Source organism: Atractosteus spatula, chromosome 11 (assembly GCF_055471065.1).
Source record: "Atractosteus spatula isolate fAtrSpa1 chromosome 11, fAtrSpa1.hap1, whole genome shotgun sequence".
NCBI lineage: Eukaryota > Metazoa > Chordata > Actinopteri > Semionotiformes > Lepisosteidae > Atractosteus > Atractosteus spatula.
In genome coordinates, this window is record NC_142716.1 from 11,325,295 (window position 1) to 11,469,473 (window position 144,179).

A 144,179-nucleotide genomic window follows, 5' to 3' on the forward strand; every position below is an offset into this window, starting at 1 on the left:
ATTTGCAAACTCATTTTACATGAAACTAAAACTAAAATGCACACACACGTAACAGTATCTTTAATATTAACTTGGTTCTATTTTGTTTGAATCATTGTAATTAATTCTAGGACTTAAGGCTAGGTTTCTGTTTTAAATGAATGCTAGTGTCAATACTAGAGCTAGGGTTAAAGTCAGCCATAAAAGCTTGAGCAAGGCCTAGGGCAAATGATCAATTTTAAGGAAAAATTATGGCAATAGTCAGGGGTGACATGATAGTGAGGCACGTAGTTGTGAAGTTACACAGCTTGAGCTCTGTGTTTGATTGGAAATTAAAATGGATACACTCTATATTTTAAAAGAAAGCACAAACACATCAAAGTGTATATAAATGCAGTCATTAAATGTGAGGACCACTGGGTCAAGTGTAATATGCCATGGTCCTTAATTACACATTCAACCCAGTTGCTACAGATCTCTTTGATAGGTATGGGTTAACTGGAGCAAAAACGTGTATTGGCATGAAGTTCAAATGCTCAGGCTGACAACGTTTGGACTTGAGTTAGTCTAGGGGAGAGGCTGGGGTTAGAGTTATGGTTTTGGATAGGATTTCTTTCAGATCAGTTGAATTTTAAAGTTATTGTAATTCAAGAGCTTTTGGTGCTCAAAAAATTTCCTCCAATGTCTTTATACCTATAAAAAAAAGAGTTTAATGTAAATGGTTCCATTTGTTAAATAAAAAGGTACCTTAGCATTTGCTTCTTTAAATATTGCTTTGGGATTACAATTCAAATGTAAATTGGGGTATAACTATGGCAAAACAGTTACATATATTCTTTATTATTACTGTATACTGTATGTAATTATGACATGTCTGTTAGACACTTTCAGTATCAATCAGGTCTCAGAGCTAAAATGTCATCACAGTGTTACTTAGTATCCTAACCTTCTCTGTTATCAGGAACTATGAAAGGATGCATCTAAGTGACTGTTTTACATTAGCAATCCATCAAATTGTTGTAAAAAGCATAAACCGGACAACCGTTGTTGTTTATTCTTGCCTAATAAACAGACATGTCCTTATATGCTGTCTGAAACCATGTGGGTCTAAGACTGAAGAAGCGCCTGGTGCTTTTCTTGACAGGTATTTGAGGAACAGTCCATAACATGATTGAATCCTATTGATTTTTCATAAAAATTTAATAAGATGATACAGTTCAGAGGCATTGGAGAATAGGTAGTAAATTTCGCTGGTGATATCAAAATGGTTCACATGTGTAAACAGACTTAAACATGTAAACTTGGCCTTATGATGAATTGGGTCTTTAGCAAAACTCTAAATCTCATACCAAGCTCTTTGTCTGTCTTCAGCATTACCAGTTTACATTCATGACCACCACTTCTAAACTAGATGTTGAAACTCTTAGTAAAACCAAGTTCATACCCCAGTGTATTGTATAAGTTTCCCTTTTGTAACCTGCTTCTGCCCTTGTCTGTCACTGGTTGAATAACTGTAATGCTTCTAGAGTGAGCACAGTAAACCAATTAACAGCAGGTTTCCATTTTAATTTTGAACTATTTGTGTACCTTGTTATTGATCCCCTCCTTTATTTTTTATGTTTGCATTGCAATTCCAACTTGATATCCTTGACATCTTGTGAACGGTAACATAACTTGTGTAAGAATACTATTGTGGGTGGAAATACATGCCTTAAAATGTACACACATGCCACAGTAGAATTGCCTTTTTATATTTGAAAATAAAACTATAAAGTACGAATGATAGATGGACTTATAATAAAGTATTGTTATGATATTTACAAACGCTTTTATTCTATCTACAGTATACTGTATTTTGATGTTTTATAGTTCACTGTTTTGGCATTGATTTTTTCTAGTTTATGAAGCATATTCAATGTTTATCCATTGCAAAAGATGTTGGAAGACTTAATTCCTCTTCGTTTTATCTTAATTGAAGGCAGCTTATAAGGTATAGCAAAATACACTTTACAAATACAATAAAGAGCAAACTCAAACACAAAACCAGATACTGTAATAAATTAACTTACATAAAATAAGACTGTTGTTAAAATTATTCTTTCCTGCTTATGAAATGTGTAAACAAAACATACTACAGTAAAGTACAATAAAATAATTGAATTGTTGTTTCTGGACAGTTGTCTTTACCTGTATATAGTATGTACTGTAACTAGTTAGGTACTGTACATAACAGTTAATGTTCTCTTAAGAATAATCCATACTGTTCTTTATCTGACTTTTAGAAAATAAATATGAGTTTATATTAAAAGAGAAAAAAAAACAAAGGTACTGTACTTTTCTTTCTCAGAATGTTTTTCATTCCATCAAAGATTGTGATGTGAAGGTGGCACTAATCATTTAAGCCTTTTAAATCTGCAACAGTCAGTTTCTTTCCCTGGAATCTGAAGGATGTGAAATGTTTTTAAACCTATGTTTAAGAGACCTTTTGCTGCTTGGATTGTAGCTCTTTTTCTCAAAGTAAAAGTCATTGACTTTTAAATCCAAATGTGTATTCAAATCAAACTCAAGAATGACCTTTTTAATTGAATTGATACCTCATTCAATAAGAAAAGGATTCCATTTTCCAAGAATTATATTACAGCAATGGTAGAATATGAATTAACCACTCTGTAGGCTTGGAAACAAGTAGTTGGGAACAAAAACTAGAGAGAGCATCAGTACCTACAGTTCAGCTGTGTAATATAAATAGCTTTTATCACAGAAAATGGTACTTTTATAATTCACTTTGTATGGTGGAGACAGGAACCACAGAGACAAAGAAAACAAACAATTTCAGAAAGGACCAATAAGGGTTGAAAAAGTGAAAAGGTACCAATTAATCAAATTCAGCTTCAGTCTTCTTTAGTGCAAAGCTAAAAGAAAATAGATGGAAAATGTGGCAAGTCTATTTTTCTTCCATTTCTTGTTACTGCCTTTCAGTTTCTAATTTTGAATTGCACATTCAAATAATGCAGGAGTCAAGAGCAGCCCAGTTCAGTAGTGGTAACCATCTCACAGTAGAAGATGACAGAAGTAACACCAAAGTGCCTGTATGTCAGTTTAAAAGCAGAATTCATTGATATCATACAATAGCTAAAAGCTGTATTTGCAATAACAATGTCCTGGTTGTATCAGGGACTATATGTCTTAAGACACAGGGATGTATCACATAATGGCTGGATATTCCCATCATGCTTTGCCCATACTATTGTGTGACAGGGCAGAGCTAAAGAGGGAGCATATTATGGAACCAAGACTGTTAAGACGCCACTAACGTCCATAACCCTGTTTGATAAAGTTCATAGTCTTCCCAGTCAGCAGGGGAGAATTATTAATTAATATTCTGGGTTGTGAGACACAGCTTCTAATAATTAAGCTATGTCTCAGAGTATTAAAGAGGAATTTAAAGGACCTGTCTTGGTAACCCTTGCCACATCTTCCAACCAAACAAAACCAACATGAGACAGTGGTCTTTCAATTGAAGAGCTTCATACAACTTGCTCACTGATAAATGATATACATACACAAGAAGCATGTGTGGTCAGACCAGGGATTCAATCCTCCGTCTCAGGCATCTTCAAGAACCACAAGACTCATACATACAGCAGCCAGAACCACTACACAAAATATGTGCTTCCTTGCTGCAGTAAGTTTAAACCCTGTTGGGATTTATGGCAAGAGATGTTACTAGTAACTACATTAAACTACTGTGTGAGACGTGATGCACATTAATATGGAATGTACACATTGAGGAAACAAAGATCTAATTTGTTTCCTCTGAGAACAGAGTCAACAATGGGATAATACTAGTTGTGAAAAGATTAAATAAAGTGATTCAATATGATTTTAAAGTTGGGTGGAAACAACTTTTTAAACTAACCTAAACTTCTTAAAGTGTTTGTCATTTTTTTTGCAGGGAATTTTAATTCTATGCTGGTCATGCAAGAAGGCTTATGCGATCTTTCAAAACAAGCCAATAGGTATATTATAAGTCTCCCTTCCTTAGATTGCCTTGCATTAAGTTGCAATCAACATACAAGAGGCAAAAATATGACTTCCTTCCCTGGAACATCTTCCTGTTTATGCCAAACTACAGGTCAGAGCTATAAGATAAGTGGTTTACAGATATCATTTTGGGGTGACATCATGGTTAGTGACCGTGTATTGGATAACATACAGTACATATGCCATAATGCCAAATAAAGGAAATGTAGAAAAAATATTGGAGCTCTTTAACAGAACTGTTGCTATAAAGAGAAATATGTAGAGTATCATAATAATTAGAATTATGAATGGCACCAATGTGCAGAAGTGCTCTAGACTCCCAGCTGAAAGGTTGAGAGATCAAACCCCAGGCGAAGCACTGCCGTTGTACTTTTAAGAAAGGCCCTTCACATTCATTGCTTCAATAAAATGCCCAGTTGCATACTGTAAATATATGTTGCTTTAGATATAAAATGTCAGTCAAATTAATAAATCTAAAAGTAATGGTTCCAGCATCAATCACAAGAACATCAACATCAAACAAAGAAAATCTTTATAAAATGTGTAAAATATTTTATTATATAAATATAGATGGAGTGAATCTAGGCCCAGTTGTACATTTCTATAGGAGTCAGTATTTTTACTTTTAAGACCTGCTTACTGGCTGTGATCCGTAAGTTTAATAATTCTGAGCATTTTGAGCAGAAACATATTGAGGACTTGCATTCCCTGCCATGGTCTCATGGCGAAGTCATTAAAAATGGCTTTGCTGGTATGTGAATTTGAAAGTAACACTGCACGCCAGGCTCATTTAAGATACTCCCCATGCTATATTTATTTATTATTTATACATTCAAAATTTCAACTGACATGTATATCACCAAGACATTACTATCTCAACACAACTGGGATGAAACAAAAGCAAGCTGAAATTGAAGGGAACAGATGCAAAGCATTTTTCTCTCTTACTTCTATGCATCTTTAATGTGATTTATCAAAAAATGTATGTTTAAAATAATTTCCCCCTTAAAATAATTGTATTAAAGAAAATTGCTCTTCTTCTGAAAGATGGCTGAAAACAGTACACGATGAATACATTTTATTATTTAAGAAAGTGAGAATACTTTTGGACTGTCCTTGTTGAAAATGGTCAGTGAGAAATTCTTTGAAAATCTGAATCACATCACCCCAAAATCGCATAATGCAATACTTCGTATTAATCATATGCTTAGAAAGCTGCACCAACTGGTCTTTATTCAGTGCTCTCAACCTCTCAAGTGGAAATGGGTTAGATTTTCAATGTGTTCCGTTGTGACAATTTGTACTGTATTACAGTAGTTGTGGGTAACCTTTCATTTCTTTGTGTGTATATAATAGTGATTTATAGGATTTTCTTTAAAGTAGAACTACTGTTTCCTTTTCAGTCGTTAACTTGGGCTCTAGGGTTTCACAATATTTACACTCAAAGCAGACTTTAAAAAGGGACTCCTGCTAATGTTTACGAATGATTCCTCTAGTGCAAATATCAGTGAGGAAAATGTATGTTGACAGACTTGTTGGCTCACTAAAAAGGGCCGAACAGCCTCTCGGGGTTTGGTGTCAGTTCTAGCTGTAACTTCCTCACTCAGTGGTGGACTCAGCGGAGCAAGACTGCCACAGTCTTTCTGGAATCGTGTTACAGCCCCTGCGTGCTCTTGGTGGTATCACTGTGTCTCCAATTGCTCTTCGTATTGATTAGATACACCTGCTGTACTCAGTGCCTGTTGGCTGCTTGCATTTTGTGTTTCATGATATTGCAAGAAACGGACTGACAGGAGTAGCGTGCATTAGGCGACGATGCAGTAAACGTAAAGGAAACCACATGCTGGTTTTGCGCACTAATGTTTAAAACAGTACCAGTAAAAGTAGGCGAGGAATGATAAAGCCTTTTTCTCACTCATGTAGAAATTCCAGAAGTTACATTGCACACCGGTAGCCAGTTTGACCTCTTCGTTCTGTTTCTCAGCTGGTTTTCAAGAGACATTGAAGCCTCTGTTGCAACAACCTCACCCCTTCGAGACAGTTTAAAAATGAAAATGATTATAAAACAGAAAGCAGAAAATGGCCTTTTCTGTTTTTGTGCATCTTTCTGAAAGTCTGGCGAAACAATGTGTGGAATGTTCCTTTGATTAATGATCCCCAACTCTTGAAACCTATATCTTTGATTTAAAAAAACCCCAAACCCTAGTATTCCAAAAACTGACCCAAATAAATGTTTGTGAGTCTTAGTATTGTAGAATGATCCTTCTCAATTCTAACATATGAAAAAAAAAACACTTTTTCCATCCTTTTCCCTATTGGATAGTAAATAAAGCTTAAAATACTGTTACAGCCAGTGTGGCTAAGGGTATTGTATACTTTTTTGAGCCCTACAATTCTATTAACACTATGATTTTAACCATTTTTGTTCTGACCCTGGATTTCCATTTCTTAGAAAGAAAGCAAAATGCAAATGAAACAACATGAAATAAAAATGAACTGAACTAAAAAGGTTCAGGGCGATACAAGCTATGGATCAATGGGTTGGTAACTAATTTTTAAAAGCCTCCAGATGTTTGTTTTTGCCAATTAAGGTTGAGGTTTCGCGGAGTGAGACACCTTTTTTTTTCCAGAGAAAATTTAGGGGGGGGAAGTGTGTGAAAGTCAGGTTATGGATCTTCCATTTTCCATATTGAATACAAGCATTTCTGGCAGGCTAGTCATAATTTGGGAGATTCCAAGATAATTTAGAAGAGAACTGTTATAAAGACAACCCCAAATTGATATCCGCAGTCTTGGAGGACTATAGTGTCAGGGGGTGTCTCCACCCCTGGTCTTCATGACCTAACTGAGGCAATCATTATCTTAACTGGAGACACTATTAAACTTTAACACTATTGAAATGTGTTCAGCTATGATGATATAAGCAGCGTAAGAAAGCCTAGTGAATTCTGGCCCCCAAGCACTAGAGCTGTGAGCCTATTCTTTGTAGCATGTTTGCCATAGTAGAATACAACTTTTAAATTTGCAGAAGCAATGGATTTAATGTGTTTTTGCTACGATTTGTTCTTTTCCTACAGTTTTTTTCTGTGGTGAGACTTCATACTGAGCAGGGAATGAAAGTCAGTTCACCAGTCAATGTCCCACCAAACAAATAGGGTTCAGTTTTTGGTCACATTATTAAGTGCTTCATTAAGAACATAATGCATATATTATATTATGGTAGTCTTTTTCCCTGAACTTTTTGTGTTTTTATTTGGGGGGGGGTATTTTCTAATGCTTTATTTTCTGAGGGCTTATATTCCTACACTCATGCTGGGCAAGCATTAGGAGTACTAAATAACATGTTATTATGATGCCAAAACAATAAGCGATAAGTTCATAAGACCTATTGCTATTTATGACATTTTCCCTTGTATGTAATATTTCAATAATCTACAGCAACACTTGGTATCTGCCAAAACCACAGTATTATTGGATTGGTATTGATGTCTATACACAGCTAAACCAAGTCATTTTTAGTATTGTTGTGGAATGTACTTACTATTCTACTGTAGCAATATGTCAGTTCTGCAACAATGTGAATTTATTATTTAAATAGAGTGTGTTCTATGAGCACAGAACTGCCATGGTAAGGAATTTATAATTGCCTAAGTTTGAAGGTTGTTTACTGTTTTTCCACAAAGAAACATGTCACGAGACAACAGTAAGGTTATACAAATGTAAGTTTTAAAAGCAATAATTGCTCCTTAGGAAATAAAGATCGTGGGATTTGTGTTTTTAAATCCCTAGTGTAAAAATAGTGCTGGAAAATGATGTTCATATTAAATTGCTTATCAAATAAACAGTGCTCATACTAAATTAATTAAAGACTTAGCTTTTTGGGTTTTAGTGAAGTTCTGATTATCAGGAAAGTCTCCTAAATATATATTTTCTTTGCATTGTCTTTTACATCAAGCCCTGCTGCACATTCATTTGTTTCCACATTAATAAGCCAAGTATACAATGTCAGTGTGATGAAGACGTGGTTTAGTTTTTCTGATGTTATTTCCTAATTGCCTTTAATTATGCTGCTAATCTGAATCCATGAAAAAGGTAGAAAGTATGTTTATTTCTTTCTGCAGTCAAGCTGTGATAATTGCCTTCTTTTTGAAGCTTATGTTTACTTTGCATCATACAAGATGTGGTTCAGGCTGGCACTGCTATGAGTTGTAACTACTATAGGTCACTGACAGCTTGACAGGCTGGCATTCTGGGTGACAAGAAACAGAACTCCGACCTAACAGATGCAAACTAGTATTCCCTGTGCTGCTTCCATATTCCCTTTGATCGCAACATGCCTTCTTATGATGTGCTCTTGCTGTAAGCATGTCATTTTCATTTAAGAGAGAGGCAGCTTCTGATATCAAGTGGCTGCTGTGGGGACCGATTCTTGGCTCAGGAGTACATAGGAACTGGTTGTCTCTGAGGAGTGAGCTGCAGACAAAATAAATTATGTTTCCCATTACCTATCTCGTGTTGTGAGCAGCTGTTTATCTGAGCTTTGCCAGGATTCTTTTCTGTTAAAAAAAGATTAAGATTTTCCTCCAGTCCTTATGGATTCTTTATTGATTATGATCTCCTGTGACGAGGATATTATGTGGATTTCTGGTGTTTCTATATCTGCCATGTCTGTTTTTGCTGCCAATATTAAAGGAACTGCTCGCATTCCAAGGACATTTTTAATCACTTTAAACATTGCACGAAATGTATGAATTCAAGATTTTTTTTTCCCTGTGAGTAACCTTCACAATAGGTGTCTTTCAGATTGTAGGGCATGATGTTTTGCTGCCATTGTCAACAGTCTCTTTATTGTAATACCTTCCAAAGAAAGTGAGATTTAGTAACTGTACATGTAACACCAGCTGATGTTTTCTTTATACATGGACTTCCCATATTTAGAATTCCCTTCCTTACAGATTGTATACAGCAATGCTTTTATTTTCATTTTTGAGCTAAAACGTCCATTCTGAATATATTTAATTGAATTCTGAATATTATATATTGGAAAAATACTGTGTATGGTGTATATTGACAATTATATTTTCAGCATTCTGAATTGTTAGACATCATTGACCAGGAAGATTTCATGATAACAGTAGGTGTACTTTGTTTTCTGCCACATTCTGCTTTTTAAATTTTCTTTTTCAATATCTTAAGATACACATACAGTACATCAACAAATTTAACATTAATAATAAACTAACCCCCAGATCTGCCTTTAAATGCCTATTATTTTCATATTCCTTGTGTTCTTTTTCTCAATGCAACAATGCATTTTGAATCTGAAAATTGCTCTTCCTTTAAAGGAGCAATGTTTAAGTATTGTTAAACATTAAATGTTAAACATAATCGTTAAGTAGTCTTGTGATGCACGTGGGGGCATTAAGAAATAGGTGAAAATATGTTTTTGGTGTTAGTGTGTGTTGAAGTGATACTCTTTCAGGGTATGATATACCACAAATCATTTAGATATTATTCAACATTCAGTACTAGAATGCAGCAAATATAAAAAGTGCTATGACTTATAACTTAGAACAATTTTAGTTATATCCTTCGCATGTTATCTACAAAGACTGGTTTTCAGATTGCTGCTGTTTCCAGAGTTGTCAGTTAATAGGTTACAATATAGGGTTGTTGAATCTGGGACCCCAAGGAAGAGTTTATGTTCCTGCTGGTTTCTGAGTCTTGCAGAATTCATTCATAATTTCCAGCATTTCATTTTATTTCTGTTTTGACCAGTAGAGGAGAGCTCCCTGGAAGCATTTCTCAGCTAGAAGAAATGACCTTGAATGGCATTTCAATAATGATTTCGCAAATGTAGTGTCTTCCCAAAACTTAACCACACTGGATGAATGGCTGCCTGGGAAAAATTAACCTGCTTTATCAGGACTTCGTTTTGGAATAGAGACATAATAATACAATAACCTTGGATATTCAGTTATTTTTCTTTCTATGGAGCAAAACATACATTGTGAGGCTGTGAGGATTTTGTTACCACACTATATCTAGTTAGGAACTTCATTATAGATTGCTCTATATTATAGAGATTATGTTTCGTAATACAAATTACACATTATCTGTTGTCAAATTATCTAGGTGTGTGGGTGACTGTACTGTATGACTGGAATGTCTTTAGAGATTTCAACAGATAGCTTTTCTAATTGAATTCTAGTGAATTCTAATTTAATACATTTGTTTCATTAAAGTTTTGCAAAAAAGCCACCTAATATCTAGATGGATTTCTAAATTAAGAATATAGCCTTTGCTTTTAGAACAAAATAGAGTATTTAATAAGTGCTTCAGAATCATTTTGATTAATTTATAGTTCATGGTTGTGATACAGTATATTGAAGTGCATAGGCACTAAGTAACCATTTTAGTAAGAGAATTGATTGGACACATGTGATGAGGTGATTTGACCAGCTGATTGTCAAAACTGGTGTATCTCAAAAAAGGAACCAAAATGCTCTGCTTATGAAGAGGAAAGTGGGCTGTTACTCACAGTTTGGGGTGTTCACAGCTCTCAGTTTCTACATGGGGAACACAAAAATCATAGTCCATTGACAGGCCATGGGTAAAAGCTTGTCAATCAGATTGGTGAGAAGTCCAAGTATGATAGTTTAGTCAGGAGTGTCTAAAGTTTACAGATTTCCACATGTAATGATTAGCAGTAAACCTAATTGCTTGGCACTATTTTGATAAAAGTCCTGGGACCTCACTTGCTGCCCTTCCTGCAGGCTCATCCTGACAAAATTGTAGCCGGACAAAACATGTCCTATTGCTGCTTATGCAACTAAGACTTTCTTCTGAGATGAAAAATTAATTAAGTGTGGATGTTGTACTTGCCAGCTTTCCATTAAACATCTGTGGGATGAGTCGAGACAAGGTGAGGCATCTAGGGATTAGAGATCACTGAACAGGAACTGTTGTCCAGGCTCTATCAGAAAGAGACAGAATCTGGCAAGACCGCATCTGCAATTTATTGCCAAGCAGGTATCAGATGAGCTGTGTGTTTTGCTTCTAGTGGTCGTCATACATGTTCATGTTCTGTGATTTTCACTGTATACCCACTGTTGATCAACCCTATTAATGACAAATGTTTTCAGCACAATTAATGTATGTTACATTTCTGTTTAATAAAATGTCAGTGAACCTGTTACAGTTTGTCATTTTCTTGATAATAACCAATTATTAGTGTAGTTATAAGGGACATACTCAGTATTTATTCTCTATTGTATTTATTCTTGGTATTTAGCCTCTCTAACCACTACACACCAGAACTGACCTGAGGGAAGTGGAGACACATGCAAACACACCAGGCCTCAGAGATGTGTTTGCTTAGTTGATCACCTCTTTTCATACTCTAATCCCAGATTGAAATAATGAAGCTTTAATGGCAGCCAGAGGACAAATGCAACACTCAATGAATACTCCTGTCTTGCAGCAGCCTGTTAAACCTCAGGGCTTGTTGTGTGAGAAACTGAGGATTACTTAGTTGACTGATCCCCAACCATTCCTCATCAGGAAGATTGGTATACAACAGCTACAGATTTCAGACATGTACTGTATGTGAAACAAAGAGTGTGGAAGGCCAACATAATCATTGACTGTCATGACCACCCCCTGCAGAGCTCCTTCCTTCTGGGCGTTGATGTAGACTGTCTAGATTCAAATGAAATAGAACTAAGTTACCTTTTATTCCCACAGCTATTAACCTGCTTAATTTGGACAATTGATGGTATATTTTACTTTACTTATATATTTATTTTTCTTTCTCATCATACATGTACTGTATGTCCCTTATTTGTTAATGGGTTCATGTTGTGTTAAATATATTGGGTTGTGTCTTGTCTTTTACCTGTCTGCAAAGCAAGTTTGGGACATTAAAAAGAAAGTAAGACAAAATCTTTATGCAGATAAAATCATATTATAGGTACTGTATTTAGCACCTCACTGGCAATACTGTGTTACTTTTATGTATTTTTTAAAGCAATATCAGTATTGGTAAAAATGATAGTTTATTAAGGTTAAATAACCTTGTGGTACATACTTTAAAAATAATTCAGCATTTTTGTTTATTTCCATCATTCATTTAAAATAAATTTTCAGTCAAATTTTCAGTCAATGTTGTAGAATTTTTGTAAGACAATAGGCCCTGCTACTGTATGTCATACTTTAGACAGTACATTGATTTTATGTTGCAAAGACACATTGATATTTAAAAAAAAACATGAGAAGACCCCAATACTAATATGTGAGGGCTACAGCAGGTTTTGTATGGTCATTAGGGTCATTAGGGTAACAGCATTAAGACGTAAACCGTTAATAGAACTAAGCCTTAATTAGCCCTTAATTGACCTTTCTTCACAGGTCTTACTGTTTAAAGGGACCTACAGAACCTTGACACAAACCTTTTACCTTATAAACATACCACACCATTGACAACAAAGAAGGAATTATGTTTATTGTCACATTTTATTGTTTTTGAAGAGTTCACCATGTAAAGATGCCTACAGAATAGGCATCCACTTCTACCATTTGCACAGCCAAAGGTCAGACATCACTTACCAATATATTTCCCAGTTCTACTTGCCTGCAGCTCAGCATGATTATTTCTTTGTACTCTCAAACCTACGTGATACGAAACTCATCTCTTTCACAAAGAAGACAGACAAACGACGAGATGAAATTTTTAAAAGACCTAGTGAGACCATTTTTAACAGGATGACATGTTTGAATTAGATGTTCTATCTCTTTTTCTAAATGGATTTCTGAAGTACTTGTTTGTGGGGTTTTCAATAGGACTTAGCCTTGAATCTTTTATGTCAAGTCTTTACGATTTAAGTGCTGGCATAACATGAAGAGATTGAATGCATACTTTTCATTTTTTGAAATTGAAAAATCGGTTCTCCTAAGCCATGCCTTTGTCCACTTAATTAATGGAATGCTAGAAGCGTGGTCCAGGTGCTTCAAAGTTTTTAATGATTAATAAGGAGGAAAACAGGACACCTTTAAATGACATGGGTTTTATTTTTTATGCATATTTAATGTCAATTGCATTCAAAAGAAAAGGCCATAGCCTTCATTGCATTCAATTCAAATCATTTTACATTATTACAACATTTCAAATGTTTGGATATCCAGAACAAGAGTCATTATTTTTTCATTTGTTTTAATTTTAAGAAAATACAATGATATTAAGAAGTGCTTGCCTCTTGCTAAATGTTTTACTGTTTTGGAATATAGGAACATTTTTTGTCTATACTTTTGGTAGTGAATTTAGAAATATACAGTATATTTTTGTCTACAATGACAGAATAAAAGACATTTTATTTACTTCCACTAGTTCACCAATACAGGAAGTACTTCCTTCACAAATCATTATTAAATTTAAACCACAACTGGGCTTTGTTGTATCATCTAAAGTGGTTTGTGTCATAAAACAACTGTGTAATTGCTTCTCAATCATGTGTCTATTGTTGAAAAATTAAGTGGAGGACAATAATTAATGTTCATATACATTTTTGTAAAAAACTTTAAAATGCAAACAGAAGCATCACAAAGTGAATCTTATATGGTTACAGTATACTGTATATTTGTAAGGAAATGCATTTGCGCTGATTATGTAAGAAACAGAGTGGTGAATTTTCAATCAGGAAAAGGAATGAGCTTCAGAAGACTTTATTTCAGGATTGTGAAATTAGGTCCAGCTTTATTTCTTTTCTCAAATAAATTCTTATTTCAAAATTGACACTTTGTGTCGACTCAGAGAATGTTTAACACAATATGCCAGTATAACCAACAGATGAATGTAACCCCTGTTCATTTCTGATACCACCCGGGAGAATTAGAGGAAAGTTTTAAAGAACAAAAAGATTGGTAAACCTTGTGGGTATGCTGGTCTGGACTCCAGACTGAATAAAATAGAAACAGATGCCCATGCCTACTTTTTGTCTATTTTTTCAGATCCATCTTAGCTGAGTGGCATCTTCTGTAATTTATGGATGACAGCCAAGCTATTTTTTTATTCCTTAGGAACTGGAAGAGGTACAACGATCATTTGTGAATACAGTATGTTGCTGTGCATACCACTATAACTGCTTTCAAAGAGCATAGGAAGATGTCTTTAGCATTGCTCTCTTTTTATTTTTCTTCTTCGTTATTATGAAGTTTCATTTTGTCCAGTAAAGGTTTGATTCTATCAGGCTTTGACTAGTGTTTTTCAAAAGACAGGCATTGCTTTTGGCTTGAATGTTGCCAAGTGGCTTGAGTCTTACACTACAGGTATACTTACCAGTGCTAGCATTTCCCTAAGGATTTAAGTCATGCACATTTCAGTTTGTGAAAAAAAAAAAGATTTACCACAGGCAAGTATCTGCTCACATGTATAATATATACAACATTTATTAAAATTCATTGACAAGCAAACAAATATACAGGGAATTTTCATTTTATAGAGCAGCCTCACAAGCTTAGACTTTATAAAATAAGAGTGAAATGGCTTCTCTGATAGACATTTGGGCCTGATTTTCCCTGTGGACAATCTCCGGGCAAAACTGTCCATCTAATTAATTTGCTATGAAGTGGGCAGTTTGCCCAGAGTTTGACCACTGGGAAAATCATACCCTTTGTGTTTAGACTTCTAATTTTTCATCTGCTCAATCTATATCATGGCCATGTGTTCTAGTTTACTTTGCACTTGCAACAAGAGAGCAAATATCCCCACAAAGCTCAAATATACAGAACAAACTATATTATAATGCACCATTATTTGCAATAATGATATTATTCAGAGGATAACACAGGAGTCCGTTGTCTCACAGTTCTCTATGCCGAAGGCATCTTCGGTGTGGAGTTCACATGTTCACATATATTCCTACCATAGTCTGAAGACATACTATTTAGAGGTAGGTTAGATTACAGCTAAAATTGTTTCACTTATGCATACTGCAAGTGAGTACTCTGCAAGGGACAGAGGTCCTCTCCAGAGCGTATCTGTGTTGATCCTACTGTGCAGCAGGTTAGGCTCCACCTCACAGTGATCCTCTATTCAAATTGGATGTATAATACTCCATTATTGGTAATTAAATCAATGTTAATGCCACCAAACCAGCATACTTGGCAGCTGTAGTCTGACACTGCCAGAATGTCACTTTTTTTTTTTGCTTTTTAAGTGATCGGTCCTTAGTTTTCAGATCCTACTTCTGAACATCCAGCTCCCTCTCAGGGAAGACTGTACAGTCATCTTCCTGATTGGCTGCTAGTTATTCACTTTCACCGACAATTTTCAGCTAATACAGGCTCTTCTTTATTTGCTCATTTAATCCTTGGGTCGTGAACTGATGAGGATAACTTTCAATAATCTCCAAGTACTAGACCATTCATATTTACTTCAACTCCACTCTTCTTTTACTTTTCATCAAGCACCAGATCTTCAGTAACAACCATTAACTTCTCCAATCACAGCTGATACTGTTTGTAAACCAAAACTTGTATCCCTGACACAGCAACAGCCAGTTTGTTGTCTTCTCTCTCATTTCACACTCTGAGGCCAATATTTCTACTGACATTAAGGGACAAAAGTATTTAGGAGTCCCTTTCTGCCATCTAGACTCCTCTTTCTTTGATAGGAGGATAACATACACTGTTACTGTTCATTGCTAAGCAGCTCCTCCAGAGTCTAACACATACAGCCTTTGTTCACATACAAACTCCTTTCTAACTACAGTCACAGACTGAAACAGTTTTCCTCTTAGCTGGTTTTATAAGCCTCTTTATTAGCCTAGAGGAGTGGCCAATTACATGCAGAGTCTATCCACCCACCTCCCTTTTCTCATGAGAAAAGTGACTCAGAGTGGTAATTATTCATTCAGGCCAGCTGTGTTGAATTTTACAGGTTCTCCTGCTCTCCTGTTCCAATTAACAGGCATTATCCTTGCTCAAGGCCTCATGACTGGACCTGTATTTTGTGACAAGATGGTGGCTTTCTCATAGAGTTCAAAGAAAACATAGGGAAGACTAAACCAGACTCAGCCACACTGTTTTTGAAGTCAAAGTCAGAAATGCAGATGCATTATAAGTGTTGTCCAAGGAGATATACTATATTAGAGAGAAACTCTGCTAAAGGCTCTTGCTTGAGGATCACTATTCATGTCAGGATGTTTTGACTGTGACTAACCTTCAGCCCTAAATAGGTCATTGTAAACCTCAAACTCATAAACAAATCGTGGTCTCAGGAAGGTCATTATTTCACTGGGTAAAGCACCTTCATCCATTGATCCCTCAGACTAGGTAATGTAGTAGTATTCTAAACTTTTACATAATGACATTTTACATAATATAGGGTAACTGGGGTATGAAATTACCAATAATTTGGACATGTGACAACATGATCACATCAGTTTATAGTCACCTCCAATATGATTGATACCCGTGAGTAAGGTGAGCAAAAAAGCTGTATTTTATGCAGCTTGTTTTTATTAACAAGTAATATTTTTTCTCAAAATTATTGCCACACCTAAAGATTGAAATAAATAAAATCAAACCAAATTAAATTTTCATTAACATTCTACTCTTATGTTCATCTTAAGGAACTATATGGTGGCCTTCCAATGCTTCATGTTCCACTGGGGCAGAGAAACGAAGTAACACACATGTGAAACCCCTTTGTCCATCACCATGGGGAAAGGTAAAGAATTCATAAACAAAAGAGACAAAGGGTTGTTGACCTTCATAGATCAGGCATTTACTGTAGTATCAAAAATACGTATACCACTTACCACTCTAAGGGCAATAATTAATTAAATGTAAAACCCAATGGAATAGTGATAAACTTGACTGGTAAAGGAAAAAAGTATTGCTGGAGAATTACAGAACTTGGTCGCGTCTTGGGTTCACAATAAGTACTTGGAGTTAGTTAAACAGGATTGGAACCGGATGTTATGGTCAGATGAAATGAAATAGATTTGGGCATGCACACTAGTGATGGGTTTAGTGTCAAAAGAAGAATGTGTATACAGAAAAGAACATTATACTTTGTAAAATATGGTGATGGATCTTTGATGTTATTGGGCTGTTTTGCTTCTGTTTATCCAAGAACTAATCTCTAACAGATCATTTACCTTAACACTAGGAAACGACACCTCCAGGAAATTTTACCTTAAAAATGGCGTCCTGCAAGGTTCGGTGCTGGCGCCAATGCTACTAACATCTACACAGCTGACCTGCCATGTACAACTGCCAAAAAGTAACATATACGCAGACGACATCGCTATTATGCATTGCTCCACAGACATCAAAGCAATAGAAACGACACTATCGACTGACCTGAACAAGCTGAACTGCTACTTCAAAGACTGGAGGTTAAAACTTAGCATCACCAAGACAGTGAGCAGCATTTTCCACCTCGCCAATCGCTTTGCTCACATAACAATCAACGTCAAGCGCTAAGACAAAACTATTCCATTTGAGAAAAGCTCGAAATATCTAGGAGTTGTCCTTGACCGCTCACTGACCTTCAAGCAACATCTTGAACTAACAGCAGCAAAAATTCAAGCAAGGAACAACCTCCTGCGAAGACTAGTTGGCAGTAGCTGGGGGCAAATTTCACCGTCTTACGCACCTCTGTGTTTTCTCTAGCCTTCTCGGTAGCTGGGTACAGCTCTACTGCCTGGCACAACAGCAGCCACACAAAGAAGGAAGACACAGCCCTGAACAACAGTATGTGCCTTATCACCGGGTGCATTAGACCTACGCTCACAGAATTGCTACCGATTCTCAGTGGCATCTCTCCACCTAATCTTCGCAGAGAAGCAAGTTGCATCAACCTTGCACTGATAGCCTCAGATGACTCCAACCACCTGCTGCACAATGCCATCTGCAACCAGAACACTACGATCCTCTGACTAGAAAACCGGCACTCACCTTCTAACACAATGAGGCGCCTTATGAAAGAAGCAAACAACAACAATGGCACCAACTTGGCTAACAAAAAGTGGCAAGACACGTGGAATAATAACAACCACAGACTGAAACAATTTATTGACAAAGTATCTAACAAACCCGCTGGAAATAACCTACCCAGACAAGCCTGGGTCAAGCTGAACCGACTAAGAACTGGACATGGCCGTTTCCGGGAAACCCTACACAAGTGGGGTCTCACTGATGACCCAATTTGTGAATGCGGCGACGGCAAGGAGCAGACGGCCGACCACATCCTATATTCCTGCCCTCACTTCAGATGCCCCGGCAACTTTATTGATTTGGATGATGCCAGCTGCGACTGGCTGAGGCACCTGACTGTGACAATATAACTATGTAACCTCTGCATGTAAAGCTCATACGAATAAATAAAAATAAGCATAATGAACTCTATGAAGTACCAGAACATTTTAACCAAAAACTTGGTGGCCTTTGCCAGGAGGCTTATACTTGGCCATAATTGAATCTTGTAGCAAGACAAAGACCCCAAGCACACTTCAAACTCCACAAAGATATGGATAAGCGACCACAACATCAACATTTTGCAATGACCATCTACTGTAAGTCTCTGGACTTGAGCCCCATTGAAAACCTGGGGGTTGATTTGAATAGAGCAGTCCATATGTTCACACCAAAGGATATCAAGGATCTGGAAAGATTCTGTATGGAATAATGGTATAATATCCCTTCCAATGCGTACTCCACGCTCATAAAACATAGAAAAAGGCTCAGTGCTGTTATTATTTCAGGGGAGGATGCACAATGTACTGAGAACAGGGGTGCCAATCATTGTGGCACTTAATTTTTGTTGGAAATAAATTTATCATTTGAGATTTTTTTAACTTTGCATGATTCCATTGAATCATTAATGAAGTAAAATATATTCCATATGTGTGTGGCACAGGGGTACAGTGGTTAGCATTGCTGGCTTTCAGCACTGTGTAAGGATACACTAATGAGGAGATATGGATCCTGTGCAGCCGCATGAGTAGCCGGTAGACACGGCAACAAACAATCCGAATCGAGAGGCGAGATCGTGGTCAATGAGAGTAAGGAGGGTCGAAATCCAAGACAGACACCGGAGGCAAACAATCCAAATCGAGAGGTGAGAACGTGGTCGAAGGGAGAAGGTAGGTTGAAATCCAAGACAGACACAGGTGGCAAACAATCCGAATCGAGAGGCGAGGTACGAAGTCAAAAGGCAAAAGGGGTAGTCCAAAATCCAGAGTGACACAAGGTTTAGGAATCGCCAGGTAGAGCTCTCAGGGAGTTAACTCAATACCGAGCAGCGGGAAGCGGGTAGGATGGTTTAAATAGTGCTGCTCTTGTTATTATTAACCCGCTGCTGGTACTTTTTTGTTCTTTTGCGAGATGATCTCCACTGGCTGGTGGTTGTGACACACTGGAAATCTGGGTTCAATTCCAGACTATGGGTGCTATGGTGTCATGTGTGTGGAGTTTGTACAGAATGTTCTCCCCGTGTGCCTCAGTATCTTCCCACAGTTTAAAAAGATATTTGTAGATTAATTGGCTTCTAGGACAATTGACCCTGGTGTGGGAGTTCATGTCTGTGTCTGTGTGTGCCCTGCGGTGGACTGGCGTCCGTGGGTGTATCCCGCCTTCAGCCTGTTGTTTTTTGGGATAGGCTCCCGTTCCCCTGTGACCCTAAATTGGACCCTAAAATGTATTAATGAATATTCCTTACTGGAAAATTACCTGCATTGTTTATTTTATAGAGGCTTTTTTACTCAACTCCAATAATTTTGGAGGTGGGTGTGTATTTGAACAACAAGTACACCATTTTCAAATGAACTTCTCATTTCAATGAGAAATTTGTTGATTCAATGCCTGAAAGGCTGTGAATTTACTGTGCTGGTAAAAAAACAATGTTAGATAAAATGTTAAGGGCACTCCTGGAAAGCCATTAAAATCAATAACTAGGATATACATTTTTTAAAATTATTATCACTTTCCTAGTTAAAACATTTTATGCATCTCACAATTTTATTGCTAGAAATGTCATTAAAAAATATATTGTAGTGATTCAAATGGAAACTGAAGAAAACCTTAACCTAAAATTGGCACTTACACTCCCCATAGTACTTGCTTTTTTTACATCATCACTGATAAATAATTTCATTGCCATTTTTGAAGTTATATTACTTTTTCTTCTTAATTATTTAGGGAGGTGTTTCCACATCCAGACAGAGGTGTACAAAGTGAAAATGTTAATAGTACCCAGTGCAAGCAGATAATTTGCAGTCACAGAATGTTGGGAATTTCTGCTTTGCACCTTAACCACACATACTTTTACACATTTTTTACATTCTTTTAAAGTGGAAGCATAGATATTGATACTGATATTATGGAGGCAGAGGCATTCTTACTGTACCTATGGGGTAGCCAAGTCATTTTCTCAGGACTCAACATGGAAGGGGCCTTAGTGCCAATGCAGGTGATATACGATACAATCTAAAGAACACATTAATTACATCACCTAGCAACTATAATGACATTTTTTTCAATTTTCACGGAGAGCAAAAGGCTCCCAAGAACTACCAGCTCCACCTGTCTACCTCATACTCTTTTATTTATAGGTGGACAATCCACCACGAAAAATTAAAGACAAAAGCAGAGGAGATGTTACATGGCAGTTTACGTACAGTTACTGTACCACTTTCTTCAAATTAAAAATGATAATGAAACAACAGTACCAGCAGCAATACTTAAAACATGCCAGTAGTAGCAACACTAAAGTGAGGCAGTAATTCAAACTTAAAGCTTGAATGGTCCTACTGAGGAAACTTCTGTAGCAGAAACATCAGTTGAAACAACAAGCAAAAAGGTTGTTACAGATGGAGAGAGACAATCAATAACAGAACCAAGCTTTGCAGACTTCCTGGTTCCTATCAATGAATATGACACTGATGCAGTAATGGGCACATCTGGATTTCTTCACCTAAATGCTGTATGTTGCACTCATATAATTCTCAGTTGATCTGGTATTTTGGCCTCAAGACATAAGCTTCTACTCTTGCCCAACAATGTCACAAGAGTGTCAGACAGCACTAGCGCAGACCTCCATTGAGCACAAAGTCTGCTGATCTTTGGACATGGATGATATCCAAATATATATATATATATTTGTAAAATAAGGCCAGCAAAAGTTCAACTTGCTTTTTAAAAGGAAAAAAAATAATATCTAACTTTATTTTATATCTAAGTTTATACTAACCTTATTTTTTTTTGTAGTTAATATAAGATCACTTTATTGGCCATATACAATTTCTTGTAGTAGGAATTTGTATTTTCACATACCCCAGTTTGCTCTCCATGAGACACACAGACATGGAGAGAGGCTTGGGGCCAGAGCGCAGGGTCAGCCATTTATACAGCGCCCCTGGAGCAGTTGGGATTAAGGGCTTTGCTCAGGGGCCCAACAGAGTAGGATTCCTCTGCTGGCCGCGGGATCTGAACCAGTAACCTTCCAGCCAAAAGTGCAGATCCTTAGTCACAAAGCCACTGCACCACCCCCGTTATACACCATGTACTCAGTACTCAACTGAATGTAGAGTTGTTACATCCATTATTTAACTACTTTTTCCAAATCAGGATTGTGAGGGAGCCAGAATCCCAGCAAGTAACAGGAGCAAGACAGGATATACCCTGGACAGGACACAAGTCCATCACAGGACAGTCACAAACAGGCACACACTCATACCAGAGCTAGTTTTCCCCACCAGAAGTCAATTAACCTAGCAGTATGTCATTGAATTGTGGGAGGAAACCCAAGCAAATAGAGGGAGAACATACAAACTCCACGCAGATAGTATGCCGGGTCTGGAATTGAACCCAGGGCCCCAGCTCTGCAAGGCAGCAAGGCACCACTGTGCAGTCCAGAGCTGGAAATGAAATGAATGGAAATTAATTTAGTATATACTGTAAGTGCATCAAAATGGTGTAATGTAATGATATTTAAAATAATACATTCTACAGGAAAAATGGCGAGTGCCCATGTTTTACCTTTTACCATTGCACATTTTTATAGCAAAAGCTACTTTTTTGTGTTTTTTGGATAAATATTGTAAAACAGAATGAAACTATAATGCAAACTGCATTGCTGAATGGAGGAAATTGGGTGCTTTATTTTTGTTCAAAGTAAATTGGTTTAGAATAAAGGGAGAGGAGAGGGGGTGGGGGGCTCAAGTTTTGCCCAGGACCCTCGAATTACATAGAACACCAATTCATGGAAGCATAGATTTCACTGGCAGCAAAGGTTACTGGTAGTGTTCTAAGATTTAATATGTTGTGCTTAAAATGAATTTAGTATATAAATGCATCAAATATAATGAATAATGCATTGCACAGGATATTGGCACGTGCCCCTGTTTTATCTTTCACAATTGCACATTTTTATAGCTATAATTATACATTAGTTAATTTTGTAATAACACTGTGAGTTAATATTCATCTGCACACTTTAATTCTGTTTCTCCATCCTAAAGAATTGTCTGATTTATTTCATACTGTTAGCTGACAAATGCTCCAATATGCCTCCTCTTAAACACAAAATTAATTTTTCTGACTTACCACCATCATTATTCTGGCAAGGCTGTGTAGTGTCTTGACAGCACAATGTGAGTTTTTCTGCCAAAAAGTATTAATTCTTTACTGCAATATATTGGTCACGTCTTTCGATATTTGACCTCCCAACACATGAAGTCAAATGGACGGAAGATGAAGAAACACAATGTTAATACCCTGTTTTCATCCATTTTTAAAAAGAACTACAAAACTGAAAGAGTGCTTGGCATATAATTATTTATTGAAATATGAGGAAAAATTCCAACAGTGTAAAGAAACTCTTAGCAAGAAATGACATAACAATGTGTCATTCCTGCAGCAGAGCTGTTGAATTGAAATGAGAATCTCCACACTGAAGAGGAGGTGAATGTTTGATATCCAAGGCAGCTGCAGAACATTTGTAACACAGAACATGGGGACAATACAGATTGTCGGTTCACACACAAAGATAGAAAAAAATTAAGTCACAATAATCAACTAAAGCCAAAGATTTAGCATTTTTCAAATTTTTCTTATCCTGCCCAGATGGAAATTTGTTCTTCCAAATGAAAGGAACATTTTATCATGAGTTGAAAACCACCACTGGATCGCCCCGCTACTATAAGAATTATGATAATACATACCACGAGTTTTATTTGTAGAAGGGTTTCTTTTATTAAACGACAACAGGGTATGGAAATAAATGAAAATTACAGGTGTATAACAATGCTAATAATCGGTTTTGACTTTTGAATTTGTCACACAAAACTTTTTGCCTCCTCTCACCAATTGCTGTAGAAAGTTATCTAATGTTCATGGATAGGGATTTGTTAAACTCCATGTAGAGTGTAAATCTCCATGTAAAACATGTAAACTCCACAGAGCATTACAAAAACACAGTTTTAAGTAGATAACAATGGACTTTGATTTGGGAATTATATCCTTCTACTATGTAGGTTGTTTCACTGGGAAATGTGAGGTTATGTTATCAACCTGATTAGACTGAAAAGAAAAGGCTTCACAATATTATGTAAGACGGTAACTACAGAGTTTCATTTTTAAATTGACATCTGGGAGTACACATCCAGACTTCATTGTCCTGCACCTTCACAAGGTTTGAATTACCTGCCATGGGAATTTGTGGTGTCTTTGGTATAGAATATACAATACACAGGACATGTCTGCAATGCTACAATTAAGTCATCGTAAATTGAGTGTAGAAAACAGTTGCAACTGCTGCATCATTTACAATAGATTTAGATATTATACCTTTTAACTTTACAGTTGCAAGATCCATATATACTTAATCAAATTAACTGTGATAATTTTAAGATCATTGTTTTGTCCCTGAACTGCATTTCAACACTAGTTTTTAAACATGCCACAGTAAACAAATATATTTGGCTTTGATACTCCTTGTTCTGTGATACACAAGGATGAAACCAAGAAGCAATAAATTATCATAATTGTTTAGAGATGAAACAGTAATATACAACATTACCTAAAACTATTAAAATAACAAAAGCAAACAGTCCTACAAAAACTTTTATAGCAGAAACTGAAAATAACTTTATACAATCTCTAAAAGTGATCACAAGGCCAATGCATCTATCTACAAATTAAAGGTTTAAGTGAGATTCCCATTTTGATTTTAGTGTCTCACGACATTATTAAGTACTGGTTGAAAAAAAAATGAACCAAAGGAAACAAACCAGAAGAGAAATCTAAGGAAATCATTGCTTTGCAATTTGCTTCATCACAGTTCTCTCCCACAGGACCTAATAAATGTAAACACCTTTTGCATCTTTTGAATTTTACAACATTAATACTTTATATATTTTTAACATATTTCACATCTGCACAGTTAGCTAGCATGATAATGAAATAAGGCAAGACTCACATAACTGTGACATCACAAATTTATAATACTGATATTTAAGGTTTGTTTTTTTTTATCACCACACTTTGTTCTGCAGCAGGCTTTGGTCTAGTACTGACAGGGGCAGTGTTTCTCCTTCCTGTCACAATAACATGTTGGATAGTAAGTTTTTGCAGTCAGAAAATGAAGGTATTTTCTACAGGTATTGGGTAGTTTCTATAGGCTTTTTACTTATTTATCTTCCCTTTTACTTTAGCTGTTTCCCTAACAAAGTACATTACAAAACAGGGTCTTGATTTTCTAAAATATCCAGGTGCTACAGTGTCATAAATGCCTTATTAATGGTGCTTTATTTCTTTTTTATAAACTTTCCACTAAAGTGAAGACTTTGCAAACAAACACAGCTAGAATGCACACAGTAACTTAAAGAGGTTACTAACTAGGTTAGTTCCTAGTTTACTCATTAGGAGACAGAATGATTGTAAAAATATATGTTAGAACGTGCAGGAAGAAGAAATGCTGCCCTTTTAAGGAAATGGGTGGGATTTTTTTGTTTGTGTGTGTGTGTGGGGGGGGGGGTTGGTTGGTTGGAAAAAAAGTCTGTATAGGGCTCACAGTAGGTATTTCTGTCATATTATACTTTCTGACAATCTGTCCTTGCAAGTTTCTGTTGGATCTCTTGAGGTTCTAAAACTCTTGTGCATTGAAAGAAGAAAATGGAAAATGAAACAGCCTCATGTGGTGCATACAGCCTTTGGAGCTTCTATCAGATACAGTACCAATATCAAGAATGTGTTGAGTCACTTCAATACTTACAAAAATGCTTTGCCACCAGAGTCCTACATGCCTTTACATAAGCATGAGGGGTGTTTTCTAACTTGCACAATGGTCTCCTCCTTAATAAGTGCACAATTCCCTTGGTTTGTTTGTTCTTCAGTATGAGTCTACGTTTTGTTACATCACTTCGTGTCAAATAAGCTCTTAAGTTTTTGGAGTCTCTTTTACAGCTCATCCACCATGTTCATCAAACTGGTTGATACCCTGACAACCAGTGTTCCACAATAAATCTCAAAAGTCTGTAACATCTCCAAAAAAAAAGAGGAAAAAGAAAACAAATGAAGAAAAAAAAATTGCTCTGGCTGATCAAAGTCCCAGCTGCTGGGGTGGAGAGGAGTTATATCAGAGTACGGTCTTGGGGAGGATGTACTGTACGTGTACAGGGCCTGTAGGTGGAGGTGGTCTGAGCCAGAGGGTCTGGAGAAATCCTCCAGTAATTCAGGCCCGCTTGGCATGCAGCATCTCGATCAGCAGGTTGTTGCAGGGCACGTCTCCATTTAGATGTTTGTAGTAGAGGTACTCCTCAGCCTGCATGCTGATGGCACGGATTTCTGGGAGCCTCAGCAGGAGCTGTCCGAATTTGTCTGTTTGCTGAGGGTAGTTACACATGATATAGTCCAGCAGAGCTGCATTGACCTGCTCCTGAACACTTTCCACCAGGTGGAAGTTCTCCAGATTCTTTACATCTGTAATGAGAAGCAGAAGTGCTTATTAGTGCAATACTGTGAATCATCCCTCATCCTTTCTGTTGAGAGAATGAAGGGGTCTTGCACACTGTGGCCAAAAATATTATAATTCCTTTTAAAAGTTGCTTAATGTATCCAGCATGTATCATATCTCGAGTTGCACACGTTTAAGTATGATAAGGTCATAATGTGATCCTTTTCCATTCTAAATTCAACAATATAATGGAAAACAGTATTTTTCTAGCACATTCTTTGCTGGGAGTGTACATATTATAGAGTTAATTAAATAAGTTTGTATTGTTATTTATGTGCACAGTATTTCTATGAATTCATATTAATTCAATATGCTCCCAAAACATTATGGAACCACCAGAACCCTTCATTGTTGGAACCAAGAAATTAGGGATATTGAGGTGTGTACGAAGAGTTTTACTTGTTGTGCTACAAGTCTACTTGTCCATTAGTAGAGAACATGTTGAAGAATGATTCATTTGACCATATCACATTTCTCCAATGCTTGGTAGTCCATTGCCTCTGCTTTCTTACAAAAATGCCAATTGCCAGGTGTGATAGCTACAGCAACATGACTATGGTATCCTAGTCTGTGGTGTTCTTGGCAGTTCGCGAAGACATTAGCTGCTCCTGTCCCAGGCTGAAATCTGCAATCACGTTGCTCTGTGGTTGCGTGCCTGCTTTGTCATGGACATCACAATCCTGGAGTACAAGCTTCCATTCACTGTTGGCCTTTGCTGATGATTTCTTTCCACTAGAGTTCCCTGCTGACATCACCTGAGACACTCTTGCTCATGAAACCTCAGCAAATTGAGCTGTCTCGGGTCACTCTAGCTCCTGTCAAATGCACCCCAACTATTGCCCCACTAATCAGTCAGACTAAAGTCACTGACCTTGCAGCATACTTATCATTATACACAACCCAGCATGTCCAGCATTTTTATACACGATCCCTAAGCATGCTGGGATTTCACTTGCTTGATTAATGCATAAGCCACATCTGTGTGGAAGACCTTTGCTTCCAATATACTTGGCATATTTATACAACAAATTGTTTCCTTTTTTTGGTCCGCTACCTGTACCTTGACTTTTTATGTATTGACTTATCGAGATCCTCAGTTTAATTAGTTACTGCACACAAAAATGCTAGATAGGCCAAACTGCCTCCTCTTTCATATGTTCTTATACATTAGTGTATAAGATGAGAGACCATAAATGGGGCACACATACAATGTTCTATATCTGTACTGTACATTATTGCAGATTCTCCTTAATATATGACAGCTTATAAAATAATTTAAATGTTATTTCCTACCTAAACAAGTGTACATAGTGTATCCTACAGAAAATAAAACAGTATACATGACTGGAGCCGTTATAGAGTAATATATGTCTATCTAATGAATCCCTAGTGCAATCTTGCATTTAATCTGGCATAGACAGCACTGCATATGATCTTTTATTAATTCTTTTGACCCTAGGTTGAGTTTGTATCGAGAACCTCTACACAGTTAATTCTAATAGAAGCTGACAGGGTCCCTGTGTCGGTTTGACACTTCCAAATGATTCTGAAAGACTCTGACCTGTCCGGGCAGTACTAATGAACCATCTGGCACACTCCAGTGGCTCTCAAAATAATCTGCCCTACTATAAGCACTCAGAGAAGAAAATACAGCAGGAACTAATGAGCTTTGGAAAATGAAAATGTGGCCCTTCAGAGCCTACAGTATATAAGCATGTTCTCAGCACACTTACAGGCAAAGTCAGGTCAAGAGGCCACAGTATTTGACCTGATGTATCTCTTTTCTAACATGCACCTCCAAATATACTGTACACAGTATACATACACACAGGTTTTCTTCTAATGCAGGGCTGGTATTTTTCAGTAACTGCCAATAATAACACTGCCCCTGGACCGGGAAAGAGGGTGTGATATGACACTGCCTACAAGAGACTAGCAGTATGTTGATTCTGATATTTAATAGTTGAATCTGGCTACACTGAAGGCTGTTTTGCTTGACAAGTAAGATCAACAGTACTTTAAAAAATACCTAGGTCTCTGTAGATTAAATATTACAGTACCTTTTAACACAATACAACTTCCAATTATATGAAAATATAAGGATCTTGATTCACTGTATATATGAATTTCACACATAACTTCATCCTGCATACCTCTGCTAATACTTTCTTAGTTAAACATTTTGAAAATGTGGCCAATTTACACTTTCCACGTTGAGCTGCCTTTTCATCACCTCCACCAGAAAAATGTAAATACTTTTGAGTAGCATTAACTTATTCAAACTTATCCTGTATGACGTTTTTTTTCATAAATACCAGGGAACTGTTCAATGCGTAGCACTTTATTCTAAAAGAACCAAGTGCTTAAATGAGGATATAAAAATGTTCCACTAACAGAAACGGTCAAAATGTAGTACAGAAATAAGCAAGTCTTAAAAGTTCAAATGTATTTCCACAACTCAGTAAACAAGGAATTCAGGATTTCACATTCATGGGAAAATCAATCAGTAGTGTAGTTCTGAAAAATGTTCCTATAGTTTAATTAATCATAGAAAATGACGTCTTGTACTGTATGTAATGCTACATACATTAAATCCGTTTTAATAATGTATGGACAGATATGTGACTGCAGTTACAGAATCTCCAAGAAAGAAATATTCATAGGGATTCTCTAACAAGTGTGGATTGATACCACTGGAACATCGAATGTTAGGAGTTTTTTTTTCCTCTTCTCATTTCAGCTGTCATTTGAGTTTCCAAAATGCTACTGGGCAGTAAAAATGAAATGCAAACAGAACTTCAGGACCTGTTTGACATGCATGTTCCAAGTAGACTATATCAAAAATGTTTAAAAAACTCTCATACTTGTACTGACTGTTTACAAGGTGTGTGCAAAAATATGACAAGCCTGTGCTTTAGATTTTTGTGTTATATGTAAGTTTACAATGATTAAATAATGTTTCTCCTAGGATGTTTCAGTGAAAAATCCTTCTTCGTCAGTGTAGAAAGAAAATAGTGCAGCAATCTTGTTTAATCAGAATAGAGAAGTATTTGATGCATAATACAAACAACAACACAAACAAAAGTGGAATAACTACTAGATTTAATATTCTATCCATAACATAATTATTTTGTACACTGCATCCCACTCTCCTCAATGCTTAAGAAATGTAATTTTTTTATCCTCATAAAGATCCAGGATACATGATTTTTCGTAACAAAAAATAAACTTCCTGTTTAACATTGACGCTGGATTCAGTTTTTTTAATTATTACATTTTAAATTATGCATTTTAATGTGTGCCAATATTAAAATCATGTTGATGGCAATGATCAGGATTAACTGGATAATATTGCTTTTTCACACTTATCAGCATCATATCAGTAAGTCACATTCATTTAACAGAAATGATTTGCTGAAATGGGAGTTTTATCCAATACCATCACACCAGTATTTAATTTTCTATTGTCATATTTGACCTCAAATAAAATTTGGATTATGTAAGTAATTGTTATTGTTTAAATCTGACTATTATTAATTAGTAATGCTTTTGCTCAGTGTGCAGACTCAATAAAATTAAAATAACTTTCTGTAGAAAATAAAAGTACATAAAATAGGCTTAATTTATAAAGGATTTATGATACAAAAATTACAAGTTAGCACATGTACTTAACACAATTAACACAAGCACTTCATGTATTCAGAGAGTTTGGCTCATGGCATAGCTTATACTGTTCAAATGATGTTTTGATATTTTTTTATTTAATTTTTTAAACAACCTAGTGATGGAAGTATTTCCAATATGTGAACTGCAGTATACTATTTCAAAGGAAAAAAATAAAAAAGGGTTATCCATATATAATTCATATGCTTATGATTGAGTATGAGATTTATAATGTGGAAAATAAATTTAGTTAAAATATCAGATGTTACCATGGTTGCATTATAAAAGTATCTGAGGCTATTTGGGGATAAGTGAGAGACCGCTTAAAACTATAGAGATTTACAGCTGAACGGATATTTCAAGCTAATTAAGAGAAAAATGATGCAAAAAAGCTACATTTTAATTGCTAATTATTATGTGACTCCTTTTGAAAAATAAAAAAAACAATATAGTAAATTTAATGACAATAGTACTAGTGTTTTTTAATTATTTCACATTTCTGCAAATGTCTTACATTTTTGTTATTTTTATCTTGAAAAAAGCAGTTTGATCATTCCTCTGATAAATATTATCATGAACACTAGTGAGCAAAGCAGGTTGTAGCTTGCACGGTAAGTAACAATCTCTTATCTTCCTCTCTACATTATTCACTCAGGGACTAATTATCAACTTTTTACATGAAACAGCCTCTCTGTGAACACACAGAGGGGTGTTGTGCATTTTTACATTGCGGCTGAAGAGTAAACCCTGAGGTCTTGTAGAATATATTGTTCATTTGACTAGTTATTGCTGCAGTCAACCCTATACATATACAACAGGGTCTTATTTGAATCCATACTCTGAAATGTTTTTTTTTATTCAAAAGAATTTGAAGAAACCCATCGTTCAACAAAATTGTGTTTGCACCTCTTAGGAGGAAAAACACTGCATTTTCAAATGTTCATGTTTTGTTTTAGAATTCAGGAGCTTCATTCCAAATCTGTGCATTAAAATCAACATTACATTTAAGAAGTGATGGTTTTTATCTTACTCGTTTGTCTTGTTCATTTTACACAATATTTGCATTCTTAACAGATAATTTAAATCAGTTTTAGAGTATCTTTAAAATAGACAGGACTAGAGGGGCCTGTAAGTCCCATGTTTCATCTATTGATTTCAAATCATTTGTTTAAATTGCACACACGCAATGATTCTATAACTTATGTATTCCAAAATAAGAGGGTCATTTTTTACGTTACTTCCAACTTCTCTTGTTATTATGTTCTAAACTTAATAATCCACTGTGATAAGCAGATGCTACTTTTTTTGTGTCTCCAACAACAACCATAACATATTCTGTAGGATCTGTAAAGCTACGTATCTATGAACAATAACATAAACTTACTCCTAAATGAATAAATCGCTCACAAAATCCATGTGCAGAAACATTTAAAATTTGGATTCCTGCAACTGCACAAAGAAGCAGGGATACAGTATGTAGCAAGAGATTCTTGTTAGCTCTTAAAAGTGAAGGAGGGAATTTTATGTTCCATGGTAATCAGGTGTGCTGTAAATTTTTACACATGATTAACAGGCTCCTGGCTGACACAAATCTGTTAAGGAACACTGTATAACTCTTTACAGCAGTAATAAAATCCATTTACCTCTCTGTTGAACACTCACCGCATGAAGCACTTACTTCACTCATGTAATCTGAGTAGCCCAGAATGAGAGCCAATTACACACATAGCTCATACTGTCAGAGAGCAATGTCCTACAGGTTATTGCTAATCAACCTTTAGAAGTTAGTACTGTACATCATAGGAATCTGTAAAACCAATATTTGAATTGTTAAATCAACTGATGAATAAAACAACCTGCTTTAAAAACTAAAATTCTTTGCCACTCTTTTCATATCTCTTGGTTTACTTCATCAGACGCACAGCAGGTGATTAGAGTTCTGCTAATATTTATTTTCCATTTCAATTAATGTACTACGGTATTGAATTATTTTAGTTGTCACCACTTTCTATATATTTAGACCACTATGGCATCAAGTATATCTTTCAGACACAATTGAATGGTGCAATTATATCTTGAATGTACAGTATATCTTATTTGTATTTGCTGCACATTCTTTTCGGCGCCTCATATAATGTTCTGTTTTCTTTTAAATAAATGTTAAGGCTATTTACCAAAAACTAATTGATATTGAACATTTTGCTAGGTGTCTTTATATTGGACATCTGTTAAGAATTGTGTTCTTCCCTTGAGCTGTCTGCTTTTAAGTTTCTATAATCCTCAGGCATACTCTTGTCTAGGGTGTTTTTTTAACTTTCAAATAAGGAAATTTTTAGAGGTACATAATTTTGTTATTAACATTTAATGCAGTCTTTGGATGAATACACTTTAGTGTGCAAGTGTCTGAAAAGTGCCGAAGTGAATTGCATAATGATTTATTGTAAGTTGTAACGGAACATTACAAAGTTCCAGGACTTTGATCTCTTGTAAACATGTACTAAACATACTCAGATCTCACACAGTGCGTTGGTTTGTTCCTGGGAGTTCTTTAATGAAATAAAGAACTTGTGATGATAGCAGGTTTAACGTGGGACAGAACCTAATTTAATCAAATATTCTGTAACACATTACATGGATCCAGGTCCATAGATTGTAAATGTCCTTAGCTCCAAATTAAAGACTATTTTTATGCACATCACCACAGCAGCAAAGTATTAATTTCTCTGAAGAGCCTTTGGGGATGTACTGTGGGGTTAGAGATTTATTTTGAATAAACTGCTGGAGCAAAGTTTTGTCAGTGTGTCAGAATAAAGGATGAAGGCTCAATTTGTTCACCTAGCCTAGCTGGACTGTAAGCTAACCAATGGGTTCATATGAAAGAGAATTAAACAGCAACATCCAGTTGGGGATATATTAAGTCAAATTTAAGCTCCAGTTGTTGTGCTAAGCAGGTAGTGGATGTACAGTGTTGCCTGAGGACAAGTCCACTTTTTCAGCAATTCGAATGAGGGGGAAAACTGCCTTAGGTATGATGAAATTTACAGGAGAAGCTCAGACAAGACTCTTCTTGTTACAAATACTAGCTGAAAGGCACTCTCCCTTCTCCAGAGATGGAGAAATATATTTACATCTATTTATTTCTTTTTGTGGCCAACGTGCATATTATTAAGAGCTTTTTGTGCCTGGAAAGGTAGAGAACTATCTCATCATTAATAAGTAATAAAATGTAAAATCACTTTTAAAACTTGGAAACCACATTCCTCTTTGAAGTCCTTCCCATTGAAATGAATAATCGTTCTTCTTGTGAGGCTAGGAGATGAAATACAATTGTCGTCACAGGTCACTTAATACTGAGGCCCTTCAAAAGACACAGAGGAGACATTATATTGTACTTATATTGTACAGTACAAATAACATTTGTTTTGAAACACAGATGCAATCTGTAATACATCTGGAAGTTCTAACATTAAAAATACCCACTTAATATCTTGCAGCCTGTCTTAAGCATCACACATGAAAAATAATAATAAAAATCAAGAGTCCCCTCAGGCGGATACAAATGTCTTTCAATATGACTGTCTCTGAGGGTTTGTATTCTCCAGAGCTCTTGATCTCTCACCTTCTAATGCTGCCAAAATTCAATGAACTGTTTCATTAGCTCAAATCCAAAACCAAATACAGCTCTCCCTCCTTTCAGGAAGAAGCCCGAAATCACAATGAGCTTGAATGAATTTTAACAGGACAATAGGCTTGATGTTTTTTTTTTTATTTCAGTGCAATTCAAAGGGAATTCTGCACAATTAGGTTGTGTTTTCTCAACCCTATTATTACGTGCTTAACATTTTGGTCAATCATTTATCAGCCAATCACTAGCATGAAGCCACTTTTATAAGTGCTGAATTAAAAAAAATAATTTTGAATACAAATTGCAAAGCTTGTATTAACCATTATTATACTTAGAAGCATATCATCTTACTGCGTAAGAATTGAGTTTTGTGAAGAACTGTAGTACTGGAATGTTACATTTTTCTTCAACTACAAGATGTGGAAAGCATTTGAAACATTATATTTTTTTCTCTAATTGTGTTAAATATTAGCTTAGCTTATGACAAAGTCATTAACGCCATCACAGGACATGTAATTCTGCAACACTCATCCTTCCCTTGGACTTGGCATGCTACCATGTCATAACTACTTAGGGAGTGATCGGTAAGCCTGCAATTTTATTTATTTTTCCTTGGTGAAATACAAAATTTTAGCCAAAACCTAAATACAGTAAATACACCTGTCTTTTTTCAGGTCGGCACGAAAAAACAATAATTAGAAAAGTGACATTTCACCATCTTACTTCTTCACCGTTTTTTTGATTAAGCATGGCCATATACTGTATACAGTACAAACATGACACAAAACTACTGCAGTTTTCTAATTTGTTTCAGGATGGCAAACAATGTAGGTACTGAAAAAAGGGCGAATCCTCTTCTCCAAAAATGGCCAGCAAATTTGATCAAAAGCAACTGGAGAAAGTTGCGCAATGGCCGAAAAAAAGTTAACCGAAATATGGAACCTTGTTTACCTCTTAATTGATGCTGAAAAAATACTGTAGAAACCTGTGACGCAAAATAAAACCAAGGAAAAGTTATGAATGCATGTTGAGAGTTTTCTCTAGTGGCAGAAATGTGAAAAGGGCATAAAAGTGTTGTGATTTTTAACATTCACCATTGCCTATTTAAGAACAATAAATAAAGATAACTGAAGCATTGAGACTGTTGAGCGTGATCATCGAGGACTGTAAGTATGTGTATGTACATAGAAAGACATTAAGACTTAGCTTTCGCTGAAACAGACAATATTATGAAAGATCAAAGTTAGCAGAGACAACTTTTAGAATGTATAAAATAACTCAGCAACAGGAGTCCTTCAGTCCTGTTGCAATCAACATAAGACTTCTGAAATGCTTGCAACCAAGCCTCTGGATTATTTCTGACAGCTGTTTACTTGCTAAGAAATGGGCATTTCTAAGTCAAGTCTTTCCAGAAGCATGTCTAAGAGAAGGGCTAAAATTGTTTGAGGGCATTTTTCAGCAAACGAGAATTTAATTTGAACTCCCAGTAAATATGACCATGCATTCTATATTTTTTAATGCTGTTATTATTTGCCTCTAAGCAGTCCCAGCTAAACTGATTTGCATTCAGTGGACTTCTCACAAATCATTTCATGTGTATGTGTGTATGAGGCATTCAGGGAGTGTTGTTTATGATAAAGTGACAGAAAATCATTCGGGGGTCAAGTATACCCTCTTCCTCTAAAATCCTGGAGCAGCAGAAGTCCCAACTGCAGTTGAGAGTGCACACCTAATGAGGTCATTAAAGGCAAGTTCCCATCAATACATTTTTTTCTTTCTTTTTTTTGACAAATTTAAATTAATAATTCAACGGAGAGCCTGGGGATGTATATTTTCTGTGTGAAGGACAGTTAATCCATAGCGTAAATTTTTCTTCGTGTCTCCAAGTTGCTTTTTTGATTTTATGATGAGCCGTGTAGTGCTGACTAAAGAAACAGATGTGATTAGCATTAACTCCAAATGTGTCCCCTTTATCATATGGAACTAGAATATATCAACGTTATTTTTTATTAAATTTATTGGATACCATTACTCTTAGCAGTTTCTATACTCTCACCGATAATGGAACATGACAGGTAAGGGATTTGTTTTGGCTTGTGTGGCTTGTCAATGACACCCAAGTTAACTACAAAGGAAAACTATTTAAATATGTTATTTATTTAGATAAGGGAACACACATGTGAATTGCAAGCTCTGTTTTACATGCATCATTTGCAAAACAAGGGAAAGAAACATTTTAATTCTGAAATGCTCAAACTAGCAAACTATTAGTGCACCCATACTGTATACTGTAAGTTGCTGGTGAAAATGATCTTATTCATCCTTAATGAGACTCTTTACTCTCTTCAAGGTCACTCATTTGACATACAGGGTGGTTGTCCTTTCATGGTCGCTTAGTATAAAAGGCTTTCATAATGTACTTGATTTTTAAATCCTCACATTTGTCACACAGAAGTGTGATAATCATACGGTATGTCAAAGCAATCGTAGGCTTTGATAATGATGCCCTTACAGTATATAACATTGAATACTGCATGGTAAGTTGGGGGAATCCTAAAATCAAGATGCAAATGTGATGTACAGTATAGTTGACTATAAGGAGATTGGAATTGTGCTAAAGCTGCGTCACTGAAAGTTCCTAAGAAAGTACTAGAAGTATTAGAAATGTTTTATAAATTACAAATAGAACAGGCAATAATGCAGAAAATAAATGTGGTCCTCATTCATCTTTGGCTGACTTAAACCACTTCATATAATGGTGATACTGTGTTTCTCCATTGTTATGTTTTCTGCAGTTGTCTGGGATTTCAGGATTCTATTTCAGTAACTTAAGACAATGAGTGATGATGAGAAATATTTGCAGCAGTGACCAATGGTTTTGTGAAGCAGCTCAGGCAGCAGGAGATTGTGCTGCTTTAAATACACAACACCGACTTTAAGTGGGGATGAAGAACAAGAGGCATGGTTTGAGCACCTGTTAGGTCATTTGTGTTCTTTATTAAGTTTTAGGTTTAATCACAGCCTCAAGTTTCAGTGGTGTCCAGTAGAACACCAGATAGTAAAGTGAAAGAAAAGATAATGTATGACAAAAGCGTACAGTAAATAAGATAACTTCTTAGTTTAATGTAAAGGAGGTAAAATTGAGCAACAAAATAAACCTTAAGCTATTACAACATAAACTAAATTGAGGGAGAGCTATTAAAGAAAATAGAACATTTTCTTAATGTTATTTATTAATTTAATGAAAATATTGAAGAAATTAAGAGAGATATGGACTAGCTACAAATATATGGCAGGTTGTTCATAACCTAAGAAAATTTAGCTAAATCAGTTAGCAAATGTCATTATAAGTGAAACCTCAAAACAGTATTTAATATTTTTCCTTTTTATCTGTTTGACTTGCATAATCTTAGCCCTATTCCTTGAACAAAATACGGAACCTGCATCCATTTTCTTTCTTATGACTAAGACAGCATTTTATAGATGGCCACAGCATAGAAATCCTTCTGCGGGATCGATAGAGAAATGACAGGTTTTTATGTAGAGGTTGTGCAACTCTTTATCTGTGTTTGTGTACAATGTTTAAATAAGCCAGGCCACGGGACTGATCAATAGAAATCCCGACAGTAGCTGTTGCTCTTTTACTGTTGAGATAATTCACGTTGTCATTCACTTGGGAGAAAGACACTATCATTGGAACTTAAAAGCTTTAGTTTTTTTTTATGTTTTTATGTTTTAAGAGCTGTGCTCTGATTCTTACAGAAGCTTACTCTAGGGCTGTTTGTAGAAGGTGTATTTGATATCAGTGGCACTTTCATGGGCAATGAAATATTTTCCCTCCTTTAAGTGCCATCAACCATTTTGGAATTCACATAGACACGATTTGAAATACATATTAATGTGAAAAATATAGCATTACGCATTTGCCTCATAAATACGAATTTAGATAAATATGCTTTTATTGCAATTTGACAGACTAGACAGGCCCTACTTTCCACTTGCTGTGTAAAATGTAAAGATATATTTTTACTTTTTACTGTGAAATAAACAATAATGACATATGAATAGTGATATGTTAAAAGGGCAGAAAGTAATGTTTATTAACAGCATCGGGTCTAAGTTGTTTATAAAGTGTTCGTGGACATTCCTTCCATCTTTGAATAACATAAGAAATGTTCAGATCGTATTTAATAAGCAAGATTACATTGATGTTTAGTTAACATTACTATCCATGGTTAACATCATATACTGTACTGTATGTACATACAGTGTAACAGACATAACTTCAATATAATCCTACCAAGAGCAATGAATAAAATAAAGAGATATTGTAGGCATTATGTTTCAACAAAAGAATTAAACATTTTTATGACTTTTTGGAGAAATAGATCTTGTTCATCTATTTCCTAAATGAATATGTCTTCCAAATAAATTATGAACTAAATTTAGGCTGTGGAAAATTGACATTTCTATAGAAAATATCACAAAACATAGAAATGGCAGATACCTACAGTACATGATTTTGGCTGTGCCTGGCTGACTGCTAAGTTCCTAGGTGCTGACACTGTACACTTTATGCACCTGGTAATGAACATTCATTATTGATTTTTCTGTTGCTGCTTGTAACAGTTATTGTTGATATACCAATAGCTCAAGCACAGCACAGTGCTTCATAGGAGGCAGAGAATGTGGAAATACAATGCATCTTAAAATGAAATCACAAATTCTATCCCAGGAATTGATAAGACTTTGCTTTTGGTGAGTCCTGCCAAACTCCACACTCCCTTTTTTCTAAAAAAAACTGAAAACATACAGATACAGTGAATTAGCACATGGAAGAACTGGCTGTAGTTTTCATAATTAGATCAATATTTGAAAAATGAAACGATTCTTTCCCAGATTCCTTCCAAAGTTCAAAGTGTGATGTAATGTATTTTGATTTTTGAGGAAAAAAAAAATATTTAATCTACTCCTCACCAGCTTTTAATTAGATTTAATTGCTGATCTGTAGATAACACTGGCTTTTGTAAAGACTAAATTTATACTTTAAGAGAATACCATAACTGAACTATTAAGCTATAACGTTTCAAGCAGGTATGTTATAATGTTAAGCTATATATTATTTCTTGTGTTGTTATTATAATTATTCACATTGTATGTGAATCTGAATTTGTAAAAACTCAAAACCATGGACCACATGAACACACTACTAGCAAAGCCTGGATTATAAATGAAGTGTTCACATGGATTTCAAATATTTAACTTCAAGAATGAAGGGTTGCAAAAGTCAATCCTTATATGATTAGAAAAGTGTCTTAGCCCTGTGCTCTTTAACAAAAGGCATATAATATCTTTACAGTTTCAGATACTGTTGTATCTTGTATTTAAGATGGTGGAATTTACTATATATGCCCTAATAAAGGACTAATGTGACTTAGGTCAGAGGTAAAAGGCTACATTTCAACAAAAGTTGCATTTAATCAAAACAGCCTGCCACTGGACACCATAATGAAGTCATTTTTGAGATCTGGAGCTTTTAAAGCTTGATAAAGTTTGAAAGCCATTTAAACCCTTATTAGGTCCTTCCACATTTTTAAAAAGTGGCTGTTATGTACAGTACATCCTCAGCTTTCTTTAGATTTATATTTTGGATAAAATAGTACATCATGCTTTTCTAATACTTTTCATTAAAACTTTTAAAATGTATTGACTTTTGCATTAACAGCAAGGATAACAAAGGTGATTCAAAGCCTGTAGTTATTAAAACACTCACTTAAGGTAGGTTGTGCTAAAGGTTAGTGGTAGTAGTCTTTTAAATTTCAGAATAAATAACGTCTCTATCATACGTCATTCCACATAAATTGTGTATAAATGTTCACAGGACTTTTTTCTCATATCCCAGACATGTGAATTTAACTACAGCAAATGACTAATTCAGTAGATGCTGGTAGAAAAGGGATCATCAGTTCATAATGCTGGGTCCATGAATATTTACAGAATATTCACATTCACATCCACATATAAATGCTTTTATGCAATAACCTGGAGTGTTTGATTAACACAGTGGGGGAAAATGGACAATATCCATAAACACAGAAGTAATGAGAGAGAAAAAAAATGTCATTCCTAATTACCACAGGGGTGCACTTCTTTGAATGGCCTTTTTTCTCTGTTTCTGGTCTCAATACCAAAGGTCAAAGTGTCATCTCTGTTTTATTTTCCCTCATTTTAATCTTTATTTTATTTGATTTCTTTAAATTCCTTCAGATCCATGCAGCTGGATGACCCCCACAGAGTTATGTGTTCCCAGTGCACAGCCAGGTTTCCCCAGTCTATTTTATGCATGTATTGATTATACTTAAACTTAGAACTTCGAGATGACTTACAGCCAGCCATTGCCAAACTGCTTTGCTCACTAGAAAAACCTACTCCTATTATCTTGCATTTAATTAAGACATAGCAGCAGTTTTATGCACCATTATTCGCCCCAGCCTGGTCTCAGAGGCGTAAATATCGAACCGTCGCAGCTTCTGAATGTTAATCAATTCCGACTGAATTTCAAATGATTTAATAAATTTCAGGAAATGGATATTTGCAAACATTATTCTCAGATGCACGCATTACCAATCTCCCTTGCACATTATGAAGATATGTGCATTGATTCTGACAAGTGAAATAAGGCATGTGTTCTTAATTAGTGGCTCATATCTGGGAATTAAAATTTAGAGAAAAATACCTTTTAATAGAAACAGCAGATTTCATGTTTGTTGTTTCAGCAGATTGGCAAGTGACCCCTTGTGCTGAGGGGCATGCACTTCACAAAATGTGTTGAAAATGCTAATAAGGATACATGGTTTTTTATGTTGAGGGTCATTCATTTACATGGAGCGCTTGACTAACAACTCCCTTGTCAGATTAAGAACTCAAAAATTCACGGAAGGTTACAACAGCCACACCATACCTAACACATTTCTGGCAGTTAAGGGCAAGCTGATACTGACAGAAAATCCAGTATTTTTCTTGCTTGTGCATGTTATGGCAGTCACATTTTGGAAAACCTCAAATAACCGCCAAGAAATGCTAAGCCAGATGTGCAGAACTTAAGAATACCAGGAATCAAACTTCCAAATTGTCCAACAAGAAACATGAATGAAGCACGAAGAACAGAAAAAAAAAAGAATCCCAGCATCTTTTTTTGTTAAAGTTGAAAATGTTAGGTTACTTACCCCTATACCCACAAATCTCCTATCCATTGGGAGCACTTATGAACCTGGCCTGGATTTCTTTTGCTTACTTGTTTTTGACAAGTCATGATGGTGCTGCTTTTCTTACAAATGCAAATGACAGCACCTGACCCTTAACTGCGGGGTTACACCAAAATCCCAAGACTGTATATTTAACCCTCCCACCACCCCCACCACCATATTTGGCACATATGAATGAAAAATGTGTGGTTGACAATTGTTTGTATTTTGAAAGTAAAACGAGGATACTTGCAAAAACTGACCTGACAATATTATTGGTTCCAGAATCATCAGTGCTAATCTGTAGCAAGGAATAACATTTTGCCATCTTTTTTTAGGATAGCAGTGCCTCATACTTTTTGCATATACAGTAGAGTGCAAGGGGAAAAAAACCCAAAAACTAGCCCAATTCCTTCAGATTTCTCAGGCCTAACACTGAGTGTTTGTAAGAATCGATAACTGCTTTGTAATTATTTGCCCATTGATAAACTCCTCAACATTAAAATCCATACGCAATTGTTTACAGCTAAGACTGACAGCAGAGCAGTGCCTATTGCCTGCTGCCTGTTCTGACTTCAGGAGTCATGAAAAGACAAGTTGCTGCATTCAGGTCAAGTAATGTCTAACCTCCTCTTTATTGACACTTGGCTTTACAAACACTCCCTGGCTTACAGAGGCTGACTGTCATTGTTGACAGATCATTGCAAAGTTCATCTACTGATAGAAAATACAAGAGGCAGAACTATAGGGTATAACATATGTCAGGGAAATTTGGCTTTGATTTCATTTAAAAGGCCTAATTTGTAAAGCTGATAAATTAGCAGAGACTAGGTGATCAGGAAAAAGAAAATGTATGTGCGTATGGTAAGGCCAGACTTTTCTTGGCTTGAGTGACGGCTGTGCAGTACGTCAAGACAAGGTGGATATGGCTTATTTGTTCTTTAAGTGTCCTAACTGTTCCAGTAGTCCAAAAAGTACTCAATACATTTTCTTCTTAAAAAATCAGAATAACACAGAATGAGAACTTTCAAATAAAATGTATTCCTTGTATTAAAAATACTTCCCTAAAGTAAGGTACCATTCTGGGGAAAGCCTATCAATGGAATTCTACTCAAAGCCAAAGAGCAATACTGAATTATGCCTCATCTGGAACAATATTCCAGATGAGGCATAACATGGGCGGTTTGCAGTTTCCTTCAGTTTCTAATGTTTACTTGTGTTGTATAAGGAATGTTTAGCTGAGACATGCATTACAGATCAGCAATTAAAGCTAATTAAAAGCTGGTGAGGAGTAGATTAAATAATTTTTTTCCCTCAAAAATCAAAATACATCACATCACACTTTGAACTTTGGAAGGAATCTGGGAAAGAATCATTTCATTTTTCAAATATTGATCTAATTATGAAAACTACAGCCAGTTCTTCCATGTGCTAATTCACTGTATCTGTATAATATCTGTTGAGTGAGCACAGACAGGACAGCAGAAATGACCATATTGCTGTATTGGAATGTACAGGCTGTAGAGGTTTGGCAACCACTGCCCAGTCATAGAAAGTGGAAGACCCAGATAGGAGCAACTATGCTACAAATGCCAGCAGGGAGAAGCACAATATTGGGTTATGCTTTCTGCTACATTGCAAGAAATACTCTCCCCTGAAATGAAAAATGAAAGCCAAAAAAATAGAATTCCCACACCTTCCAGAATTAGAACAGCTATCTATCCTATTCAGGGATTAGGGGAAGAAACTCAATAGAGTCGGCAGCCTAGTACTGTATGTGTTACAGCCCGAAGAGCATGGAGTGAGCCTCTCAAATAAAGGTATGTTATTCTAAAAGTTTTTAAATGTGTCAAGAACAGCTACCCTTTGCTAATTGTTGTTGCGTTGGCAACACTGTAATTAATAGGTCGAGCAAAACCAACAGTCACTGAGGAGCAAGATATTGAAATTGTCAGCAGTTATAAATATCTTGGCACCATTGTTGATTACAAGCTAACCTTTGAGGAAAACACATGTGACATGTGAAAGAAGAGACAACAGCAACTGTTCTACCTGAGGAAACTCCAGTCTTTTAATGTGTGCAGTACAACAGTGACTTTTTTCCATTGAACTTCTATTGAATCTGTTCTAACATTCGCCATGGTAGTCTGGTTTGTAACTTTAAACACACGCAATAAAAACAGACTGAGCAGGATAGTGAAGAAACTGAAGCAAAACTATCGGTGCACAATAGCTAATGCTGTCAAGACATCTAAAGTACGTCAAACAAATAGTGTGGAAGGCCAATTTAACTGTCATGACCACCCCTTGCACTGTGAATTTGAGCTTCCATCGGGGCATCAATTTAGACTGCCTAGATTCAAGTGCAATAGAACTAACTTATCCTTTAACCCCATGGGTATTAACTTGCTCAATTTGGACAATTAATTCTATATTTCACTTCAGAATTTTTTTCATTCTCATCAAACATGCATGTTTCTTATTTGTTAATGGGTTCATGTATTACTGTCTTGAATTCTTGAATTTGAATTTGCTCGTGCTGATGTAACCTCAGGTTTCCTTTTCAGTGCTGGCGGCAATCTGAACAGAGAGTTGGGTCTTTTTATGAGTGAACCTTCATGATGTGGCTTCAGAAGTCACCTTGACACATTGCACAGGGAACAAGGTGTGCAGCAAGAATGATGAGAAAATAACGCAACGCTAAGGACAGTGCTCTGACATGACAGGATTTATAAGTATTCCATAACTGAATCAAAAATAAAGACAAAATCGATATGCAGCTTTATGTAACTTTATTTTCATAAAGCATGTGCAATATTTATGTTTAGAATTTCAAACCCACTATTATTTGCCTTTCAAATTTGATTAATGTGTATCTACCAAGCTGTGCTGGTAAAAATGTTAACCGGTATCTGTCTAATCTCTAGGCTTAGTTTTCCCTCTCAAAACTGTACTGCAGCTCTGAAGTTCAGGCCTGAATACTGCCTTAGGCTATACACAACTCTCTGGTGTATGTTTCATTATGTATGGTGTTTCCAAGAAATAATTCTGATAATCAGCTCCATGCTAAAGAAAATAAAATACATATTAATCCCACCAAAATATAACAGCTAGGTAGGCCTCATATACAATCTATTTCATTATTCTTCTGTCTACTGCATGAAAAAATATATATACCGTATCTAGCTGCATAAACTATTTTAATATCCACACTTTACAACAATTCCTTGTCATCACATTAGAATAATCCTAAATAATGTACTTGAATTTTTTTTCTTGTCATCTCAAATAATGTGTGATGCAGTGCTTTCTTATATACAAGATATTTACATGTTTAAAACTGTTCTTCAAATAATGAGTTAAAACAAAAGGCTGTCCCCTTCAATGATATAAATTACAGTGCTTTTTTCTTGGGTTTTTACACGTACTGTATGATTTTAAAAAGGAAGTTGGATGTGTACACATGAATTTATTGAGTGGATGACCTTAATGTCTTTTAACAAAAACGATCGCAAAAGCAATACTGTATGTCAATTAAATGTGCCTGCAATGGCAATTGCATGATGCTGTACAAATAATACCCTGATTTCTCTGTAACAGTCAGATGTACTACACAAATAAAAAAACAACTGATCTGAATTTCACAAAATTTTGTGTGGAACGTAAAATTAAGTCTATGCAAGTTTTAATAAAAACTTACAAATAAGTTTATACAGGAAGGATTAAAAATGTAGTCTTCCATATTGAGTGTTCCAGGCACTAAATCAGTATTCATATTATGCACACAGTAGAATAAATATCAGCACCTGCAGTTTTCTTGGCTTTTGTTATCAGAGTAAAGTAGCAGTTATTGTTTTCTTGAGAATTCCAAATTCCAGAGTGACCTTCTGAAAAATGATTTCAAGGATGAGCTTAAATGCTGCTGCTACTCACCGAGACTGAAGAGTACTAAGAACTTCAGACACACAAATTCTCGCTGATCAAACTGTAAGGAACGTAGTTTGCCCACAAGCTCTTGTGCGTGGCTCATAAGATTATTCAGTGTAGCTCCAGCTTGGGAAGCAATTATGGAATAATCCACCTAAATAAGAGAGAAGAGCACAATGCACAATAAATTATTAAATAGGTATACAGTCCCAGACACATTCTCCTTTTCCAATAATATTACTAATACATTGTCATACAATTTGCTTGTTAAGCTTAATTAAACATATATATGTTTCACTGTTTATGAGACCACTCGGTTTATCCCTGTAAATAGAAAGATTTCTAGTGAACTAAGTAATGTTAGCCAGATGGTGCATGAACACTTAACTCAACAATTCCACGGGCAACCAATATTTGCATTTAAATGGTAAACAGGAGAAATATTCTATCTTTAAAGCTTTCTATACATTAGTGGCAGTGACAGCAGCCGCAGCCCTTGTCAGATATGCTACACTATGTGGTTAAATTTTAGGATTGTTGAATATCTTGTGAAAAATGCAAGCTCACATCTGAAAATGTGTCTTTTAATCTATAACTTCCCCTCAAACGGACTTTTAGAATGCATTAATAGAACTCTGCAATTTTGTGAAGTGCTAGCAGACAGTTCCTCAACAAATCTTATAATGAAGTTCAAGCGCATATGTCAGCTTCTTAAAAAACGGCAGCTGCAGTAAGTCTCGATGTGTTTTTGTTCTTTTTTTTTTTTCTCATTTTGGTTGGACAGTTCCCAGAAAATTGATTAAATTTGTAAAAAGAAAACAGCACACAGAAATGTACTGTTTCTATGGAATCCACAAATATTTCCTTGGACGTTCTCATTATGGATTTAAAAATTGCTCAAGTCGCACTTCATTTTTTCTTATCCAACTATTTACAATATCCCCACCCTTCTACCAGATGGATAAGTACTCTTGTTTTTTAAGAGATACTGTATTTTTCATTCTGCAGTTCACATTTGATTAGTATTGAGGCTTAGTGGATTCAGATGGTTGCTTTTCTGAACTACATTATGAACTTTTTTTACACATATTAAGGTAGAATCGATTCATTTGCTGGCGGGGGAAACGGCTATTGTTGGGAATCTGGTGAACAAAGTCAATCTTTCTGTCTTTTCCAGAAAGATGTTTAAAATACTCCTGTTCTACTGTACTCTATCATAGTAAACTACCTAAATCTTCTTAAAACCAGTCTTGTGATATGTTTTAAACTTTAACTCAGAAGATTCTGGTATCTTTTGGGGTACTGTAACTTTGTACAACACCTCCTGTACAGCAAGCTCATGTCTCCTTCTAAACTTAGCCTGCACTGCCTATTGTACTGTACATCCTAGCACCACAGCAGGGAGAAAACTAAAATGAAAACAGCAGCATAATGAAGATCAAATAAACAAAGGCTCTGCATTTTTCCTTTTCTTCTTCTGGACACTCACGTTATCCATGAGGGGGGATCTTAGGAGTTCCCAGAGCTCTGTTATGAGGCTTCATGCAGGCCCTGTGGCCCACAACTACTCTTTCAGGTGCACTTAATATCTGCAGCAACAGCAAATTTGTCTGGGAGGCAAGTCCTTAGCTGCCACTCACTGTAAGCAGGCCATATTAAATTTTTATATTTATTGACAATTCATTACCATAATTGACTGCACTAGGGTTTCTGGAAGAAGGTAGACGGCTGCCTCCTAAGCACAAGAACGGGTCCCTCGAGCAGGATTTGCAATTAAAAATGAGGCAGTTTGGAATTTATTTATTGTGTAAATATGATGAGTAGAATTTTTTAGCTCAGGCTAGAGAATTCGAGATGCACACCGGTTCTTTTTTTTTTTTAAGGGTGTAAAAAATTATGAGTCAGTGAAAAGCAGACCCCCAAAGGTGTCAATCAATTTACATAAAATCAACTGTGCATGAAATAACTTCAATGAGAACCCCAGCTCAGACACCATTCCCTTGCCTTAGTTTTCTTACCAAGAATAAAGGAGTTTATTGTCTGACCACTGCTAAAAGACTTAGGACAATAATCTGTATTGTTACAGTAGATACATGCACTGAACTGCAATGGAAGTCCGGCAACATCTGGTTGTTAATCAGACATCAGGCCCATCCTTTCAATGAAAAACTGCCACGTTTAATGGCTCTTGTCATGAAAAAAATCTATAAAGCAGATCTTTGTAATTAATTATGTGAGGGTAGTTTTTTTTTTTACTACCTTACATAATTAATCTGCATTTCTGTTTCTAAACCTGCTGGAAATGTCGTTTCACAAGAATACCATAAAAGAAAATAGTTGCACGACAGTTTTTAATATGAAATAGATGAGTAGAATGAAAGAAGTTAACAGCTAATTCGAGATCCGAAGTGTCTCAATATCACTTTTTAAAATTGCTTACATTAAGTGTGCTTGGGATGCAGTATTGTGTTTTTCGAGCATTTATGCAGCTTAAGAATTTGACTTACTAATGTACACTACCTTATCTTTAATATTTCAATGTGTCATATTAAATATAATGTAAATGTTGTCATATTTATTTTTCTCTATAATCACTGTTGAAATTACATTTTTATAGAGAAATAACTAAGAATCAATCTGGATTTTTCTAGACGAGGAGTAAATTTTGATCATCCCAAAGTATCATATCTGGAACTTTTAAAATGGATCTAAAGTATTTCCTTCCTAGAGATTTACTTCAATATTATTACAAGCTGCTAGCAGTAATGTGTGTCAGTGGCACGCTTGATTGCAGTTCCTTTGGTGTAATGTTTCAGTTCATTTTTTAACTAATCCATCTCAGTGTATACTGCAATTCCACAGTGAGGTATACATAGATACATTGACACAAGAGGCAGTACAAACAACATCTCTTCTGACAGCACGCCTGTGCAAACCCTCAGAGGAATCTCATAACATTTATATTGAAACACTAGCAAAGTAAAAACAATGTCTACATTTCTGACGTTACTGGAGAAGTTTGCTCCTTCCCCAGTACGTGATACAGACTGCAAAACTCTTCCAACTTGTTATCCTGAGCTAATTGATCATGTCCGTGCTCCACAAATGCCATTAACATCTTGCACATGCCCCTTTTAGGTAGATCCCACACACCCGTTTTGGGATGATTTGTACTTTGCAAGACGGCTGTCATTCCTAAACCACTGTAAAGTAACGGAAGATAATGAACAGATCGAGTGTACCCCTTCTCCCTGAAGACCTAGCAATACCAGCTGTTCATTAGCCAAATTATGCAAATGTTACAGCACTTCACTCATCCCAGCCGGCCTACAATACCAAGCAAAGCTTGTTCTTGTGTCTCAGTTTTTTTTCAAAACAGAAATAAGGAATGACAAACGAATGGGATGTGGACGATAGTGTTATCTGTAAGACTTCAGGTTCGCTAGGAGAACAGAGATAGGATGACAATAAGCCAGGGAGTGAAATTTATTAAACAAATGCAAAGATCAATACATTCCACTTTCAAGCTTCTGCCGAACTTTGCATTGCTGCGAATGCACTTCTCTGGATGAAACGCGTTTCGCAAAAGGGGAACGTGTAGCAAAACATCCCATTGATGTTTTCAAAGCAGAAAAGCAAATATTGTTTGTACAGTAGTGAAGTACAGTACGTAGCCCTGAAAGTTTCAGTGCACCTTTTAAACATTTTTCATTTCTGAAGGTTGTTATTTCTGTAATTTATAGTTGTGAGGCCAATAGTGTGTGTACTGTATGTTCTGGAGAAGTTTTTACAAATCAGTTTGAGCCCTTATTATTGGGACAGTACAAATTATTATACTCTGACATTATAGCTTTGTTTATGCTACATATAAGTCAGCAATACAGAATACTCATTAAATACTATTTAAAATATGTAGCATAGTAAATAAGACTCCAACATTAAAAAGCTTTGAAAACTGAATTAGCTGCAAAGCATACAGCCAGAAAAGGTAAATAGCTTTAGAAGTAAAATCGTGATATTTTTATTGCTTTGACAGAATGTTGACGGCGCAATTTATTCTTGTTCTTGTTCTCTTATTCTTATTAAAAGAAATCTGCAGAATGTATTCAAGTGGTTGCTATTTTTGTTTTTTAAAATTTGTTATACAGTAGCTGTAAAAATACTAATATACAATGTCAACAGCTGTGTGTATGACTTTAGGAGATTGTGTTGTATTTGTCTCTATATTATCATATATAACACATTCATAAAGTAATTTCAGGCACAACCAGTGAAAGAGTGCTCTGTCTATGTAATCATGCAGCTTACCTGTTGCCCAGTAACCAGAAGGACGGAGCCCTCCTTTCCATGTACCACTTGTCTGAAAATGTGGTCTAAAATTAAGAGTTCACTCCAGCAGTTCTGAAGAAGCTTCATTTGGTCATCAACCTGACATGAAAATGAAACTATTAAATCAATGGCATCTCCATCTACCTCTAATTGTTTCAAGTACTCTGTGTATCACAGAAATTATCCGTGAAATAAAAGAAGGTAGGGATCTGCATAAATGCATAGTATGAATGAATTAAAAAAAACACTGCTGCTTTAAATCGCAATATTTTTATACAATATCGTATAACTTACAGGACATTTAAATGAAGAATTGATCATTAAGAGACCAATTATTAAATCCATAAAACTGTTTTGTTCAGTGGAGGGACACGCACAACACAGTGCATTTAGCAAATATAAGAATAATATTTTAAATGACTTTACTTTTTCATGTTTCTTATGATAAACATTAAGTCAGTATTATTAAGTAGATGCTGAATGTAAGAAGAGCACAACAAAGAGACCTATAGTCTACATATAACCAGTTTAATAAGCTATGGTGCTGGCTGCCTATTAAACTTTGAACAAGGCAGAGTTGAGAATGCAGTAAAGTTACATTAAGGCTGCCATCTTGTCTTTTAGTAGTAACTTAGTAGTAAAATGTTTACCTGTTACTAAAACACAATGGGGAGATGTCACAGAGGCTGACTGAAAGTATTTATCCTGGGAATTTTGACATACGTCAAAGTGAACTGGAATTCTAAGGACATATGTTTCCCCATTTGTCAGTGTTACTGATTTAGCCACTGACCATGTGACACCACCCTGTGCACTCATTTATTATTAATAATGATTAAGTTACAAATTGCCCACAAAAAGTCTGTTTCTGATGCCAAGAATCAGTTGATGCTGACGTTAGCAAATGGGGAGTATAACCTAGAACAACACTGCTATTGTCAAAAGTAGTCTTTCTCACACCTCGCTGTGTTAATTATTACACTGTCCAGCTAGATGGAGAAAGACAGCATTGAAAGGGGAGATCAAATGAATGAGGAAAGAAAATAAGATTGTTTCCCCATTTTCTCCACAAAAACTATCCTGTGGATATTCTTATCTCACCCATGGAAACTTTTCTACAGACAGGATATTAAAAAAAGGTTTGTTTGCTTTTGTGTTCAGGATCAAGCTTTGGTCTTCAGCAAAATCATACAGAAATCAGAAGCTGTTTATATTTAATAGGGTTTACACAAAGTGGAGAGAAAAAATCACAAATGCTATGATGTCAATTGTCAGGTATGAAGGAGGTAGACGCTCGTTTTGTAATACATCTTAAAACAATAAAAAGAAAGTGATCTGTCCAAAGACACATCAAATATAATTGCAACAAATATTTACATTACAGTTAAGAAAATGGTGAAATAACATTTCCAAATATATATTGCATCTGTAGACAGCATTATATGAAAGCTTTTCAAAGTATAAGCAACTTGATTATGAAACAAGGCCCTACATATACAGTTTTTTATTTATGCTGATTATTCTTACCACACTTCCTTGTTACTGTAGTTTTTTTGGCTTTATCAGTTCTGTTTATTTTGAATGCAGCCAAAACATGGCTTTGCAGAGAATGGATGACACCACTTAAATCAGGCAGCAAGGCCTGTTTGGTCTAGGTTGAATGGAAAAGTAAAAACAGCTCTACACTGATCTCTAAACCAAGAGTGGGCTTGCTTCAGGAACTAAGTGAACCACATTAAAGTCTGCTCTATAAAATAAAAAAAGCCTGAGAATATGGGAATAATTTAAACAAGCACTTTTACACTCTTATGTGATAAAATCTGCACCATGTCTTGATTGCTTGTAGTTAATTTATCAATAAATTGTACAACTAGATAAAAACCTTCAAAAGGTGATTTAACCAAGAGTGGAAGGACATCCAAGTTCCTTTTAACCTTTGATAGAGAACATTTTCTTTGTTACTATACTAAAATGCATCCAGGATCACCAAATCTAAATAACATAAAAAAAGCTACAGGCACAAGGCAGGGTACACCCAGAATAGGACACCAGTCCATTGCAGACACACATTGCAGACAGACATGCACACATTCACACCAGGGTCAATTTTCCCAGAAGCCAATTAACCTGCTGTACCAGTATGTCAGTGGACTGTGGGGATGAAGCTGGAGCATCTGGAGAAAACTCACATCAACACAGGGAGAATATGCAAACTCCATACAGATAGCATCCCAGGTCCAGAATTGAACCCATGACCCCAGCACTGCAAGGCAGAAATGCTAACCACTGCATGACTGTCACCCATTATGTAATTCTGGGCAAACCTATTCTTACATTCTTAAGAATGCACACATACTGAACATCAAAATAAAATCATAACTCTGCTAATGGCAAATTCAAGAAAAACAGATTTTGAATATTGATTAAATGTTTTGTTGTCATTTTGAATAATTGATCATCCATGATTGTGTTATACTCAAGTGACTGTTGTATTACCACTAAATCACCTCATTAGTAAGAGAGTTGATTGCATACAGGAGATATGATGATTTAAGCCGTGAAATGCCAAGCGTAGAGAAATACAAGAAAGAAAAACAGATATGCCACACTTATCAAGAGAATTATGACTACGCATTGGTACGTTGGAGGCTAAACTATCAGTGCACTGTTGCTCCTGATCTAGTTCACAACTAGAAAATTCTAACTACCAGTCAGGTTACAACCAAACAGCCTGTCAATGACAGGTCATGATCTGAGAGACATAAGTCGGGACATCTTGCAAAGATCAATGAGAAGGTCCAAGTGTGAAAGTATGGCCAGGAGGGTCTAGTTACTACAGAACTCCACTTATAGTAGCTGATGGCAGCCTGACTACATGGCACTCTATTGATCAAGTATTGGGACCTCACTTGCTGTTCTTGCTCATCGTAACGTAACAATGTTGTTGCACAGCATTGCACATACGCTTCCTGCCATTGTCTTACTGGAAAGTCGATTTATAACCAAGTTTGAGCTCCTTTAAATGAACCTGGTTGTTGAATAGAATATCCCGATGTAGTTCGGAATTTGTCTGTCCCTCAATTCTAACACAGGCACCAGGGCCAGAAACTGTAAAACAAGCCCTCCTCCTTAGTTTACAGACGAGATGACATTTTTTTCCAATATGAACTAAATTCTTCCATATACGATGTCATACTAACACCAATGAGACTGTCCAAAAACAACCAATTTTCAGCCAAACATATGATTTGGTCGCTTAGTTGCTATTCAGCAAACCCATACCTATCATTCATATCTTAAGAGACAGTGTATCAGTTTTTTTGAAAGTCCCCAATTGTTGCCCTTCAGTTAAAGACTCCCAAGTTGCTTTCTTACCATATATTTGGGTAATAGGTTCTTGCATCCTCTTCCTGGGTGGGTAGCAACCTTCCCATTAGCCTTGAAATTCTAGGTTCACTGCAGGGCAACACTTGTAAAAAGGGGACAATTTATACACACCAATTAAACCTACGCAACATGGACCTGGCCAGTAGGAAGAAACTAGGACATCTGGGAAAAGGCCAAGTGATGACTAGGAGACCCCAGGACCCAAGCACTGAAAAGGGCAGCTAACTCCCATCTCATTGCACCACTAGTGAAACTACCAGCTGACTAAATGGACCAGAGGATTATATTTCAATTCTTTTTATTTGTTTAACAGTTTATTTAGAAAAATTAGCAATTATTTTGATATCGTACATTTTTGTACTCTCTAATGCTTATTGTTTGCTGGATGTTCATGTTTTCATTTAGACAGCAAACACCGAATGTATACGCTTTCAGTTACTGTACATTGAATTAAGGATTTAAATGCATTTGTAGGCTACTCTGCTTATCTTAAATGCCAATGTGTCATTTGTTTTTTTAATGCCAGATACTCAGTGACACTTTTTACTGTAATCCCAAGATCAAAAGATTCAGAAATTGTATATTTAATTACACTACTTATTTCCCTATGGCAAGAGCTTTGCTGCACACAAAGTTACTTGTGCTGCTGATGGCAAAAGATAGAAATGCTATCGAACCAATGCTATCAGGAAACGTTCAAAGTCCCAATACTGTGGTTGTTAAAGTATCTAGGAAGCAGGAAAAGATAATTTAACAGGGCCTGTGTACACTTTACTCTAACAGAATAGAGTGAAAGCATACATACATGAGAAAAATCCACCTAGGTAGGCAACAGAGCATGCAATGAAAAATTAAAGCCACCAATAACACTGAACATTAACTTCAGAATAAAAATAACCCCTTGAAAAACATGACAAAATGAAATGTTGCCTGGAAAAACACTGAAAACCGAGAAAAAGTATCATACTTGACTAAAAATGCTTTAAAATGATAAATATTATTTCCTCTTTCTTCACTTGACTAAAGTTAATGTCTCCTCATACACTACTCAATAGCTTCTGTTTAAATGCTAAATGTTATTGCACCTAAACGTTGCTTGGAATGTTTTGTTTCAGTAGGGATCGTCAACAGCATACAGTACAGTAGAAGTTAAGACTCATTTTTGCGATTGTTCAGTCTCTAGTCTTTTGAGTTGCACCGGTCTGGGGGAGTAGTGTAATCCAGAGATCTATTCTTCAACAATCCTAATGTTGCACAATAAAACTACACATGCCATCCAACAGTTCTACAGAATGCTCTGCATTTATCACATTCCACTTGAGAGATTGTGACTCAGACAGTGTCCTGAAAGGCTTATGAGAAAATGATTCAGTTCTCTTTGGAACAGGAATCAAAAGAAGCTCTTATTAAGAAACAGGAAATTAAAAAAAAAACAGAACTCTTCTCTTCATATTCAGTAGAGCTCCTAAAATGTAATATGCATATTACAAAATTATTTAAAATATATTAAAATGATAGATTAAACAGGGAATACAATAAGAATATATCCTGTTCTTTAAACCACTGATTTTCAAAATTAATAAAGTTTAGGTATATGAGTCTTGAGGTGATACAAATTGAACTGAATTTGGCTTTTGAAGAAATAATAAGCAAAAAGTGAAATGGTCTAAAATAAGACCTCAAAACTATTTTTATTCATTCTGTACAGTTAAGACAACTACTTTACCATATACTGTACATGATCCATTGCTTTCATTGGTAGACTACCACAAGCATTGCTCAGGGATCTCAGTAACTTTACATAACGAAGGCACGCAGCTTGATCTGCTTTAATAAGTATCTCTAGTTATGTTATTTCTTGAAAATAGATTAAACGGTTTGTTTCAATGTCAAGTGAATTAAGACAATGTTTACTTAAAATACTGTTTATTTGCATGCTTTAAAACATAGATGACTTCAGAACTACCTTCCAAAGCTACAGCCCAAAAAAACAAACATACAACAGAAACTAATAGCACTTTGTAGTTAAATGTTTTTTGTACATTTTTCTTTTTACAGCTCTGAATGCTATAATGCATGTCATACAGGACTTGTAGAAGTGGGGGAATTCACCTTTTACTGCCTATTAAAATGCATATCTACAGCATTTGTTTCATTATTGGGTATAGCAGCTGTTTTGAAATACTTTGCCCATATTACTTTGCCCTGATATTGAATCATTAGAACACAAATGAAAAGTGGAAGCCAATAGATTTAGAGAGGATACTGTGAGTACTTGTATAGTACAAACCTTACCATAATACCCATGGAGTAAGCAAAAATGAATGTACGTATAAGCATTCTTCTCTGGTGTACATGAATGCAATCTTCAGAGTACAGGAGATGAGAGCTGTTTAAAGAACGCGTACAATTGTCAAATCTAATCCCCTGGATGTGATACATACTTCAGCTGATGTGCCACACTGTGAACTTTCTCCACAGCTCACCCTGGAGACTCATAGAGAAATGCTTAATTCAAATCATTAGCCCTTCTTTTTATTCCTGATCCTCTGGAAATCTCAGTACTTACTTATTATCACACTGTTCCTATCTACACCTCTGGCATTTTGGCTCGACACTAAGAAATAAGCATCACAGAATATAAATAGGGTAGCTATGAGCATTCCTCTTTATTTTACATGATTCTCCCAGCAGCAATACTTATATTCCCCCAAACTATTGGAGTTTGCCCAAGCTTTATTTCACAATATATAAAAACCTCCCATTATAATATTTTCTTTCTGTGCAGCACACACTAAATGTGAAGATGAATAACTGTTCTAGCTTTTTAAAAGAGAAGTTCAGCCCATGACAAAAAGCAAAGACATTTTCTCCAGTCAACATCCCAGACTGAGACACTAGCAAATGCCTACAGCAAGAATTAATTGTGTTTGCGACAACCCTCTTCTCTCAGATACGCACATTAAATTTTCCAAGCGTAGGTTCAAAAACTCAGAATTTGGAAAAATTCAGAGGCACATACACATAGCTATCCCAAAACATGAGAAACTGGAAAAACCAGAGGTAAAAATAAAACCAGTTTCCCCTCCGAATCATCTCAGACACTACATACTGAATGAGTCTGAAATAAATTAAGCCAGACAAATTCCTTTCAATGTTTCCAGTTGTCATAAAGCTATACACTTTTTTAAAGAAAACAGTCTGGTCTGCAGTTTTGAGTGAAAGAATATATTGTTTTTTTTCTCAAAACATAGGAAAATAAAGCAATATTGGGTAGTACTTCAGGGAGAACTTAGAAGTCCTCATAATTCATAGCACAGGTGCACGCAGCACTAGATTAGTAAATGCAGGCACTGGGATAGCAAGATGCCGCAGTGAATGAAAATCACAGATACATCTCTTAAGGCTTCTCTGATTGGCTCCACCGGGTCAGAAACTATCAATCTCAGTGTTCACACAGGGTAGTGTAGTGTGGGAGGGCTTGGCTGATGGACTGCTGGATCAATACAGCCGAAGCATGGAGATTGATCAGTTCCCACGATGACCACATTGACAGACTCCAGAGTGTAACCCCTGACCTGTACAACAGATTGTATTCGACAGGACCCCCAGTCTTTCCAAAGTGAAAACAAAAGGTTCCGGTCTTTTTATTAATCAGAATTTTGGTCCTGAGAGGCTTCATGTTTACCTTTGTCTATGAGGCAGGGTAAGTGTGTTACTGCCACTTTTGTAACCATGTTGTGTTACAGATATTATTACAATAACTAAAAATATGAATTATATTAATTATTTTGGTGTGTTTCATTAAACTGTACTACAAAGCCAAGTCAGAATTACTCCAGTAGAAACTGATGGCTGACAAATGTTCCCAAAGACATGATTTCTCTGTGCAAATGTGTCTTCCACTTATACTGTACTACTTCTACAAAACATTTGTAAATGCCGGCGAAACACCTTTGTAGTTTCAAGGTCAGGTGAAAAAGTAACAAGCAACAAATTGTTTAAAATATTTTGAAATCTGTGTAATTAAATGCAAACTGTTGCAAAGCAAGGGACTGAAAACATACACAAAAACTAGTTTGTTCATGGTTGATAGGAGTTAAAAAGAAAACAAAACACATGAGGAGACCTGATATTATCTGTATGTGTAATCCAGGAAACGTGTTGAAAAGCTCAGCCATTATCACAAAAGATCTCTGCAATGATATTCTCACTTTAACAATAATTGTAAGCACTGTAAGTGCTCTCCCTGAGAAAAAGTTAGATTCTAAAATGTAATGTCTTTTGCCTTTGTTATCCTTTAGAACTGATCTACATACTGCAGATTCCAAAATTCCTTACAATCTTACGCAAAAACTTCTTTGTAATTTATTTCTTCCTGGCTGTCAAAATTAGTATTGTGCATTAAAGTAATTTAAAGGCTCTAGAAAGACAGCAACTTTCTACCACATTGTGAAATCTAGGGAAATGTGTTCAAAGGGATGAGGGTGTGAGAAAAAGGCATAGATTTTCTTTTTGGTTTCTTAGAGTGGGAAGTCTTAAGCCTAACAGGAGAGTAGCTTAAACCATTACAGCTTTTGTGTTAAGTATTGTAGTGCCTTAGATATATGTTCATAATAATATGAAAATGGCCTATAAGCCTCCAACAAGGGATTCCAGGGCTTAAAACTAAGAAGCTATCAACTAATTATCAAAAACAGACCAGACTAATCAATTATTCAGATGAACATTAGGCTTCTAATATACATGCAGGCATGGGAGAAATATTTCCCTAAAGTAACCCGATGCAGAAATACAGTGAGAAAATAATGCATTTCACATTTTAAATGAGTTCTAACTGCAGACGTGGAGTATTGATCTTTCAGCAATGTGCAATCTGCAAGGAACTGTTCTGCATTATTAGATGCTGGCAGGAGAGCTTTCCTTTTATTGCACACATTGTTTTATTTGATTCTGAATTTTATGTTTTCTTTGTGACAGAGTTGGTCACACACATGAATTTGTCTGACAAGAGCACAGGCATGCATGAAAATGATGATTGTATTAAATCCTGCATGATTATTGTATGCCATCCAAAGCACTGGAAAATACATAAAAACCTAAATGGATTGTTCTTTAAAAAGGCCAGAATGCAATTCCATCAATCCTCCCCCCAAAACCCTCAAGTTTTAGTTCTGACTGATGAAATAAGATAATTCATTGCAATTATATAACAGTTGTATCCCAAAGTGTTTTACAGATAGGAGGGGAGCCATTTTTCCCCCAACACTGAAGTGCAAAACCCACTGGAGTAACACATCGCTGCCATTAAGCACCCGAAACCACAATACACCCTAGATCAGGAGAAAAAGAGATAAAACTGGTTCACTAACTGATTTAAAGGAGAACTTTAGAAAAGCAGATTGTGCAGGTATAGAGGGGAATTGAGCCTGAACAAACACCCCTGCTTATAAGAACACTAAAATGGGATCTCTTCTAGAGTATGCTGTCAAATTAGTATTATGCACTAAAGTAATTTAAAGGCTCTAGCAAGGTAGCAACTTTCTACCACATTGTGAAATATACAGTAGGTGTGCATGTTCAGCTATGCAAAAAATGGGACTTTTCAAGCAAGCACAAGAAATAGTCCGGATATGGCTTAGATCACATAATAAGATCACATATTGTAGATAACTACGTACATTACAAAGGAACAGCTTCAATTAGGTGTAATAATAACTAATTTCTTGCATTTATAGATCACCTTTCATCCCTAAAGGATCCAATAGTGCTTTAAACATACAGTAGGAGAATGTCCACTTTATCTAATACATAAGCAGCCTTGACTTGATCAAGTAGTCAGGACATTGGTGTAATGTTTCAGCCACTGGTTAACCAACACTATCTCCAGCAGCAACCTGCTTTTTCTTGGAATTTTACATTCCAGTACTGCAATGAAGTTAAGACAGATATACTTATGCCTAGTATTAATTAATATATCATGGCATTACAGGACAAAAGGACACATAAGAAAAACTGTAGGAAAAAAACAGGGTATTTGTTGAGCACTTCATGAACAATGTCTCTTTATCAGCTTTATCACATAAAGTAACATGCTAAAATTAAAGAATACATGTGTTATGACAAGACTGATTGTCCTCATCCTCTAATCATTGCAGCTATTAATGTGTGTACTTTTTGGCGATTGGCTTATGGTTTGTTTAACTATTGCTTCAGAACTTGAAAATCCACCATATCCCAGCCACCTTTTGACAATTTGTCTACGGAAAATGGTTTTCTAAACCACATTAGTCTATTAAGTGTATCTTAAAATATGTATCTGTTTAGCCACAGCTGAAAACATTGACCTGCATGCTTTCTTATCCTTTGTTTCAGAGCAGACCATCAGAAAAAAAGAATGTTGAAAGAGAAACATTTATTCTTACAAATGATTATATGCTAATATGAGTATATTTTTCAATGTAATATAGAGATAATACAGATGTAAAACAGAGATATACTTAGTTATATTTTCCTTTAAATAATACGCATTATGGCATTTTGTAAACTCCTAAAGGTCCTGTTGTCACAGGATATTTAAAAACATACAGTAACATGTTACATATTATAATTACCACTGTCCAAATGAAGTTCATTCACCTTTCAATACTGGTTATAAAATAATTCTGTTTAAGAGAAGACCTGTTCTCTAGCTCTACTTTTTGGTATTTGTGTGAAGGTAAGAGGCAATTTTTTTATTCCCTTTAAAACAGAGATTTAAGCCTTTTTGAAATTACATTTTACTTATTATACGGTACTTTCTCATTTCAAACACATTCAAACAGTCATTCATCAAAACACAAATCTAACCATCTATGTTAGCTAAATGTAAGCTCCTTGTAAGCTTATCCCACACACTCTCTGTCTTATGAGGTTCTTTGGTTATCTATTGTCTTTTAACTTTAAGCAGCCCCAAGCTTAAAATAGTCAGCTGTAAATAAGTGGCAAAAATAGATGTGAAAGACAACTGCTGACAGCCAGTGACAGATTCCCTTGACACACCAGCAACCCTTGGCCAACACAGATTACATACAGATAATTAAGGCAGTAGAACACAGTGTAATTAGACTGCTCACTTTTATAACTCCACAAAAGAAAGAAAGCTCTGAAGAGATACGAGCAAAGATCAGAACACATTTTGTAGTGTATCTATAGTGTATTTCATAAAGGAAATTCTACTTTGTTATAGTCCGCAATTTAATATTTAGCATTTTCTTACATTTGGGATGTTTAATTTTTTTCCCTAATAAAAAAAACTGAAAATCCAATACCACCACAATTACTTTGATAAAAGTGAATGGGTTTCAATAAAACATACACAAGCATTATGATTTTGGTGTTATCTTTACTGCCTGCAACAACACTAAATATTTTCTTTCTAGTCGGATGACAATTTAAGAAGAAAGCTTAATAATAATGAAGAGGGAGAAATTTATGGAGAACTTTTAAATGTGTAGATGGAGGTAATTGAATGCTTCAGGCTTTTCTGTGTGTGTTTTAAATGGCGTTTCTCAAAATAGAAGTATTTACTACAGTATACACCATAAGACTTGTTTGTATTAGAGAGAGTTGTTTGTATTAGAGAGCGTTGAAGAGTATAAAGTGAATAGTCAGTGGATTTCTATATGAGCATCTGTTTTAAGCCCACAAATTAGTCTTTTAAAAATGTGTTTTGTGAATGGAACTAACATTTGTTAGCACTGATAAAAGGCTCATGTCTGCTATTTTCTTAGCAGACTAGGCTCAAAATAAGTTTCCAGTATATAAATTGTTTATCAATAACCCCTCCTTATTTCTGCACCTAAGCACTGCAATGAAGCATTGCTGCAAAAAGCACAAGGTACCATTAACAGCTCTTTTCTACATCCAGGTTTTAACAAGCAACATAACCTGCCAATAAAAAAGGCTTTTACTCTAATCATCAATAAATAAGAGCTTGCATTTCCTGTACTTTTTCTTACTGTATGAGGAGAAATGTTCATAAATGCGTACGCAGTATTTCAAAGTTTTGAACAAAGCAGTGGAACATTGAAAGCATACGGTCTAATGGTCTAATGTTTACGCTCTCCAGACCCAGTAAAAAAAAAAAAAAAAGAGTCCTATTCCCTCAAGCCTGGCCCTGTGCATGTCTCTGTCAGGATGGGTCTATCAGCTCTCAGCCAGGAACTTGTAGTTCATGACAGCCTTTTATCCCTCATCAAAGCAACAAGTGGATGAACAGACTCTCCTGCTTGCTAACACTCCTCCTTCATGTCTCTCTGTAGGATTTCAGACCCTAAATCTTTCCTTTTAACAAGTGCACACATTTCCTTCCTCTTGCCCCTTGAATCTCTGAGGTACCAGGCAAGACTCACTTGTCTTTACTCTGCAAAACACACTTCAGTGATGAGCTGGCTCCGGAAGCCTTGGTACACAAGGAAGTTTGCGACAGTTTATTTTCCCAGACTGTAAGATACAGTATTTCTACTTGCTCCAGTAATACTGAATAAACCTAATATTATCTGCTCTTTTACTGGTAATTTGTGTTTCTCTTTACTGAAAGATGATCTTCAGTACAATGTGGACGTTGATATAGAAAATTCCATTAACATCGTTACCCTTACAAAATGAAAAAACAAAACTTATGATACCAATACTCTTCTGAAATGATCTGTATGGAAAATATTATATTTTAATTCATATCAAATCCACACTGTCAAATATAAAAATGACATAAACACCCTCAAGTGCCAAGAATATGTTTGCAAGCCCTTCGGTTTAAGGACTGTGGCACATTTTCTTGGGTAGCGCTTTTATTAGGTCACAGAAAATGGCACCTTTCCCTGTTTTTAAATTATTCCTGAATGAAAAAGAGGCCGTGTGAAACTCCCCTTTACGGCATCGCTCTGTGATCACACAGATATTGTTACCACTGAAATAACAGTCTTCTAAAAAAAAGGAGGAAAAAGAAATCTAGCAGTCTGCCAAAAGGCCTGCCTGCAGCCGTTCGCAAAGGCTACATGTGGGAGAGGTTAAAGAGAGCTCAGCAAAAAATTATGTACGGGAGCACTCCTTACAAAAACTCACACGCCATCTCCAATTGTGGATGCCGGGGAAGGGGAGATCATCTATCAGTGGACAAATGCAGGGACTAGAATGCTGCTCCTCAAATGAAATAATATATCTTTGAAAGCCTATGCCCGCAGTAGGCCCAAAGCCCATATATCAAGCCTGAGCGGCTGGTGGATACGCTCCAGAGCTATTAACCTTCCACCTGTTTCCCCTTGTCCTTCACGATGAGCCCCTGCCCTTGGTGCTGCTCCCTTCCCCTGTTCATCTTCTCTCCTGGTGCTAATGTAAAGCCGAGGGCCTGTAGAATAATTCAAATGCAATGGACCAGGGACACGGTTACAAATCTCTGCCAAAGGCGCAGTGACTCACACAGGCAGTTTGTCAGAAGTGTGCCGGGTGACCTCACTGACAGCATTCTAGATATATATCGTCTCAAGAGTTCACAGATCAGGCCTAAAACACCTTATTAATTTCTTCTATTATAAAATATATATATATGTATGTAAAAAACAATAATCTGCAACTGCACCTTGAAATTGAAGTGCTAAAAAAATGTATTAGAATCCATAAACAGCAATCATTAAAAATGCTTTTAGTAGAATAGGTTAGCATAATGGTACACGAGTTTTCAGAATATCTATCCAAAATAAGATAACATCAAATTATGATATAGAACCCCATACCTTCTAACACCCTTTGTTTTAGAATCTAGAAGATGAAAAAGTATCATATTGCTCTTCAAGTTCCATTCTGTCATAGCTTCAAAATATGATACCTGTATATAAATGTGCACTGTCTTATTAAGAAGTTATATGTGCAGAGATAATCCAACCCAATTGAAACATCATAAATTAAATGTAGAATAAGCGTTTTTATAATTCTAATAGAAAATAAGGAACTAAAAAAAATATATATGGCAACATGTTTTTTTCATTTTTTAAATCTGAAATATTACATGCTGTGTTCTTTCTGGGGTACTCTGCACAACTTTCAGAGCTGTCCTCATACTGTATTTGGTTCTTTGCAGCCTCCTCAGCATTTGTCAATTCTTCTCCAGCTGTTTTTTCAATAAAGCCCTGGCTCTCTGCTGGGTGCAGACTCAGGAACAAGGTCTAATACAGTCCACCCCAGTTAATGGCTGGTCTGGTATTACAATTTAAGGTTCCTTTTTTACAATTCAGAACTGTCCCCTAACGGCAGTGAAAGGATGAAAATAAATATTATAGCTGCATGTCAGAGTGCTGTTGGATTTGCTTAGTTTAGTTTTATCAGGTTTATGAAATGATCACATATGGTGTAGGCATAAAGTAGAAGGTATCATACAGTAGGTATCATACAAATTAATAAAGAGGACAGTCTGTAGATAAGTAATAAAAAAAAACATCTTCAATGGAAGAAACTCATTAACAAATTATAAAAATGATAGTTTGCCCAAATGGGGAAAGGGATTGCCTACTTATTTTGCCACTCAGGAGGAAATCATATAAAGTGTTAAATTGTGATAGTGTATACAGTAAAATACAAAGAGAAAAAACAATAAAAATATATATTTAGTACTCATTTTAATTTTGGCCTATTGTTCTAAATGCCTGAGGAAAAGCTTGCCTTATGCATCCTATCTTGTAAACAATCAGCCATTGCTACAATACTGAGGTGATCTCTCTCTGGGCATGAATCACTCCCTACATTCTTTTCAATCTGCGAACAATTACAGATGGGAAAAGTGCCACACCATATCGACAGTGACAACAAATTGCATTGTCCTCTGTACATCTGTTTCCGACTCCCACGCTGAATACTACAGGCTGGGCTAGGTGTTACTTAAGAGGTGGCAAACTTTTCCAAGAACTCTTCGTTTTCGTGTTTTTATGAAGTGAGAGTATTTTCAATCTTGTATGAACCAAGCACATCAATAAACAAAACAAAAAACTGTCAAATACCTTCTTCTGTAGGGATAAAAACTATATTTTGCTTTGAGGTACAAGGGTTTCTGTTTACCTTTGCACTTGAAGGTAATACAGTATGTTATTGCCAATTCCCCATTTTCAAGTTTTGTGGAGTTTGAAATTCTCAGAAAATAACAAACTCCTTACTTCACTGTATGTTTGTGAATTGGTATGAGACCCAGTGTTTTAAAATACACACTTTACCCTGCCATTTTATGTTTTAAAAAAACAAACAGAAATTGTTTCAAATCCTAAACGGATTAAGACAGACTGAGGACCAATGAAAATTTATAACACAGTTTCTAATCCAAAGCATGTGTACTAGCATCTTTGAAAGAATCATGTCATTTTAATTTTGGGGGAATTATGTTCCGTAGCAAACAATAGGAAACTCTTTTTACATATTCCCATAATACCTAAATATTTATGATTCCTATTACTAGGTTGAACTTCTGGAAACTAAATCCTTAAACACTTTTACCAGGTGCTTTTTTCCATGTCTATTTGCAGCAAAATCCTTTTGTTCTTGACTAGCTAATAATAGTGGAATAGCTGGAGATGTATTTATAGTCGCTTAACAGCTCAGGCTTAGAGAACTCTTTATTCACTTATATTTCCTGTGTTTATAATAACCTAACCTCATTTTTCATTACATGCGCTTGATCCAGATTTTAATTTAGAATAAACAAAGTCCGATAACAGTTCCTTTCTACCACACTTCACATTTACTACACATCCCTTACTTGAGGTATGGAGATCTGTACTGTTGATGGCAGGAACAGAACTGAAACAACACTAGCAGTACTGGATTCTTACAGGCTCCTAAAGTCCTTTATGCGCATTTACAGAAATAAATAATCAAAATGAAATACTGTTTTGCTCTTTAGTTGAAACAACACGTTTTGACATGTCCAGTTTTATGTGAGATCAAGGAAGTGCTGGCTTTCCAAATGCAAACTAACCAAAAGCAATTTTAACAGAATCAATTTCTAGACATGTCTGTCAGTTATACAGTATATCTTGTATTAGAATCCACCCTGTAAAGTTGTCATCATTGATTCATTAAAATCAGCAAATAAAAACAAAACTTATTTGTCCCAGGCCTGATTCTAAAAAATATTTTACTTATATGTCAATCACTGCATCTTCTCCGATTGTTTTAGTCTATAGGTGTGTGTCCTGCTTAAAGAATATAGTCAAAACATTTGAATTTTTGATCAGCAGATGTTTTTAACTAATAAATACAGCACTTTCATGAATTGACACCAAGAAAAAATACATTAGAAGAGAGCTTTAGGGACACATAAACATAACATTACCATTTAGAAACCTTTTGTTAAAAGTAAAAGTCCTGAAAAAGTGAACCAGCACAAGGTGATACAATGGACATCGCTTAATAGCGCATAGGTGAAAATGAAGGACTCACATATAACGTCAAGAAGAATTTATGCTAAAGGTAAGCAAACCTAGTTCTAAGAGATTTTCTTGGAACATTACTGTAGGTCAGTGATTGAAAATGGAAAAGGAATCGTTAACCATGCATTTAGTAAAAATGCTTATAAATGCAAAGTACAATATTTATCCCTGCATCACTATCAGAGGTTGCAACTTAAAAGTCTGATGTCTGTGCACTAAAGGGACTAAAGGGTTTTAAAACCAATAGGTCACTTGGGCTTGATGGTATTAATCAAATTCCACTTAAAGGAAGTATACAATGTCATATAAAAAAGATTTTTACACGTTCACTAAACAGACTGTTAAATGGCAAAAATAAATATTAATGCCTTGTTGCAAAGGTATGGAAATTAAATTAAAAACTACACTGAAGGATTCCTTATATGAAAAAAAACAACATGAAGAAGTTGTAATGGTTTAGAAAAGAATCTATGGTACAATATATATATATATGGATTTCTTAAATAATTTTACCAAAATAACGCATGAAGGGTTAATTCTTTTAATGCAGACCAGTGAATATAAAAAGCAGTTTGCACATGGTGTTTAAGTAATGGCTAGAACATTCAAGATTCAAGAGCACTTTTATGAGGAATGGCGGCATTGTGGGCTACGAAACTGAGTGGTGAACCTCATGGGTCAGTATTAGTACTATTACACTTTCTAATTTAAATAAGAAATATACATTATTATCAAAAGCTACCAACCTGAACTTGCAGCATTAGGAATGGTTACCAAAACAAAAGAAAATCAATCTAAATTTTCTGCAATTTCCCTCACAGGATCAATATATCTATCTGTCTAAAGAGTTGTTTTGTTTGTAATGAATCTAAAAATTTTGCTTTAAATTAAACCATATCAGTCTTCAAGGTGGTATAATAAAAAGATAAGCAGTAATCTTTTGTAGTGAATGTGAATAAGTACCATTCGCAATAACGTACGATTTTTAAGGAGGCTGACAGGCTGAAATTCAATACTGAATGGATTTTCTGTATTGTATGTATTAAGCATTAAGTAAAACAGCAAGACAATTGCTGATCAACAGGGCCTGAAAGCTACATTCACAGATTCCTTAGTTTATGGAATTGACAAACTACTATTGAAATACTGCATTTAGCATCATTTAATTGTACTCAGCAAACTAGCATGTGGTGATTGAAAAAAAATCACACAATAAAATATCAAACCATAAACTAATTGCCAACTTCCATTGCTCCAGATGTCTTTGAGAAAATGAATACACAATTTAGATTGAAAGAATATGCAATCGGCTATCAAATCTCAGTTTGTTTATTCTCACTTTCTGACTTTTATACTATTTAACTCATATAAGTTCTGTATATTTATCCAAAAACCAAGCTTTCCCTAGCACATTTGTATCTTTCTTTCAATTCTTGCTGTGTCCAATTCCAGTGAAACCTATTTCTATTTGTTAGTCAGTTTTATACTGTAATTGTTACCAAAGACATCTGAAATTAGCTTTTGTTCTGAGTTTTAAAACAGAAACCAGTGACTTTATTCTGTCTCAAGACTAGTAAAACTGATGAGGAATGTTATTGATTTGGTAAAGTTAAGAGGTGGCTTTAGAATTTCCAAATGCATTGACATTGTAATGAGAAAGAGACTTAAAGTTTGATAATAAAATGACAGGATTAAGTCATTTAGATTAAAGCAAGGTTTGCTTCTAAAATGTTATTCCTTGCTGAGCAATTAAATTGAGACTGCAAACTTTGGGTTGTAAAAACTTTGTTGCAAAATGTCTCACTTTGTACCTATTAATCTCTGAAGACAGAAGTGATTAAACTTTTTGTTTAAGTTTAAATGAATTAGTGTGTGAATCTGTATCATTTAACACAAACCTCGCAGACTGGTATCATTTAATAGTCAAGCGACACCTTTAATTGACTGTTGTCTTTGGGTGGTTCCCCAGTGAACTGTATATATGATTTGTCAGAGGCTGTACTGCCTGGGTGACATCTGCCTTAAGTTCTTTTGTTCACAATTGTTATTACACATTCAGTATATTCAGTCTAGCATCAATCCTCATCACCTATTCTCATTGAAATCAGAAGGATCTTACAGGATTTTCTCTCATCAAAAATGCTAAGCTTTCAGCTTAACAACTGCTATACGAGTACCTTATAATTAGGACATCGGCTCTTGTAAGCTCTCAGTTGTAGCAGATAATTTTGCAGACCTCTGCTTCTGCAAACAATTTAGTGATGATACTGAGCAAAAGTGGCTTCTATGATTGTCATGTACAGCATTGTTTTCTCACAGTTCGCAGATGTATACTAGTTCTGTTTTGAATGTTCAAAAATACAATGGCATGGGTTTGGGGGTGATTCAGTGCACAAAAGATAAAATTTTATTATTTAAACTGATGGAAAATAGGTTGCTGGAAACAAAGCTTTATGGCCAAGTACCATTAAAAACTATAGCAACTTCGCAGTTAGTGAAACAAAATGTTTTCATTTTAGAAACTAAAGTGGGGCAGGGCATAATTTGTAAGCGTAAGCAATAAGCAATCAAATTATGCTGAGTATATGTTAGAAGGATATTATAATTAAAATTATTTTAAAGATAAGAGATGATAAAACAGTGAGCACATCATGTGCACAGGAGCTTCACTCGGCTTGAAAACATTTCGATAAATATACAGTATATGTATTTTATGAAGTTATATATTCCATGAATTGATTAATACAGTATGTCGCACCTTAGGACAAAAGCATGAAAGTAATACAAGTATTTTTTTTACAATGCACCCAACTTATATGCAACATATCATAGATCTATCATGATTCACTGCATATTAACTTTCTTACTGAATAAAAAAAGGTATTGCTTTGATGCCAGTAAAAATACAGTCCTAATAACCAGCTCATTTTGTGTCATGCACTCAGTTTGATTAGAACTACAGAACTGCACTGCACTGTTTTTCAGGTGAAGACAACATTTCTGGCGGGTTGCTTAAACCTTTGTGAGCTTCCTACAGATCACATATTATTTTTACTGACCTCTTGTCCTAATGTGACAGAAATTAAAATCCTGGATGCATTCAGAGCGAATGACCAATTAAGTAAATCAACTTGATTTGAAACTAAAGTCTATGTGCAAAAACATACAAACACTACTAGAATGGTAATATTGACTTTGAAACTAGAAATTATATTAAAAGTTTGAATATATTAGCATACATATTTAAAACTTCATTAGGCTTCAACACAATATTAATTTATATCTTCCATCCCTCAAATGACCTATGCTGAAGCATTCATTCGCACCTATCAACATAATATTAAAAGCCTTTCTTACTTGTCAGGACGCCCAAATCTTTTTTATATACTGTATATTGATTATTTACTGAAAATGACCATTCTGGTGGGCAATTTTAAATGATTCATGAATGTGAAGTCAGTACTGTAAGTACCTTTTATTTTTAGAGGTATAGTTGCTCTTTCCAAACGTTATAAAGTACCAAACGTTATAGAATGTGACCATGTGATGTCTAAGGCAGATAATTAACAAAGAAAACTCAAAAGAACCACTGAGCAATAGTCTGTACACCTAAACAATCGCAAATTAAGCATCTCCTTTCTTTTCTAAAGTTTTCTTGACCGCTGAACAGACCATTCAAGGCCATGTTCTACAACATATGACATCCCAAGTGTGTCCTGCCTCTGAAATGACAAAGGCAAGATTGCACATTTTGAGAAAGTGATTAAATCATATTAATTTATCTTCAAAACACACCAGCCTGTACTTTATTCCCCTTAGTTTTAGTATATTTTGTTTGAAGACACATACCTTCAACTCTCTGAAGAATATGCTGCTCCGAGCCCATTCGACAATGGAAAACAAAGTCTGGTCTGCCATTTTGCACATAAGACCAAAGGTGTTGAGTTTCTCGTGCTTGCCTCTGCTGGCTTGTTCCTGCTGCAGGTAGGCCAGTATCTTGGCCTGCACCTGTGGCTCATCTGGCTCACACTTTAAAAGTTCCACTATCAAGTGGGGAAAACTGGGAGGAGAGCTGGTTTGGTAGGTGTCCATATAAGAGTAGCCCATGAGAGACTCTGGAGAGCTCGTGTAAGGGTCTGGGTACTCAGATTTGATGGTGCGACTCTGAAAGTGACTGTATGCCTGGTAGCTCTGGAGACTCCCATGAGGTGGCATGGTCATGCTGATAGGAGATGTCACAAAGGGGCTTCGGTCATAGTCTGCTGGGGGCAAGGCAGTGTGGCTTAGAGGTAGGCCTTTGGAGGCAGAGTGGATGTTCTGAATGGCCGAAGATATTGTCAGGTCTGTTGGCACAGTCTGCATCACCTGAGTCATGGCTTCTATTTTAAGTCCATTGGCTCTGATCAGGGCCTTCTTCTGTTGTTTCAATGCCCTGTCCCGCTTGTACATTGGACCAAACTTGTTGCGACCACCTCGCATGCGGTCTGCCCTTACAGCTGTGACAAACAAAGATAAAAAATAAGGGAAAGAAATGGTGAACAATGCTTCTGATGATAATACGAAGACTGTAAATGCATAAGAAACTCGACAACTTTGAGAAATATTGTTCAATAAAAATTAACAGAACATTTAATTTTCAGGTTAAAAATATATTTTGAACATTATTTTATCTATAGATTCACAGTACAATACCAATTATTTAAAACATCCTATAACAGTGTAAACAGTTTCAGATAATGAACAAATAAAACAACATTTGAAAAGACACTGACACTTATTTTATTAAATGTTTTATGTTTGCACTCCAGTTTGCATTTGGGGATATAGGATCTCCAAATAAGATTTTTTTTTCAGTGGCTTAGCACTTGGCAGGGAACAAGTTTTATATAGTACTATTTATATAGTACGTGACACATTACTGCAATTTGGATATGATTAAAGCTTCATACTGGTGGATCTAGTTAATTAGTAAAATGAACACAAATAAAAGTCTACTCTGAGAATCATGAATGTGAACACCAAGCTAAAGAATAAATTAATCATATGATCCTTTCTAAAATGCAAAAAAAAGGAAAACATATACACATATAAAAAAGGTAATCAATGAACTTTTCCATTCAGAGACTGCTTTGGGTTTTTTTTTGTGTTGACTGTGCACGTTAATTATTTATGCTTAATTATTTTGCTTTTATGCTGGCAGTAGAGTATAAATTCTCGCACACAGTTGGCACGTGAAAGAAGACGATCCAGTGCACCATTTCCCCAAGCGGAAAAACTTAAAGCCCATAGATAGTGTTATGGCTTCTAATATCTCCAGAATTAAAAATAATTAAAACAAATCCAGCTCAACAGCTGCCTTGGGAGTAATTTTAATGGTCTCTGTCACAGCAGTGTCTGTCACTGCCGTGTAGATCTAAAGAGCCAACGAGAAGTTCTCACAAAGTCCGTCTTGACTAATGGTGACTACACAAAAACAGGAACCTTTGACAGCTCCGTGACACACAGAGACTGCTGAGTGTTCTGCTGGAGGTTAAGTTTGGAGCTTTTTATCTTAGGGATTAGTGTAGCATTAAAAATGTATCACAAAACCCCGTGTATCCATTATACATTATTGTAAGGACTTTAACTATTAATGATTCCAACCAACAAGGTAATTTATGAGCTGAAAACTAATAGTTAGCCCTTTTGGGAAAACACAATTAGGTCTGACCCTGCAAGTCAGACCATGAATACATGTTTTGGTTACATTTTTTTTTTTGCGTCTAATTAAACAAGGTTATTTACATGCATGTCATACAGATTTGTCTGCAGAAAAAAATTAAAAATTAATCTCTCTTTCATATCCCTGCCTGTTTGCTCCCCATTTCCCAGATTCATCTTTCCTAGGAACAGTCACCAAATCATAAAGATGGTAGAATACAAACCATCAATTATTTATTGATTTTATTCTGCTAAATCCAAGGTAATATTTCGCTATTTAAAGTATTTCTATATTACTAAAGCATATTTATGGGTCCCATGGTTGATATCTGACATAAAAATGCTTCAGGGTTTTATACTGTAATGCTTAATGATTTTATACAGCTCCTTTCTGAATGCTCACTATGTATGTACATTTGACAAGACGTTTATTACTGATGGTCTTATATACTGTAGATAAAGCTTTCTTGTGATGTTTTTTTGTCATAGAAAAGTAACTAAAGTTGTTGTTCTGGGCCATTTCTTAACTGTCTACAACTACTCAAGCATTACTTCACAATATTATTTTGTCCACAATTTCAGAACTCATAATTATGTTTGTAAGCTAAATAGTATTTGAACTATTATACGTAAAATCTGCTTTTATTATTTTACTAAAAAGGACTGAGTTTTAAAAAAACCTGAGACATCTTAAGAGAGGAACAAGCCCACCATCTGTCTTATTATTACAATCAAAATACATACATTAAATTAGAGTGCTGTTTGCCTGATTTTGGAATAATAAGATTACTTCACTAAAGGTTTCCTCTCATAGGAATTATTATATACATTTTTTAAACTCTGAAATTCTGAGGAAATGAAATAATTTAATAAAGCAAAGAATATCCTTTACAACTTTATAAGTTCTGTTTGGTTCTATACATTTTTCAGCACTATGAAATAGAAACAGAACCCTTTAAAAATAAACCTCCTTATTTTACAGTAGCTCTTAATTAAAAAAAACAAATAGAACATTTCACTCAGTTACAGCCTTATTATTCCTATTAAAAAATTAGAACACATGGAATTTGTGGTAAACACCTAAAGAAGTGGTGAATGATTTTGATTGTAAACTTGCAACTAGCTACCATTTATCAACAGAAGTCGCCATAGCGACTATAAATTAAGCGACTTAGCGACAATATTAAGTCACATTGTCACTTAATTTAACTTAGTAATATGGTCTATTATTTTGTTTGATTTGTTTTTCCTATCAATGCATTAGGTCATTAGCCAGTCTGCATTCTTGTATATATCTTGATTTCTACTATTGACTGTTTCTACTAAACAATACAATCTTTATATTATCTTCTACTTTTTAACATACAGTAATTGCACGGCATAGGCCGTGCTAAAATAAAACTGTAAATGTATTAATATTAATAAATTATTGCAACAATTGCTTCATATATACTGCAACTCCTATTGATTCGTCCGGTCAATTTTAGCTGTATTTTTTAACTCCAACAGATGAATTAATTTGAGGAAAGGTACTGAGAAAAACTACTGCTGCTTTTTATCGATACCACACCACATGCCTGGATGCACCGATTCAAACTTTCAGACATGCAACCAGAATGAAAATAATACATTTTTTTAATGTGAAGCTGACACAAGGAATTATTGAAAGATTTTCTCCTCGTGTACTTCAGAAATACATCAGCTTTGAAAAAATGTATATCCATGGATATGATTGACAAAGTACTGCAGGGCTTTTGGTATCCTGTTGCTAACATATGAAAACAAATCAAAAGAAAATAAGCCTATAACATGACAGCCAAGGAAACTCTGCCCTCTGGCAAGTCACAATTAACAGTAATTCATTAGATTACTAAAACATCATTTGTATGGGGCAAAACCAAATACTTCAGAAAGTACACATAAACTAAAATAAGCAGCTATCTAAAAAAAAGCTCATTTTCTGAATACCAGTAGAATAAAGGTCTGTTTTTCAATGTATTTTCTTAGAATGTGTCACGCATGTGTCATTTCCCTTATGGCTAACATTGCCAGGAGCACAGAAAGCAAATAGTTTAATGAAAAACATCCTTACCTTCCAGTTTCATGCCAACAGTGAGACATTTTTGAAACCGACAGTAGGGACACCGTTTCCTCTGTGTTTTGTCAATCTGGCAGCTCTGATTTTCTATACATGTGTACCTTTTATTATTCTGAACTGTGCGCTTGAAGAAACCCTATGGAAAAAAATATTTAGATGTAAACTTCAAATTTCTTGCAATCTTTAAACTTATATTTGTTTTTTTTTACAATATATATTTATGAAGAAGAACACGCACAAATGTTGTATGATTTGTTAATACTCAAAACTTAGGGAGATTTATTAAATAGCTTAAGTTCATCTTTGTAACAGGCCTTGACAGGATTTGCAAAAAACAATCTACAAAGGAACAAACTCCTATCAAAGTAAAGCAATAGGGAAAAAAAAACACAGCCAATTCAATACAAACAGCTTTCTATAGTAAAATGAGAATTGAAGACTTTATTGCTACTCTTAAAATAATGCAAAAGCAGGAACCATTGAAATACCTCAGCAGCTAAGATTAAGTCAGCAAACCTTAATGGAATGTTTTACTGCATTATGATGGAGTGCTGCACCATATGCAAATATTATATGTAAGTACTGAATTTCATGAAGATAATTGAACAACAAGGATATTTTGAGTCAATTTGTTCACTAAAGACAGCAAAGATTTAATTCTACCTTACCTGACCCAATTTATGAGGGTGCAAAGTATTTTGACCTTTAACATGAAATAAGCACTACAAATTGGATTTTACACCCCGATATTCTGATTAACTTTTGTATAGAGTGAGCATACTTTTGGCAATAATAACCTGGATGAAAAAGTACAACCTCTGGTTGGTGCAGAGAGCTGTTAAACTAGACTTTTAATTCAAGTAGTCAATAAGTGAATGACAGAATTAAGGTCCTCAATTATCATATCTGCAAAAAAACTCTGGAAGAATTCACAAACATATACAAAATCTATACTGTATATTAAAGGGCATATAAAGGGTAGAGGCAATGAAAACATTTTTAAAAAACATTCAATGACTTGGGCTTGCTACATTGCTTGAGATTATTAAAATTGTATCTTATAGCACCATTAATGTGATGGGTATTGTATATTAAAAAGAAACGTTGCAAGAAAAAGGCCATATAGTATGATATGCATGCATTTTGACCAAAATGCATTTTAGATTCTAAAGATTATAAACAAAATTGTGCATCATTATGAATAGGTCACAGTTTTGTCCTTTAATTTTAAACTGTTCGCAAAAGTAATGGTTTTGATATAAACCAGAACACATACTAGGCAAAGGGATTCACATGCAATGCCCGTGTCCTTCGATTTTTATCTCCGGATCTGTTTTTTTTTTGTTGTTTTACATTTGAGACAGTGCAGTTTAGGAAAATTAAGAGAAAACAGCAAGTAGTTTTGAATTCCAGAAACACAGCACATAACTTCTGTAATAAAGGAATAGTTCCAATCAACTAAATATTCAAACAATGGCACCATCAAATAAATCTGGTTCTGATACAGAGAGACATTTCTCGACTTGAGCACACTGGAGACACGGAAAAAGTCAGTCATAGCAGAAATGCATATGAAAGCAGTTGCATTTGAGAAGCTAAGGTGCTATCACAAGATTAAGTATCAAAATGAATTAAATAAAAACATGGGCAACTTCTTAAAAAGCTCTTTAAATTAATTATGAAGTATTCCTTCTTATGTGTAAGAGTAAAACTGTGTCACTAAGACGTTACTACACAGCATTAATCAAAACATGAAGGTCTTTTCTCATTTGACCTACTGTAGCTTTCATACAATTAAAGAAAAAATAAGTTACTAAAGTTAAAACAACTAATGCAAACACATAAATTCATAGGTACAGTACTTGGACAGACACACAGTCCATGAGTCATTTTTTACATTTATCAGTAAATTGGAGAAGACATTTTTTTAAACAACTATGCAAATTAGAAGACAGAAGATTTAACTAGTAAAACCTGTAACAAGAATTAGGCAAGATAAAACAATCAGAAAATATAGCAAAAAAACGCACACACCTTGCAGCTCTCACAGGTAAGGAGACCATAGTGGTACCCTGACACCTTATCTCCACACACAGGACAGAGCTCATCGAGGTCTTCATCATAGGAGTAGTCCATCATTTTAAACTGAGGAGCTGGAAAGTAGAGGGGTATATAGGCCAATTCAGAGCTTAAATGCAATGTAAAATTTTTCACTGCAATTGAACCACCACATGCTTCATCCAAGAACGTCTCTGGCAAGTTTCCTATAAATAAGCTTTTCTAGAAACCCCAGCATTACATTTTCCACAGGTCTGCAATACTCCTGACTGTAAGAGTAGAATAAACATTGAAGAAACAAAATGATGTCTGAGCCAACCGATGTATCAGATTTACAGTATGCAGTTTGATGACCAAGTCTTATTGATTTTCTTCTTCCTCAGATAGGTTGAAAAATCAGTCCTTAAAACTCCATTGTAAATGCTGTTTCTGTAGTAAAAGTCGTATAGATAACGAATAAGTAGTCTCAATACGGAGGGTCAGTAACTTCGATGAAAATAGAGTGGGCTACACAAGACCTGTCAGTAATATGCTTGGTTATTCTTAACTAGAAAAATCACATCATACATTTCTTTTTCTGGAAGCACAAAATAATACAGTGATAATTCGTGAACTTTCTAAGCGATTTGTAAAACCTTTTGAATCTGCATTCATAAATATTCATTCTACTGTATGTTCTAATGCCTCAGAAAATAGGAGGCTACTAAACATTTAAGAGTAACACAAGACTAGCATATTGCTACTTCTGTCACACACACTCTCTCGCCAGAAGATATTTAATACTGAAACAGCCTAAAGGCACTCAAAAAACTTTATTTCAAAGTAGGCTACCCGCGTATAACAAACGTGTCTCCAATCTGTAAAAAGAATTTGAATCAAATCATTTCCAACCACCTGTTCGGTCATTTTTTAAGAGAACAAAAAGAATGACAAGTTGCAACAAATGTTTAAGCCCTTGCCCACAATGCTTCAAACGTAGCTATTTAATATTTCAGTTTTGCTTTAGTATATTGACGAAGGTAGTATAGTACGTAGATATACAACTATAAAGTCATGCTCATTTTTTAAAAGTTTACAACATTCCTCGGACCTTCGCGGTTCTGACACAGTTTATGTCAGCTCCTGTCAATCTGGCTTCAAATCACAAAACATGCAAATAATAATTACTATGCATACCAGGGGAGTTTCTTTAATTTCACTAAAACGTATCAAGTTAATTATTGTGTTGAGCACCAGATAATAGATATGTAAATCCCAGGAGGTACATGTAATAACTGAAAGACTGTAATGCAGACAAGAACATGTATCCGTGAATGTACAATGTCGCACATATTTTATTTAAAATAAAATGTCACTGAATGAAGTATGACTGTTTTACAATATAGCAGATGTATATATCCCGATTATTAAAATTTACAGCTTATTATTTAAAGTATAGAAATTAATAAAACATCGCTCTATAATATGTATCTGAATTACACGAGGAATTTAAAATGTATACAGTTTATAGTGTTTTAATGCTATGGGTTGTGCTAGCTCTTTAAAACAATAAAATGTATTTATGCTTAACTAATTTCACTGTTTTATATTAAGTGGGAGCTAAAACAATTGTTACTGTATGCAGTTTATCAAGGTACAGGTATTACAAATTATCACCGGGCACTATATTTATGTATGGAGCCCTTGAGTACCGTGTATCTCACGGTACTTGTGTTATCACAACTTGATTACCGTGTATTTACAGTATAACATACCTTTATTAAAATAATCCCTACATCTATCAGAAAGGGTATATCCTGATCTGGGGAAATTCGTCTCTCAAGCATTAACACATCAAACCAAACATGACAAAAAGTCTCAATCGTGAAAATCCCAACATCAGCAGGAATTTATTAATTGTCGACAACTACAAAGAACAGAACCATGGTTAAATGTTCAAAGTCTCAGAATGTCTTACAATCCGGTGGTTATTTAGTGTGATTTACTTTAGAGAGATGTCATTTTCCCTACGAGAAGTCTATAGTTATTTTACGTGAAAGAGTTTTTTAACTTACTAAACAGACATTCTAAATACTATTAGCACACTGTTTACCATGCACGTAAAACATATATTTGCAAGAAAAATTAGGAAAAAGATACAATGAAATAAATAATTTGTATTTAAGATGCGATTACATAAACTTGAGAAGTTTGTTTGAACTTAATTTTATTGGTACATACTGTATCAATATACAGTATAACAGCGCTTTATACAGTATATATTTAAGGACTTATGAAGTTATACTTTAATAGAAAATCGTGTCTTTAATTTGATTCTCAATCGTGTCTATCTAGAGTTAATACGTTCTCCCCTAGAAAAGGGAAAATAAGCAATACACAACTGGTGGGATTGATGAATGAAAAATAATCTAAACGCCTGATTTAAATACTGTAGCTAGGTTTAACAAAATGAGGTTTATGATCTCTGATCTTCAGTGCTCAAAGCTGAAGTACAGAAAGTGACTATCAGAGAGTGCTGTTCAAATGCTTTTTTAATTCCGTTTTGAACGTTTTTTACAGCACACTCGCATATGAAAATTCATTACATAAACCTTTTTTCAATCAAACATCAATTGTCAATAATTTCAGAAATTAAGAGAATGGAGATATTGGTTTCCTCTCTTTGAAAGCACACTTTCTGCGCGTTTATTTGCTAGGACAAGTTTAGAAAGTTATATTGTATCTTGCCCTTGCCCGATTAATTCTGAAGCACTGAGATTTGAAGGAAATAGGAAAAGCTCGGTTCCTTACTTTCACATCGCAACAGGTTGAATAAACAAGTTGTTTTCAATTTGTTCTTAGAAGTAACTTAATATTGATAAAGTAATAAATATTCAGTTAGCTGCTATAGGAATTGACAATGAAAACTGAACTGGTACATTAATTACATTTCAGACGTTTAGTGTGTACAGTATATATTTAAAGGAAACAGTTAAGCTAAAAAGAATAAATAACAAATTTACGGCACAATACAGTAACATTTATGGTAAAATGGACCCCAGATAGCAATTAACAATTAATTCACTATTATTTGACAGTTTTCGTGCTCAAAGAGAAAGTTCAAGATACCATAAAAATAAGTTTTCTTAGTTTTCCCAAAGGATGCACTTCAAAGTGAATACTTCAGGCCCATCATCTTATTTTGCTTAACTTCCAGAGTTTGGTGTAAAAAAGACATTATAAATATTCGGGATCTACACGTAAATAACGTCTACATGAATCATTTCTGGATATTTTTGTTTATTGCAAGAGATAAACGTCTTAAGGGGCTCCGACCTCTAATAACGCAGGCTGCATATACTGTACGTAACCTTACATTAGCGAGCCATCACAATATAACTGAATACGTAACTTGAAAATAATTTTACTACCAAATGGTTTCGATTGGCAACATCTTTATGACAATGTGATAAACCGCTAAAAACTACGCTTACCATTTAATATGCCTTAGTTAAACACGCGGTGGAAAAAGAAGTATCAGTGATTATCGGATGAGATCTAAAAAGGTCACAATAATTTAAACATGATCTGAAATCTAATGCACCATTAATACGATGCTACCCAAATCGACAAATCACTAGTACAATGTACAGTACAATATACACACACATTCTCCATTTCTGCATCCACCTCGCATGTGCAATGAATGTAAATGAAGCTATTTACTTACCTTGCATGTTTTCTGGCATGTGTCCCTGTTCCCCATGCGATCGAGCGAGTCCCAGAGATTCCGTCTCGACTTTGGGCAGCATGACAGCGCTGCAAAGCGGAACTGGGGGCTCGGCTCCGTCCGACAGGCCACCTGGACGCAAGGGGGACACCACAAATTCTCACCTACTGAGAAAACTCTCCCCAAATCCAGCGAATGCCTCAACTCAGCTGGTGCCACTTTAATTTAAGGGCACACAACAGCTTGTCTTTTAATAGCTGACAAAATAAAAGTTAATCTCCCACACCGGCCCTGTGAAATCTAATCTCATCGATTTCAATTTTGTGCGTTACCACGCCGCAATTAGAAGAGAGCGCACTTTAAAAAAAATGTCTATCAGCAGTTATGTTACTAGACACCCGGTTTTTGCACTGTTAACCAAAAATTAAGAAAATGACACCTTAAACTAAGAGATCATCACGTCTGTGTCGATGTTTCAGCGGCTATCTGATCTCCCAGTGCCTCTTCGATGTTTCTGACATCAGTCTATAAACTGAAGTTAACTGTCAGGGGCTTCAGGGTTACAGTCCCCTCCAATGTGTTATGTCTAGCTAGCTCTATCTGTGATGTGTTGAGTTCTGAAGTTGAAACCATTCCTTCCTGCCTTGTTTACTCATCACTCACAAAGCTCTCTCCAATCACGGTTCTTCGGGGTGGTCTGACATCACGCTTTCTTTGGCCAATCCCTGGCAGAGGCAAGAAATCGCAGCTCATAAAATGTTTCATCCTCCCAATTCGAAGTGGTTTAAATAGCAATAGTGACAATGCTTCAAATGTGTGAAATAAATAACGCAATGAACGGACATGGTGAGAATCAACGAATATCTGAGCTCCGTGTTGTTGTAACAGAAATTTAAAGAGTCAGAGAAAACAGAAATTCAAGGAAATTTTAGAAGGTTAGATTTGGAGAAATAAGAACACATTTGGTATTTATCAGTGTTTTTCTGTCATACATTCAGACAGAAGCATTTATTTATTAGACGGTTTGTATGGGTTTTTAAATAATTGTGAACATTAGGTCATTTCAATTAAGTTTTCGTGATATGGTGGATACGGTTATACAGTAATCGCCCAGGTGAGTGTATGAATTGCATTCAAGCGCACGATTGGAGAAAAGACCATACAAAATTATTTCTAAAACGCAGTCGACATTTTAAGTCAGAAGCATCTCTAATACTGCATCAAGAAAAGGCTAAATATATTTTCAGATTCAAATTGCTTTATTGACATGAGCTAGCGCAGTATGGCCAAACATAAATAATTAATGGTTTTGAAAACTACTAGCAATCATAATAATTTTAGATAATACGCCAATTAATTTCTGTGCCTCACCCTTACTTCACACAAAGCTTGCAATATTTTGTGAATATTGGCTCATACTTAATACAATTTATAAAATACAGGTTGAAATGCTTAATTAAAATATAATCAAACTGAATGTGCTTTCAACTGTGTTCATTACTGATCCTTAACAGAAATTGAAATTGCTGTATTACAAATTATTCACGGAGATACAATACTGTAGTAGCAGGTGAAACGTGCTTATTGCTAACGGTAAGGAATCGCATATCTACCTGTGTTACCTCTGAATACAGTGTACTGCTCCGACATAGACAACTGATGTCAAAAATGCACAACTAAAGGCCCACTACAAATATTTAAATATCTTTTTTACGTTAAAATATTCATTTTGGAGTTTTCTGCTGACACCGACTCTAATCGGGATACTTTACGGTGATGTGTTCAGTGGCTAACCTGTAGGTGTTCGAATGACTGTCTTACGATAACAAAGTATATCTCTTTCGCTTCACATGGTTGATCACAAGACGATCCGATACTAACATAAAGATCCTTTATTTGAATTCTGTACGGTGTCGGTCAGAAGCAAAAGCATTTACACTTGCGTCTTAGAAACTAGAAACAGTAGTACCACCGCTACTACAAACAATAATCTAAGAAATAAACAGAAAATTATAATTGTGCTTTTTTATTTCAATATTGGTAAAAACGTTAGAATCATGAATCCATTTTTATCTTTATATCTCTAACAGCATGACATAAAAAGGAAGCCGCCGAACTGGAAGAACTGGAAGTATTTCCCCTAAAAGCGTTTTCAGGAATTGAGAAACTAGTATGTTAAGATTGCAACAAGCCGCTTTCAATAAAAAGTGCAAGTAAAAAAAATTACTAAACAATAATTACAGTGCAGAGATCTATACAGAGATCAGTGCTAACATAAAAAAATACAAAAAGTTGCAAAAGCTACAAGTTTTTTTTTACTTAACAAGACATTATAACGCCTTTGAAATACCGTATTCTCTTATTAAGTAAAAAAAAAAGCTATAATGTCCTAAATATCTGTTTAATTATAATTAAACAGGCTTTAAATTGACTAAGGAATAATTATTTTCCACATCTAAAAAAATATGTTTTAGCCGAAATTGCTTTATTCACAAAACATTTTCTGCATTTATTTCTCTCTTAAGCTACAATTTCCAAGGGGCGTTTCGGAAAAATATATTTTTATTTTTAATCTAAATTTATTCTACTTAAAATCATTAGGTATAAATAAAAATTAATTAGTTTAACGAGTAACGAACGGCATTTTCCAATTTTAGCGGTTGAAAGATAATTTTACTGTATTACACTTTTTAAACTGAAAGATTTTAAAACGGTAGCCTGCATTACCAGAAATAGAATAGCCCTCCTTATTCGTTTTTCCAGGATTGCCTTTTGTTTTCATCATAAACTGGTTAAATCACAATTGTCTACTCTTCTCTTCATCTTTGCTACATTTTTACATTATTCTTTATATGAATAATGTTAAGATAATATTTTTTATTATATTATAATATTTATTATAAAGTATGTCAGCTCGGGGACTGCTACCATCAGTTGGTGAAATTACAAGAATTGCTTTATAAAATATGCATGGTGTTTGCCTCGATAGGTATCTGAGAAGAATAGTGTATTGTGAAACTGAAAACGTGTTCGGATTATTCCAATTCAAATTCTTGATTTGTTTGTATTTACCCTACTGCTGGAGACATTTCTAGATATTTGATAACCTCTTCTGAAAGTTTTGATAATTTCTGTAGAACATTGTTGTTCTGCTTTTTTTCAGTTTGGTAACCTTTCCTATTAGAAAAAATGTAGACTAGCCTGGGAAAGTTTCTCCATGTACAATAAATCATCAAGTCAGTGGTAGCCTATATCTTTCGCTCATCTTTCCAAACGCTGAAGATTCAAGGGTTTTGCAAATTAAAATTGTAATCCGATATTTGAAACAGTCTCAAAGCTAGCCACCGTTGTTGAAACACACCATTAAAACATTAAAAAGTGACAAGCATTATAGGCTATCTGTATTTTTATTATTTAAGGCCGAAAGTTTTGTGTTTCATATTAAAAAATATAAAAGATCGTTTCATCTTACCTTGAATCTTTTTTTTTAATTAATCGAAATAAAACATCAATGTAAATAACACAATCACAATGTTAAAATATAATTTTGTGGTCGGAAAACATTTATCTTATAAACCAGATTCTCATAGTTAACAAATTATTACAAGGACAGTGGAGCAGATATGCGAATAATACAAGTTTTCAAAAATATGAGAAAAACAATTTGTTGTGATGTGTTTTATTCGCAAAATAATGCAATAATGCATACAGCACGCTTCGCGTCTTCCTTTCTAATAACGTCGATGTTAGTATCATCGGGAAAAAAATCCTTTCTCATACATTCCTGTTTCTTTCTACGACATAAGATAAGATGTACACCAATCAATCAATGAAACAGTCAATCAGCGACTCCAACCGAGTCCAAAATGCGTTTAAGCTTGTGATTAGGCAAGCGCAATTTCGTTAATTTAGTATTTTTTCCTAAATTTGAGAAAATCTTTTAAACCGTCTTTTAAACCGTATTCTGTATTACCACAAATTGTCAAATCTCCTGACTACACAACATCCACCTGCTTAAGTTTGGTGGGTGGTAGTTGATACGTCATAACCTCCTAGATTCCTCTCTATTCATAAACCATGCATTTGATCAATTAATAAGCACACGAGAAACTCTTTTTTAACGTGTCAATTCTAAAGTCGAACGTGCCTCCTCATTTACGGATACCACACCATAATACTTGTAACCCTCATAAATGGAAAATGAAGTTAAATAAAAAACTGTATCCTATGTATCAATGCAGCCCCAAAATATAGCATGAATAGCTTGTAGGCATGAGACAAGTGTCTTGAAATGATTTGGTACACTTTAGTGTTTGCTGTTGGAATACGAAGAGAATCACACAAGTGTCAGATCCTTTCAAGTGTCTGGTAAAGGATTGTGTAAAAGCAAAAGAAATCGGAGAGATTGCAACCTACCTAACCCAGAGAGCTCTTGTCTTGTGAAATCCTGCCCCATGCCAGGCTCAGGGCTTGAAGACATTATTGGCTGGAAGTGCTTTGCCCTTGACAGAAAATCATATAAAACTGACTGTGAAAAGGTGTGACTTGTAAACTTTTCCGGCCTTGATTCTAGAAAGACTTCAGGGAAAGTTTGGGTTAAAAACAGATATCACCTCCAAGCTCGAAAGACACCTGAATTCTCTAAGTGTACTGAACAACTCCCACCCCCCCCCCCCAAGAAATAGTGACCTGACCAATGGTCCTGTCTCATGGGCACTAATCAGTTGGGTTCCAAATTCATGGTTGTGATAGGCTTGCCATAATCATGTGACTCCAGATACATTGATAAGCCCCTGTTATAAACTGACAGAGAGATTGATAAGAACTCTTGGCAGATAATGGAGTAGGAATTATTAACTAGTAAGGGAAAGAGGGAGAATTGCTATAGAGGCCATTGACTGCCTTACTGAGAAGGTGGTAAAAAAATAGGTCAAAAGATTCCAGTGTGTGCATGTATCAGTAGCAGCTTCACCCTAATGCTAGTAAGTGTAATGCTTTATTCATATATCATGTGTAACATACAGGATTTAACATGCAAATGCTTCAGTACCACCATTTAATGTAAGCAGCACCATCTTCAAAAAACAGAGCTCTGCTTGCACGGATGCTAGTTCAGGAATGAAGAAGCTCCTCAAATTCATGTAATTCAAGCCAAAAGTTGCCTAAGAAACCAAACTCTGTATGTGTAACTAGTCATTCTAACATTCTGGAAGCCCACACTCCCACTTGAAGCACAGCATAAAATAATCAAGTATTGCTACTCCCCCACCTCCAGTAAGTACAAGCTTACACTGTCACCTTCTTGCCTTTATCTCAAGTTATCCTTGGGGCAGTAAATGACAAGCCTAGGAGTTAAGAAACTGAAGAAATACAATGCTTGAAGCAAGTATATTTTAGTCAGCAGTTGGAGAATATATATCGTTTGGTGTTAACAACCTTTAAAGCATAACAACTGGAGAATTGGGCGAGGAATGAGGGCACTTTGTATGAAACTTATTTTAAATCTGCACTTTGTATGTTGTTTGCCCAGTTATACATGTATTTTAAGTCCCAGTTCTAAAACAGTGTGATTGACACTGATGTATTTTTGATACAGTGTAATCGGCAACTTAAAAGCTGAGCAGTAGCAATGGTAAAATCCATCACTGTTGTGTGACTTCACTCATAGTTTTCTTGACTTTCCCAAGCTTTTCTTAGATGCATTTGAATTAGTTCATGCAAAATTCCCGTTTCAGGCCATGGATATTTTAAACTTTATGCCATATTACACCTTTACCTTTATACCTATATTAAAAGCCAGGATCTCTTTTGTCACCTTTTGTGAGATTACAAGCAATGTGCAGTATTCTGAAAGATGAGACTTTGCTCTGTTAACAATGCAGGGAGAAGAAGTAAGGTCAAGAGATCAGGCTCAAGGGACAAGTAGCCCACTGAAGTGAAGCTTATTGACTGTAGACTTAGGTTTGTGACCTAATGCTATGCTGTCACCAGCACTACAAGAAGGGGACAACTGGCTTTAGTTGTTTTGACTACCACAGGTATACATGAACTGATAACACTGGGGTCCCTTAAACCCCTTTGCTTGCCAATAAGATTAAGTCTTTGTTTTTGAAGAATAGGGGATTTACAACAAATTTACCATTCACTTTGTTGCATTAGTTAGTTTTATGATAGTACCTATTTAAAAAGCTGACTAGACTGGTCACCTTTTCTACACTACCACATTGTTTATGAGTCAGACTTTGACGTTATAAAACAACAAGAATTTGCTGCAAAAATGAATAAACCATAAACCTACAGTGCCTTAAACAGCATGACTTTCTTAAATTAGAAAGGACATACAGTATAGTAAGACTGATCCTTCTTAGGATGTTAAAGGAGCTTTTTATTTGTTAATTTGAATAAGAACAAAATAGTTCTTCCTTATTAGACCTTTTGGGCAGCAGTGTGGAGTGGTGGTTAGGGCTCTGTACAGCAGACTAAAGAATTATGGCCTGAGATACTGGGTGAGCTACTGTTGAATTCTTGAACAAACTGCTCCAATAAATCATATATTTTAATAATCAAATAATGATTGATTTAGGTATATAATTAGGTATTCTCCGGGTCATCATTGTACATGATGTGATTTCTCAATTGACCCATCTGGTTAATTGAAGGATTCAATTATGTTTAAAAAATTCCAGCAATAATCATTAGCTATAAAAAAGTTCTATGTTGTTTGAGATTAAACAAAAACTGTAGCAGTGTTCTAAATAATTAGCACGCATACAGCCAAAAAAACAGCCAAAATAAAAAAGATTTTCTTTAGTACATCTTGCTAGCGCATACATTGTGACTGTATAGTTATTTCTCATTTCTTTTCTGAAAAAAATAATTAACCCCATTTTCTGTATTGTTTTTACATTTGTAATTTATGTTGTCCAGTATTTGATTTTTTAAATATTCATTGCAAACATGACATTAAGAACAAGATATGATGTGTATTTCAGTAGCTAAAAAGTGTTTTTATATTAACACTTCCTAATATAAGAAAACAACACAAAGGCCATGACGATACTTTCAAATATTTATAGTATATGAATTTAAATTTGGAATTTTTTCTAATTGTCACTCAAAACCAAGGATTGCCCACCTATTATATTATACCGCTTATACTGTATATTCAACCACATCATAAATATAGCTCCTACCTGTATATTTTTAAAATAAATCTAAAGCACAACCTGTATATCTATGAAGTCATTTAATTAATAAAATCTTTGCCATTATATATTACAGTTAGATTGGTTTTATAGAGATATTTTTATTTTTTCTATAGATTGTATAGTTTTCCAGAGAACTGTATAGTCTTATATCTACATATTGTATATTAATTAATTTAAATTGTCAACTTTTATAGCTCTCATTTAACATTTGATTGCAAATATGACCTATAGCTATAATACATTTAAAAGACTTTGTAATAAAATTAAAGTGATTAATCTGATCAAATATCCATATTGCTGTCTGCCTCTTGCTAATTCTTTGCCATACTTGTCAGAGTGCACCTTTTTCTCTAGTTAGACCATCCAGCTAATTAACAGGTTTCATAATGTATCTTAATATGATACTGAAAAATAAAATGTGATAAGTCTAGGAAAACCAGTCAATCACTTTAGAATGTATCAGAAAACATCTAACTTTTAATGTTTTCATTAACAACCTCTTATTTACATGAGATATCTATGTTATGTTAAACAATCATTTTCTGCATATATTAAAACAGGAGTTTCAGTGAGAACAAACACTACCCTGGACTTTTAAAAATTCGTCTTCTATAGATGTTTGAACATACAAGCTCCTGAGAACTTTGCCACCTGGCAGACAAGATATCACCTTTAATATGTATGTTAAACAAATACAATATTGAATATCTATCGTGACACTGATAATTAGACAGAAATGTTCCTAGCAAACAATATTTTAGTAGCATTTTTACAAATGTAGTGTAAATACATTTTCTACAATTCTTTAGCATATGCATGAGCATAAAAATTGATAAAACAATTCACACAATAGTACTCATACCAGGAACAAAGATCAGTTAAATCTAAAAGATACTGTACTACAAACGTTTTTAGACACAGAGAACAAAAATATCGTAATTCTAGCCTTTTCATACTCAATTGTCAGAGTTTCTGATTGTTTTGAAAGTGTTTTTACATTTTGCAAAATTGCACATTTTTAGGATATAATCTTTTTACCCAGTTGTTTCCCTTTGGTCGTATTGTGAACGTCTAAACTGTATACAGTATTTACAACAACTACCTTGTCTATGTTTAATACATTTTTTGTTACCTATGAATTGCTCCAGAACCAATTCAGATTTGATCAGTCTTCTATGATTACTGTATGTAGCCAAGCCTATTAGGTCCCAGCAAGGACCTGCAAAGACTGAAATGCTGATCATAGTAGTTGTTATTAAACTGCATACTAACTAGCACTTAATTGTGAATTATTTCCTTTTCTCCTGACTATATCAAGTAATTTTTGCTCCTACTATTCCAATAATTATGGACGAATACATTAGTGCCTTACAAAACCATTTATATCCGGACTTTTTTGTTCAAAACTGGACACTGTTACTGTATATATGAAGGAGGATGAATGTCAGTTGGTACTTCAGTGTGGGTTTCGGCCTCATGCTTCATGTCCTGGTCCTGTTGAACTGTGAATTTTCCGCCCAGTTTTAGATTTTGAAGTCAGGTAGGCATTCCTCTAGGATTCGGTTAAATCTTGCACTATCCATTTTTCTCCCAATCCGGACAAACATCCCAGTCCCTAATGTTAGTACTGTCATGCTTGAAAGTTGGGATGGTGTTGAGTTGGTGGTGTGCTCTGGTGTGCTTCTATCAGACATACCCATCTGACTCAAAAACTTCTGCCAAAAGTCTGCAGCATATCTCATCAGTAATGACTTCTTTCTTGCAGACCAGCTTTGTGTAGGATTGGAATGTTAATGTATCAACAGTGACTCACATCTCTGGCACAGCACTTTGCAAATGTTTCAGAATCACTGCTGCCTTGCCTGGCAGCTCCATATGGAAATAGGGCATGATCTAGGAAGCGTCCTGATGGTACGACTGTATAAATGGCACATTTCACTTCTTAATGATGGACTTTCCGCTATACTCAAAGATATAAATAACCTTTTCCCAAGCTCTTCCTACTGTATTTGCCACTCAATCCGTGATTTCTTCTGAAAGCTCCTTACTCTTCATGGGCCATATGTTATATTACTCTGTGAACTGTGCCTACAGAGAGGGATGTACTGTATGTTCTCTGAGGCCAAGTTAAAAAACTCTGATTACACACAGACAGAGACCATTACACACACTGTGTGACCTTTCAAATTATTCTTTGTACCTGGACTAATTTAGGACTGTGATTTCAAAAGGGGTGAATACGTCTGCAATTGAGAATCTTCTTATTTTCTTAAAGAAATGAATTTATTTACATTCTATCAGAGTTTTTAGCTTAATCAGTTTGCAGTAGGTTGTGTAGATTCTAAATATACATTCCTGTTTGTGTCATGCAAGCTCCTCAGTCAGCAAAAAATGTGGAACTTTTGCAAGAGGGCAAATTCTTCTGCAAGGCACTGTATGAATACTGTTTGCAGACTTTGTTATTCAATTAAAAAAACAGTTTACTACGGTATATCACACACCATACTTATGCATACTAATAAAAACACAACTGTTATATCCATTAACAGGTCATGCGGCAGTCATTGTTCATTGCTTCCTATACGCTTCTATTTTCAAAGCATTTACAACAATGGCACTTGTTACTGTCAGGTGTGTAAAGCAGGAGAAAACAAAGTCACCATCCTCTGTGAAAACAAAAGAAAGGCTAAAGACCTTTCTTATCAGCTTTAAACAGTTGTGTATGTGCTTCTCAATGGATAAATGTTGTCTTTTATATAATCCTTACAGTAGTATTTAATGCTGCTTGGTGAGTTACCAGTGTGTATTTCACTAATTAATAAATACAAGTGTGAGCCATGATCACTGTCACACAGGCTAGGTGTGAATGCTCACTTTTCTGAACAAAAATACAACTATTTACAAAAAAAAACACTTTTTTTAGTGCAGACTATGCTCCTTGACCACAATCACAAACATCTCCATGTACGTTGATACCAATTTCCTGTTAAGAGTTAGATATAGGAAGCAATCATATTAATTACTCTATGTCACGTGCCTGAGCTTTGTGTAAGGAATAATTCCATAGATTCAGTGGATGTGGATCCAAGTTTCTCTGGTATTGTTCCATTCTGTTGATACCACAGCTGATAATTGTTTCCTCTTAGAATCGTAAACAGAAAACCTCTTTTGACTAAGATTGCACTTATGTGTTCAAGCATTACAAAACAAGAGATTACATGCTTCCTTTACCATTATTCCATACAGCCTATCATGATAAGGAATATTACGTTTTATTTGTTCATTGCACTCATTACATGTATATTTCAAGTGCAAAGAAGAGAGAATCTTGCAACATCATAGGATGTGCGCACTGTTAAACACAGCAGATTTCATAGGGAAAAATATTACATGCAATGTAAACAATTAAGCTTTGTGTATATCTGCAGATCTCTGTATTTTGCCTTAATGCATCTTTAGTTACAATACAATTATACTTTAATGAAGCATTATAAAATAGCCCCAAACAGGAGTGCTATCCATTACTGTTATGGTTGGCTGTCCTCAGTTGTTAATATTGAGACTAAAAGCCTCTTACGATCTCTGTTGGTTTCTCCACAGGGAATTTCCTTCCCATTTCTATACAGAGTAATTGTTGCAAAACTAAAAATGTCTGTTCATGTTTTTGTATCCAACTTAGTCATTTTTCAGCAGACCACTACTGACATGAACCTTGGTACATTTTTGTTTTTCACCCATTTCCTTTAAAAAATTGTTAAATTGACTACTATTAACTAAACAGACATAGAAAACCAGAGAGGGATATCAGAGTTCCTATAATCAATGGGCCCTGTATTCAAAACACTTGTGCATGTAAATCCCTGTTGGTTCCCATAGGAAGTGTTTTGAATACAGGGCCTGATACTTTCATGAGACGCCAGAGAGGGGAGTTGCATCTCTGAGCAAAAGGAACAAGTAGATGATAATTCTGAGCTGAAAAGAGAGAAGAAACAATATTTTAGCCATGAAACAAAACACATGAATCTACTGCTGAAATGTTGCTTTTTTCTTTCTTTGTACTTTTCTGCACTGAATTAACCTCAGGTACTTGCAAAATGATAGTGAGTACTTTTTTGCCTATGAGGTTTCTTTCTGAACTACATTTTTACAGTTTTTCTGGGCTTATTTCTTCTGCTGTATCAACAGGGAAACAACTATTACTATTACAAAAGCTCTTTACATTTTATTGTAGATAGGTGTAAAGTCTTACCTTTATATCAAAAAGCAGACATCACTTAAAAATCAGATGACTAAATGTCTAACAAGTTAAACAAAATTAACAAGACAAACTGTGATATGACAGACTACGCAAACAGTGAGAAGGGTACTGGTAGTTTTTTTAGACAGGTATCTTCTGTTTACCTCTCTCTTCTTGAAAGACAGTGTAGTAAAATCTGAACTGCTAACAGTCCATTTGGACACTATTTCTTTGTGTACCACTTCTCTCTCATCAAGAGTTACCATTGTGCAGGCTGACTGAAAATAAATGTAGAACAAATACTTTGCCTAACCATTAACTCGGCAACAATGTTTGAACAGGACAGCGCAAAGGAATGGTATTTATGGTAGGTAGGTTTTTGGAGACCTGTTCTTTTTTATTTAAGAAAGAGATGGAATTTGTCAAACGACAGATTTTGTTGCTTCTCATGGCAATTTGGAATAATTGTTTTTCATGTACAGTATTGTAAGCAAGGAAAATATTCAGCCAATATCTTCCACTTATAGGAATCTGGTATCTGGCACCATGCTTAAAGAAACACAGATAACCAAATACATTACAGCAGCCTGTACTCTGAATTTCTTACTATTATTATAAATGTTAATGAAAGAACTTTTTACAATAGTATTTAGTTTTTATTTTACACCAGATAATCAGAAATGTTCAGGTGACTAAATATTATGGGTTAAAAGTAGAGTATATAATGCTACAGACTGTAATGTTAAGGAACAGTTCTAATTACATGTACTAAAAATGAAAATTAACGAGGCTTAGTCTTCATGCATTATATCCTGAATTTGATATTGAAAAAAAAAACAAAAACATTTTAACTAGCAAGGACTTCCAAAGGGCAGTGGTTAAACACATCTTAGCATCATGGATGTCTCCAGTATTCTATGGGAACAGTTGTATATTTGATATACAATTTGCAAAACACTTAATGGCATTCAATGTTTAAAAGCAGTCATTAGTTCCTGCAACCAATATGTCTCTATGGTCTTCTCTCAAGAGGCCACCTGAAACTGAGGTTCCCTCAGAGACATCTGCTTTCCTTTCAGAATGTGTTCTGAAGCACTTAATGCGAGTGAATGTTTGCCCACAATTTCAAGAAATCTATGTTTTCAATTACATGTAAACAGAAACCAGTTCTGCAATACCAGAAACTTCAGACACATGACTATGTACAGTAAGATATTTTTCTGCATTATTTATATTTTTGACCATAGATGACCTTGTAAACCATTCTTTGTGAAACCATTCTAGCCACCACTATGCTTATTTAAAAGACTTAAATTGATCACTTCCACTTAAAATGAAAGTGTTTAAAAAAATAAGAAGACCTGCAGTCACCATTTTCATTTTAAGCCACAGAATGCATAATATATACATTGAACTGAGTGGCATTTAGGTTAATAAAGACTCCACTTATTTCTGGAATTTCTTAACCTTATGGTTTCTAAAATCTGCCAATCCACATCTTCACTGTTCTCAGGACTCTCTCCCATTCTGGATGCAACCCAGATTTTACATATCATGGAATGGTCACGCATTTTACATCACATTTTGATTAAAGGCTTTGAAGAAAATAAGCCATTCCTTGCATAAAATTCCCATAGTGCAACATTAGTTCTACTTTAATTTCCTTGGGCTCACCAAAGACATGGAATTTTGTGGACTAGGAATTTTCCCAATGTCCTAATCTATGCAGGAACCATAAGAGGTCTGGTTTGAGAGATGTGAAGCAGGGTGTATATTTTTCAAAGCATAGCAATGACTTCTCAATATATGCCACAATCCTGTCCATAAAGACCACCCATAACCTTTCTTCGAAAGTCCTCCCAGCACTACTGCAATGCAAGTAGTGGTTTTGTGGTAGGGACACCTGCAGACTATAAACTAGGCTATCACAGCCCTGATTTGCTCTACATAGGACTGCATATGGAAATAACTTTCACATACCACAGACAATTATTTTTATTTAAGCATTTATGGTAAAAATATGCAATGTGATTTTCCTTTATGTTATTCCCACCCATAATTTGTAATACCTCCCTGCATTTCAACGTAAAGGTACACACAGTTTTTATTTAGTTAATTTTCAACCATTGGATCAGAATTTAAAGTCTGCCTTTTGGCCTCAATGCTGTGCTTAAAAATACTAGTAGCGTTTTAAATAGAAACCTTAGTTCCTACAAGTCTGAAAAATGGGTTTGTCTGTTTTTTTAAGGAAAGGGAGAGGGCTACTAGTTCACTCCAGTTGCTTTGCCTACACAGCTAAAAGCAAAAAGGCAATGACATCAATATATTAATTCATCTCTCATTACATCATGTATTTCTACAGGATAGCTATGGAAAGAAATTAAATTAGATCCAAGTTTTCTCACTATTGTCCATATTTGATAAAGATACTGAAAAAACATTCAAGTAGGTCTCTGAAAGCCAGGAAGACATTCTGACACACATTCTAACCACCTTCAAGTTGTAAACATAAATATTTCGATTTATTTCGATTTTTCTCCCTTTTGGTAATATCTAAGACTGTCAGATGCACAAAACTGGAAGATGAACCTACTGAGAATTTCAGCTGGCAGTAACTTTTCAATGAATGCTGTCTTGTATCATACCAAAACTGTGAAAACAATGCTAATGTATTATTAGACAGATAGATAAGTCTTTATTGATCCCGAAGGGAAATTGATGATTTATTAGACTAACTGTGTAGCAGCACTGCATAATATGACAGAAAAAACGTAGGTACAATGACAAATGCAAAAAGTCCACTGCACACAGGAAGCAGGAATGTGGAATGTGCATTACGAACCAACCCAGAAAAACATTTTCCCCGCACCCAACATGCAATTCCCTATCCCACCCCTCTCAATGGGTACTCCCCTTCATGATTCTACCCAGAGGGTTCCTATATTCGAATGAAAAAAACACAATAGAGCCAACACACAAGTGTTTGCCTACTCCAGTAGCAACAAGCAGAGGAAATAGCTCAAGCTCCCAGTGCAGTGCCAACAACTTTCCAGCTGTAGTTAGACCAGCCAGCCAGATTCATTTCTGTCTCTGTTGGAAGACTAGATTAGTCATCACCCACCAAGAGTATCATGTGTGAATAGGGACTATCCCTATATATAATAATGGACAAACAAGAAAAGAGGAACTTAGTTATATTTTTGGCCTCTTTGTTTTCTGTGCCCTCTGTTCATTTATTATTTAAAAATCCTGTAATGCAAACTTCTTTCCAGGGTACTCCAGGTGTGTGGGCGGGATGTGTAATTTACACAATTCAAAAAACAGTTTTTTTCCCTGCAGAACCAAAATGTTCTGTAACTATTTCTGCTTACTAAACAGAGAAACAAAAACATCTTAAGGGATACACAAGGTCGTTTGGATACACAACTGTGTTGATTTTTCTTCATGAATCAAAAACTCCAAACAATTTTAATCATACGTAACTGAATATTGACGGTAGCTGTTTTCTGTTCTTTTCATTGTGATTCAGTTGCCATAGAAATGCTTTTGGATTGTTTTTTATTAAAAGCCATATGACATTTTACATTATAGTTCTGTAATATTTATACAGTCTAAATTTAAAACTAAAAGGTTCGTTCAGCATTGCCCCAGTAAAATAACAGTAATACACAAAGGTAAATACATACAGAATAAAAATGAAACATGTCGAGGCAGTGAGAAGGAAAAAATAAATGAACAATGAATAGTCGGCATTCAAGATAATTAATGTACTTAGTCTAACAATTGGGTAAAGGATGGAGCAGAGATCAAAAGTGAATATTCCTAATAGAGTGATGCACCCTACCAGATGGAGTACCACATGGATCTGTACTAGAACCACTGATCTTCCTAATTTATATAAATGGACTCTGATAGAGTAAACGTATCAGATTTGCAGACAGAATCAAAATAAGAGCATTGACAAACCCTGTAGAAGCATCAAAGGAAATTCTAAACGTTTTAGAATTCACAATTGAGCAAACAACTGGCAGATAAAATTTAACATAGAGAAGAGCAGAAAGGCTGGTACCAACAACATAAGCTATAGATACAAAAATGGAAAACAACGAACTTGAAGGAGGTACTGTATGTACTGTGTGAAAAAAATAAGTAATAGGTTTATTCCATGCTGAAAAGAGAAGAAAGAAAACAACGTTTCGGTTCTGGGGCCTTCCCGTTGTGTTTTCTTTCTTCTGTATGAAAAACGTTTTATGTGATTAGAAATTATGCCTTCTAGAAAGAGAAGCAGAAAAAAGGCAGAAAATGTAAGAATACATAGAATTTATGCCACGAAAGGAATAAAAGTGTATATTATATTAGTAAAACAATATCTTAGAGAGAGCTGTAAGGTACACTAGTTTGGTCACCACGTTACAAAAAATGTTAGTCTAATGGATCAGTCCATAGAAGAGCAACCAAATAAATTTTAGGCTTAAAGGAACGTTCTACATGGATAGGCTAAAAGGACTAATCTTTTTAAGACTTTTTAAAGTTGAACAGAGAAGACTATGACGGGACCTGATTCATGTATTCAAGTGTTGAAAACACTGACATACTGTAGGTAAGTCTATAGCTTTCTTCAGAGGAAGCAAATGTAAACGATATGAAAATGTATTTGTTTCTAAGGGTCACTTCTCTACAGTTGTAGGATTACTGAACAAGCTGTGTGGCTTCCTTCAAGAAGTGTGTGAATGTGATCCTTGAATCAATTACTGTAGATACTATCACCTCAATGGGATAGATAAGCCCAATGACTTGCTCTTGTTTATAGCTTTTCTCATGGTCATACTGTATGTTGTTATGGCTCAAAGAATAGATAGAATTTAGGAACTTTTGCATTTAATCAATGCAAAGACAAATGCATAGAATTACAACGATGCATTAAATACATTCAGTTTTAACTGGACATTCAATACATTTTTCAAAAATAACAAAACATTCATAAATAGGAAAGAGTCAAAACATTTTTGTGTAAATGTCCATATTTAATCTGTGTTTTATGCAGATTCTATTCTTCAGAAGAATGTTAAATCATACTTTTATATGACTGCTACTAGTTACTATTATTAATGCTTTATTTTAATTGGCCATTTTGCCATGGCAGCAACACCACTTTAAATATTGTTTCCCTCAGAAGCATGAAACAAAGACTGAGAGCATGTACCTGAGGAATTTAAGGATTGCCTTTGAGAATTTTTACCAGAAACCAGATGCTCACATATACTGTATGTAAAACACTCCTAGTGGACTGGATATAAATGACGCTTCAGCCTAACAGCATCAAAGTCTGACCTTTATTGGGTGTTGGAGATTTTTGTAGGCTACAGAGACACCAATAAATCTGTCACCCTGAAAAATCAGCCTCCTGCCTCAGGGAAGGAACAAATTGTGGCTTTAGGTGAAAAAGAAGTGACCTGTCAGTGGGTCTCATTTATCATCATAACAAAATGGCTGGAATCCTTTTTAGCTGACCAGTAAGAACCTCTGCGGTAAGCAAGTTTGGAAGACGCAAGCCTCCAAATATTTTCAGCTGATCAATATTCTTGAGATTTGCAACTGCAAGTCAGCCTAAAATTGTCAGCTTTTGAAAAAGACCATCCATCTGCTGCTGGAAAACTCAAGCCATTTTTTAATTCCCATGTTCATCTTGTCTGTGAAATATGCTCAGTCACTTACTGTAGCTAAGCGATTGAGGTGAATATACAGGAATTATGTAAAGAAGTGCAAAACAATGCATCTGATGGTTACACGACAATACAGGTACATTGCTTTCTGTAGGTGGTATCCATAAAACCTATATATACTGTAGTGTATACCATGTGAACACAGTGCCAAATAAAATTAAAGGCAAATGTTTATTTTATTTGAAGTATGTTGTTTAACAAATATTGTTTTTTTATTGAATATGGTGTTTTAATGTTTCGCTAAAACAGTTTGCAGTGAGGAGTAGACAGTTTTGAGGTGAATTAAGTTCAAACAGGGGGTTACAATACTTACATGTACAGTATGTCCACAGACCTTAAATGATAAACGATTCGGCTTCTCAGGGATAAAAGCTGGCATACTGTACTTTATTTCCATGCTGGTGGGACCTGCATGTTAGCTTTGCCAAACATCCTAGTCTACTCTCGTCCATTATATCTTAGCCATTATATTTTTATGAATCATATAGGCCTGCTGCTTTCATTTATTGTTGGTACTTACAAAGTATTATGTTTAATATACACATATGTGAAACAAGATGCGTGTGGTTCTAAATGTGCATTACAAACACTCAAGAAGTACCAACAATAGCTGAAATACCCCAAGAAAGATACACTCCAAAGGAAACAGTGTGATTTGTCAGATTCATATACAGCACAAAAAGTTGGCTAACCAACATGAACACAACCATATCTTTAAAGCCTATGCAGCATGTGTATTTGTAATTTGTATATAGCATGTTTAGATTTTTTCCTTCTCATATGGACTTTAGAGACTCTTTATGCACAGCTTACATTCTGCCACTTCATAAATATTTCCTCATCTTTTCCTTTTAAGTTGTAGAAGAACATATTTTACGGAGCGTTAAACTGTTCAGCCACAGAACAATGTTCTGAACTTACATTTAGTTTTAATAGATTAATTCCAGAAAGTATTGGCTCCAAGGGGCATACCTAAAACATGCTTTCTATTGACTATACAATCTCATCAGTACAACTCCCACACATTTATTGACAAGTTTCTTATCGTCAGCATATTTTATGCCATGAAATATTAAAAGTACACTTCTCAGGAAACATTATAGTCCATCTGTTTTGATGCCTATCATCTTGAGCACATACACACACACAAACATCTTTTTCAAAGAAGTAGTTTCAGAAGTTATTATTACAGACCATTTTTTGTGTGTGCCTATTCATAGTAATAACAATACTGCTACTAATACTAGCTAAAATATCTGACCTGAATTTTCACACGTTACAAAAATGTACAGCAAATGGTTAAATATTAATAAAAGCAATTTCTCAACATCCCTGAAAATAGAGGTTACAATAGGCTAACAGATATGCAGAGTCAAATCTGCTTTTTCTATAATGTCAAATACATTTTCACCTATTTGCAGAGGGTTGCAGAAATGGCACCTGTACTTCTAAGAGCAGATTAAGTTGTAATGGTTTGCTATAGCCTTCAATTTTAGAGCTGTTTCATGCGTTGTGCAATGCCAAATCATGATGAATGGGCTACCTACCAATTGTTGTCAATAAAGAACATATATAGGAAATAAACAGAACCTGTTTTCAATGGAGAGTATCCGAGTACATAAATCATTGTAACAGCCAATAATAAATGGATCATGCTTCTATGTTTTTAAAACCTATGGCAGCTGTATTGAATGTGAAACCTCATGTGGGAGAAAATAGACCTTTATTGATCAGAAACAACTGGAAAAAAACTGATGTCCTGGAAAATGATGTTCTTTCAAGTTTTTTATAGTCCATCTATCCTGTAAATTCAAATGGTAAGACAAGTTTTAAATAGGTGGAAGAGTAATGACTTTTACTAAAAAAAGATATAGTTAAGATTGTTGTATTATACAACACTTTTGTGTCTACAATGTATTAAAATTCATACATACTGTATAGTATTCAGGTTATAGTGGATATGCGATACATTATACATATGTGATACATAGTTTTTGTAATTTTACATGTACTGTGTACATGGACACTGTCATCTTCATATCGCATATTAATTGCAACTGTCATATTCTGTACTATATAGACCAATTAACATTATTCTTTCTATTTGTCTACTTACAGTACCTTGTAATAGTTTCATCTCCTGTCAGTGATGTTCCATTTTAAAGAATAGATGCATATACGTTTGTAAATAAGTGTCAGGAAAATGGGAATAAATAAAAAACTAAAATAGATTGATTGCATAAACATTCCCTCCTTTTAATATGGCAAACCTAAATTAGTTCAGGTGCACAGTATTACTTTGACAAGTCACACAAATATTAGAAAGCCGGCTACATGTGAAATATTAGTGGTCCACATGATTTCAGAATAAATCCACCTGTCTCTGTAAGGTCCCTCAGTCAGGTGGTGGATTTCAAGCAATGATTCAGCCATGAAGAGCTTAAAGGAGGTTAAGCATCAATTCAGAGATGGTTGTAGAATGGCAAAGATGGGGAGAGCAGTATAAAAAATGTCAAAGACACTGAATATTCCCTTGAGCATGGTGAAGTCCACACAGACACTGCCTAGGCTGTCCCTGAATACTGAGCAGTCGGGCAAGGAAGGAAACTTAGGCATGCCACTATTAGGCTTATGGTGACTTTGGGAGATTTCTCAGATGGGAGAAATTAAGAATATCCTACGTAGCAACTTCACAAAGCTGACCGGTATGACAAAGAAAGTTTAACAAGAACAAACGAACTATGTTTGAGGGGCCCTGTCAAAGTCCTGACTTAAATCTCAGAGAACATACATGGTGAGACTTGAAGATTTCTGGTCATCTACAATCCCCAAACAACTTGACAGCTTGAGCATTTTTGAAAAAAAAGAATTGGCAAAATTTGCGGTAATTGTGCAAGATTGACAGAAGCTTATGCAAACAGACTCACAGCTTTAATTGCTGCCAAAGGTGCTTCCACCCAGACTCACTGGAGAGGTGAACACTTATTCAATCACCAGTTCTGGAATTTTCTTTGCAGTTTTTTTATTGATGTTTATTTTCTTTCACCCAGAGTCATAATATGGTGTTCAATCTGAGCATTCAAGTTTTGATTAAAAGTATTTCCTCTGCACAAATGTGTATGCCTCACTTGAAAATAAATAAAATGGCACACCATTGGAAAGGGTTGAATACTTTTGCAAAACACTGTATAAATGAAGATACATTTCCAGACATTCGTTTCAGACATCTATGTGTTTAAAAGAAAATGTTTCACTTATCTTCAAGGGGATCATTTCATGAAACAGTGGGGCAAAGAGCAGTGTATGAGGCCCCTTCCTTTCCCCACAGCAACTTATTTCAAGTTGTTCTTGGCAGGGGGTTAGGGAGGTAGGAGTTGGGCCACCCTTGTTCTAAAATTGTTGAGGCCTCCCATAACAACTTCCATAACAACTTACAAAAATGCTTGTGTGTGTGTAGATTCAGAATTTGGGGCTCCCCTTCCACATAACTACACCCACACAAAAGCTTGGGCTTCCCCCCAAGAAGACAGAGCTGCTTCCTTCAATAACTGTGGAGACAAATGGATTTCTAAGTGTTTAAATGCGTTTCTATAACACATCTACAATCAGAACTAGTGCACAGATAACATATGGAGCAAATTTATATCTGTGGCTATTGCCAATCCAAACCACAGTCTTTTGCTGCAAAGGAATTTTCTTTCCTTTGCTCAAATCAAGGTGTTGTATATTTGTAATTGCTGGTGTTCAACAGTACTAATTTAAACATGTTAAGTGTCAGTTAAATACTGACTGCAGTGTGGTCTTAAAATACTTTGTTTGTGGCCAGACAATTAAGGATTTAGGTGTGGCAGAGGAAAAATGTTGAAATCAGAGCTATGTTAAACTAACCCACACCCTGTAGTCTTGGCTTCCTGCACAGGCCACATATCCCATACATACTAATTCACCATATTTTCTCGATTGTTTTGTCAAGTTCCTAGAGTTTTGTCAGTGAAAGGGGCATATCAGTAGGAAAGAGTGTTGTAAATATTCAACAGTCACCTGGAGATATGATTATCTAAACAAAATCATAGGAGTTCACGTAAAACTTGAGAAATCATGTAGTGTAACTATTAGAAAATTAAGCCTTTGGAATACTAATGTGCAACATATATGTACGCCATAAATATAATTGTCTTGCCATTTTACATTGGTTGTTCACAGAGATAATATTATTATTATTATTCTGAATCTTTGGGAATTATTTGGTAAAGGCGAATTTTGTATCCCAACCCATCATAGAGAATTTTTGTCCAATCATTTGCTGAGAAACATATATTTCGTTTTTTTACTTTTCCTCTGATGTTTACTTCCCCTATTCATAGAAGCTGGGTTTTAGAAAGATACAAAATAGCACATTTAGTGCTGCTACAACTTAGACTGATGAATTCTAATAACATTTGTAGTCTGTATTTAATGGTTTTAAAACACCAGAAATGATGGAAATAAATATTTGGAAATATCAGTAAATATAGTCTATATTTATATAATTGATTGATCATACTGAGACTTTTATAGTAATTTCTTTTTGTGGTCTAATCATATCAAATTAAACCAGACCTTTTTCCACTGATCTTACCCCCAACATGACATTTTCATTTTCATTCTCTTTTCTTCTCCGTTGGATTTTCTCTATCTCTTGGGAAAACTGGCAATTTTTACAAATTATGCATGGAGCATTTAAGAGACAATTTAGGGTAGATATTTGACATTTTTCAAATTGAGAGAGCATACTGTTATGTAGCTGTTACAAAAGAGAATGTAATGAAACAAGGTTGTTTCTTTCCTGCAGAAAGTAAACTTAATTCATTCTTTATCATAAATGCAACAAATTATAATGCTGTGTTAAATTACTGATGAAAGTAATGTTATTACAGCAGGCTTTTAAGTAATGCAGTACCATCAACATTGGAATTAGGTAACATAAAATCCAGTCTCATGAAGAATGACATTTAATTCACACTGCTCTTTTCCGGGTCTTACTGTGATTAAACTTGGACGACAGTTAATTGACAGTTTATAAACAGTCATGATTGTGGCATATTTATTCCATGTCTGCAAATCAATTTTGTTGTGAGATTTTTTTGTGTAAAAGAGTACAGAATGCATGATATATGTTTTCATAGAAATTTATGGCACACATAAAGTGCATCATATTTGACAAAACAGTCCTTGGACTTGTATAAAGAGCTAGAATCAAATCATCATCTTTTTGATGCAATTTTCAGTGAGTTATGTTGATTTTCCAGAGCAAAGGAATTTTCTACTATTCAAATACTATTTTATACTATTCAAATATTGTTATCTTCATCATTAATATTAAAAAATTGTTCAATTATTTAGGAACCATAAGGAAAAACATATTTGGACAGTGGGATAAATAAAATACAAAAGCTGAACAGTCTAGACAGTTTCTGATAATAGTTTATATTTATAATTTCTTAGAAGTTCTGTCACAGATACGGTCCTCAATGAGTAAGACACTAAATTAGTCATTAATGGGAACTGAGGCCAAAAACATAGTAGAGAAGGAATTTCCTGGCATGTACGTATCAATATGTTTAATGTGTCCTGCTTTTAACTATTATTCTTCAATGTTTCCCTCCAAATCCACACATTTTCCCACATATAATACTATCATCATCTTCCTCTGCAGGTTGTAAAGTTGTGGATGAATTCTGGAGAAATTTCCAGTGATTCTGCTTCCACTGGTACTTACTGTAAGGAACTGCTTCCTTAACTTATTACATAACACCCTCATGGATTATTTCCTTTTCTGGATGTCAAAGCAAAGCACGTTTACAGAAGTTCTTTGATTATCACTTTTTCTTTATGCTAGAATATTACAAATAATGATTTAACTCTTGTTATGATTTAAGATTATTTTGCTACCAAAAGACATTTGCTTTTATATCTACCTACAAATATTAGCACTGCAGATTAAATAAAAATATGTATATAGATGTTGAAACTCCCACATGATCTCCATGAGATTCTGTACATAATACAGTACACCTTTTAACAACTTATTTATGTTAAAAAGGAGAATGTAAACAACAATGAGCACTACTTTTATATCTACTGTACAGTAGATGTTCTCAGACCTTGCTATTTATCATATAGAATTTTATTCCTTAATAAATTTTAAATGACAAGCTGATTTAAGCTCTAAACAAGAATTTCGTTGCGGAGAGATAAGTAGGAAGTGTGGATTGCTTTCCTTAGTAGGTACATGTATCTGAGGTTTACATGTTTTCGTTTGGACAAAACTGATATCTATAGTGGGAAAAGATACACAAGCTAAGAGTGGAGTAGGTTTGGAAAGGATCATTTCCAGCATCAGAATTATATTTAAAAAGAACTGAATCTTGATCTTCAAACAGCCATTGAGAATGATCATGCTATATCTGTTATAAAGAGGTGCTATATAATTACAATGTGAATTAAATTCTTCAGAGTGCCAGCTTATAGTTTAAATGAACTATATATGAACAGCATGTTTTCAAGGACTGAAATTCATTCAACAGGATTAATTTGATCATTGCGAAAAACGAGGTAGGTTATTGGTGAGAACTCCAATAAAAATATTTCCAGAGGAATTTGTACATTTATTCAGATTTGCCAATAACATTAATACAACACAAATGTGGCTATATAAACTTGTAATAATGCTTACAAAAAGTTTAAATGCTATCAGAGTGTTGTATATTATTGTTCTATTTTGTGATCCTTAAACAACTGGAAAAAATTATTTGAGTGTCCTTAAAATTCTGAGCTTGCCACAACATTTCACGCCTTTCTGGATATAAATATAACCCAACAATCAGAAATTGGTTCCAAGACCGACTTTTCAGTTTCTAATATAGTCTGATATGCATTAGACTGAAATGCAGATATATTTATATTTGTGTCACATATTGTGAGGTACTGATTGGAATTCATTGCCCTTCCTATGTTTCATTTAAATCTAGTGTTTGTTTTCGTAATGGATCGATGATTAATTTTTGTTTATATTTTCAAGATGTTTAGAGACATTTGGCTGCTGTTTAAGATGTCATGAAATAATAAATGATGACTTCCTGAACTATGCATTATATTATGAAGTAAAGCACAGCGGCCCTTGCACGAAAAAGCAGGAAACATCCTGTAGTTCATTAACTGTTCCCACCTAAAAATAGTGGAGAATTAATTAATAAATGATGACAGAACTGGTAGTGGCCTGAGAAAAAAAACATGTGCTACCAGTTGTAGCCAAGATAGTCCTCGGTAAAAAGTTAGAAGTGTGACTCCCATTTTCCCCTGGAAATTGCAAGACTCATTTATGCCAGGTGCTCAGTACTTTGACAACACATGACCTAGCCCTATATGACCAAGTTAAAACCTACAGCGTGCCCACAGCAGTATGAAGTACTGCTAATATATACAGCAGATTAAACACAAAACAAAAAATTTACATCCGTAGTGAAATACATGATCTACATTGAATTAACTAATTATTAACAAATTAGTTTCAGCGAATTAACCAACCAGTATGACAGTAGAAAATCAGAAAACTGTAGTGGAGTTGAACTGTCATAGACTGGACAAAAAAATGTAGATATACAAAACAACATGGTGAACTGCTGTACAGCAATGTAAATGAGAAGAAAAGGCAGTGTGAGCAGTTTTACCAGGATAAATGCTATAATTCTAGAATATATTATTATTATTATTATTATTATTAATAATAATAATAATAATAATAATAGTCTGAAGTGACTCCACAGAGAAGAATATCATGATGACATTCCATTCCATAAACCCCTCTAGAAACTTTTACATAATGGAATATTTTAAATTAAGCAAAGTATTTACAGCAAATATTCATTTTAATTGCCTTTCATTTACAGCATGCAGTGCAGGCCCTTAAATCGTAGCAGTGTTAAACAGCTAATGTCTCCGAAAGAAATGAGTTCCTCTACATCCAAGACAAGGCAAACAAGAATAAAAGGATGAGTAAAACCAAAACACAATGATTTGTTCCTCATCCCTCTCCTATCAGTTGGGAAATGAATGTTATTATTCAGAGGATAAGCAAACTACCGTCATCTGACAATAATGAGTCTTTCTAGTTTACCATTGAACGCCTCTATTTTTTTTATGGCCCTGCAGCTGCATGAGTCATTTATGAATGTTTTCCCTCATCTAAAACATTAGGGATTGGTGTAAATAGGAAGCGATGAGGAAAATCAAACGAGGACAACTCTTTTTTTGGTGGGCTGTTACAGGAAGAGATAGGAAGCCCAGGAACATACTTGATAGATGTCACACTCTGAAGAAAGGAGGAAACAACATGCAGGAGCATACTGGGCCTGGCTATTTTTGAGCTGTCAAACGGAAATGGGATACAACCCAAAGAGGATGCAGATAGGCCTCACTGCGTTGCATAGCAACCCTAGGGAAAGAAGCTACTGTACAGGATTGTGACCATCTGTTGGTGTGAAAGGAGACAAAAACACAAAAACAACTACAAAAGAGGGAGCCGAACAAAAAATAAGTAATAATGAGGTTTCCATCTTTTGTAGGAGAGCAATTTTTCAATCTTTTTTCTCAAGGCCATTTATAGGCTTAGACTGACCTGCACCATGGAGAATTAGTTATTAAACAACTCCTAACATTTCGCCTGATCAAAGGAGTTAAACCTGTATTTTATAGGTGGTATGTAATGAAATTGGTTTGACATGAAATTCAATTCATTTCTTCAGAATATTGTAAGCAAGACACCTGGAAACAAATCAACCCAGAAACTGACTTTTAGCACTGAAAAATCTAATTAGATTTTTTAATTTTATAGATATGTAGTTTATACATTTTGCAAATAACATTTAGAAGATGAAAAGAAACCAAAATCAATTATGTACTGCTACTTGGTAATGTAGTTAAGAAAATTTTGAAGTCATTTGCTATTTTATTAATAGTGCTCTACAAGCACAAGTAAAAAAAAAAAAGAAAAGAATCACTTATTAAGAATTTGGTTTGAAAGTAACCATTGTGGTTATATTTTCATCTGTCAAAGATCTAACCGCAATTAATGTCACATCTGAGGTGGTGGTGTTTCAAAGCTTTTGAAAGAAAAATAAATGTTTTCAGATTTATTTTCATTAGAGTTAAATAAATATGCTGTTTGTTTTGTTTACCTCGTTTGGATTTTGTTTAGCATTTCATCTACGCAGAATAAAGCCAGTGTTTTACTGTTCTGTTATACATATGTTCAAGATTTAAACAAAAATGTTATTGCTTTCCAAACATAGCTCCACTGGATTTTTCACAATGTACTATATCAGACATGGATGCCTAGACTGATAGGTTCTCTACAGTTACAGTATTTTCTTTATCAACCAGCAGTGGTTTGCTGACCACAATTTTTCACTGTGGAAGCTACTTCCCTATTCAGTTCCCACATCTGATAGACCAATGGAGGAATATGTATTAAAATGTAAAGTATGCATATCAAAGCTAACGCAAATGCACATGCTCAGATAACATGTTTCATTTCAGTGATTCCAATTTCACAGGTCCTTTGAAAACTGAGAATGCTGGTGCAGTACTTTAAGAGGCCCAAGCAATGTAGTACCACATAATTTGATTTGCAAATCAAATAATTACTTTAGAATCAGCATAAATCAGGAATTTTGAGAAATGTATTTTGTTGACAGACATATCTTTGATGGCATGGCATGGTGGTGCAGTGGTTACTGTTGCTGCCTCACAGTGCTGGAGCTCTGTGTTTAATTTTGGACCTGGGGTGCTATCTGTGTGGAGTTTGCATGTTATCCCTGTGTAGGTTTCTTCCAGGAGCTCCGGTTTCCACCCACGGTCCAAAAACCATACTGGTAGGTTAATTGGCTTCTGGGAAAATTGATCCTGATGTGAGTGTATACGTATCTGTGACTGTGTAGTGGTTATAAGATGGATGGACATATCTTAGACAAATTGTATAAAACAATTTATGCAATGAAGTTTCATAATTTTAATGGTAACTGTAACTAAGACAAATTCAGTGAAGCTACGAAAATATATAAAAAAAGCTACTTTGTTTATAAAAGAAAAAAAAATCTGCATTAAGAATCTGCAACAAAAACATGATGGTATATAAAATTGCTAAAATGCATATGCAGCACATTGGACGCAGTGCAACAGTGTTGTTCAAATGTAAGATTCGCTTGTTAATATTTTTAGGGTTTAGCGTTCAATTTAACTGTTATTTATATGGGGAGACAAGAATAGAATTTTGTAAATTGATACATTTATTTGTATTTATGTTACGTATACTTAGTAAAACAGCAACTGTAGAAACTGAAACAATTTCAGCACACAGATTTTGTTTCAAGATTTACCAGCTATCAAATTGAATTTTCCTACAGCTCTTGTTAAAGATGAAGCAGGCTGACACTTCACACCTGAAGAAGGCTCCACAGCCGAAACGTTGTGTTTCTATTTTTCTCTTTTCAGCATGGAATAAACCTTTACATGTTCCTTTGCAGCCTATGCATACTCACACAGATACCTACAATACTTGAACTACTTTTGTTAAAGATGTTAGACTCAAGGATATTCAACCTCATATATTAAAATAAAAAATCAAACTGTTTCACCAGGGGGCACCATGTCTATCATCAATTTTCTAAACGCTTTATGCAATACAGTGTCACAGGGAATGCTGGAACATAACCCAGCAAGCAACAGGTTTAAGGCAGGAAGGATACACTCTGGATGAGACACCAATCCATCACAGGGCACACACACAGACAAACATACACACACTTACACCAGGGCCGATTTTCCCAGAAGTGAAATAACCTACCAGTATGTTTTTGGATTGTGGAAGGAAACTGGAGCACCCAGAGGAAGCCCACGGAAACACAGAGAGAACATACAAACTCCACACAGACAGTACCCCACAAGACAGAAATGCTTACCACTGCATCACTGATGCTCAGGGGTTCCATATGCAATATTTAATTTAAAGATTTAGTATTTTTACAGTACCTCATCCTTTTTTGGGAGAAGGTTAATTTGTGGTGTGAATTAACTATCAAACTTTTAACACAATGGAATAAAAAAATGGGAAGTGTTACTGAGTGTGTAGTTTAGTCCTTGTGTCTGCCAATATTAAAATGCCACTTTCAAAGCCTATGCTACTGTGTTTTTTAAACACTTGACAAGATGCTTGTGACTTGAAATAAACTGAGAGCTCTTTAACAAGAATTGCTTTCTATCTTCTATTTCGGGGTGCAATAATGGGAGGTTCATTGATTTTTAGCTGCACTTTATATAATTCAAAAGGTGAAATTTATTAATCTTAGAATGCAATCGCTTGCCCAGTTATAACTGCTTTCTTCACAGTGAAGCTGACCTTCACAAAATCAAAATAGATCTCTCTTAGTAGCTTACACAAAACACGTCTCTTGAGCATTTATTGCTTTATGAATGTTACATCTCTGCTGGGAAGAAGGATGCTCTTAATGAAAAACCCCAGCTGTTTCAAACACAAGAAGTGTAACATCTTCATCAGCTGAAAAGTGCAGTTAAATACATTTGAGATGAGATAATGCAAGTAGATTGATTTAGTCTGTTTCTCACTTTCCATTTTAACAAGGCTTATCATATGGTCAGCATTAATACCATGTTAAAAGGCCTATTTATTATACGCAGAACATATGACCTCTAATTCACAGTTGGTAAGATGTTTTTGATTTGCATAAGGCAAGTCAATTAATTCATAAATACTTAACCACATTTACTGTAAGGGAGAGGTAAGATGTATATTGATTGCTCCCATTAAAACATCAAACAGCACAGGTCAGGTTGCTAATGAATGAGGAAGGTTTTTGAAAACAACATTGAGATTAGGCTTCAAAACAGGAGAGTAATCGCAATCAATGAGTGTTGTTAGATTTTACACTTACACTGTTGTAACATCCTCAATAATCATTGTAGAATTTTATATGTTCAGAGACTTACAATGCTGAAAACATGAAAAATTAATTCATACAAAATATGTTTGTATGAAAGATATTACGAAATATTGACTGTTTTTGAAAATATGTTTATGTATTTGTTAGAGGGGATGAAATGTAACAGTTTTATCATTTGTTCTGTAACATTTGGTTTTTTTACTTATTAAACTACCTTCCACAGGAACACTAAAAGCACCAGGTATTATCAATAGCAGACATACAAAATAAACTTGAAAATGAACAAAATTAAAAAAAAAACATCCATTTAAAGTATTTCAGGATGTGAAACTTATGTGAAAATTGATGTGAAAATTAATGGTGTGTAGAAGAAAACTATACAATATATTGGTTAGCATTGTTTTTTTCTGATAGCATTTTAAGGATGAAATCCACAATAAATTCCAAGTCCTAGAGAATGATTTGTTTCACATACAAGCGGAGGCTCATTTTTTTATATACTGTAAATGACTCCAGGTCACTACAGCCTTCGGACAACTATCTCATTCTGGAGCAAGAACTGTAGATATTTTTGTTCTCTGAATATGCCACATTTAAAATGATTGGGTTACAGTCCTTATTGTACTGTTTACCCAATCTAATTTAATACCATTACAGTTTATGTTTTACTGTATCTAGTCCTGCTAAGACCCCTAATTTCTTTCCATCTCAGGAAAAAATCATATGCCTTTTTCATGCTGTTGGATTTAAATTACCGGAACTCAGCTCGAATTTTAACTTTTAAATCTAGAAGAAAAACATGCTACCTCTTGAAGAAGAATCTGAGAGATTGTATATTACACAAAACCAAAGAAGCTTCATTTTGGTATTGCTGAGATGAGAAGAACAGATGACCTTGGGTGAGAACCAAGGTTTTAGAAGTCAGCAGTTCTGAAAGGCAATTTAGGCCAAGATTTCAAAGGGCCATGCAGGTCACGAGGAGAAACCTAAACCTCATGCAAAGCCTAAGAGTTGAACAATCTTTCATAGTTTTTCAAATATATAAACTATCAAACTCGACACCTTCACCCTGCTTAAAAATGTATGTTATCTACGAAAGGTCAATATGAATTTTGAATCTCAATTGCAATCATCTTAATTCTAGTCACCATGAAACTAATGAAAACATGATCTATTGTTCAGTTTCTCTTTCTCTAAAAGGAAATCTTTAACAGTGGAACATTTTAAAGATGATTTCACATTACTTCTAATATTAAACGTACAAGATTCAAGAATTATTTTTTTTCTGTTTTACTTAAAAAGTGTCCAAATTCAAACATTTGCATCATCATTATTGTATTTGACAATTCAATTCACAATTAGTTTGATCATTTGCGTATGCTAGAAACATTCTTAGTAGAAAATGTTTAAAAATACAAAAGTCAGAATATAAAAATTCATACACTGTACATCTTTTAAAATGTACTTTCAATTAACAGAGATTGAAAATTATACCACGTACAGTACTAGTGAATAAATTAATGACAAACAAAAATATGTTTTTATAGGTAAAGAAAGAACAAAAGACTTACTAAGGAATGGGGCAGATAACCATATTAACCTAAGTAACAGTGTTGCCATGACTCAAATCTACTTACAGGAAACTCCTCACCAGGATACCAGCATCCAAGACTAAAATATGAATGTTAATACGAAACATTCTTGAAACCATGCAGCACCACTGTGAAGATCTTTCTTTTGTAGTTTTAGGAAGTAAATAAAACATTTATGAGGTAATTTAATGTGGGCAGTTAACAGAAAAATAATCAAGAAGAACACATATTAAATCACAAAACCTGTAACAGTAACCTTCCTAAAATGTTGAAATGTGTCTGCCTTTTCTCAATAAGTATGTACTGTTCATTAATTAAATACCTTAAAGGAAAGGAGAAGATCATTTGAACCATTTTTAAATCATAGTATGTACATTTTACATATTTCTAGGCAGGACTCTATTTATTAGGATTGAATTTTACATCTGAATCTGAAACATTTTTTGAAAACAATTAGTGTAGATTATTATTGGTTCAGATATCTTATTTGCAAACAATAGCCCTATTTCAATTTCCTTTAATATACAGTAGGCTATCTTTGAATAGAAACCTGGAAATGAAATTTTGGCTAATCAAGATTTACAACATTACAGTACCTCAGCAGAAAACTAAAATGATGTACAAACATAACCAAATAATATAATGTTTGTAATGTTTAAAACCTTGTATCAGGATATATTTTTCATTTATAACCATTCATGTGAAGCTAAAAAACTAGTCTGAAACAAATTCTATACACAGGCAAGTGGGTACTCTTGTAAAGTTGTGTTTATACAGTATATATTGTTGCATAAAAAATATTTTGGATTCTATTAGTACAGTATATTTATACACTTCATAAATAAGTGCACTACACTTGAATTTAATAGTAGTTTGACCATGTAGACAAATTGTTAAATGGCTTATAGAATTTTCAATAGGGAATTGGTCATTGATCATGGAATTGGAAAAGTTCTCTAAAGATAACCGCTGGAAAAACTCTACTGGGCCAGTGGGATAGTCTGTTGTATCTCTAAATATATTTGATAATTAAAGATGCAACACAAATCCTCTATTTCTTATAAATATTATATATTAGGTATTTACTGTATATACAGTACATGTACTGTATATATTTTGCTGCTTGTCAACTTAGTGACACTTGGTGACAAAAGAGAACCTTAGATGCATTGTTACATCATTCTTCTAACTTTTTGCACCTAGATATAACAAAAAATAATATTTTTTATGCCAAACTACATCAAGGTAACTTACAAAGCTAGTAGACATGTTTCTAGTTCATTTTAATGGAGTTTTTAAAGCATGTAGAAAAAAGTGACACAAACAAAAAAGATTTATAGTCAATGAATAGCAGCTTTTACTCAGAAGACACCAAATTAAGGGCAAGCTCACAAGCACAGCTTTAATGCATAAAATAAGAAAGCCATGATCAACAAAAATTACTATCCCATATTATTTTACATTATTATCTCTAATACATCTTACACTTCTGCTCTGTCTGGCAGCAAATGAATGACATTATTCAGTTGACATTGCCTCCTCGTTTCTGGTTTCCTTATGCTCTCACAGAAACTACTGTAACTGCATCCTGGAGATAACGGAAATACAGAAATCTTGTCAGAAATAGTTAGACTTCAACTTTCTGTTCTAAAATACAGTATAAGGGGAAATTCCTTCAGTCCTTATTCCTTAGTACCTTCAACACCACATTTTCACAAAGCTGGAAAAAAGATATTTGGATCTCTTGAGCTGTTATCTGATTTAGCTATTCCAGTCCTATTAAAAACAATAATGTGTAATCTCCAGGCTTGATACATCATCACTGATCCTGCTTTCATTTATATATTATTTAATTGTCTGTTCTTACAGTCATCCTTTTTGTTCTCACTCTGCTATTAGCTCATAATATCAGAGCTCATGCTCTGTGTGTGCATCTGCAAGAACACACTAAGCATTCAACATGGTACAGTATATTTAGACTTTAGACGACTGTTAAAATTCCCCATAAAAGAGTAATTCTGAACAGGCACCCGTACCTACAGCTACAGGTAGTAGCTGGGATGAGAATTGTTTTTTAGATAGAAAACAGTGCAGATAAGGGTTAAATGCTCAAATGGGGTTAGTGTAATTATTAGAATAACACAGGGACCCGTACTAGGATCTGTAAAATTTCTAACTTAAATCAATGATCTTGATTCTTATATAGTGAGTAAACAGATTATACCAAACAGGAAGGTAGTAAACATTGTAGAAGCAGCAAATGAAATTTAAAGAGATTAAGATAAAATTCAAAACTGTGCAAATACATGGCAATTGATGTTTGATGTAGACAAGTACAGGATGGTACATGCATGTAGCAGAAATATACATTATAAATATTAAATGGGGAATGCCAGGCATGAATAGTTCCTTGAGGTAGGAAGTGAGGTACCTGCAAATGAAAAAGATTTAGATGTTTATGCTTGATCAACACCTGTTGACCATTTTAAAAAATGCAGAATGAGATTCTAGGACTAAGTAGCCACTAACTACATCATCCTTTTATTTGTAACCTTATATTTTTGTAATCATATGTTCTTATGTTCTTACATACAAAGCAGCCTTGTGATTATGAACGCGGTAAATTCAAATCTTTCCCATTTTAAAATAAACTTTATCGTCATGTTTAAGAGAATAAGCTCATTGTTATACAGGGGGAATACTGTACAGGCTGGATTGTTTAAAATGCTGAGAATCACTGTATGAGCACATTATCAGAAAGTACCAGCAGCCATTTATCCTGTCCTGTCATCCTGGGTAGCTGTGGGTGGATCACAGCTAATTTCCATGCTTAGTTCTAAAGACTGATGCATTCAGTAATAAGAGTGATCAATAAGTTACTTTGTCAGTGTGGGTTCCAAGTCATTATTAGCCATTTGTCATCTGATATCACCATCTTGTTTGCATTGCATAGAATTACTCTTGAGTGTTCACGCTGTGTCAGGACTATCAAAAGACCTCCCGGCAGAACCAGTGATAAATAGATTCAAATCCCCTGGCAATTTGTTACACATGGATGCCAATGTAATGATCTATACTAGCAGGATAATCAAACCAAAATAAAACAGGAACCTAATTTTCTGTCTGATTTCTCTTGAGCCCTGACCACTGATCACAATCTGTTAGCTCTACAAATTAAATATTATGCCCAAACAAAGTTGTTTTGAAGAAAAAAAATGGACTGAATAATTATACTATGTCAGAGAGCTGAAATCAGATCAGTCAATAAGGGGATTAAAAAGTGATGGACAAGGAAGGTGACCATCTGAACTAAAACATTAAAAAGATGAACATGGCACCTGTTCATTTAAGGTGGTTAAGCATTAAAATGCTTCTCTGACTTGATTTACAGTATATCCCTTTGTCTCCTTTTCAGCTGCAAAACACACACTGAACATAAACTGAAAGAAGAATGTCCCCCACCTATTATTCCTTACACTTATATAGCACTTTTCTGGAAACTCCACTCAAAGAGCTTTACAGGTTATGGGGACTCCCCTCCACCACCACCAATGTGCAGCATCCACCTGGATGATGCGACAGCAGCCATAGTGCGCCAGAACACTCACCACACATCACCTTTCAGTGGGGAGGATAGGCCAATTCATAGATAGGGATTATTAGGAGGCCATGACTGGTAAAGGCCAATGGGAAATTTGGCTGGGACGCCAGGGTAACAGCCCTACTCTTTTCGAGAAACACCCTGGGATTTTAATGACCACAGAGAGTCAGGACCTTGGTTTTATGTCTCATTCGAAGGACGGCACCTTTTTTACAGTAAAGTGTCCCCGTCACTATACTGGGGCATTATGACTCACACAGATCACCAGGTGAGTGCCCCCTGCTGGCCCCACTAACACCTCTTCCAGCAGCAACCTTAGTTTTTCACAGGAGTTCTCCCATCCAGGTGCTGACCAGGCTTGCACCTGCTGAGCTTCAGTAGGCTGCCAGTTGTGAGTTGCAGGATGATGGCTGCTAGCTGATAGCTGATAGCTATATGCTCCTGATACACGGCTCCTTTTGATACAACTATAATTCATCTTTCATCAGTCCAGAGCTAATGATGGTTATTATGATGCAAGGGGTCCACAGATGGCCTGACTGGAAAATCTGTTAAAGTTCTTGACTCTCCTTTTTCTGAAGAATCAAACAACACCAAGAATTCAGTTTTACCTGATCATATCCTTCAGGAACACAAGATTCTTCTTTTGGGTCCAATTTCTAAATTCAGGCAACATTGTTTAAAAAATATGTTGAATTTGATTGAAAAGTTTTTATTAAAACTGGTAAACCTTTCACATGTAGTTTTCTGAAAATGTTTGGTGTTGTTTAATCTTTGCTGCATTAATAAATTAAAAACTAACCAACTCTGTTCTCACTCTGCTCTACGCTCATAATACTATTTACAGTAGATGTTTGAGGGAAAAAAAAATCATTTTAGGAGCTAAAAGGCATAAAAAACTCAATTTTAATACATTTCAAGGCAAATTATTAAAATGTGAATTTTTAAATTGTGTTGGATTGGATTGGACTCAACATATGATGTCTAACCAGCTATGTACTGTAATTATTTAGTCTTTTAAAAAATCTTTATGGAAATTTTGTGAACCATTTTTTGATATTGCTCTTATTTATTATTTATAATTTACTACTTGTTTTCCAATCTATTTTAAAATATGTGTTATACAGTAGAATATATTTAACAATCCTTAGTCATTCTAGCTCTAGAGGAAAAAAAAACTTTAATGAATTTGACGTCTCCTCTGTGTCTTTGTCATTACAAGACATACAACAACGGGTCTGGGCACATTGGTCCCTAGTAGTAGTATTGACAATGCCTTCATCACATCTAAAAAAACATCATTCATAACAATCCCAACTGTGCAGTCTTGCAAGTAAATCTAAAACAATCTGGTTAAATTAAAAATGTATTTATTCTGTTCTTACATGAGGATATTTTTTTAAAATATAACTTTCACAAAATTCAGACACAAAAGATGTAAAATCACATTGCGAAGAACGGCAATTAGTAGAGTTCCTGTAAATTTCAAAACCTACAGTATTGAAATGCATGTCTATTGCTATTGTTCTGATTCTTTTTTGTAAATTAGTTAAAATAATGGAATTGAAAACTGCTTGCCCAGTGTGGTTTCAGATGGAGTTTAAATGGTGCTGTAGCATGGAAACCCAGGGATTTTTTTTGCTGATTCCAAGCCTATAACTCTTACTAGAAATTATACAACTGTACTTGGCTATAAGGAACTTAAACGACATGACATGACAAGCAGCATGACTTGGATTCCTACAGGATCTCCAGGCTGTAGAACTCATCCTGTACTCTTGCTAGATGTCTTTGCATGAGGAGCCACTTGAGAGCTTCAAATATTGCCTATTTTATTAGACACTGACCATTTTCATTCTGCATTCCCTGTACTTTATTTCAGATCATGAGACTGATGAATAAAAAAGGCAAACATTAAATCCATATATTTCACATGGATTTACACCAGACATTGTAAGTTTTGTAGAAGACAAAAGGACAAAAATGGGATTGTTTATGTATTTCTTTTAAGAACACAAATAAGGGAAGAGTGGCTGTTTAGATAGAGGAGTTTATTTGCCATAGGTACATGCACATTATGATTCTAATTCATGCCGTTCACTTAGGACATGTACAGTACAACAAACAACAGACAGCACTCCACAATGTAGACAGTACATTACAAAGCAGTAAATAATAGTGACAGTTTGTACAGACAATAAACAGAACAATACATACGTGGTAGCCAAGTCAAGAATGCAGAGTGCAGAGATGCATTGCATTCTAAGGAATTGCCCAGTTAGCTGTTAAGGATGTGCACTGCTGTAGGATAGAAGCTGTTCTTTAGTCTAGTGGTACGTGCTTTAATGGTGTGGTATCACTTGCCAGAGCACAGAGGGAGATCAGTTTGTGGCTAGGATGGTTGAGATTGGGCTTTATTGTGACAGCAGATGGTGCAAGTAAGTGTCACACTCTCTACAGCTAGAGGGCGCTCCTACTCTCTCCGGTTTCTAGTTTCCCTGTCCTTTGCTTGTTCTTCTGGTGTGTCTTTGTGTGGGGCTATATATTTCCGGGTCACCCTTTCCTCCTCGCTCAGCATTGAGGGATTGGATGTCTTGAGACCCACCTGGCACCAGGTCTCCCCATCCGTGGCCTGAGGACATAGGTTTCTATCCCGACATCGTCTGACCTCCTGAGCCCGGGCTAACCCCCATTTTGCCGCTAGGATTGGGTCTTTATTGCTTTCCTGGCCATTCCACGGCATGACATGGATGAGTTACTTTCCGACATCATGACAGTAACTCATGGTAAGTCACATCCCATAATCCTCTGTGCCGTTGCTGACAGTTTCCACTGTTGTACCCTTGATGTTGCTTGGGGCGCGACTCTCTCTGGATCTCCTGAATCCATAATTTAGCTTGTTTGAGTTTTTTAGGAATATTATTTCTTTGAAGAAAGTCATTTACTTAATATAAATACAATTGTAAATCTGGTTAAATCTGGTAAATCTGTTTTTTTTTCAGCTGCCTAATTTGGGGACCCTGTCTGTATTGTATTGGTGTGTATTAAAATTTACTAAATAATTTAAATGCAAAATTCAGATAGAAAAATAAAAACATTGAAAATCAATTTTCTAAGAGCCTCTTGGGAACTGAGCACAATGCTAGAAAACACTGAGTAAAAGAATTAACAAATGCAATTCCTCTTCTCACAACTTCCCCAAGTCATAACTCATAGTGACCACTCTTTCTCTCTTTAAGGAGCAAACATGCTTCAATCAACTGTTCAAAATTGCCACAAAATAAGTGTTGCGCCGGAAACAATATAGTATATTGTCAAAGAATATACAAGACACAAGGAACTGGGAAACTTCTATTCCCTTTGAAAACTCTGCTGATGAAAATATGTAATCTAAATAACGGAAGGGGCTTGAAAATGAAAGCCTTCCTTCCTGAAATTCTCATCCAGGGGGAACAGTAAATGCTCACTTTTTTAAATTCCCACAGATCCTTCTGTCATCAGATTCCCAACTGGTCTTAGACGTGGAATCCCTGGCTGCATTTTCCTCACTGCACACCCCCCAAGCCCTTTTATCTCTACACTCTGGATAAATACCATCTCTTGGTTGTGTCTACACAACCGAGAGAAGGTATCAGGCAGGTCTGAAATTATCCCTGAGGTGAATCACACTCAATAAACACTGAACTTTGAATGATCAAAATCCTTTGTACTCACCCTCTTTTCATTTGTTCTTTCACCACTTTTATGTGAATAAATAAAGGTTAAAAGTGACATGGATCCAACGGGTGTTTCAGAAACAAAAGATTCTGCTTAAGTAAATTACCATTATCTTTGCCACTTTGAATTTTATCTGAATAATATATTGCTTTACTACCTGACTAATTTTTAAATCACACTGGCATTTGGAAGTTATGTTTCATGTCAATAGTGAAAAGTTTAACTCTAATTTTTTAACATTGACCACTAATGTGTTTTTGTTTCCAAATTCCCTCTGAATCTGGAGCTGTTTAAAACAATAACGATCTATTGTGTAAAAAAAAAACTTTTACCAAGAATTATTCTGCAGAAGTAGATAAGTTGTCAGTGATTAAAATCAAATTTAATTAATATTAATAAAGGAGGCAGATGCAAATGACACAACAAGAACAATCATATTAGTTCACTTAAATTTTCTCCTAGCATTACGGAAATTTCCATCTGTACTACACTTCACAACAAAAGGCCTAAACTAACAAAAACAGGAATTATTTTTACATAAACCATGTTTGTTCTACATGTTGACCTTGGTTGTAATTCCCAGCTTGTCTTTTTAAGGATATACAGTATTGCACCTTACATCTTGAAGTACTGTACCTAAATCATTCCATAGAAGCTACAAAAGATATTCATCTACAGTAATTTCTGCTATGAATTTGACTTGCTGAAGCAACTGCTTAATTGATATCTTCGTTATCAAAGGCACCGTGTTTCTATCACTTACCCAGGAAATGAATCACTTAATATTTGACGATGACGGAGATAAATGGACATGATCAACAAGCCGTGACTCACTTTCTTCTTCATGGTGGCCTCTTTGATGTAGTCCCTGGGGAGCAACCACCTGTGGCCATCTTGGTAGAGTGAAAGGTTCCGACTCTTTCTCATTAGTCCACAGCTATGTCATCATGGCACAAGCAGAAAAACTAATTTCATTAATTGCAGCCTAGTTTTCCATTAATTGTTCTGATGCTCTTTTGAAAATTGTCCAGCTACTTTGAGTTCTACTGAAGCATGTGTGCCACTAAGTAGCCTTATATCAATTTGAACCTGAAAATGTACGTAGTATTTCATTGTTTGATAAGCCATATCAAGTGGAAAGGGAATCACATACAAACAATTTTGTAAGCAATCTTTTTATTGATGCAAATCCTTGACTACATGAAAAATGATGATAGCAGCAGGATAATATTTTGGGTGTTCATCAACGGAAACTACAGGATTATGAAAGAAAAATAGTTCTATAAGGGTGCCAGACTTTAAGCCTAAGGTGGCCCGGTCCCTCTTCTGTTCTAGTCTTGTAGAGAGAGGTTGCAGTAATCCTATTGTCATTTTGCATTACCAAACAAAATACCCAAACCGATTAATACTGTATGAACAGTGTTGCATGCTATTTATTTATGAATAACCAGTTTCTGCCCCCCCCCCCCGTAGTCATGACAACTGCATCCTCTCTTTCTTTTATAGTTTCGAGCTTCTCTTCTTTTAGTGATGATACTTATATGACTGAGTTGGTATTGGTAGTTTAAATGAGACCCCTATATCGCTAATCAGTACAGTAGGTTCTTTGCCCTTCATGCATTAGCTAATAACCTCATCAATGAGTCTGTGAAATGTGGTCTTTTACCTGCAGGCTTAAAGACTGCTAGTATCACACCTGAGTTAAAAGAACCTGGCTTGGACCCTTCAAGCACTTAACAGTCACTCTTATTTTCAATTTGCCTTGCAGAAATATTTGCAAGCATCTGGAATGGTTACTAAATGTACTACAATTTCACAGACAGTTCATATTTTTTATTATATTTCCTTCATATTTTTTGGTTTAGAGGAGAACTGTAGTCCCAATTTGGCAGACCAGTTACTAAATCTCACTAACAAAACAAATTCATTGATGGGTCAGAGTAATTTTACAACTTTCAAATTAAGCACAAAATCATGAACTTTGTGAAAGTATAGTAGTGAAAGTCACCATGATGTTACAAACCCATGGGCTCATCATGGGGAAGAGGAAGAGTTTATGTGAATTGTGACTTGAAGCGGCCCTTCCTGCTCACTAGTCACTGTAAAGACTAATGTAATGCAATGTCCAAGCAAATTAAGTACAGGCTGTGCAGCAGATATTTCATTGCAGAAAGTTTTCTATGTGATCTGCATGCAGAGTTAACAAGTAAGTGCCAATTATCGGCAAAACCGTCTCGAAGTCAAGAGCAATATTTCTATTGAATTAAAAGAAATGTATTCAAAAGCCTGCTTGTTAACAATGTTATAGGGCCGCTTCATGTCACCAGAAGTTTTGTTGCCTCATTCTGAATTGAGAATATGGCGCTGCACATACTGTACCTGGAAATGTTGTGATGTAAATGACAGATTTTAGAAGTTATTGTGTACATTTTACTTTTATTGTGGTTTGAAATGCACTCATCAATGTTGATTCTTTTTAACCTCAACACATAAAATAGTATTGCAGTTCCCCTTTAAAAGTATTAAGAGGGGTCACAGTAGATTCAATTAAGTCTCAGACTTAATTAAAAAAGACACTCAACAAAAATGAGTGCAATATACTTTGTCTCTTCTCAAATAGTAACAATGGATCTTTACAATTACTACAGTAATAGTCATTTGCTTTACTAGAACTGCAATGATTTTACGCTTTCTACTGTGAATTTCAGTACATCTGCTGAGCTGGTTTGGCATGTAGGTCAAGGAAAGAAGTAACTGTTCTTCTGGCCTGGCATGGACTAAGTTTTTAGATTAATTGCTGCTCTGTCCGGGGTCTTGGATAAAGTGCATTGCTTTTTCAGCCTAGCCATGCTTTTAACCATCTCTTCATATTTTATCCAGGTATTTGTATCATTAGAAATTAAAAATAACTATAAATAAAGATATAAACAACTCTTGGCTATAGACTTGTTTTTATTGTTTATTACAATTTTTTGCTATGATAGATATATGTTCATGTAAAAAAAAAGAAAACAAGAAAAAAGAATTCTTTCCTTGGATTAGGTTTCGGAATTCTCAAAGATTCATTTTCATGATCAAATTAGAAATCAAATTTAGTAGTTCTTGTAATACAAAAAGAAAGCAAAATATCTATAACAACAGAAATATTCAATACATATACAGTATATTGTTCTATCTAGAGAGATTTCTGATTAAATACGAGTTTCTGTATACATTTTTATGATAACTGTCATATTTGTAAAATGTGTTTGTAAGCTATAGGGAGGCATGTACTGTAATTTGTCTTGAGAATAAGAAAACCTACAAATAGAATACAAATAGAATTGTTTTATTTTAAATATCTTTTCACAGTGAGATATCTCTGACGATGTGTAAACTGCATTAACTATATTTCCCTCAAAGCTGTAAAGAAAAATAATTATTAAAACTCAGTTACAGCACATTAGTTATAGGGGTGGTGTGGTGGCTGTGTGGCTAAGGATCTGTGTCTGTGGGTGGAAGTTTGCCTGTTTGTATCCTGTGGCTGGCAGAGGAATCCTACGTACTACGTTGGGCCCCTGAGCAAAGCCTTTAACCCCAACTGCTCCAGGGGCGACGTATAAATGGCTGACTCTGCGCTCTGAGCTTCTCTCCCTGTCTGTGTGTCTCATGGAGAGCAAGTTGGGGTATGCGAAAAGACAAATTTCTAATACAAGAAATTGTATATGGCCAATAAACTGATCTTATCTTATTAGTTAGGGCTAAATCTACAGTTATGGTCAGTATTAGGACTTTAATTAGGGGGGTTAATAAGGCCTAAGGTTATGTAAAGCTTTGGTTGTGGAGTGAGGACAGGAATGGAATCGTCATGCAAAAAATAAAAAAATCGCAAATATGCACCACAACAGTCTGACTTTTCTGAAAAAAATGGTTTCTCACGACAACTAGAAAGCTTTTATAACTTCCTCCAAGAACTATTAATTTGTGTTATCTTTGTCACACCAAATATTTAGGAAGCTAATAATAATCAGGTAAAAAAATTGTGCGTGCAAAGAAGACATAAATAATTACCAGGAAATGTAGATCAAAGACCCTCTACTGGTCAGTTTGTTTTTATACTCACAGTCTGCTATAAAACATGAAAACTCCTTAAGAGACCTAAACGTGAGGAAATGCCAAAAAAGAAACATCCCGTCCTGAGGAGTCTGTGTTACTTTGAAGGATTTCCATATGTTGTAAGAGACATTATGATGGACAGGAAAGTATACATAACTTTGGAGAATTATTTGCCAAGAGAGGGCCAGAGATTTGGCACAAAGTCAGAAAAAAAAACAATGACACTGAAAGACATGTTGTGTCATCTTTAAGTAACATTCTGTTTTATTGTTGTTGTAGTAGATTATTTTCTTTCAGACATTTTCAGACATTTCATAGAGCATAAAGTTTTCTCACGGATATGAGACACAGCTTTATTTTTCTTATTACCTTCATGTACAGTACACAGTGACACATACAGTACAGTGATCAGAATCAGATGAAACAAGATGCATTACATTTTCCATTCAGCCAGTAGAATCATTTATATTAATATTCCAAAGGCAGAGAATTGTAACAGCAATCCTCCACAGAACCTGTGCAATAGTGATACTATTGATGCATACAAATTTATCAATCTTTTTGCAGTGTTTCTTAACCTTTTTATTGCACACTTACAGTGAATACATATATATATACTGTATAATGTTAATATAAATATAAACATTTTGTGGGACACCACACCTCTCTCCTCACACACATCACAAGCCCGAGCACGTAATTATTCGTATTATAAACAAAACAGTGTTTCAATTTTAATCCGAGTTTGCCGCACAGTGCGTACTGTAGTCACCTTATCCTGGTAGAAACTGATGGCAATGAAGCACCGAGCACAGGCTCAGCCTCTCCCTGTTTATGTCTTGTATGTCTGTCAAACTTTAAAAAAATTAACTTGAGCCACAACAAATTCCCACATGAACAATACTTTAGAGTGAGCAAGCATGCAATATGCTACACTACTTCTATATAAACAATATTTAATTTATTCCTATGCAACTTTTCTAAAATATTGTGGCACACATTAATATCCAAAGGCACACCACTGGTTGAGAAACACAGTTTTAACAGTCAACAGCCACATAATCAAACAATTGTACAACACTCATCTATCCATTTTCTAACTGCTTTTTCCACTTCAGGTTCAAGGGGGAGCATATGTCAGCAAGCAATGGGTGCAAGGCAGGGTACACCCTGGATGGGATATCAGTTCATTGCAAGGCCGACAGTCATGAACACAGACACTCACACACTCACACCTAGGTCCAATTTTCCTAGAAGCCAATTAACCTACTGGTTTGTTCTTGGACTGTGGGAGGATACCAGAGCAGCTAGAGGACATACGTATGAACATGGTGAGAGCACAAAAACTCCACACAGATAACACCCCAGGCTTGGAATTGAATCCAGAGCACCAGTGCTGCAGCATTTACAATACAAATAACCAATGTATAGTTCAATTCACGAGGAATGACAAACACCCAAGATGAAAGCGTCATGGAGCGAAATTGTGGCTTAACCCGCTTGGCTGAGGGCTGGCCTCCCGGCCATGCAGGACAAGGAGACCAGGACACCCATGCAGGGTGACCAAGGGGTAGGTGCAGAGGTGGAGATGGGGTGGAGGTGGGATGCAAGAGACATGCAAGAGAGAGAGATAGGGATCTCGTAGGTATTTATAGCGTTTGGGAGAGGAATGGATTATCAGGAGCGATTGTTAATTACTGACAGTTGAGTCTGATTGGGCTTGGTTGTTGTCATCCCTCCCGAACTTTTCTTATGAACTCCATTAGTTCAGTCAAAGCTTAATTCCTCATGGTGCTGAGGATGCTGCAAGTGTGAAGATGAGGTCAAGCGAAGGATAAGAAAATGAAACAAGTGAGAAGCTTGATATATTTCTACATAAATAAGTGAAAGTGGGCGAGATTAGGATGTGAACATCTCCCAAACTTCCCTCTAAAACCCAATAAAAGTCTAATCATTGACACATCTTCAGCAGATTCATAACTTAAGGGAAAATGAATGTTGGAAACACTGAACACAAGAAAAGGCTACTTAAGAAAAAGACTTACAGTAGGTGTATATGGAAATACAGTACATCATTTTAATTTTCAAGACAAACCACATTCTGAGAGATGTTGTGATATGCTTTTTCACACTACCTGTATAGCTTGAGACTATGTAACATACAGCACCACTTATATCTGTAATTGTTAAAAAAACGTGTGCATGATGTTTAGTTACATAATAAAGGTTGTAATTTGTTCCTAATTACACAGGCAAGGAGGCAAGTAAAACTGGATTACTGTACATCTGGAGGAAGAAATTCATTTAGATAAATTTAGAATTTCTACTTCAAAACAATTGAGTATCCTTGAATTACTGTAACAATACAAAACTGTAATTAGGTTTATATAATAAAAATAAAAATACAGATACTGTAAATGAGTAAAGTCTGCATTATCTGCATTAATTAATAAAAGTAGTATGCAGGTAACATAATGCTACACTTCCTGTATAAATAATGTGTATGTAATGTGCACATTTTCAGTCGTGTCAAATATAGATTCACGCTTTACATCTGTTGTCATACAGCCACAGTTTCTCGCCATCTGTTTACAAATCTAATGTTTTATAAGATGATAAAGGAGGTGACAGATGAGCTGTGTTTTGATTGTAAAAAAGGAAAAAGGTGCTAAATTACATTGTTTCGTAAAAGCAGTTAATAATTCTGTCTGATTTAGTCATTACATTCACAGGACACAAATGGAGTCAGTAACACCTCTCCATTTATTTCTCTACCCCCTGAGCATTATTACATTTTACACTCTCCATTAAGTTTAATTTATCACTAAAATTATCTGTGCTGTGTTGGAATTTCATATGGTTCAATGCTCTTTCCTGTTCAGTTAATGTAACTCTCTCATTTAATAAGCCAAAGCTGTGCAATTTTATTTGCAATTACTATAGAGAGTGGATAATTTTTTCAATTTTACAAGCATCTGGTGCTTATTCACTATAAAAAGGTTTTACAGCACTTCTGTTAGAAAATAAAACATTCTTTAATGTATACTGGGCTCTGTATTTTTGATAAATGTGCCCTTTTTTAGTCATTCATACAACATTGTTTTCTATGAATCAGCGGTCTAAATGTCTAAATGTATTTTTTTCTAAATAACTTGGTTAATTACAGTGACAATCTTAATCTTCTGCCAAAGTGCCAAAATGTCTTTACTTGTTTCATTAAAAACAAATAATTGCTCTGGCACAGTGCAGTACACTTACCATTACAATAGTAGAACAAATGTTTTCAAAAAGGCTAATGAGTGGATGTTACTAAGCCAATAGCTGAAAAAGGAAGCATCTTAAAGAATATATTTGAGTTTTTCACTTACTATAATTCTAGACATTTTGTCTAGAGGCATTTTTTTTATCAGTATGCATGTTTTTTTCCTTTTGATTTGAGCGTAATGCCTACAATATACTGTAGGTACTGTACAATCATTACACACACAATATGAATTTACAATGCAGATAACATGGAATTATTTTGAAAAATGCCTATATAATCTCATTTCTGGGCATATAAGTATTCTGTAAATATATTTTACTATAGATATGTTTGATGTGCATGTTCCATGATTTCTGATAGAACGATATTGTATGTACTGTATGACTTTATGTTTACTGCATTTGGATAAATTATGTAATTCTAAATATTTAGCTTGAAATTGGATGCTGTTTAAAGGTTGTCAGAACACAGAATCATACAACCAAGGTCAAGGGTCTTTGTTTTTTACTTTTGCAAGTATTGTCTGGCTATAGAAAGTAACAGAGTGGCCCCTAATCAATAGTTGCTTTTGGCCCCATTCCATCTCCAACAGAATTCCTTTAATAGTGTTTTAATGTGTTGTGAATTAATTTTCTCAAATGGATATTGGGTCAATGGACCTTGGTGTATCCAGAAAGTAAGGTTAAAATATTCCATTTCCTCTCAACACTCCTTGGATAGCTTACTAAGTCTTTTAAATGTGTCAGTTCATGCCATCTTCCTCTCAATATCATTCTCTCAAGCTGCTAATGCCCCTCTTGGGGTCAATCAATAAGAACTAATAGCTGTATTATGCACTGTATTTGGACTTAGGTGAAACTTTGATTAATTATTTTGCCATTGCTAAAGGCTTGTGCTGTGTACATATTCTTCAAATAAAGCTATTCATTTCTTTATTGGTTTCTCTATTACTCAGAAAACCCTTTTTTGCTTTATTTATAATGTATTTCCAAACACCTGCAAGTTACAAATTCCTTTCCCACATATTTGTAAATGTAGGAGCCTACATATCATTTAAGCCTACTGTAGATTTTAGGTTTTTCATCTATTGTATGTGTTTTGTATTAAGAAATGGTTACAGGTGTATCCCCGCTTAAGTTAAATTTTATATACAGTACTTGAATCAACAATAAATACATCTCTCAACTAATTATTCAATAGTTTTCAAAATATATCTAAATTCAAGTAATTAATATAACCATTCCTTATTTCAGCACTTTAGTTAAACCCTTATTAAGACAGAAGAGACGGCTTGTTGAATAGTGAACTTTATTGGCGTAAACTATCAGGCTAAAGAGCACAACAATAAGAGCATAAAGACAAGGTTTGGAAATACTTCCAATGCAGACTCTAAAGATGCCAGTTTTGAGTCCATATATGATGCAGATTTACACCTGAGGGTAAGCCATTTTTGCTCTTTTGTTCAGTAGTTCTGTATTTAGATAGAACTAGTATTTATTAACACATATTTAGACATGTCAAAATTCTTTACAGAGCAACTGTAGCTTCCGTCACAGGGAGATCAATACTAAATTTCTTATAATCAAACAGCACCGGAATGCCTAGATATTTAAGGACAGAAAGTGAATATTTGTAACAATAATTTAGGAATACTAAAAAGCCTTGACTATGTGTGTTATAATCTACTGCATGACCTGTAGTGTACAGTACAATATAACACTTAAAATGTTAACAAGACTTCTGGATATTTGGTCTGCTGAGCACATTCACAAGCTTTCTCAGTGGTTTATATGTTTATTTCTGTGGAATAGCATATTTGGAAATGAAAAATACATTCCCACAACAATTTTAAATATGCATGCTATATCTTTTAGAGCACTGAAAGCATTCATTCCAGTGAAGTTGTAATGAGATACGGACTTTACTTCCAAAGTAAAAATATAGTCATCAAAGACAGAAAACACCAGGCTGAGTTTACTTCCTCTGATGAAAAGGTCAGTGCCACCAGTAAATCTGCTGGCTCTCTGAGCAGCTGTAAGCACTGGACCGGCTGCACTCAGTGGTACACTAAAACTACAAACTGCAGCAAGTGGCACAAACTCCCAGAGCTGTCCACACACCCACACATCCTGGGAATAGGGGATCACAAGCAGCAGACATCTGCCAAGGAGTCTACAGAGTAACAAGTTCAAAGCACTTGTGTGGAAAATAATAGAAGTATTTGACTGGTAAAAACATTTAAATCGGACAATTCAGGTCCCCTGTTATTTCAAATGCAAAAATATGGCGTCAAACTGGAAAATGAAGATACATATTGGAGCACCACTGTATACTGCAGAATTAAAACAAAAAATCATTTGTGCTTGTTTGAAAAGATAGCCTATAAAATGATATGGATATTAAATTCCTTTCTGCCAAGTTTTCACAGCATTCTGCTGCAGATTGGTTCGCAGCTGACATTTTCACCCTCACTAAGAAGGTAAAGAAATGTTTCCTCTTGTAGCCTGAAAAGAATCTTTAAGGTTTTGTAAATCAAACAGAATGATGCTTTTGATAACAATGTACATACTGTACATGAAATATTTTTTTTCTGACAAATTCTAGATTGCACATTTCAATGTTGCTTGTATTTCAACATGTCCTTGGTCATATTGACCTTTCCAGTTCTAGCGAACAATCATTGTTACCTATTGCTCATTAATCTGGCTGTCAAAATATGCTAATAATTATGCTGTAGGCATAATCATCTATATTTTACAAATATGTTTCTTGCAGCTTATCACAGCACTCAACAGCTCATTTTGCACAGACTTGAAAAAACACTTGCATAGCTTCTAAAAGCAAAATCCACAATCTACAGCACAATCTGAAATAATCTTTTTATGTTCTCTTTCCCAGATTCTTGACAGACAGCAATCTGCTTTATGATAGCTGATTTGGTAAAATCAATTCTTCCCATCTCGATACTTACATAGCTTGCGCAGATTACTTTGTATGCCTTGTCAATGTGGTTTTAAGCAGTTTGACTGGGCCTATCAGTTTCTCTGTATCTGTAAAAGACAGCTTCTCATACTGGCTAATGGGTGTTTGCATGTGTTGAGAGATATATGTTTTCATTGTGTAACAACTGGTAAACGGAATGATGTATCCTATAATTAACATTAGCATTGTCCAAGATATGAAGTAATGTAGCTGTGGTTCGGCTGGTGTCTTTTGTCAGTAATAGCTCAATGACTGCCATTTGCAGGCTTCCTCACTATCTTCATAAAAATCTGGAGGTTTACACTGAACTCTGTCAGTGGTAAAGTACCAAAAGCACAGTAGGAACATTTTTAGCTCCCCTTATTGATTACCTCAGTGGGACTAAAGAAGAAAACAGATTCTCCTTACTTATATGATATGTCCTATAAAAATATCTCTTACAGACATCAGCTGTTAAAAGCTTGCCTTTTAGTTATTCCACAGCACATTCTACTGTACTTACTGCGTTTGAATCAGAAAATATTTCAGCATTTACTGTAGTTTATTGCTATTGTACATGCTGTTGTCAGCAATCGGGCAATGTATAATTGTATTGCAAACGATGAAATTTTTAGAGGCAGCCACTTTGTTGCTTTCAGTATTTGAAACATACCTGTAGAATTTGTTAATATTAGTTGCAGATTTGGAATGTGCTGCTTTCTTGTGCATATCTGTTGTATCCATGCAGCTTGAAGTTCTTCTTACTCTTGTGGTGGATGTTGAAATCGTGTCAACAAAATGTACAAAAGGCTTTACCTGGTTCTACACATACAGGTTTGACCCAGTCAAATTATCGTTCCCTTTAATTGTTGTTGCTACGCAGTCTCTTCTTTTTTAAAGTTTAGTAGGGCCCTCTCTGTCTTCTGACTCCTCTGTCTTGTTCATTATTTACCTTGTGCGGTAAGTGCTAATATACTTATCGATGCACTTTGGCTAGAGTTAGCTGTGGACATGATGTCATTTTTTTGTGTTCTAGAATTAGAAACGTTGTTAGCCAATAATGGAAGGTTTCACATATGAGTACTATCTAGTGATTATTACGTGAAGAACGATTTTCAGATTGATATTGATACCTGGGGAAAGTAAGTTAGCTAATCTCTGATGGCTTAATGTTTTTTAGGATTCATGAAAATTTGGGGCTCTTTGCGCCTTGTACAAGACAAATGATTTCTTGCTGAAATACAACATTTCCTGGCTTATACTGTATCTGACTGTTGGCAACCATTGGCAGAAGAGATGCACACATATCATTAAGCGAGCCACAGTTTTTCGCTCAGAGAGCAAGAGTTTGGACTTGGAGCTGAGTAGTCTTGATTGTGAATATAATATCCACTGTACAGTAAATCCATGAACGTTCCACTTACTGTGTTGAAATGTGAAGGATACTAACCAGCATCTTTCCCTTTTATCTTCACCTCCTCAGTCATGTACCACAACCTGAGATGAAATGCAGTTACCAGCGCAAGAGTTTTTTTTCAATGAGATATATTGTTTAGTGCTTTAGTTAGTGATTAGTTAATAAATCAAATCTTCAAGAACTTTAAAATAGGTAATGCAGTTCCTTATACCAGTATTCCTGTCAACATGTTTCCTCAGAGGTTTTGGAATGACATTGTTTCAGTGAAATACATGATCACCAATGCATTTCTGTTTGTGATAAATTAGAAGTAGATGAATTTTTCAACAGCAAGGCTTAAAATGCAGCTTTTGTTTTATTTTCGTGTTGAATATCAAACATTTGTACAGGATTCAGTGTGTTCAGTAATAATGAATTCTCCATTCATAAACACATTTATAAAAAAAGTGTGTTATGCAGTGTTCAGTACTAAAGGAAGTTACAAAGTTGTAGCTGTCTATCAAGCTCAGTACTTGGTCAGTCTTTAAAAGCCCAGATGATGCTGAATACATCCCAGTAATATTATATCTTGCGGAAAATAAGTCATATGCTGCACATCTGAGTCTGTGCGCATGAGGGGCAGCAAATATCAGAGGAGCTCATTGTTATTTTTAAGGAGCATGTGTTTGTCTTGTAACATGCAGGCGACCATCTCAGGTTTCTTGCCTCTGTAATTCCCAGAGTTGACTTTATCTGCTTATGAACCAAAGAACTGCATGTACAGTGACTATGGTATCTTTTACAATACTGAACATTTTATTTGGAAGCATTTTAAGCAAATGGAGTTTGGTATCACTGTATTACTATTTAGTACAAGCATTTTTTTGATGCCATAGTGAATTTAAATTCAAGTTGAAAGAATCACATTGCTCTGAATGTGTACTGACAATCACTGAGAGTTTATGATATGGAGTACCTGAGGATGAGGATTTTGAAGAGGAAAGACTGGGCTCTCAAACAGAATCATCCTGCATAATCTTTGAGAAAGATTGTCAAACCAGGAAAAGCAAAACTTTCAAAGAGCTCCACAGATAACATTTAGGAAATCCAAAATATAATGTATAAGTGAATAATGGTTTAATTACATCAAAAATACAATATTCTGTAAAAACCATGCACATGTTAAAACTTGGTCTTCAGTTTTATTTAACTTATTCAGCAAGCTGGAGAAGTTACTACCTCATTTTATTGCTTTAAACCAACAATTGCAACAATTCTTGTTTTTAACAGATCATACTTCTACCTTGATTGGTTTCTTCTGGGAAGCTGATTGTCTTTTTTGGAAAACAGCACACATTTACTTCAAGATTCTAGTTAAACAATGTTTGACTCTCACTTATCAAACTATAATTACATGCACTAAAGCAACAATCTGCATTCGTTACATGTGTATTGACAGAGTTTTCTAAATTAAATCATGTTTACTATGGAGTGCTTTTCCAACTGCGTGGATAGATGTTATCCTCTATTTTTTCTACATTCCATAAAATAAGTTTTAACAAAAAATCAATTTTATATTTGATCATTTGTTTTTTCTTTCTCATCTCTTAATCTATTTTTTGACAAAGTTTTTTTCACTTCTGTGGCAAATTATTCCAGATGCAAATTCCTAGAATAGATAAAGGAGCCCAGAGCATAACGCAGAACACTTGGCAGGCCTACACCGTGGACAGGTCAGTCAGTCTTAAACCACATACATAGGTGCACACTGGGGCTATTCAGAGACACCGATTAACCTGGCCAGTATGTATCTGGAAGGTGGGTAGAACCTGGAGATTGTGGAGAATCCTCATGCAAACATGAGGAGAGCACACAACTCCACTCACAATTCAAGCGCTACAACTAATAAGCAAGTCATTTAAATTACTATCTCTTCAATATTTGATGTTAAAGTGCTTCCCTAATGTTCCATTTTTTTTTTGGACGGCCTTGAGCATAATTGATAAATATAATGTAAACAAAAATACAAGAAACGATTAGCTTATTACAGTTAACGTAATACCTGTACAAAAGAAAGAAAATCTGACAGCGTTAATTGGCTTTTACAGTAAATAAGACACATTGGATCTATTAAAATAATCATACTGGTTTAATTTAATCAAATGGTATAGTCCTCACGCTCTGTGGCATTTTTTTGGGGGGGGGTTATATAGCTGACTTGTAAGAGACTGTGAGACAATATGGTTTCTTAATTGAAATGTAAGAGAAAGCTATTAATCTAACTGAGGTGTTGTAGTTTCCACAAAATAAATGGCTTGGTTGAAACAGTTATGATGATGATGATGAGTAGAAAAGCACGTGCTTACAATGCAGTTTTATGTCTAATGATGTGTATTTGCTTACATTTTAAACTTAAATCATTACCCTGTTTTCTCTGTTGAAGTATTCCCACATATGGAAATTTCAGCATGGTTTTACACTGATTGCTGCATTGAAAAAGGAACAAAGACAGTTTAAGGACAGTTAATTACAGCTTTGGCAGCAAGTAAATAAATGACAGAAAAGAATAACTACACTATTTATTTTAACAAAGACATAAGGTTGTCAGGGTTATATGTTTTATTTTTAATGAATAAACAAATATTATATGTATTCATTTGAATGTGTTGTGTTCTAAACAAGAATCTTGCAGATATGAAGTTACAAAGTGCACATGTTCAACTATATTAATTTTCCCTTATTTGTATGCTTGGCTAAAACTCCTGTTTTCTTACCAACAATTATAATCCAGAACAGCAAAAAAAATCTATGTGAAAGTGAAGAATTGTGCAAGAAAAGATAAATGTTTTGATGTGTCTATAAAGTACAAATAATATGAAAAGTACATTTTTTCCTGCATTCTCGTTTGATTGCCCTCAGGCAAATACGTAGCCAATTTATGTAACTGAAAACACTCTGACTGCATTTTTTTAGTGTAGACTGTATTTAGTGTTTCCAGAGACAAGGAGATGTCTGTGCCAATCTTTTTCCTCGTCTTGGCAATTCGAAATGATGAATAACATGAATGTGCAATACAATATTTTTAAAAGGAATCATTTCTAGCTGACAGCTCTGGTTAGCTGTGACCCATCTGACCCACAATTTATCTTTGATGGTTTTTCACCATTTGTAAAGCAGCATTAAGACTTGATATTTAATTGTGTTTTGTAATAAATCAAATAGCATTTTATTTCATAAGATCTGAGCCTGATATTTTACTCATATTTTCCAAAATGCAATGTATACTGTAAATCAGTACTGGAACATCCACCTGTTACAAAAGTGCACTAATCTTCAGACGGCATGTATACACCTCACTGCAAGAAGTGTCCATTTTCTAGGCTTTGGCTCACCTGCTGCTAATAACAGTGGAACCAAGCCAATACATACAATTAAGGAAGCTGATGTCATTATTATGATCATAAACTGCTATTGTAAACATGATCAAGAGAATAAAACAAGATGTATTTAGCTTTAGTTTCCTATAGTTATTAATAAATAGCATGTGTACAGTACAATAAAGAAGAATAACTGACTACATCATTTACTTTTTTCTCTATTTTAATTTACTGCATAACAAACTGAAGTTCATTTTGAGTATGGAAGCATGAGAATCACCATTATCAATATCTCCTTTTATTAATGTCCACTAAAATTAAATGTGACCTAAAGCTGGAAACGCGTAGTCCTAATATATAATACTCATATATTTGTTATGATTTTTAGACTGAGCTCTGTGGAAAAAAAAACTTTTTGCATAATCTTGCCTGTAGTATGAGATAATTGCTCCTCAGAAACCTTTACCTGGGAGCATCTTTAATTTCACAAGGCAGCTAAACTGATTTAACATGGTTGTGCACTTCTTGGCATCAGCAAACCAAGAGAAGTATATTTGTTCACAGGGGAGAAATCTTAAACTCATCTCTGACCCTCATTGGTGAGGTGTTAATTGGCCTCCTGAGTTAGCAGAATTTCAGGGTAAAGGTGGTATCCTTGATGTATCAGCACTGCTACCATGAATGAGTGATGCTTTCAACTTGGACATGTTTTGTGCATATCCTATATCTCATTAAATCTGAATTGTGAAAACCACCCACAGATAGGTTTAGTCCTCCTGGACAACCTCTTCAAAGAGATTCCTTTTAACTAGTAATTAACCTTGTTTTTCAGAGAATATGCTTTGATTCCGAGTTGTTTACTCCTTGCTTTGTAATATATATAGGAACAAGGTATAGTCAATACCATGTTGAAAACCTGAAATGAAAATATATTTCCAGTTAAAGTTGCACTCCAATATTTAACCTTTGTGCTGTACCCTGTTGTGCCTCACAGGTCTGCCAGTGACATTAAAAACACTGTAAAATAAATAAGAAGGTCAGTGTGTTCTTTGAATTTACCAGAATACATGGTGAGGTGATGTACTGTATGAACTGTGTCATATTTTACGCGGATACAGAGTAAATTTTTTTCCATGGCTTAATGTCATGTGATAATTGCAATAATTTCATATCTCTATTTCCAAATGTATAATAACAGATTACCTACTACAACATTCTTAAATTAACTTCTAGAGATACTTCAAGGACTGTAAAGCTAAAGAGAAAACCAAATTAGAAAACCTTTGGTAAGAGGCACTGCTATAAAAATCTGCTGACATCATACATTGCTAGCGGTAACTTAGCCTTTCAATGTACGGCTGCCAAGGATTCAACAACACATTTGTTCCAATATAGGACAGCAGCTGCTATTGTCAGATCTTTTAAACTTGGGCTACTTAATGATACCTGAGTATGATGAAATAGAATAATAGAATACATGTAACATATGGATTTCAAACCTGAGTCTTGGTTAAAAAATATTTATAAAATAATGAAACCTACTAAGCTGTATCACACACGATAGTGTGTTTTGTGATTCACACACCTTTATTTAGTCAGTGTTTACTTTAACCAAGACTCAATTACCAGATATAAGCTTTTATTATGCTGATAATGGACATAAGTCATCAAGAAAATAACAACTTTTCAACCTTATATACTGTAGGGTTGGATACAGCATTTATTACTTGACTTTCTGTTAAAAAAATATCTTCATAGCAGCAAGTTTTTTTTTTCCACTGGAATGATGACTGAGTTAAAGGAAGCCATTCCCGTGATTACAAGTGGGGTTTTGTTCCTTTGGAAGAGATAGTAAATCCCATTTTGGAAAACTCCACAAATGTTTGAAGAATTTGTTTCCCATGACTGAAGTAAAATATTAACTTACCTTCTGCACACAGCATTTCATTTGGTTGGTGGAATTTATTCATCTGATGCATGTACTTGTTGAAACTTTGGGTTTAATTTGAAGGTCTAGGACTCACTTTTTATTCCCCAAATCCATATTATTGGTTACAGCATGAGTTTTCACAGAGCTTAAAATGAATTTAAAAAAACATATTTATTATTCATTCAGGTATACCTATAAGATTTAAAAATCTATACAAGATGAATATGTTTAAAAATATATGTACTGTTAGAAACTGGAATACATGAAGAATATAAAAATCCAAGTAACTCTCTAACATAAATGGATCCGCTATTAATACCAACTCCGGAGTATGCTATAAAGTTTAGTGAAATAGTTTTACATTTTTGTATTGTGGCTTGAAACCTCAAAAGCAAAAAAAAAAAAACATACTCCTCCTGTATAATGCACTGTTCAATCTGACTCTTAATTAGGAAAATGGAGTAGTGTGTATTTTACATAACACTGGATGATATTTTTGCTCTGCATTAAAATGAGTCCTTCCAAAACTACTGAGTTAGAACAACTATATTAAATATTTAAATGACCAATGGTCAAAGAGATTTTTGATTAATTTAGCAATGTAGTTGAAAATATTCCTGCTCAAGATGCATAAAGGTGAAAAAATCAAGTTCTAGACGACAATGAAACAGTAACAAACACGTAAACATGTAAACGTTTAATTGTAATACAGATTTTTGTGTGCACTGATTACCTTTTTGTCTATTTTCAATAACTGCTTAGTTAAAGGGTTAAAGGATGACAGTGAGCCTAGATGTGCCCTGAAAGGATACAGTACCTTTCCCTTTACAATGCACATACAGGGTACATTTAAGAAATGCCTGATAACCTAGACATAGTTTTGTATACCACTCAGTAGTGCTGCTCCTGACCACCATTCTTCTTTTTAAATTGAATTTGTTGGGTTTTTCTCCAGTAAACCTCAACATGCTCATGTAATAGTTTTGAATATTTTTTTTAATTGATGTTCATTAAATAAACAGTGGGGCAATTTGTGCAGTGAGGTCAAAGCCCAGCAGGATCGCACAGAGCCTCCGCACTATCAAGTTTATACACACAAATGCTAGTTCTCAAAACATCTTTTTGTTCTGAAGTCATGAGACATGTCAAATATAGTGTTAACAAAGCTGCTCCAGAAAGACATAATACTACTGTAGGTTTCAAGACTCAACTCCTAATTCACTGGTGGATTGATAAGTCTCAGTGTGTGACCTTTGCTGAGCCACAATAGCAGAACACTAATCCACAGTGTCGGGCTCTTGACCTCATACGCTTTATTAGAGTATCAGCTAAGTTCACCTTCTGATCTTTTAAAATATCTTTGTGTTGTCTTCCCATTAGCTGTGATCCTGAAGATAAGGAAACAGGGTTCAGTCAAGGAAGAATGACTTTTAGGAAACACTAGAACCTTAACTTACACCTTACATCTTAGCTTCCATGAAGAATAGGAAAAGATAATTAATTCAAATGTCCTGTCTATGTTTCAGTCTTGTTGTTACACAGGCTGTGTGATCTATGTTATAAAATGCTGTAGAAACCCTATGTATTCTGGACAGATGTCCACTGGCACAGACAGAAAAGCATGTGTTTGGGAGAATCTTGATGTACTGGGCAGAAGTTATCATTTCCAGTGCAAACCACAGGCCATAACAATCAAGTGACTCAAATCACAACTTGTCAAAAAAGAGTAATGGAATCCGATCTCTGTATCTCCCAGGACAATTATAATAGATCAACTCTATTAAGCATTTTAATAGAGTTAAAATGTTATACTCCTCCTGTATAATGCACTGTTCAATTGCTTTATGATCATGCCTACAGTACGAAGCATCACATCAAATCAACTTTCCTGGACTTCCTCAGACAGCTTTGAGTGAAATGGGATCCTATCAGTTTGCCTAGTATTGTTTGTCTTGCTATTATACAGTGAAAGATTAGCGTCTCAAAATATTGATCCAACTCATATTTTACTAGTGCAATGTGTGATTTAGCAACATATATAGGAAACCCTGCTGGTCCTATGAAACTATGTTTTTTAATTAATGTCTTCCAAGAATAGCTAAACATGCTCTTTGGTCCATCAATCATGTAGTGTCTGCGCTGCATATTTTAAACACTTTACTGCCATCTAGTGCACAACTGAAGGTAATTAAAACATGAAAGCTACTGTACTTAGTAAGTTCTTTTAATTTCATTTTGAGGTAGAGACAAGGTTTTAAAAGAATAAAAACACAGCAGAAAATGAATATTCTACAAAGCGGCTTTAAAGCAGTCTTTAGTAATGAACTAAAACAAGCATACACATAGGCACCATTTGTGAATAATACAGTGTACCGCTTATATATAAAGCACATATAGAATACAGAAACACAAATACTTACAGATATATTTATGGGTTCTTCAGATTAAAAAAAGCTTCTTCCATGATGTTCTGTCTTTGGTTATCCTCACTCAAATGGACTGTTTTTGTCCCATCATCCTTACAGGAGGTCTTCTGTTTGGTTGTGTCTCTAGTTATCTGTTACAACACTTACTTAGTCTAACAATGATTCATTCTTCATACTACAGTATATAGTCTCTTCATCCATACTAATAATGTCAGATACTGAACATTTATGCACATACAGTATCTATGTGTGATCCATAAGACGTTAAGCCATAATGTTATTGTCTGACAATGAGGAGGTTTAAAATCCATTTCTTCTCTTTGATCCATCATTTTATATATACTGTATATCCACACATGGACAAAGTATGAGGTGCTTTACACAAAATATACTCCGACACCCTTATGTACTCTTAGGGTCTGAGACTGTATGTCCTTATTATTATTAAATTTGCTTCTCTAAAAAAGCCAAAATTTTCAATTTGATGTCTCATCTCTTTCACTCAATCCCACCTCTGAAAAGCCCATTCCTCCATAGCGAATGACCCTTCTGCTCAGTAAATCTTGTATACTGCAGGTAGGCTCACTGTTTGGAACAAGGAGATATGCCCACCATTAGTTACTAATGAGACATCTCCCTGCATTCCTCAGGACTGACATCAGCTTCAAATTAGAAACTGACAAGCTTGACCTCCTGAAGGGTTCATCAGAAGGTCACTCCTGTGCCAAATCCTTGCTTCGTGTAGGACTATGAACTCTTACTTTAATTTAACTTTAGTCATTTAAGTTGTACTATGATAAAAAGGGAAGAATACTGTATGTAGGGAAAGAAACAGAAAGAACAAGCCTTAAAAAAACAAGAGCAAGAGATACAGTATGACATAAGCTTTTGGAATAACTTTCGAATCAGAGTCATCCTGAAGGCCTTCAGTGACAGATATGAGCACTAAGAAGCCCTGAGAAGCCCTGACTCATACTGCACTGTAATGAAAGTGGGTCAGCATGTGTCCCCTGTTATCCTTCATAGTTATAGTTGCAAATACAAAACAATTTTCAAAAGTGGTCAAGCTGAATTATCTTAGATCCTGATGTAGAATTTTATGCGTTACGTGAGTTGAAAAACTACAATCTTTCTTGCTCTTCAGCATTATGTCACTACAGCTTAAACAAAGCATACCCATTTAACCAAAAAACCTTTTGTTAAGACTATGGCAACTTCCATGATTACAACACTCACTCAGGATGTAAATACAGATGAATTAATAATTTACTAGACCTTTCATGACTCAAAAATACAGGATATGCAGTGCTCTGTTGGCACTGTAGGTCATGGGAAAAAAAACAAATTATTGTGCTAAGTATTTATGAGACTCAAATTATCTGTTGATTTGTAAGCAAACCCTACCTTTGTACTTCAAAATTGCATGAGACCACCAACCTCAATTTCCTAAACATTTCAACAGTGTTCATGTTTTCAAACCGGAATTGTTTGAATTTTTTAAGCTAGGAAGACAGGTTATCCTTGACACTTTTTTATGGTTAACTGTATTTTGAAGAAACCATCACAACTGGACTATGTGCGTTCACAACGCAGCACTGCTTCCTGTAATGTTTACAATCTAAAAGCCAGGCTTTGATTTTAATCTCAGAACCACAAAGTTCAGACAGCTTGACTGGGAATGAAATGGAGGCTTCTTCCTCTTAACCCATTCTATTCACTTGGACACCCTCCTCCCAGGAGATTTCACCCATATAGTCCATTAGAGCAGCAAGATGAAATCAGGTCACATCAATTTGCAGGCAGGGTAACTATCATTTACTGTAATTCACCCCGTCAGGCTGAAGGAGATGGAAGGTTAAAAGCTATATCATCATGAGGACATCTCATCTGGCTCCAAAGAGAGGCCTGCACACTAAACGGAGCCACAATGCCGGCTCTTACTTACTGTATATTGTATCATAAGGTCTAAGCTGCAGTGGTTCCTGAAAAGATTACTTCAGTTAAGATCTTACTAACAAAGTAATATTAGTTGAACTTTTCTTCCATTTTCCCTGTTAGACAGGACCAAAATATTGCATTAGTTTATAGAAAAGTACTAGGGTGCCTGAAAAATAAATTGAACACATTAAAATCAATGTTATGTTTTATACTTCCTGCATATATTATCCCTCTCAGGTTTATGCTGCAAATCATTTGATATCAGAGAATCTTATTTATTTCAAAGTTTGAACGTGATCATGCTGCATAATATTAATTATAATTTCAAGGTTAAAGCAACCTATTTTGTTCTTTTTGCCAAATAGTTATGTAATGATAGTATCCATTATATAATAACTGGATTTTAATACACTGTATCAAAAATAAATGAATATCAAAGAAAAATTTGTTGGAAATCTGCATCAAAAGTATTTCATTTTGATCATTGTTTCAGTTTTCTCAAATAAATATTGCGAGTTTTAAAATGCTATTTTTTAAAAGTAATTCTTTCATGTAAAATATAGGTTCCGGTTTTAACCTCCAGTTTCCAGTTTTCTGGAACTGTATTTTGCAGAACTTTAATTTCAGATTGGTTGGTGGAATAATGTTTTAAAAATTCAATAACATACAGACAAACAGCTAAAATGCATATACTGTAATGTATCTGTTTCTTAGACTGTACCATTCAATTATAAAAGTAGGACAACATTACTGGTATTTTCAAATATTGACATTAAATCGGTCTGTGATTCCTGACAGTACCCTCTATGTTGGATTTTATCTTTAGTGTATCTGGCAGATTGCAGTAAAGAATACTTGAAAATGTAAAAATACCCATTCCTACAAAACTATGATTAAAGCATACTAGACATATTTGATCAAAGCCTCTAATATTATGATATATTAGATATATTATTAAAAATGACATAATCCTGATTTTAATAGCAAGTTTATCAGTAAAACAAATAAAGAAACAAAATGGACAATGTTCTGTGGCTTTAATTATTTGGTATTTGGGGTTACAGTAAGTACAATTTAAGCTCATATTAAGAAGACTACTCTCTCTAGAGACCTTCTCCTGGTTTGTCTGCAAGTTAATAGTGTAGACGACACTTAATGGATAACTACAGGTCTATATTATCTTTTAAAAGATGTCAGTGCAGCATGATCTAAACAACTCAGTACTCACTCTCTGACAATATCTCCAAATCTCTAAAGAGCTTCAGATGCCAAGAAGCTGTCTAGACTCCCAGAGACATGAAAGCACAGATAGAGAGCAAACCAATTTACAGAAACAGGATTTAACCCTTAGAGAACAGACACTTCAAAATGGTCATTTCCATTTCATTATTAATGAATGATGTTATTTTTGCAGATTTTCCTGTTAAGACCCTGCTTAATTGTATTGAAGTCAAAAGCCATGATTCTCCCGCAAAAAAAATCCAATACCAATCCATTCTCCTGACTTTCTTTCACCTACTGTATACTTTTGATGATTTTTTTTCAATCATATGTTTTTTTTTGAGTGATTAAAATATTTGAATCATATATAGTATATATTTAATATGATTTGAATCATATATAGTGTATATTTGACATTGAGTGATGGTTCCCAATTGCTCAGGAAGCTGATGACTTTTCCATTTGAAAGATAAATCTTGGGGAATTGCTGACTGAAAATCATTTGCTCGTTATTTGAACAGAGGTGTACAAATTCAGACCTTTTGCTCTTTTATTTTCTTTACAATAAATATTTTCTATGAGCAATGTCATGAAAAGCAATGCATCTCCATCTTAGATTGAACTGATATGACTATATGAACATTTAAATAACACTACATTTTCATACAATGGATATAATTATGTTTCCATCTCTCCATTTTCTAACCGCTTCTCCCAAATCAGGGTCACACGGGAGCCTACCCTGTCAAGCAACGGGCGAAACATCCTGTACGGGGCACCAGTCCATCACAGAGCAGATAGTCATAGTAACACACACACACATACTGTACACCTACTGTAGGGGTACGTTTTTCAGAAGACAATGAACCTACCAGTATGTTTTGGGACTGTGGTAGGAAACCAGAGCACCCAGTGGAAAGCCACGCAAACACAGGCAGAACATACAAACTCCTGGCAGATAACACTACAGGTCCAGGGATGAACCCAGAGCCCCAGCAGTGCTAACCACTGCAGCACCATGCCACCCATAATTAAGTTTTATTACACATAGTTATATCTATTTAATTAAAAGAAAGTATCCATAGAATTATGTATTGCTCAATTTCACGAGAAATAATGACATTCAAGATCCCAATGTTTTAGGAATTAATGAATGTATTGAGTATCTAATTGGTTAAGGGGCGGCCCCCTGGCCAGAAGACAGGAAGGCTCGGACCCCTTTCAAAAAGAGGAGCTATCCAAATGCTAGCAGCAAAGAATGGGGGTAGGGTGGAGGAGGGATGCATGACACAAAATGGGTAAAAAGATGAGTTTACATGTGATATACTGTATTGTGATGGAAAAAAGAAATGCAACATTTTCTCAAATGAGAATCCTATAGTTTTAGCTTATGTACTTTCACAAAAAGTTGTCAATTTTTTAAGCCCTCTGACCAGAAATACAGCTTGTGCAGTGAGGCATTGCAACTTGCCAATTATATGAAAGCTTGTTAGGTGCACTTTTACCCAATGAGGTCCAGGTGTTACAATGCCTGATCAGGTCACCTTTAAAAAGGCCTTAATTCAAAGCTTAGGTCACTGCAAGAAAAAGGCCACACTTAGTCATTTTTCTGCCTTGAATGTCACCAGAAGCTCAGGAGAGGGCCATTGGCATGCTGCAGGCAGACATGTCATGTGCCAGCGTTGCCAGACACCATGGAGTAAGCCGCTCCACTGTGTCCCGACTGCAGAGAAGGTTTCAGCAGACCGGGAGGACAGATGATTGTCTAAAATCTGTTCACCCTCGAGTGACCACACCAGAACAGGATCGATACATCAGACCGGTCCATCTGAGAGATCGTTTCAGATCTGCCACCCATGCTGAAACTGCCGGCAGACACAATACCCGCATCAGTGACAGGACAGTGAGGCTCCATGCTGCTGGTCTTAGAGCAAGGCGACCTGTCAGAGGCTCTCTACTCACACCTCCAAGATGTCACACCCGACTGGCTTGGGCCAGACAGAGGCTGCGATGGACTCGTCAGCAGTGGCATCAGGTCCTCTTCACAGATGGGTCACTCTTCAGCCTGTTTCACGCAGATAGGAGGGCCAGAGTGTGGTGTTGCATTTCTTTTTTCCATCACAATATATAATATAAAAGCATTGGCTTATTTGCCGTTATCCATCCCAAACTTAAGTTAAGAACTTCTATAATAATGTTCTGTCCATCCACTGTTAAAATGTCACCGACCTCTATTAAGGGTCACTTCTAGAATCACAGGGCACAAGAGAGGAGGACATTCTAGGTGGGAGGCCCATTACAGGGCACAGGCCCAAGCACTGCTTACAAACACTGATGAATCTTATCAGCATGTTTTTATTAGCACCCAGAGAAAAGCCACACCAGCACACAGGGGAAACATGCAACTCTACATGGACCACTAGCCCAGAATTGAACTCAAAAGCCAAGAACTATGATGCAGCTTCTCACCTAACACTGTGCACCTGGAAATGATTTTTGTAGAAGTTAAACTTCTTTGGTTACAAAGACAAAGAGAAAGAAAGATGTATCTTTAGTGACAGAGACCTAAACATTTATCTGCCAAGCTGAATTTCGGAGTAATGCCTTTAAAGAACAGTGATGGCTGCCAAACCTTTAAAATAAAATTCTAAATAAAACAGAACATCGTGTTAAGACAATACGTTATGATTTAATTCTGAGTAATAAACTCACTAAAACATTTTGAAAAAAAGTTCACAATAAGCAGGTTTTCTTTGGTCAAACCTCTGTTTATTCAATACCACTATAGAATGAGCATAACATATTATAGAATGTAAAAAAAATGCTTATAACACCAACTAGACTTTGAGACTAGACTTGCTCTGATTTATTCAAAACACACAAAAAAGACTTTATTTTATGATCAATTGGTTTGGTCAATCTTTTAACTGGTCCTTTCCTTTTAAGTTTATTTTCCAAACAGTTCATTTGAAAGCAGTCCTTCTAATTATAAATTATACTGTACTTGCAGAATAAAGTCCTAAACTTTAGTTGTGAATGTTTTATTGGGTAATACACAGCTATAGAATTAAGTGATGTGGTTGTTGTAGGGGCTTGTCTGTGAAAAGAAAGGAGCATTTTCCTCATAAATGATTCTGAGAGTTCATTCCATTCCATGTATTTGAAATCGCGGTAGTGCCAATGACTGCGAAGTTTAAGCCTTTCTTCTAATTAAAAGACCTTAACTGAAGAGGGTGGTTGTTAGTTTGCTACTTTATTGACGGAATAAAGATCCATTCTGAGAGCAAGACAATACATTTTTCTCTCCCAACCTGAAATGACGAGGCTTTTGTCATGCAAATCCGAAATCTGTTAGTTGTTGTCACAGTTTCAGAATGGTTCTAAAAACAAATGTATGTTGTCTTGCTTAACCTTCTAGTTTGGATTCTAAAAACCACTGCACATCCTGCTGCACTTTTTAAAAACAAAACATATTATAAATGACTGATCAAAGCTTATAGAATAATTTCAAGGAACAGAAGAAAAATGAATATTCATATCCATAGAATGAAATTCTTATGCCACACGGCTTTTTTTGCCCAATTAGGGTTACATTAAATTTCTGTTTCATTTAAAAGTAATTCTTGTTTTTCAGTGTGGTTATTTAATATTATATGTATGAACTCATATGCAATTAGGGCTGGTGAAATTAGAGGCGCTACATTCCAAGCATTGCAGACATAGTGACTACCACCAGGTGGCAGTACAGCTATCACTGCATTTCTCCATGCTCCAGAATTTGTAGGTGGTTATCCTGAAAGCCATTTCACTGCCCATAATGTGGCAGAATACGATTACTCTGCCAGCACTGAGATATGTTTTCCAAGTGGGCAGCTTTAATATCTATGTTTGTAGTCAGGGTGGGAAGGATTACGTTTTAAAAGCCCTAGCCTGGTTTTAAAGCCGGAAAATCCTAGAGGATATAAACTTAGAAAATTGCAGAGTTCAGAACTTAAAAAGCATATTCTGCTATGTGTAGCAGAATTATTTAACTGGTTAATAATAATAATAAAATGGATAAAGCACTTATTAGTAGTGGTACTCATCAATGTTTTAAACATATCTTATTTTTAAACATTTCATTATTTGTTCCAGTACCAGTTGAGTAATTTCTACTTTAGTGTCCATGGTGGTATGTAAAATAATTTAATTGTGGGGTATTAATAATGTTATATGAATGGTAGTTTGCCATAATTAAAAATATTGATCTAATCACATACAAATTTTCTATTGCGAATCTATTACACTATTATGAAGATGGTATTCTATTAAAGTGTTGCTCTGGGAGAACATGGATGAGTTCCTGGGCAGGAGTTTGCAAATGTTCTTCCCGTGTCTGAATGGATGCAACAGAACTTATCAAAGAGTCAATGAAATGACAAATGAACGTCGTCATCTTTGTTATAAGATATGTTGTCTCAGTGTTCTCACTTCACATCCAGATTTTTCCTCCTTTGAGCCAAAACTGATGACAAAAGATATGCTGTATGAAGTACATTGATAGATGCACAAAGAATGGTATGATGAATTCAACTGTTTTATTAATGCAATTTTATAGGTAGTGAGTTACCTAACACTATTATTATTGAATTTAAAATTGAGCTTTAATGATTCAGAAAAAATGCTTAAATCTATTTTAAGTCCTTTGTCATGTAAATAATACTATAATTCCATATAGTAACACAGAAGGAGTGACAAAATCCCAAATGTTTGTTGTGGTATTCTCTGAGGTTAAAAATAACCCAGAGAAAAATACAATTCAAATAAACCTATAGAATCTTAATATGTTATAATTACATCATTCCAGGTAAATAAACTGTGTTTGGACGGCGATAGAAAATTATTTTTTGAGATTATATACAGTACTGTATACCGCATATATATTTAAGAGCTTCACAGCATAATTAAACCTAATGCCATAAAAGTTTAAAGACAGAAAATAGATGGCCAAAAGGTCTGTGCTGTACTAGTGTTATTGTATTTATTTAGTACACTTTTCAATTATCAATTTCATTTTAGTATAAACTTTCTATCAGCACTGACAGTACATGAATGATTATTCAGAATAAAACACTATTAATCCCAAATCCTGAAACGTTAGAGTTTAGTGGTAGTATTTGTACTTTAGGGCTTCAGATAAATGATGACTAATTACTATGTTTCTAGCTTGCAATGCAGTGAAATACATTATATTTCTAAAACATTACTATTTAAATTAGAATAG

The 144,179-nt window shown here is 35.1% G+C and overlaps 1 protein-coding gene across 2 annotated transcripts; it reads right to left on the reverse strand.

Annotated features, from left to right (window-relative positions):
• Positions 1–22,849: 22,849 nt before the first annotated feature.
• nr5a2 (nuclear receptor subfamily 5, group A, member 2) lies at positions 22,850–82,833 on the reverse strand. Of its 2 annotated transcripts, none has more exons than XM_088928319.1 (8): positions 82,650–82,833; positions 78,234–78,365; positions 74,501–74,619; positions 72,461–72,602; positions 68,518–69,164; positions 48,809–48,928; positions 44,507–44,654; positions 22,850–26,007 (listed from the first exon to the last, which is right to left on the reverse strand). In XM_088928319.1, the coding sequence occupies exons 1-8, from the start codon at positions 82,711–82,713 to the stop codon at positions 25,760–25,762; spliced, it is 1,620 nt and encodes a 539-aa protein (XP_088784445.1). In that variant the 5' UTR covers positions 82,714–82,833; the 3' UTR covers positions 22,850–25,759. The 2 variants fall into 2 exon arrangements, with proteins under 2 accessions (XP_088784445.1, XP_088784446.1); XM_088928320.1 differs by lacking the exon at positions 82,650–82,833 and adding an exon at positions 78,673–78,793.
• Between the last annotated feature and the right edge of the window lie 61,346 nt (positions 82,834–144,179).

Excerpts from the sequence above, each read along its gene's own strand:
- nr5a2 (XM_088928319.1), bottom strand. The coding sequence starts at position 82,713 with ATGTCTTCAAGCCCTGAGCCTGGCATGGGGCAGGATTTCACAAGACAA. Across the intron at positions 69,165-72,460 it reads TGTTGGCATGAAACTGGAAG|CTGTAAGGGCAGACCGCATG; the intron begins GTAAGGATGTTT and ends TGTTTGTCACAG. Across the intron at positions 26,008-44,506 it reads CTTAGTACTCTTCAGTCTCG|ATGTAAAGAATCTGGAGAAC; the intron begins GTGAGTAGCAGC and ends TTCTCATTACAG.